Genomic DNA, 119024 nt, shown 5'->3' on the forward strand with positions numbered 1-119024 from the left:
TTAAATTCTGGAATTACATAGCATCAAAACAGGAAAAAAGTAAAATAAATCATTAAATCCAGTTCACAAAAGCAATCAGGAATGTAGCACAAATTCAGATGAGAGCAAGGAATATGGCTGATAGTCTTCTGGAGATTCTCTCTTGTAAATGGGTAGCTGAAAATACAACATTTCACCAGTATAACCATCTCCATATTTCACGATGCTGGAATAAAATTATGCAAAGAGATTCCCTCTGCCGGCATAAGGTTGTGATACTATATATACCCTGCACTTGTTCCTGGTTTATTTAAAAATGCAAACCAAAAACTTCAGTGATGAGAGATATTGCAGCTCCCCTGCTTTAGTGTGCAGTCATTGGATATCCCTGACCTGATATTCTGACCTTGAGCACAGATCATTCACAGAAGTTCAGAGAGAGTTTCAAAAGCTTAGCTCCTCTGAAAATTACATTGCTTTGCTCGGATGTTTTATATAATTTACTCTCTTACAACTGTGAGGAAAATGGCTTCTTTTATTCCACAGAATAAAACCATGGAAATGATAAGATACTAACCAGTTGTCTTAAGATAGGAAATTAAGTTGATAAATTAAGAGCAGAGTTTCTTAGAGAACTAGAGAAACCTGCTGCTGAATTTCACTTGCACACCTTCTCCATACTCTCTTACCAAGAACACAGACCTTTAGGAGGATTCCACTTACAGTGACTGCAGTTATTGCTCTCTAAAACATAACCATTCCTATCTAAAAACTGATTTTGCAAAATTTTAAAGTTTCTTTTCATTTTGGGCTTTAGTTCTTCCTAACACCAGGTGAGAGGAGAAAGATGATCACGAACATCAACTATCACGTGTAAATTTAGTCTCTAAAACAATTAATGTATAACTCCATCATCCTGTCAAGAATGCCACCCCTTACTTGTTCATACCAATTTAAGACATGCTCCCACCTTCTTCATTGAGAAACTTTGCTGAACAGCCAAGGTAGAAGCAGGTGTATATCAATGAGACAGTTCCAATAAATATTTGGAAGGCTGAATGAAATTTTTACATAGATCTGATAACAGAGGATTCTTTCCCAACAAATAGGAGAACATACTCCTATTTGTTGGGAAAGAATCCTCTGTTTATTCTGCTATCTTGTGAAATTCTAGTCTGGAGATGGCTTCAGAATGATACACTTTAAAGTGGCAATGCCATTATGAACGTGACTGAGAGGTCCACACTTCAACAAGCACCTTGTCAGCAAAGGTATTGGGGGTAGCTGCTATGCTGGACTATTCCTGTGGAAATTGCTTACATTCAAAGTTTCACTTTTACATAATTGCTAAATATGCATTAGTTAGAGAAACAGTAGAAGTCTCTCCTCTTTGTTGCTGGCTTAATACCAAGACAGGAAATACAGAAAACAAGTCCTACCACTTGAAGGCAGTTTGGCAACCCATCTCAGTTTATCTGCTAGCACACAGCTTTGTAATAAAATAACCACTGTCACTTTCTGGCGGTCTTACCGTATATGCTGAGTATTGAATCAACTAACAAAGTGAAGGAAAACAAGAGCAAGACCTCCAACTCTGTCACCTCTAGAGCCAGAACTATGTCAAATAAAAGGCAAAAGTAGAGACATCTAAACCAGCACTGGTGCTGTTTTATCCAACCTCTTTGTCCAGTGATTGCTTCAGTTTTCACAACTGTCAGTTTTGCACTTTCTATAAGTACTGAAATGCTCAGACACTTCAGGAATTGCTGACATTTTGAAGGGTTCGCCTACGTGGATGTCAGATATTCTCTGTCATAAGAACCTAGGGTGAGTTTAATCTACAAAGAGATCAGTTGGCCAACATCATTAACACACTTCTACAAACAGTGGATAAAACAGTTTTAAATTACCAGAAGTTGCATCATTACGGATTATTATTTTAGCATTGTTAGCCTTCTATAATATGATGTTGCTCCCACTGGAATACTGATTAAAATAGGAACCAGATGTGCTTTTCATGACCAGATTGAAAAAGATAAACAACCAGAAAATCAATTCAAATAAAAAGGATGCCCTGGGGGTGTTTCTCGAAACTGAAGAGGGAGAGTGTATGTGTCTTTTAGAAGGGTGGGGTAGGAACTGAAAAACACTCAAACCCAGAAATCTCCTCTTTCACAAAAAAAAATCCCTAAGAAACATGAAGCAATCTAGTTCTTTAGACACCTATTTTCATTATACTCCAATGCACCATTATCTTAAAACTGGGTGTACCGGCCAACACTAAAACAAAGAAAAATCTCTATTTTCAATTTTGCTCATAAATCCACAAGAAATAAAGCTCACAGGAAAAAGACTAATTTACATTTAGACTTCGGCATTTTACAGGAATACCACTTTGGTTTACTGGACTGTAAGAAAGATAAATTTTTTGGAACCTATATATCAATCTTCAACTCCAGGGAGGCACTAAATGGAAATCTTTGTGCCAATCCTGATGTGAGCTCTTTTTCTGCTAAATGCAGGCCAGTATCTGCAATCTTGAAGATTAAGTATGACTTAATGGCACTGTTTTGCAGAGTAGACCATCTGTTTCTTTACACGGAATAGAAAAGAACAAAATTTCTAGTCACAAAGGAACAGGGATCACAAACCACAAAGGAAAATAAAGGACCACTCCTCAACACCACAGATTATACTGCAGATAGTGTGGCCCAATGAAGCCGTATTTTTTCCCCTTGAACGTTTACATCTAGGTCAGGAACCAAAGACCAGTGAAGAGGGTGGCAGTTTCCTTCTGCAAGCATGGAGAAGAAGGGATTTCTTCATTGGGTAGATAAAATAATAATTTCAAAAATAGGTTTTTAAAAATTCTCTCTCACACATCTACCCTATTTTCAAAAGACCTAGAAGAGAGACTGGGTTAGCCCTGTTCAGCACTAACTCTAGTGAGCACTGTCCCAGTAGTGCCAGGTCATTTTGCTGCAGCTGAGTGTCACAATGGGAAAAGCACAAGCCACACAATCAAGCCTGCAAAACTTGAAATAGCACACCATATAAAGGTAGAAGGGATAATTTAGAAATAAATTATCTCTTTCAGCTATCAGCATCTTATATTTTGGGTAAACAAAGCTTCATCACCATGCAGTACAGCAATCATTCCACCCCAGAAGTCCTTCACTGCAGGTTACCACAGGCAAAATACTAACTTTGAAATGAAAGATTTCATGCACTACAGCCTAATACATGTTTGATTTGCCAAATTATGTTATTTCTCTTAGATATATTTTGAAAAAGCAACAGACAGAAGAGAGCATTTGTATGAGAAATTCCTTGATCTCTTTCTCTATCTTCTTAAAGTGACTTCCAAGGCTCCCCTTTCTTCTGACATACTGCATACATTAGGACCTCTTTACTTTCCTCTGTTCTGTCTTGTACCTCTCTCCCTCTTCCTGAGAGCTCACCAATTATTGTCCATTATTTCTTCTCTTAATTAAAAAAATTTAAAAATTTTTAATGCTCCTAATTTTGCTCTTGCCATGGCTGGTTCTCCGTTCTCTTCCACATGCCAGCACTGGCTCATACATTAACAGCCCTTTGGGATACTTCAGGAAACCCATCACTGCCTTCATGCAGAAGTTTACACAGTTTGTGTACTCAGACAATAACCTTCCTGAGAAGCAGCACTGGTGAATGCTGAAAGACTGGTATTGGAACAAAGTTCCCTTTTCTGAAATATCTCCTGCTACATTTGAGATGTTGGTGCCAACTGTGTAAATCAGCAATTACAACTATCAATTACTCCAATATCAGAAGAAAATTAAGATCATAAAGACAGAAACAAAATTTTGGAAACACCAGAATTAACATTTTTCATGAAGCCTTACTTCAACTCGTGTGTGTACACAGCTGATCCTTCTTTGCACTAGCACATTTTTTTCCACATCTGTATAATGTGAGACTCATATACCTTTTTTTTTCTTTTGAAGTAACGGCTATCAAAATCATGTTGGTATTGGGGATTATTGTTAAAACCTCACAATCCTCACAGAAGAGACAGAATTGTAACAAGCCCCCAACTTTCAGGACAGTTTGAGAGAGCTGTCTTTTCCTCCACAGGTTTCTCATCAATAAAAGACATAAAAAGTGTTAGTCACCATTAGGAATAATGAGGAAGGGCACAGCATACTTAATTGAGGAAAAAAAAAATGAATCTGTAATTTAAGATTATAGAACACATGTTCAATTTGATAAACCATTCATCAGAGACTTTTTAGAGACCAAGAATTCATACCAGGCACTGCCAACTTATTGTTCATGTCTAACAATACTATGAAACAAACAAAAAAAACAAAGGCGTGATCTTCAGAGAGGAATTTTATTGAAATGTGGTGTTTGACTAGCAAAAAACTTCATGTCAAAAGTTTTTTTTAAACAGCTTTTCAGTAACTTCCCTTTAATATTTTCATCTTCTTATTTTGGGGCTTTCAGTCAACTAGATTAAAAAACCCACAAAAACTTGTTCAGTTGATTGCAGTGTCAAGGGACTACCACACTTTGTACCTCAGCATGGTGGAGTTTAGCACAGTGACTTCAGCACTGGAGCCAATACACACAGTCAGTGTGAGAAAAGTTTTCACAAAGTCATGTCAATAAAAGTTTTCTACTCCAGAAAAGGCCTCTGTTGCAATCACCTACCGTCAAGCACGGCAGAGATAACAAAGATGCAAGAGGTACACAAACTACACAGATGCTGCACTCAACTCAAATCATAAAAGGCTGATAAAGGGAATTTACCACTACACTAGACAAATTCCTACCAGAGAATCACATTTTCGCTCCTCTTTTATAGGTGAGGAAGGAATACACAAATTCTTTACCCTGCTCTTTCTATCACCTCCCAAATGCTCCGCATTCCAGCTTCACAGACTGGAATATTTAGGTTTGTGGAGAATACTTTAGTTGCAATGGAAAGTCTTGGTTAAAGGCATGAAAAAGGGCATTACTGCTAAAAGGGTAGAAATTATTTTAGTAATGTGATAGTTATGACAAGCAAAGTAAGGCAGGAGTAGGGAGGCAGATCAGAACAACATCAAGTCTGATAACAATCTGCTTCAACGCCTGACCCTCATCAGTCGCTGACAAAATTCAATCCTTTCTGATGCCACAAGCCAGGTAAATAATCATCTAACAGAGCAACAGCTGCACTGGCAGGCATTTCACTCTTGCAAGCACAGCTATTCCCAGAAAGAAAGGATCACTCCTGCAATCTACAGAACTATACGTACAGAGGAGCAGGATGGTTCATATTGCAAATAAATAAACAGCACTATCTGGTAACCCTCAGTCTAGGCATCTTTAAATTACAGCCAGTTTGAAATCAATAGTGTCCCTTCTTGCCTAACTCTCTTGAGGGAGATCTGAAAGAAAATGCAGTTTTGACATAGCCTCAATTTGCCCTTTGAATGCAAAGGTATTTTGACACTTTCTTTTCTTCCTTTTATAATTAGAAAAACTGGCTCAGCAATCCATGCCCACACCAGATGCTTCAGGAATGATGCTGACATGCTTGTTCTAACCCTGCACTTGATATGCTGAACTGCACTCAGATCCTAGCACTTCACATCCTTCTTTCACACCCTTACCAGATTATGAAATGACTATTCTGGCCTGAATTTACATAGGAATTAGTAGGATATCATGGAGTTCATTATCAGTAAGTGAGGGAATGGAAAAAGTGAGGGAATGTGGTGGAGTTCACTCTGTAAGCCAATTACTAACACAGATTCTCTAGGAACGACACCCTTTTATTAGATTCTCTCAGTTTAGCAAATGCTTATCTACCACTCAAATGGCAAACAGCTGGAAAACTTTACATTTCTGGGACAAAGTGGTGTCCCTGTCTCTGACAGATGGGTAATAAATAGAGTAATCGTTACAAGGAATTGCTCTTACTCTGAGTCAACTGGTGAGTTTTGAACTCTACAAGGACCACATCTTTACAGGGGAATAGGGCAGTTTCCCTGTAGGTTATTTTGCTTTTAGAACACATGTAACAATAGCCCATATAATTAGCTGGAAGTTAGGAAAGGTCTTACTCCAGCTGTTTCCCAAAATAAAATAATAAATACACAGTAGTAATCCAGTAGTATTTCTGCCATACACAGCCCTACCTTTTGTTATTTTGTATTTGTTGTATTGATTGTACTAACCTGCCACTGAAAAAATGTCAAGTTAAATCTCAACACTCGTAAATAATAGAGAACCATAAAGAAGGAATTTACATTAAACTTCGGGTGAAAACCTGGACTCACTGAATTATATAGAAATGCTAAGGCTTACTTTAATAAACACTGGTTTGGTTGAGTGTGTGAGTACGTACCACGATACAGACTAAGTTTTTGTTATTGTTTTTGTTGTTATTGAACAACATTATTGTTCTCTTCATGATTTCCTCCCTGACGAATGGATGAGATGGATAGCTGGACTTTGTGCCTTTTCAGTATTTTACTTTACAGCATCAGGAATGTTTCAGCATATGGTGTGCATATATGTGAGCCCAGGTTTTTAGAACTCAATCACAGGAGCATTTTGACACCTGCAGTATCTACAGAGGCAGTAGATATTGGATGTATCACACCTATTTAATTGGAGACAGCTGTAGGAGGTGACTGTAAGCAAACAGATTCCACAAATCCAGGTCTTAAAACTGGTTCTTATCCAATCATCTGTGTATATAAAAAGATGTTACAAGTTATTTATTTTGAAAAAATAATATACTTCAAGTCAGACAGAAGAAATCACTGCATGGTTAAGTATTTTGGTAAAAAAAACCAACTTTGACTACAAATGTATGGATCACTTGAGAAAGAGAAGAGAGACCTCTGAACATCATACCTGGTAATATGGATCTCCTCAGTATTTTCTCATACCAGTTCTCTATTTTTTATATCTCCACCAAAAATGTACTGTTACAATTCTGCATCAAGATCTGAGGTATGATAAACATAGCCTGAGTGTCCTGATCACAAGTCATCACTTGTCATCACAAGTAGAATCTCCTGAGGTTGAGGGTTATTAAGCTATGAATAACAAGAAGCTCTAACATAACCATTCCATTCAGAAAGGAAGGACTCATCTGGCTGTCGTTGCATTCTGTTTTTATTCTATCCCCTCCAAAAGTCAGTATCACGATACTCCATTGTCCAAGTGGAAAAAGCCTGGATGGATTTATCTTTAAGTTCACTACTGACTGAGCTAAGGTATTCCCAGCCTTTGTTTTCACTAAAATAAACTATAGAAAACGCATTTGCTGTAACTAATTAAAAGAAAAGGAATTAGTTATGCAGTAGTCAAACTATTTGATAGTTTGAATGGGTTTTTTTTCCAAGTATCTGCTGCATCCTATTCATTTCTTCCTGTAACTTTAAATCAGCTCAATATGATCTGGATGAATAGGAGGAAACAAAAAAAGGAATGATGTTGAAGAGATCTGTTTTGAAAATTGCTAGGAAAAAATTGCTGTTGTCTTTTCAATATGATTTTAATAACCCATACCAGTTACCAAAACCAAAAATACATTCTTATAGTCAGGGAGACAAAGGATTCATAGTAACAGTATTTAATCTCAGCCTTACAACCTCAAAAGATAAATCCAAACTGAAGTGCAATATTCCCTGTCTCTCTTGTTTTTACTGCCTCATTATATGAGTATATTTTCCACACATGTTGCTGTGTTTCTCAGATACCGCAAGGATGACCAAAGATTTGCTCAAGCTGTAACACTTTTCTTGTATCTTCTGCACATAGTAACAGTCAGCCTTGATCTGATGCTGATTTCTGAGATCTGGAAACTGTGGACAAGGATTTAACCACAAGAATATTTAGCACCTTCACATCTGCGGTATTTTTTCCCTGGGACCTTCCAATCCCAGTTTAGCTATTGCTGCAGGGCATTAAAACCCAAGATCTCGGGTTTAAAGTCAGATACAGAGATTTTTATCTTCCTACTGTCTTAAACTGGAAATTCTGGAAGATGTTCTAAAGCAAATTTGAAATGGATCAGGAAATAAGGAGGAAGAAAATGATAAGTTTCTTAGCAGTGATGTGTTGCCCTAAGGCAAACTGGACAAAATGGAGTTTTTTTAAAAGTCACATTCATGACCCAATGCCACAGTTGGGCAGTAAATTTGCAACAGGCCAGCCTGGAGATGAAGAAAGCATGGGTGCTTGTGGTCATGTTTTCCTATGTAAGGAAAAAGGGAATAATCTTTATTGAGTTCTATTTTAACTGGAGACCAATGCACAATCTTTGGAAACAGAAGCAAAGTGCTTGTAATTAATTTTGAGTTTCCTTTTCAGTATGTGCACTGTAACAATGCTGTGGAAAACTAATCAACAGGAAGAAGGAAGCACCAATGCATGCATTAAGTATGAAAGGATGGCTTACAGCATGTGCATATTGTACACTCCATGTTTCCTGTGGTCCTGAAACCTGAACACATCACCAAAGAAACAGAAAGTCACAAGCATTTCAGGTGGAAAATTCTAATATATTATTAAAGATTTGCTTGGGATTGTAATGCAAAGACTGGGAATGCACTTTGTTAAACAGATAGAGAACCAAATGTCAATTAAGATAAATCTTCTCTAAACCTAAACCAATTTAATTTGAGAGATATATTAGTTGTGCTTGATTTATCAGAAGCATGTTGGGCCATTCAGAGGCTTAGCAACACATGCAGAGAAGCCTGATGTACACATGCCCAGTGAGACAGCATCCCTTCATTAAAAGAAACAGAATTGGACTTGTTGTCTAGCAAGACATAAAAATGTCTAATTAAGAAAACTGCAGCTAAAGCACGGTGGAAAGATATTATTCTATAATTACAAAATACAAGGATATGAATGTTAGCCGCAATATAATTAAAGAGTAACTGCATTTTCACCAGCCAAAATTAGAGCTAGTGCCTTATCTAAGCCACTTTTCATTTACTCTTAACTACAAAAGTTTCCAGAGATCTGTAGTGAGGTGCCACTTAAGAAAACTCACTTACAGCAAGTGATTTATTTTTTCAGAGCCAAGAGAAATACATGCCTCTGCCTGGGCCACGAATAGTTCCAGCTTTCTGGAACCAAAACCTCAGGTATGTATTTTTTTCTCCTGGTACTAACTGTCAGAAACAATAAGTTAGCAAGAAAAAAGAAAAATTAAAACCAGTACGGATCTGAAAGTGCAGGTTGTTATCGAACATAAAAGACCCAGAATATTTACAAAAACATTTCTACTTGCATCCTATTTTGCTGAGTAAAAGACAGATTACCTTTTATCCTTGATTGCTTTCTTTATAATACACAAGAGATAAGCCTTTTGAATACCACAAATTTTTTTCATTGCTATCATTCTGAATTCAGACTGTGGAATGGGTCAGAGAACATGCCGATATAAATCCAGCAAACGTACTGCAAAAGCCACAACTGGGATAAGTCACTTCAGTCCCCACTCCTTGTCAGAATGGTGGCATAGGTTGGCAAGCCAGAAGTCAAACTGGAGACAGCTGTGATCACAGTTTACAGGAGTTAACTAATGACAGCCACTTCTTTGTGTATCAGCTGCAGGTATGCAGCCTTTGAAAGCCCTCAGCAGCACATCTTTCATATCAGAAAGGTGCATATACTGAGCCTCTTGCCAAAGTAGGAAAATGAGCTACAGAACACAGAAAACAGCCCTTGTATGCTGAAATAGAGATAGCATCAATAAAAATCTATCAACTTTGGACTACGTGTGAAAATGGTTAAAAAAGAATGCAAAGCAAGTGACAAATTGGACTGATCCATGTGAGTGCTGACAAGGAGGCTGTCGATGTTAAGGAAGGAAATTACTCATTCTCTCTGTGTATAGGAAAGGCTGAGTACTACAAGTTTGCCTGGTGCACCTTTTTGTTAATTTTGGATCGGTCCAGTGAAACACCCTGTTTACTTATGTCCCCCTCACCACAAGGTGGCACATATGTACTCCCTGGGATTTTGAACTGCCTCTACATTTCACTTGATTTTTAATTAAGAGGGAGGAAGGGACGGGGGATGGGATAAGAGCATGGAATGATAAACTGCATTATATTATTAGGCAGAAACTATTAAACATAAGTAAACTATTCTTAACAACTGGATTAATTCCAAACTTTCCTTGTTGATATTACTTACTAAAGGGACTGAGGTGTGTTCACATCAGCAGTGGGGCAGTTAAAAAGGATAAAGAGCTACTGAAAGCTTTGCTTCAATGTGTTTTACAAATACACTCACGAGAATCTCAACAGAATTTCAGGGTGAAATGGAACAGGGGCAGTCTGGTGTCAGACAGGGAAACAGGTACACAAAACCAGAAAACCGGGTGAATAACAGAAAATCCACTCATTATTTTGATTCTCTGGATTTTCAGCCCATTGCTTGGTGTGCAGTATTCGGGATTTTCTTACACTGCTGCCAGTTTTCATCCTCCCTTTGTGAATTTCCAGAACTAACTACATGTGCTAAGAAAGGCTGTTCCCTAGTAGCAGTTTTTTCCTTCAAGTTGATAAAGGTTGTGTTTGAATGTCAGACTTTGAAACATCCAAATATACTTTCTCATTTTCACCTAGTGGCTGATGAAATAAAACCTCAATGCAGTGGTCCCTCTTTTCAAATCCATGGTATAAAAATATTCCTCATGATCTCTAAGGGCTCCATGCTATGTAACAGACCCACGTTTCATATATCCTTCAGAAAGGCACTAAGCAGACTACGAATCCACCAAACTACAGAAGAGATTTGAAAGCACACTGAGATAAGCATGTGAGTACAAAAGAGAGGAGGAGGAATTTTTAAAGGACATAAGAATACTGATCTAAATCAGAGCACAGAAACACTAACTAGCATGTGAAGCAATTCTATCCACACAGCACAAAATATACATTTTTAGAAAGAAGATTCTTGGAGATTTAAACCATAAACTATGTATATAGCTCCCTCTGATGACCATTGGACACGATACAATGCAAGTCTCCTTTTACTTTTGTTCGTGCATTCAACTGACAGCTGACTGGTTAAATTCTAATTGCTTCCAAGTGAGGTCAGCAAAGGTATTTATCGAAAAGGACTGAACAGGCTCAACACACACATGCACGCGCACGCATAAGCACATACACACCATCTCTCCAGCCTGTTGATTTATGGAAACAATTATAATTCTGGTGGAGTCTTTCTGAGCTGAGAAAGTTTGTAGCTACAGTAGAGTGTCTCATGTTGCAAAAAGGAGACAACAGAAATGGAGTACTTGGGTATCCAGCTCTTATCAACAGGAACAAGTAAGTTATCTGTCCTTTACAAGATTATTCAACAGTTTCTAACAGCTAATAACTTGTTTTTATTTCTATATGCTAGATGCTAAGAAAAGAATTAAGAAAACTATTTCTACTAATAAACTGAAAAGGGTAGGAATAAAATCACAGGGCTAAAGCCATGAGATCTGTTTTGAAACCTGAACTAGAGAAAAGTTGTATGATAGACTATGCTAACAGTAAATATATAGTTATGAAGTAGTGAGGAGAATTTTATCATTCATGAGAGTTGAAATGAATCCATAGGAGATTTTTGGAAGGACTTAAAACTGAAGAGAGAACTGTGTTTATAATGAGTGTAAATGTCTGGTTATGTAAAAAGTTGTATGAGAGATATCTATTGTGTATGCATTAGCATGTTTTTAAAAATGAGCTCAGCATGCCATGTATTTCTGTGTAGTACTTTTCATTAGCATAATGTATCCTTGCACGTTTGTAACAATTGAGCATAAAGACTTACACATGCACCTTTTCTCACAGATCTTTTACTTTCAGTGCAAGCAGCAAATTCAAGTAGTAAAGAAGGTCACAACAACAAAGGTTTTTATAACTTGTGTCTTTAAAGGATATTCTGACTGAAGAGATATTTAAGAAGCTCTTCTATTTCGCCATTAACTATTAAGGAATAACGATCAGAATTCTAGAAGAGGGAGCAATCTCACTTAAATGAATCTGTAACTCGTAAAGACAGAAGGCAGGTCGGTGACCTAAGAGCAACAGTCTACTTGAGATTTAATTTTCATTATGTTGTTCATGAACACCCAGAACACTGCACTATAATGCACAAATGGATACTGACATGGATCCTGCCAATTTTGCTCTACAGATCATACTTTTACATTATCTTTCTAATGGGCACTATATCTTTAGCTTGCAATGACATGACTCCAGAGCAAATGGCTACAAATGTGAACTGTTCCAGCCCTGAGCGACATACCAGAAGCTATGATTATATGGAAGGGGGGGATGTAAGAGTGAGAAGACTTTTCTGTCGAACTCAGTGGTATATGAGGATTGATAAAAGAGGCAAAGTGAAAGGGACAAGAGAAGCAAACAACAACTACAGTAAGTACTATTTTTGCTTTTCCTAAGTTTTTAGAAATTTATACATCATTGTTTCCTATTCCTTGATTTACCATAATTCCAAAAGAGTTTTGTATCTTGTACTGACCATTGTGTAAAACGAGTTTTCCAATTAATCGCACAGCAGGACATTTGCTATTGATTTTGAAATGCGTCATTTTAAATACTGCATTGTAGATCTGTTAATGTATTAGTTACAGCTGGGAACTATTAGCAAACAGAGAGCCTATTTTAACAAGTGAACTAAGGTTGTATGTACAAAAATGTATAGCCACCAACTCTCCTCATAAAATACTCCTGAAACATTAAACCACATTTATATAGAGCACAAACTACCTAAAAGTTTGGTGTGTTTGAGTTAACAATTAAAACACAGAAATACTAGAAAGTTATGGAAAGAATTATGTAAACTCTCTTGCAAAATCTTTTAGATAGTTTGCCAAGCCAGGAACAAAATCTATTATAGTTTCTGCAGTTCATTATTACAATGATCATAATGCTGAAAAAATATTCTTCCCCTTTCTTCCAAAACCATGACTCATCTAGAGAGAATGGACATACAATATTTTATCAAGCTGTAGCGAACACAAATTCTGATCTGGAAAATTAATTGTTGTACTAATATGTATTTTCCACACAAATACCTATATAATCCTTGATTAATATTTGAAGACATCCATTTTTACAGTCACTATTTTTGCCACTTTGTCTTTTGTGTTGTTACAATTGTATTGTTTATTTAGAGAAACGTCGCATCTGCTTGAAAAGGCATTACTTTATTAAGATGTAACAGGAAAATGCATAGGATTATACTGCACATTTCAAAACAAAATTATTAACAAAAAGGGGCCGGGGACATGCTGGTCTAGTGTTTAGAGACAAATAAAAGGACAAATATATTCCCAAGAATGCTATTTAAAAATGATTTAATTTCTTGTATATAATAGTGTGCTTTTTATAATAGCAGCAAAAGAAATGCATAAATCAAACTTCAAGAACTGCTAGTGTGTTTGAGCCTTCAGCTGAAGCTGAGTGCTTGTTTCCTAAGAGAGCAGCACTTTCGCGTGCTACGCGCCTGGCTAGTGGGCTTCATAATTTATTCCTTTGCTTCATGACTACATTAAGAGCTTGGCAACTTGTGTGGCTAAAACTGCATTGACTAATGTTACTGTTTCTTTTAAAATTTGTTTCCATATGTCTCCTTTCTTCCTACACTATTACATAGTGAATAACCATACTCCTCTGAAAGACAACACATGGCCAGCAGCCAACTAAATTATTTGGTCCATATTCAAGAAGACTCCCTTCGAGTTTCAGGAGGGCATTGCTACAATAGAGATCCATAGGAGTAGTTTTGAAGTGAAGTTGTTCCCATAAAAAAAATCACTGGAAAAAATGTTACTGACTGTTGAAACTGATTCTTCTGAATTAATGCAGATAAGTGAATATTCACAGTACCAAATTTTTTTTGTCTTATTATTTATAAACACATTATGACAGCATCTAGAGCTAAGTAATTTATTATACAGAGTTGCTTTTTAGTTCCACGATGCTTAAGTAAAACTTTGTTAGCAATTTAGCATTATTTCAAATTCAAGCAGAGGTTCTCAGTTCTCTGAAGGATCCCATTCTGCTTAAGCACATTAATAACACCTATAAACATTCTGTAGAGCCCGTTATAGAACACCACATCCTCTTGTGCCAATGATGTAGTCTCTTGCAGTTTCCTGAACACTTAATGATAATTTAGTGATGCTAACTAACTATTACAAATTACAGAAAGTCAAACTTGAGTCACTAAACCCTTACGTTTACATTGCAGTGGAAAAAAAAGCCCAATCATTTTTCTGGTAATTGCTATGAGTATGATGAGAAAACCATTACAATTTCATTTGGTTTATCTGGTAACTGATGTGCACTGTGATGAGCTGCCTTTAAATTAGCAGAAATATGTAGGAACTTCATATATCTTAACTTTAATTTATCTATTGTATCTTAAGGAATAACATCCAAATGCTTTTGTTGAACAAGTATATAGGCAAATATAGACAAAGAGGACTAGAAAAATGTGGACACTGAGAATCTGGATTTTCTGAGAAACTAAAGAAATTAGTACAGTACAATATTATGGGAACAGTTTTTGCCATACCTTTTGCTCAACAAAGATGTAAACAGCCTTTCTGATAATGTGCCTATGGCTCTCTCCTAAAATCAATAACCATAAAGAAAATTTTATTATATGAGGGGGCAAAAAGCAAAACAAACAAAAGACCCAGCAAAAATAATGCCCACCTGGACTAGTACACCTTACCTAAGGAAAAAAAAAATTAACATTAGAAGTTTAAAGAGGCTATTTTTATCCAGGTTCTCTGAAAAGCATAATTTTAAAACCATACGGATGAAAAGGATGCATTTCTGTATGTTGAAACATTCCTGTTCCATGATTTCTGAAAGTTAGTAAAAGGTAAATCAAACCTGTTTCTTAGGATGGAATGCCAGAACTGCTGCAGTCAAACTGATCAGTGGACATTAAAAGTATTGCTCCAAGAGGTTTCTTCTCATTTTATCCCAATTTTCCACTTACATAATAAATAAAAGGAACTCTTTTCCTTTTGAATTTGCTAATTTGTGCTACTAAAATACAATATGAACAAAACAATATTTTTACCTATCATAACATAGCTTCATGAAGGAAGCTGTCCTGACAGCTCTGTAGATCAAGTGAGCTACTTCTTTTCAGCCCATGAGGTGTGAAGCATGAATATTGTGAAGAACAATCTTCACACTGAGAAATGTCTGTAGAAGGATAACTTCATCACAGCTTTGGCAAATGCCAAAATTCATAGAGGTTGTCTTACCAACTGGTACTATAAGAACACAAAGATGGTGAGGAATTAAAGTCTTTGTATTTCAAACTTCTCTAATTACAGAATAAATATATATACTCCTACTATGAAAGTAACAGCATAAATAGTGAAAGTGTTAAATTTTCTAAGGCTTTCAATTAACAGCCACTGTATTAAATGTGTGTGGATTCAAATTTCACATCAGAACTAAATACTGAACCAAATCTTCACTCACCAATTATAAGTAATCTGTATGTATCAGATTTTTATTTCTAAAAAACATTAGAATTTAATTGCTTAGTTATGGAAATATGTGTGTGCTGTTTCAGTGCAAGCTAACTGCCAAATCCTGTTTACAACAGTGCTGACCTTGTTAGGTACCCAAAGAATATGGTTCTGCGCACATTTCAGAAAGCAGTAGAGCCTTCTGGTGGACATAAAGGTGATAACTCAAGAGTGAACTAATCAAATCAGAGGACAGTGATCTCCACTAAGTAGAGGAAATCAATTTGCACCTGACAGCTTTGCTTTCAATCTGAAAATTAAATGGCAGAGGGAGAACTGAGAGTCACCCACTGAAAAACTAAATCAAGAACTAGGCAGCAGCCAAGAGGTTAGGTCACCCAGAAAAATCTGTCATTATTCATAAAAAAATTTCTCATTTACAAAAACTTACTATAACTTGCCAAAGCCTGAACCTTTTTAACAAAAAATAAATTCTGCATCTTGTTCAAGCAAAAGAATCTAAGTGGGCACACAAAATGCACTTTCTGAATTCATGATTGTAAAATGTGAGATTGACTGAACAAATCTTGGAGATAACAAACTAATTTGCTAACTCTTAATCTTTGATAGAAAAATAAATCACTCTTTATCACTGTTTATTCCTGCCTTCATTTCAATTTGCATTTCAGAATTTTGCCAGATTTAGTTAATTTTGTTCAGAAAAAAGGCAGCAAAAATCAGGGTTTGTTTTGACTCTATCCAAGAGGATTTTTAACTATGACTGGATGATGCTTTAGGACTTTCCATGCTCTGTTGCCTTTGGAATCTCATTTTAAAGACTTCAAAGGGTCTCTTAGTTACTAGGAAAGCCTTCCCGGAACCTGATTCCTAACACGTCTGATCCTATCATATTCCATGTGTGCTCTAAACCCAGAAAGTGCCTATTTCCTCTTTTTTGTCAGTGGGTAAAGCCAACCAACGAAAAAGTAGAGAAAGTAGTCTAGTGGGCTCTTGACATGAAATGGCTGAAATCTTGATTACAATTTTATCTTGGAAAACTACTTCTATTTTGACCACAATCCAAAAAGCCAAAGTTTCCAGCAATATTAAATGAACTTCAACTCAGTTTTGCTCAAATGTAAATCCTAGCTGATGACAAAATACACTTCATGCACATCTTAGTGGTTAAATATTCTAACTTGCTTAGAAATCAGAATTACTTCCACTAGCTTATTTTATATAAGCTTCTTAGCATAAAACAAATGTAAGTATGCTATATTACTGTATACATTTTATTTCTGTTGCTTAAATACATATTACATAGATGAGCCAAGAAGATTCAGCTCCTGAAAATCAGGTATTTCAAGACAGGTCTTGATGGACTAGATGCAGTTAAGGGTTATGCATGCTCCAGACAAACAGAAAGTCTGTCTCTGCAACTGCATTCGTGGTTTTTCAAGATATTGTGGTTCAACCAACACTTTGGTGCCAGAAGAACACAAACCTTCACTAACATGGAAGTGGTTTTGCTTCACATTAGAACTCTGCTAGTCTTTCCAATTATAACAGAAAGATTTAATTCAAATGGAAATATAGACGTATCCTCTCAAAACCTAACCTACAGCACCAAGGATGACTTTCTCTCCCACGGTAACTAAACAAACCTAATATACCAGACTCCCCTGCTGCCTCTCCAGTTCTTTGTCTGGCAGAGGGGGTACCCTCAAGTGGCAGCCAGCAGAGAGATCTATGCCTATCCCTCAGCCTATGCTTCATCACAAATCCCAGGTTTTCACCCTCAGCTGCTGATGAAGATGGGTTTTAGCAAAGATGCAGGTAACAGAAGCAGCTGAGTTATACTGGTCTTAGAGCTTCTGTTGAGTTTTTTGGTGAGTGTAGCATTTGGGGAGGTGAGAAGTAATCAGGGTGTGAAGCTTGAACAATTGCAACAAGATTCTTCAGTCTCACCTATCAACATCCAGATCACTGCTCAACTGGCATAGTGTAAGAAGGGTGCCACAGAACAAAATTAAAACTGTTTACAACTTCTGAATTTACCTCCTGAATCTTCATCACCTTGTCTGTTCTTAGGCACTTGCCAGCTGAAAAAAAATGTGTAAAGCCAGACGGCAGCAGTTTACACTCACTTTCCTCTCACTCTCATGAACAAAAATGATTGCATAAGCTCTGTGGGGGAAAACTCAAACCTCTGGCCTCAGGCCCAGGCAGCAGCTCCGCAAGTTAACATACACCAACAGGGCTATGCCTGCCTGGGGGAGCTTCAAAACTGAGCTACCATCAGTCTGAGCGGTGACAAAATCTGAATCTATACACACTGCCCTTACTGATTCCTTTGACCTTGGTACACCCTCATACTCCAGCTGTGACTTGGCAGTTTTTCTGTATCTCTCAATACTAAAATTTATCAGAAATGAGCAATAGTGCACTTTTACAGAACGATCAATCAAATTTAGTGGCCAACTGCAGAAGCAGTCACAGGACACATAAATTGCAGCTCCTTTTCCCCCACAGTTTTCCCCTCCCCACATTGTTTACAATTTCTGAATCTTCAAAAAATTCAGTGTTGTATCATTAAATATGTTACTGCTCCATCCTAAAGAAAATGTGCTGAAGTGGCCCTGACCTGAAGCTCCAGAGACTTGAGCCTAATCCAAACTTCTAAGCAATTTGCTTACAGACTTTGGGAAAATTCTTCAAACTCTCTGTGCCTCTTTGAAAAAGAATTATTCACCTTCTCTGTAAAGAGCTTTAAAAGTATTAGTGAAAAAACCTTCCAAACCACAAGAGAATTGTGTGTTAATCTTATAAACATTAAATAATTTGATAATAGAACATTAATTGACTAACTGAAAATTAACTAAAAGTCCTGAAATCAGTAGATAGACAAACACAGAGCTCAGATGAATCTTAAAGAAGCAATTTCCATACCAGCAAACAGAAGAACTAAAAGTCCTGAAATCATTAGATAGACAGAGAAACACAGAGCTCAGATGAATCTTAAAGAAGCAATTTCCATACCAGCAAACAGAATTTGGTATAAAATTTCCTTATACAGTCAGTCTTGCAAAACAAAGCCCAAACCCAGATATTCCCCTTCACAGCATCCAACTTTCTGTATAATTTGAGTATCCGAACGTGATTGTTTCAGATTTCTAGGATCCTGGAATACACAACAGAGTTGGTTTTCCTCCCCATCTTCCTTAAAGCTTAGGAAGACCAAGACATCCTAAACCATATAATTACACTGTTCCACACTACAAGATCTATCAACTACCAGTATATTTTGGAACACGTTTCTCCTCAAAACAGAGTAAGTTTAGGCAAATGTAGGCTGTTACTCTTCATGGGTGGCACACTGCTTTTGTTGCATAATTGACTGCCTATGACTATATTTGGCAACTGTATTTCAATTGTCTCGTTTGACCTTTGACATTATTTTTAAATCTGGATATGAAAGAAAGATCAAGTTAGCCTTCCAGTGCATGCAATTTAGAAACATTATTAATAAAAAGTTAATAGTGAAAATTTTTATGGCAGTAACATAATAGAGGTTAACAATCATAGCACTGAATTGTCACACTTTAAAACTTTCATAACACATGACATCATTTATTCAAATGGAAAAAATTCTTTGTAACAATTGGCGTTGAAAAGTTAGAAGTGGATATTCAAGATGTGGCCCACAACTTCATGAAAAGACACCAAAGAAGCAATAAAAATACCAATGCAATCAATAGGCTCTTTTGACTATTATTTAGCTTTTAAAACAAAGAACAAAACCAGGATGAAGTTATTAAAGGGTCTAGATACTCTATTCAAAACACTGAAATCTTCCTTCTGCATCCAGTTTTTTTTTCGAAATTAAGCCCAGGCAGAATATGGATAGATCAACTCAAAACTACAGATGAAAACAGCAAACATGACCATTCCATGGCATTGATAAACACAGTGACTTCAACAGGGACCAACACACACCACTCATGTTCATCTCTTCCACAATGATACATTTTGAATACCCCCACAACCTGGGGGATTTTTCTTTTTAAGGTGTTTCTTAGCATTAGTACGTCCATTTTTGGTAAGGTGGCTTGCTTCCTTTTAAATGTGTCAGCAGACACTGGGAGGTGCTATAGACTATAAAAAGAAGGTGATCAGACTTGTCCTTGGCTATTTTGATACCTTGGATTTTTAACAATTGTCTAACTAGAATGTATTGTATTTCAAAGCAGAAAAAATAGCCCCAACTGTTAAAAAGAAGCATATTTTCCTTAATAACCTTGCTAATTGTATATGTTTTATTATGACCTTGAAATGTCACATGGGATTTTATATTTCAATCAAAAGAAAACGTTTACAGGGAAAAAAAAAAAAAAGAGATAACTTTATGTCTGTTAAAACACAGAAATTATTTTAGATGAACATACATGTTATCTAGAGCTGAAAAAATATTAGAGGGAAAAAGTAACCACAGTCAGCATCAAATTTGGAAAAGGTTGTATGTGAATCTGTGCTGCTCAGGTGAACTGGTGCCGTTGTTCAGTGGCTGTTTGTGTGCACAGCTGGAAGGCAGTAGCAAACATGGAGTTTTACATGCCAGGTGTGTGGAAATGCTCACTGCAAGAGCTTGCTGGCGTCTTGTATAACACATTCACAACATGATATGGTGATGATAGACCTGCTCTCTGAGTGGTCTACATGAACTGTAAGGGTGGCAATGGTCAGTCTCTCAGCTAGTCACTAAGCAGATGGATTTGGGAGAGAATGCTGATCTAGTCAAGGGAAGAAGGCAGCAAACAGTGGAGTGATTCCATCCAGTGTTGTGTAGGTCCTTGTGAAAACAAGAGCTGTATCCCCTGACAGAAACTCTGAAGTAAACCAGAAAGGATAACTAAATCCTGGAGAGTGCAGTCAGTACTAACACAATAGGAAACTGCAACTTTCACCAGCTTTCAAAAGCAACTTAAACTCCACCAAGCTAATTTATTTCCTTTGGAATAGCCCAGGCAGCTTGGGGACTGCACATAATGTGCAAGATGATACACAGAAATCCAAGCAGTTTTTGAGTGCTTATTGGTGACACTTTACAAGAATTTGGGGAACTAGCTATGTAAATCCAGCACAGAGTGATTCAAATAATGGAACTTGCTTGCTAGAGCTGCCTTACAACAAGGGAGATTTATGCTGTGGGAAAGGCCAGCACAAGATCTCCCTCAGCAGCTGCCCTTCATGCTTGCTTGTAGGAAAACTGCACCTGAGAAGTCCTGAAGTCATCACAGCCATGTTGCTTCCCAATGCTACAGCAAAAAATTGTAATAATACCTTTACATAAAGACAGGAACAAATACCTGTGCTCAGTGAGATTCATCCCAACTGAATTCCACACATGGCAGGGGTGCCTGCATTAGTTCAGCACCATCTTAGCAATACCATACTAGAACATAGCACAAAAAGAATTCACTGCCATGTACATCTCTGACCACATCTGAACTGCAACTGTGACAGAATTCACACAGCACTCTGCCTACAAACATTACTACTAATCAAAAGCAAAATTGTATACAAGTACTTTCAAACTAACTGGTGACAAAAAGCCATTCTTCCCATTTAAACAAGCTCCAATCTTCTAACCAAACTTCTGACGTTTTTTACTGAGCATGGACATTCCACTTAGTATTTCCAACAAAGACTGAAAACCAAAACCAAATAAAAGGTACATAATTCCCAGGGCAACCAAGTTCTTTAGAGTACTCTAAATGACTGCAAACCAGTCATTAAAAAAAGAGAAAAATTTATTAATGCCAAAATGATGATCCCAAAAAGACAATTAATTCACTCAGGAAACAAAATACCACATCAGGTAAGGGACAACATAAGAACTGTGGCAAAAACCGCAGCAGGAAATGGGTGGAAAGCCTCTTCCCTGTAAGGAACCCTCTCCTAACTGCTGGCCAGCTACAAGGGCCTGGCTCTGCCCTCCTTCCTCTCATTAGTATGAGAGGAATCAGGTACACAGGTGCTTTGAATCTCTTGCTCTGTTTTGCATCCTGCCACCCCATCCGTACTGGCACTGCTTCACAGAGCTGAGCATTCCCTCTGAGCATCCACTTCAGCAACAAGAAAAGCTTTCTTATTGAGGCTGTGAAAGACAGTCTGGCATGTTCTTCTACCTCACTAACAGTGCAACAGCCACATATTTGGGTGAATTTGTGTTGGACTTTGTAGTAGATATTTATTAGTTCATCTATTTTGAGAGTAGACTTAGGAGAGTCTGCTCAAATTATAAAGTAAATGGCAAGAGTCCTAGGCCACTTATACTCGTCTCTTTAAATGCCTTTTAAATTGAGCAATGAAAATAACACAGCTATTAATAAAATCAAGCTTTTAGATTATTATACACCAATTTCAATCAGTATGTTTATATTAGCAAACTGGCACTCAGCCTCCTTTACCAAATATCAAACTAAAATTACTTAGCATGCCTTCATTTCTGATTGCACCCTTATGTGACTTGGGAAATTCAGTCTATATTACTGAAGAGAACTATCATGCAACAAAACTAAAGAAAAAAAATTACCACATCTTTCTAGGAAACTATTACCACATATTTCGCAGAAATCATGCTCTGTTGACTTTTTAGCTAAGCAATACAGTGTTTTGAATTTGAATTCCTCTAATTTAGTCATTCTTCTAGGACACATTCTGATGAAAACTTCTGAAATGGCACTTTAATCCAGAGGGAATACTGGAAGCAAAACCAGTCTATACCAAAACCATAAAACTACCATTAGACCAAAAGGAGAATTTTCAAATTATTCATAACATGCAAGACAAACCCCGCTAATTTAGTTTGGTGATGAACAGCCTAACTCTGATCCAGGGAGATTATTTAAGAGAAACAAATTAGTAACAATGACTATATCATAAAAGCAGAAATTGATCTAGTGATAAGAGATATATTTATCAAAATTTTACTGAGAAATTATTGGAGAATTATTCAGAACCACCCAACATTTGAAATGGAATACACTTCTATGTTTGTCAAAACAAGACTTTTTCTTCTTAGATAACAAAACATTCAATAAACACAAGTAAGTACTTGTACACTGTCCTTTTCACATAGGATCTGTAGACAACATAGAAACGGCTCCCTAAAAGGGCTGACCCAAGGGACTACTCAACTACTCAAGGGACACTTCAAGCTACCTTAAAAAAGGGCAAAACTTAAGCCTAAACCTCACAGCATATATATGGTGCTTACATTTCTACATCACTTAAGGTGATATCTACAAAAATGTGCAAGTTGCCACTGTTATGCAACTGTGTGAGACAAAAATAACAGAACCCATGTTTTCTGACTTTGTCCTAATCACATTTAAGGGATAATCTTGTATATATACGATAAAGACACTTTTCTCCTCCTAGGGCTCAATTAAAATCATGAATGCCATTACAAAAATCTTTTTTCCCTTTCTTCCTCTTCACATTACTGTTCACTGTTTTCTGTCTGTGACATAATTTTGTTTAGGGTATCCTTATTCATGTATGAGACAACAGAATAAATATTAGTTTTGTACAAACTATTTCCCCAATAGATTCCAAAGGCGGTCACCTCTTTTAAGGTGATTTAGAAAAATGAAGAATATTTATGTCTGTATACAGCACTGTAAATATTGAGGATTTTGGATCACAATTTATTATATTGTCTTGTTCATACTTCAACAATGCAGTTCTGGGTGTTTTCAGCTGAACTGAGCTTAGCAAGGAGAATTGTTTGTTACAGTGCTTGTTTCCCGAGTTCACTCTCCAACACCAGACCCATCACAGCAGGATGGTTCCTTTCTTTGTTTTCCTCTTAAGAGCTATCTGGCAGCTGCACCCCAAACTAGCCTCTGTCAGTGGATTCCTAAAGAATTCTGCATACATCACCTCTTGTAATCACATGTGCTGCAATCTATATCACAGGTGGTATTGCACAAAAAGGGCAATTTTGAGCCCTGTCAGACCGTGCCATATTTGTTTCATTAATTTCAATTTCTATGTGAAAAAAAACAATTCCCTCTCTGTGTGCATGGTATTTGATTGAAATAAATTCTCAACAACACAGAGATGTAATCAACATGAGAAAGCAATTGCCAAGAAGTACAGCATTAGCTCTTTCCAAAAAAAAGTCAAAATATGTCTTTTCTATTCATAGTGACTTAGGGATGAACTATGGAAAACTATCACTGATGGTCTAAATAGCTGCTGTTGAAAGTAAAGAATATTGCACAGCTGGGGAGGAGTTAAGTTACTGACTAGTGGAAAAGCTATCTAACCCTGTGATTCATTAGGAAAAGTTTGCTCAAGAGTTGAAAGACCCATATTAGGAAAGAGACAAATACATGCCATTTGTAAAAGTCTGGCTCTACTGAAATCAGTAAAAGTTTTGTAACTGATGCCTATCCATGACTGAGGAGTTTATTTTAAAATATGGCAAATAATAACTATTGCTTCTCCAAATCCATGTGCTTTTACTTTAAGATATCATTTCATAACATTGGTAATAAATACTGGGCATAAAGGAAAATGAAATTCCTGTTCCACTATTAATCTCTTCCTGACTTTGAAGTCAGAATGACTTCTCTGTCTTACCAATATCTATGTAGGAGTGATGCTGCTATCGCTATTTATTCTACTTAAGATATGGTCTGAAAAGTGCAGGACATCAGAATATACCAATTTAGGATACTCAAAAAATAGTTAGCTGTCCCTTTTCAAATAGATGTGCAAATTTATATTTACATATGAAAGATATAGCTGGAAGTTTATTCTAATTTTTCTGACCTGTATTAAAATCCCAGATTCACATTTCTATACTGACTAAAAACTGATACCATCATTTATAGTGAATATATAGTCAATAGTAGAAGTACAATCTCATTTTGTGAGATTTTTTTCCACCATAGAACATTTGCATTTACATATGAATCAAGAATATTGATATTGATATTGATATTGATATTGATGGGGGAATTAAGGTGGCACAAAAAGACAAAGTTAAGAACTGCAGAATTACTTTGTTTCATTTTGTGTGGTAAAAAACAACCATCATCTCAGCAAACTTGGGTAGTGTTTTCCCAGCTCTTTGCTGCAATACTTCTGAAGTCACAGATATTTTTATGCAAAGAAAGAAAAGGTTTCTTCACCACTTTAAATCCTTGGAATAGCCATAATTGTTTCAGTCAGAGCAAAAAGCATAGCAAATCCTTTACTAAGAACAGGTTTTCTTTATATATTTTAGAACATACCACCACGGGCACAGCCAAGCCCTGTGCTCTTTTAACTGTACATTCTTCAAGGCAGTTCAAAAATTTCCTGCTAAGTTCAATGTTACGGAGTCACTATTCTTTTATGTTGCAAACATTAGCAGAGAATAGTACCATAAGGAGTAGAAATGATCATAAATGCAGTGCAGGCTCAAAAAAGGCTGTCAAACTGAGTCTGCCAATCACAGAATTATGCAAGCTTAATGCAAATCCACCACAAAATAAAAATGTAAGAGCTGAAAACCCTTTATTTGCACATGCAGCATGTGCTACCCAGTCCAGATTCTTATATTAAAACCCCACTAACAATTACCTGAGTCATCTAATTTTATAAACCTATGGAAGAAATCGCATTTTACTCTTCTTCCTTAAAACGAACATTTTATTCTTCCCTTCTTGAACAAGGTCCTTGTTCAAGCCCATTACTGAAATGTATGTTTTCAAATATCTACAACTCACAGACCAGCTGTTTCCCAGATTTTAAAGGGGTCCATATATTCTGCTACAGGTTGCTTACGTAGTACTTCTGTGGAGCTCATCAAACTTCCATGACACCACTACATATAAGAACAAACTGTAGCAGAAAAAATTGAAAAGTGGAACATTCTCAAAGGCTCCTGACTGAAGCTGTTCTCTAATGCTTGAATGGTATGAAATCTGTCATTTGTTTCAAGGTCAAGAGAAAAGTATGTCTTTACACTTACGCCAATGCACAGCACTGCTGTCCATCAAATAGGTCGGTTGATTATCATCAGAGATGGAAATCTGGAATTTCACCAATATAACAATATGGATGCCAGAATGGATCTGAATTTAAGTTATTAAATCCTTTACCAGACTGGTCACAGATATCTTTATTACAAACAGTCACTGTATAGTGATACAGCAGAACCCGTGTGCTTTGAGAGCTAAGAAAATGAAGTACTGCAGTTTGCAGGCACAGGAGAGCTCACATCCTTCCTTAGGCTGCTCAGGGCCACAAGAGATTTTCCTTAGTTAAAAAGAAAGGTAAAGGTAAAGGTAAAGGTAAAGGTAAAAGCAAAGGCAAAAGCAAAGGCAAAGGCAAAAGCAAAGGCAAAGAAAGTGAAGCGGTTTCTACCATATTTTACATGCTCTGGTCAATACAAGAAAGAATACTTCATGTGGAGTTCTTGGTGATAATGCAAAGGAACACTGGTAAGACAACAGGGCAGCTTTCTAACTTCATAGTTGCCACTTTTTATGTTCCCTCTATATATCTTTAGCTAATATAAACTGATAATTTAATTAAAATAAATATAACTGTGCTGATTCACACATGGGGATATAAAAATTAGAACAAAAGCAATGGGAAACTGGATTATGTATAACCAACAATATACTAAAAATTTGTTAAAGTTAATTAAAATATTTAAAGAAATATAATATGGCTAATCCTATAATCTATGAATTGTTCAGCATTTATTACTTATTCCATTACTTTTTTTACATTAGCTATGACTGATAACTTCTTCAATATAAATCACACTATTCTATCACAACACACTGGAATGTGAGTACTAGAGATCTGATTTCTCCTTGCAGGGTACAAGTAACTGTCACTGAAAAGTGAGGCAACTATTCCTATTTAATGCAAATAAAGCAAAGCACAGAAAGGCTGTGGACTCTAGAAAATAGAAAATGTTTACATTATTCTAGTTGAAATAGTTTTCTCACCGACTTCCTGATATTATGCACCTGGACAAAAGTTAGAGTGTGCATGGATACTTTTATCACTAGGTTCAAGATGGTTACTCTACATCTTAGCATTTGCAGTCAAAACTGAGAAGTCCAGATTTTCCAACTAGTCAATTGAGCTGAATTTAAAAAGACAGATTAAAAAGTCACATAAATAAATACAGAATAAAAGAGAAGTTTGGCTGCAGCTCCTACAGTCTACTTGCTCTGGTAATAGCAAGTGGTCCTGTAGCAGAGGAACAATTTTCTCTGCTGGTGCTGATGCTGCTGTTTTTCTGTTTTGGTATAGAATTGTAAAGCAAGATAAAAATGAAGGGTAACAACTGGATGACAATTACACATTTACAAATATCTGGCCATGTAAACAGAGAGGTTTCAAAGTGCTGCCTGTGTGTAATAGCCAATATTCTATTGATTTCCCTGAAGTCAGGCTTCCAGTCAGGCTTAAATTTTAGACAGGTAAAAACAGGGTGTTTACCTGAAGGAAGGAAATTAATTACTTTAGGCAAAATTAAGACAAGGAATGACCTAAGCTATTTGAAAAAACAGCAATGGTAGGATAATTGACACACGTTTTGATCCATATACTGAGCAAGACAGGAGAAACATCTGCTACAAAATCCTAATTTATTTATCAGAATTGAATTAGATTATTAGATTGGTTTTGATTTTAAGGGGGTTTTAATTTTCTCCTTCTATTAGTTTATAATTTAGTCTCTGGTCTTATACAGATTTTGAAAGTTCAGCCAAATCTAAATTATTTGTCAGCAGCAAACCAGAACAACTTGAGCGGCCATACACATAAATATATGTCCAGTAGTGTTTTGAAGGCAGGAGTGAGCCAGCTGGCTTCTATCAATTCCCACTCTGCTAGGCAGCAAGGGGTTAGTACAATTTTCTTAGCAGCTTCTTGCATTTTGTACCTTGGAAGGAATTACGTAGTGCCTGCTTGTGTTCTTCTAGACACTGTAATTGATATATTTAGATATCCAACTTCAGCTGTTCCTGCACAAAATAGCAGATCTGATGTGGAAATGGAACTAAAATCTATGCAGTTGGGCACTGCTTGCCCTACATTTTACATAACTACTGAGAGTGGGAAAAGGTGTTTCTCTTCAAGAGGGATTGCAGTGTTTATGACTGAAATGAGCTCTTAACTACGTGAAACAAAATTTAACTGTCTAAAATTTCAAACCATTTAAAACTCTGCTTGTACACCATAGGCCCCTCAGGATATCTTCAAGCTCTAGAATACTGCAGCCACCTTCTTTATTCTGCAACCACTTTCTGAATTTTACTTATTTTAAATAATTTTGGTTATTAGCTATTTCTTGGACCACTTTCACTGTTAAAAAGTGTTGTACTATATATTTTAACTGATAACACATTGCAGAATGTCATTATAATGAATCTACAGGAATTTAATATTTGCTTTTAATGATTTGTCTCAACGATACATAATTTTAAGTTATCCTCAAAGAGCACAGGAAGGCTGTTCTTAGATTCAGTTTGTCCCCAGAATATGGCTCTGCTCTTCCTCTTGTCAAGCCTGTTTCAGGAACCAGAAAAACTGCCACAGGAACAGCTGGAGACAATACACAGAATAAAGCAGCAAGTCATTGAGCTCAGGGAAAATTGCATATAAAAAGATCAGATTCTATGTTGGATTTCTTTTTGCCCTGTTTAGCTGAATAAATCCAGCACCCCTTGCCACGTTATATTTAGGCTGATTTTGCAACTGCCTGAAGCCATTTAATACAGGTGATATACAAGAAATGCACCTGGATTTAATGTTCCTCAGAAGACAATTCAGAGAATGAAATACTTGTACATGGAAAAAGCACGTTAACATGCACTCCTTTTTTTCTTAGACAAACAGAAGAAAAAGTCTTCTATAGAAACAACATGAATAATTTCATGTCTACTGTGATCACTAACTCAGGAAAGGAGCAAACACAGCTCATTACCAGATGAAAACACAAACTAGCATAATAACGAAAATTCTGTAAAAAGACTAAGTAATCTATTTAAAGACTTTTGCATTGCGGAAGAATTTGAAAAACAGGAGGCTGTGGTCTTATGTGGAATTTTCCAAGTTCAGATAATCAAAATAGCTGTAGACACTGAAACTGAATCTGGGAAGTTTTCCACCTTTAGTTGGATATATCTTATTTTGCTTTGAAAAGGTTAATAAGCAACATTTTACATTTACTTTTGGTATTTTGAGTCTACATTCTGAAAGTCTGCAGAGCTTGAAAGCATCATTTCTTTTACTAAAATTGGCACAAAATATTTAAATACTAGAAATAGCCTTCATCTGAGCTGTAGGGAAAGCATTTGTTGTACAAGTTCAACTCTAAAGTATTAAATCATTAATTTTATTACTGCTTGGAAACAATTACATTTTGTAAACAGTCATTCCACTCTTTTTTTTCCATATTTCATATCAGTAAATTATTAATGCTGTAATAAAAGATCATTTTTTCAGACTGAGGATTAAGACTTGAATTTTACATGACAGTATTAATTCTAAAAAATAATATTATTCTTCATTATAACCATATGTTTAGCTTCAGGGCAATTTTTATTGGAGGGAAGTGTAGTTTCCTGCAAAAATGAGAAATGACTACATGCTGTCTAAGAGGCTGATCAAGAAAATATTTATATAAAGCAGTGGAGATCAGCAAAGAAAAGACTTCCAATAAGTTTAATGAGACATTCCCAAGAGAAGAACTGCCTGGGGCAGCATGTTATTCAGTTGTTACTATGTACTGCTATTCACAAGTCACACCTTGAAACTGAAAAGCTCCATAACTTTGCAATCTAGTTTAGTGAAAAATGTCACACCTTTTGGTTCTGAAGATCAAATCAATAGAAATATTGGAAATAGAGTAGTCTGAATAGCTAATGTTCAACAGAGACATGCACGGAAGGCATCAGTTTAGAGTCAGAACATTCTACACCAACTCTTACTATGCCACCATTTTCAATGAAGAATGAAGCATTTGATTTATAAAACTATCTCCTAACTCAGCAAAATTAACAGAGAGTTAATACAAAACTGAGGCAAACCAGGTTGTACAATAAGGAAAAATACTTGAAAATTTTAAGGCATTTCTCTTTAGCAATTATTATTGCAATAGGGTCAATGAAATTCTCACTCCAGTAATTAGGGGAGGTAGAATTTACAGAGTGCTATAAACTGATGAGGACTGCATTACATTTATACACTTTGAAAAATTACTAAAGATAGATACTATGGCTTTTAATATTTCCCATTGCAGATGAAATGTGTTAAGTTTAAAGTAAAGAGGAAGGTGTATTTCCAAACATAGTTCAAACCACACTCTTCACTTTACACTACAGTATCAGCCATCCATGGTTGGAAGGGCAGATTATACATCTGATGATGCATAAGAAACTGTGTAAATACTTTGAACAATGCAGACTTAAGAGTGGAACTTGGCTTACCCCTTCCTTTTCTGCAATAAAGGTAAACACCCACAAGTCCAAGTACACATGCAAAGAACAGATCTTGTAAGTAAAATAACAGCATTTCTAAACAATCATTTTAGTTCCCTGTTGCATCTTCCCTCTTATGTTTGGTTCTTATTTTGCCTTTTTTATACTGTTTTCACAGAGTTATCAAGTTAGCAGTTTCTTTCATAAACCTTGGCTCATATTCCATAACTAACTTATCTGTCAGCTGTTGACTATCACCAGGACAATGTTTTATCATAAAGTTGTTGCATCTAGCAATCCATGTATCAATTAGTTTGTATGACTGGAAAACAGTGGAGATATCTGTGGATAAGGTAATGTCAAATAAAGAAAATTTAAAATAATAATCTAATGGAGTACAAAAAATACTTTAATGGACTTCTGTTTAGCACTTAGTTGATTTCAATACAGTAGGTCTCCTCTTTGTGCCCAATGAAATGCAAAAGGGTAATTAAACATCAGCTACTTATACTAAACCAAACGTTCTGTACACAAACCAAATCTTGCAAGCAAATCCTGCTGCTTGAGGATGCTGAACACTGAGCTGCAGCAAGTCCCCAAGGAATACCTCTCTATCCTTAATCATGTTCCTCGGACAACTACAATTTTTCCTGCTTGGAAATTACACCCAGGACAAACCCAGGAGTTTTGAGTATTTCTCCATGATATCCAGATGTCTGGCATCTCACTGAAGCAGTAGCTTCAACTGTTCTCCTGAAAACCCTTGACAGATCCATTATTTCTGTTCAGATCATTTTTACAGCCATATCCATATTTCAAGTGCTTCAGAGACTCTACACATGCACAGCAAATGCATGGATACGGCAAAAAGCCCCTGAAGATCTTTTTTAGATCTATGCTGTAAATAACAACATATATGTGTTTATGATGTAATTCTGAGTACCACAAGGGGAAGACAGAAGAAAGTGATAGTGAATGTATGTAGCAGCTTGTTTTCTGTTAATTAATTGTTCATTAAAATCACATCCACAGACAGAAAATTCCTGGTGTGGAGAAATCTCCTGCTTTGTAACATATTGTAACATATTTTAACATATACCTGTACATTTATTTCTACTTAAAAAGCTTATGAACAGGAGTTCTGTGAGGTACCATCTAAGAAACTCCTTTATTCTCTTGCTAAGAAAGTACTCCATATAAATGCAAATTCTCCTTTCTATCAATTTTAATTTAATAATAGGGAAGGGTAAAAATTAAGTCATATTACAAAATACCTTAAATCAAGACCTTTATTTGCAGTAATTTTTTTACTGTTAGTTTTTATATTTGAGAGAGAAAGAGCACACAAATATTTTTACCTAAAAATGAACTTCATGATGCATCTATTTTAAAATATTAAGACTCAAAATAATTAAAAATATTGTAAAGTATATAATATATAAAATATATTTTTAAAAAAAGCAGATAAATATTTCCTGAAACAAATTACTTTCAAAATTATCCAATAAAAATAATCATTTCACTGACAAGATTCTTCTGGAAAAACATTTAATTGTAATACACCAGCTATATACTGTGCTGGCTTACCAAATGCACATATGTACCAATAACAGCATGAAAGTTTTCCAAGACTGACCATCACAAACCATATTTTCTGGCTTTAAGAGGCACAAACATTAACTTATTAAGTGCCAGAACAAAAGAATAAATTAAATTATTATCATTAAACAGTGTCTTCTAAGCAAAGACGAGATAAGTTTTCTTGGCCTTGAATCATTTGCAAAGGTCATTTGAATTCATAAATATGTACTCCAAATTCAATTAATGAGAAACACAAGTTAGTGAAATTTAGAAGTCACATTTTGTTTTGACTCATTTTCCATCCAAGTCTTTTCTGCCCCTCTGTCCCTATTTAAGATTTCACATACTTTATTTTTAAAGACAATTCTGCTGAGGAAAGAGTGTTTCACAAGCACATTCCTCACAAGTGCTAAACTGTCAGTGCCAGCCTCCCTACCCCTAAAAATCATCAACAGACTGCTTTTTTTCAACTTCACTGCAGAGAGCCACAAGAAATAAAGTGCTGTATGTATCATATGTGCTCCCACAACACACATACCCGGCAGAACAGAAAAGTACTGGGATGAAATTGCTGTCACCTTTCTGGAAAATATAATGGATGCCAAAACATCTCTTTGAATGAATGTCTACAGACACTGTGACTCTGGCAAACTGAGGAGCAGTGAGCAGAAACCTTACATGATAGACATTGAGGGGATACCTGCAACATATGAAATGTCTGGAAACAGCTGACAGGGGACTGACCTCAATGTGTGCTTCCCAGAATCTTCCTGAACAATCCTGGCATACTGGGGCAGTTCCCTAGAACATGAAAAGAGATCTCCCTCTGTGGTTCTGCGGTCCCTCCTCTTCCAAAAGCCCCCTGAGAGGTTATACCTGCCCGTGGGATCTTCAGGCATCAGCAGCACTTACTGGATTCCTTACAGCTCTCAGGAGCCAGAGCTGCAATTGCTCTTTCAGCCTCTTAGCTGACAAATGAGTAAAGAGAAATGCCCTGATCTTGCTAAATCACAAGGCTCTTGCTACTTTGTTATAGATAAGATACTTTTATCAAGGGTATTATGGGCAAACACAAAGAAACTGCCTCTTCAACTGTGTCTGCATACTGATGGAAATTACTTCAATCTAGTCTAAAAACAGATTGTGTAGCAATAAAAGCAAAGATTTGTTTTAACAAATACAATGTCTGTGTGTTGTAAAAGCAAAAAGGAGTCTAACAAATAAAAGGAAGATGAAAATGCTGATTTGAAAATATTAATTGAATCAGAAAACACACTTAATATCAGGAAATAAAAACAAAATTATCAAATACTACTTGCCAGGAAAGAATGTGACAATGTGACAATGCTCAATTTTATAGCAATCATATAACTGAATGCCATTTTTCACCATAAATTTCTGAGGTATTGCCCTGCCATTCAGGCTACAGTTATGGAAAAAGTCTACACATAAAAGTGTCTGCTTCTAAGTATTGAGGAACTGTCATTCTAGACCAAAATGTCAGGAAACTCAGCTCATTAATGACAAAAACCTGATACACATTTCACCCACTGACACTGTTGTGTCAGCCTAAAGGCTTGTTTTGTTTATTTTCTTTTTTTTTTTCTACTGGGTATCAACTGTGTGTTATTTCATTTGTACCAAGTGGTTCCAAAAACAGCTGCCACCATCCATAGGCATCTTTTCCAAACTACAGCCCATCTCTGCTGAGAGTCTTTTACATGCACCAGAGTAATTTCAGCTCTGTAGGAAACTTCATTCACTGCAGGAATTTTAAGCTACATTTGATACACTGACCATACAACCATATAAAATTGTTTGGAATTTCACGCTGATTTTATAGGAAGTACAGTTGTTTTCAATTTTGGATGCCCATCTCTAGGTTGTTTTTTTTTTTACTTTTCCTGGCTTTAATCTGATTTCTTTCCCAGTTACTATGTAGTGTACTAAGTCTTCTCTTAAACCTCTTCCAAACTTCTCTGGGGATGCTTTAGATAAAGCAACTGAAGAACACAGTTTACATTTTAATTTTGAAATCAGGGATATTTAAGACCTTGTTGAAGCTTGGCCTTCTGAATTTCTCCTCATCAACATCTTATTAATTTAAGCAAGCCTTTAGAGGAATTTTGGTTGCTAGAGTATGAAAAGAGTATTTCAATGAAACAATCTATGTATAAGAATTTTCTCTTTCCCATCCTAGCTTGATGACTTATTTCTTTTCATGAATAGATATTGAAAGGATTAAACACCTTTACTTCAAAAGGAAGCACATAAGAATAGAACTTTTCGTTTAAGACAAGGAAAGACACTGATGTCTCAACTGTGAATAAAGTAGAAGAACAAGTACCCCAAACCAAAAAAAAAGGAATTCCAACAAGTTAGTCACAATCTACTTCAGGCAAAAAGAAAAACCTAAAAAATTAATGTAAAAATTGTAACAATAATAATATTGCTTTGGACAAAACCTTTTGGCATTTCCTTTTTTAAAGCAGTAAGATTTCTTACTACTGTAACTTCAGCCAACATCAGCTTACTCAAGGAAATCTCAATTCCTATTAGCATGATTTGTTTTAAAAAGTAATTTTAAATCTTTCCTTTTTAAAAATTCTGTATAAATAGAAAACTCAAACATAGACTTTTTTAAAAGCTCCCCTTAAGTTAATGGCCAGCAGAGGCAAAAGAACAAATGGATATAAGCTGTCACTGAAGAAATGCAGATTGCAAATTACTACAAAGTCTCTAGCCATTAAAATAAATCAAACTCTGGAACAGCCTTCGGCAGAAACACTGGGGGCAAAGAAATAACAACTCCAATTTAGTATTGGCAAAGTTTATGAAAAGAGAATTATCTGATGCAATTCCCAGTCTAGCAGAGCACTGGACTTGATGACCCAGAGATCCCTTCCACTGTTGTGTTCTTTGTTAGGCTAAATGCAGATGTTCATCTGTTTTTTAGCCTCACTGTGGTTTTTCTAAAGTGAAATTTAAATGATAGTTAATATAATTTTTGTAAGTTTCGGTTACAAATTACCCTTTGTTACAACTATTGCTAGGCCTACAGAAGAGTGGAACTTGTCAAAGAATTCTAAAAGCTTTACTTAAAAAAAAAGCTGGCTTAGCATTATAGGGGAGTACAGAAGTATAAACACTCTGAGCTGAATGCCCAGCAGTGCAGACGTCACTGGAAGAGGGAATTGATCTGCAAAAGAAAAAAGGACGAAAAATATACCCATACTGACACACCAGTAATATCAAGGAGAAAAGTAAAACAACACGAAGGAAAGCAAAGGACAAGAGGAGATAAAAATGTATAGGGAAGGAGAAATATCATAGTTACTTAACACCTTTCTTAAAAACCTAACTAACGAAAAACCATTACTGTGTGGCTGTGAAAAGTCAATGCCAACTTGAAAGGAAAAAAAAGGAAATGTTTCGTTAAAGAGGAAATTCAGGTGATAATCTAACACATGCCTCTCTCCCAGCTCCCTCACTTGTCTCCCCCATGCTTAGCTAGCTCTTGCAATTTGCCTCAAGTTGGCTGCCTTTGAAAGACCCCATTTTGGAGAAGGAGTCACAGTGCAGTTGCTATGGCAGAGTTCTGCCAGTGACTCAATATTGAAAGAAATAGCTCAAACTCAGATACATAACTTGAAACTATTGCTTAAGAAAACATTAATAATATTTAAGCTTGAAAACAACCTGGTGTTCTTTAATAACTTGCATAATCCCCCTGCCTTCACTTTTTTTTTTTATATTAACAAAAGAATATTTTTTATGTTGCAGGTAACTTAAACGTATCATAGTGACTACAGAAGAGTATTGCTGATATGTATCAGTGAGATGAAAATAAATCAGGTTATAGAAAACAACACTAAATGTTTTCTGGTTTTGAATAAATAAGCTCTCAGGGCAGCCTTTAATGATTTTCAAATACACGTATCTTTACAGCTCCGGTCAGCCATAAAAGCACACAAAGGTCAAGCAAATACTTTATCTTATTTAAGACACTGTGGTCTGTTTTCTATCACTCGCAAGTTCTAAGGTTTACACTCTTTCAAGGGGATGATACTGCTACACAAGACTTCAAAATAAAGGCTTTACACAAATTCTGTGAACCTTGATGGCTAACTACATATTCCAAATGAAACCCTGATCCTGATAAATTCTAAGCTACACTGATTTTCTGAAAATAGAGCAATTACTTATACATCACAACTTCAGTATATACTTAAAAATGACCACCATACAATTTTAAAGTGGCTCTATGCAGACAAGATCACAGAGGTAATTCTTACAGTTTATCCCTTTCTTCACATGAATACACATAATTTTTCTGTTTTCCAAGAATAAATTCAATAAACATGGAAATACTACAGGATGTTAGTTCAAGGAAACCTTCTGAATTAACTGGAGAACAACCGACCATTTTACAGCCCTTGCTGTGTGCCTTTGCAGGTATTCTAGAAATCCGAACGGTGGCAGTTGGAATAGTGGCCATCAAAGGAGTGGAAAGTGAATACTTTCTGGCAATGAACAAGTCAGGGCGACTCTATGGAAAGGTATGGATGCAAACTTCTCTTATGTGTACATCCCTACAATCTCAGAGGTATTTTGAGATGTAGCATTTGAATGGTTTTCTATAAAGCAGATTCCTAACTAAGTAAAATGTATTCTGCACTTATCCCATGCATCCCATATTAGGCTTTTATGTCTATTTAATAAATTCAATGATTAGGTCTTACATACATCTTCAAAATTTGGAATACTAAGGGGGAATATAGAAAGCTAGAATATTCAATACTCAGATTTCAGAGGCCAAATTTATTTATTAAAATATTCCTTATATGCAGGCTCTATAATGCCTACTCTTCACCCATCCTCCCTAATCTAAGTATTTAAAAAGACACTTGTACTTGCCTTACCATATTTTATTATCTACTCTCAACAGAAAGTCTGCAACGAGGACTGCAACTTCATTGAACTGATTGAAGAAAACCATTATAACACGTATGCTTCTGCAAAATGGACACACAAAGGAAAAGAGATGTTTGTTACACTAAACCACAAAGGGGTTCCAATGAAAGGTAAAAAAACAAAGAAAGAACACAGAGCATCCCACTTTCTTCCTCTGGCAATATCCTAATCACAAATGATCTATAAAGAACTAGTTCCAGCAGGAAGATTAATTTTAAGAAGACTGTTTGACAAGATACCAAGAGAGGCTGGAATACTACTGAGAAACTGAACAAGCTGGACTTGCGCATTTATGTTTATTTTTAAAAGACTACACGAAAAAGATTTGAAAATATACACAAAATCAGATTTACTAACTAAAAGTTGTAAAAAATTCTAAAGAGCTGTACAATCATTATCTTAGTCATTGTAACTGGGTAGTTTCTTAAATTAATTTACCCTGAAGAATAAGTCATTACTTGATTATCTGATAATATTTTATTTAAAAAAACTATCTGCTTCTTAAATATGGCTGCTATAATAATAATAAGCAGATGATAATGTTGTGTAAAATATGTCAGACTTTAAGGCTGCTGGAATGAGTTGTCAGATTATCAAGTCAATAGAAAATGTGGAGGCTGAGCAGTATTTTAAATACTTCCCCAAGAAACTCATATCCTATACATAAACTATATGATCAAAAAAAATATAATCTTGTAAATGTTTATTGTTGTATTCAGATAAGAGAGTTAGTTTGGACAAATTAAGTTTACTCTAACACAAAATGTTCCTATCTATTAATGAAACAAATACCTAATGCTGCTCTAAAAGATGTTTCAAATAGTGTATGTAAAATAAAAATAGGAATAAATAATGTACTTCATCTCACTTTTCACAAATTAACATTTTATATAACAATGAAGCAAAAATTCAGACATATTAAGGTTTTTTATGTAACATATCCTATCTTTTGTATAATTCCTGTTAGGGCATACAGCTTTCAATATTGTTTTTCCATTCTTATACATGCTTTTTCTGTTGTTACAGCATTAAACTTTATTTTAAGTTGTATTTGAACTTTATTGTTTTAAGTTATTTAAATGTTATTTATAAAAAAAAGATACTTATTAAGCTGCATCTGTTTCATATGCCTTTAATTCTAAAGGAATAACAAAATGGTCTGGCTGAGATGCATGAATTTTTTTCTGTGACCAGACACAAAGCCTAGTACACAACCCTCCTGCCAACATACATTGGATGGCAGACAAAAATGACAGCCTGCAGCAAATCACACAACGGACATCTCAAAAGAAACAATGCAAAAATTTTAAAAATCTATGCCACATACTCTTGATAATTGAATTACTGGCATGCTCAGAGTTATGCCAGGTAAAAGAAGGTTACAGTTCCAGCAGGCACTGTAAATAATCCTAAGATGGTAGAACCTCCAGCCACAGATACAGAAATACGTGCAAGCCTGCGTGACTGACTAGTTTGAAACTACAGCTAAAATCACTGTGACCTGATGAAGAAAAGACATCTTAATTTTCTAGCTATGAAAGTGCTCAACTAAGCCCTACTTGACTTATGCCTTATATCATTTAATTCAGTTTCCCTAAATTTTTCTTGGGTTTGTGATAATTGCACTTAGATAAAGATCACCAAAAACTAGCTAAAGCAGCTGACCTGACTGGGACGGGGTCAAGTTAGTCAAAAATGGTCGTAAATGTTTCCATGTTATGCATTGAATTACAAGTATCTAGCGTCAACCATTTCTCCCTACATGAAACACTTTCATTTTAAAAGCATTCACAGAAAATGGCAACAATTTCCTTTGACAAATATTTAGTTTTTTTAAAAAAAATGTTGTTTAACAAATAGTGCCATTTGAAAATCAATTGTGATATTTGCAAGTCAAAAATGAAAGAAAATATAAACAGATCCATGCAAAAAAAAGTGTCAGTACAGCTCTATCAGTAAACCTTCACTGTGCTTTTGCTACTTTATTTATTACTTGTTCACTGAACACAACAGACTGTACTATAAAGGAAGCTTTTGTGCTGGTACCGCCCTGCACTACTTTCTGTGAATATTTAAACAGTGAAACAAAGCTCACACTTATGATCAACATTAACACACTAGCAGAAGTTTCTATATCTAAACTAGGTTAGCAGAAGCTTTGAAATAAAAATTAAAATAACAGAACCCCATTAGGATGGTTTGTGCTTAAAAGCTTTACTGAAGTTTTAATTTAAATGTATGTATGCACATTAATATATAAATATATATGTAAAAAACCATAAAACCAGGTGCAGACAGGCTCTTTTAAACAATCTTGTGATTATGTAATTCAAGAACATAGAAATACAGTCAAACAAATCCTGAATCCAAATTGTAATTAGCCCTCACTGCTAAATGTTTTACATAATGAATCACGATGTTACCACCATTTTCAGGTAAGCCAAGGCTGCTTCATGTTTTACAGCTGTACACAACTGAAATGTGTTCTGTGAGGAAATAGTTCCAAAAAGACACCTGACTGCAAATGCTGCAATTCATCAGTACCCCACTCACATATCCTTACAACTGAGCAATTGTCAATGTATCTTTATCTTAGAAAATCTATTCTCAAATACTGACTCAAAAAAAAATCCGTTTAGTGCTAAAACCAGAGAATAATAATCAGAAAATTTACAGTGATGATCTCCATAGTAGCAAACTATGAAAAGACAAGGATAATAAGAATCTATTAGATTTTAACAGCAATTCAGAAAGATGTCTGAAATCTTCACAAAAGCCTCTTAGATCAATTACATCATAATCCAATGCAATTTTAACAGACAATATACCATGTTGGAGGGAAATATGTTTATACATAAAGAAACTGATACACATGTCTGGGAATGGCTCACTACTAGCCTGTATAATACTAGAAGTTCAAGAAAACCCAAACAAAAAGGGTTATAAAAGCCAAGCTCAAGTGCAATTTCTTTGCCTTTCCTCCACAGGCATTGGCTTTGCTGGAGCTTTTTCTTTTTTCCCACTGACACTACACAGTGTGTCCAGGCTGGGGCTCAGAAGGGAAACACAGCTCCTGTGCTCAAAGCAGCACCCACAGCAGCCACTCCCATCTCACAGAAACTGCTCCATTGCTCAGCAGCTGCAATTAGAAAGGGTTTGCTTATTTACTCCTGTATTACTGCTGATAAATGCTCTGGGACACAAATGAGCAAATCTCATCTGAGGAATCTCAGAGAAGGCTGCAGAATGTCCATTCTTGGCGGGTTTTAAAATACAAAGCCCAGTACAAGCAGTGTGGGCCCTAATTTGAGCAGGAGATAGGACAAGAGACCTGCAGTACTACTCTTCCTATTTTAATGAGTCTAGGATTCCATAGGGAAGTTATTTTTCTTGAAACAATCCCTTCAAAAAACTACACAAAACACATCTCCTTGTTAGGGAGATACTTACATATTTGTCTCATAACTTGTGACTCTTTAAAGGTATGCAAAATGGTGTAAATACATTTCATACACAATAAAAATGACAATTGGACAATATCCATGACCTTTAAAATATATTATATGGTACAATACAGTCTCACTTTTAGTTCTGTTGCAGGTACCTTAAAACATGGCTCTGCATAGCATCTGTAATAATCACATTACTAAATGGTTGATCAATTGACTATTAAAATACACTTGTCTGTGTTTTAAATTACTTTTTGAAGAAAATATGTATATTCTCTTTTAATAAGCTGAAGCAAGATGTAAGTTGACGTTAAATCAATAAAGTAATAAAAACATCAGTATTTCATTGCACTCAGTGACCAGTATCTGAGCAGTCGAAATATTTCATAAACCTATGAAATCTATCTCCTCGCTACTAATTTTTCAAATACCATAATGATTTTATAACATTTAACATGTAGAAAAAGGAAGTGACAGGTTAAATGATTTTCCACAAATTAGGAAAAGTCATCATCAGAGGTGAGACCCACACTTAGAAATATTTTTTTAAACATTTAATAACAACAACAACAACAACAACAACAACAAAAAAGTAAGTACAACTGTTTATTTCACTGGATGAGTTTTAAATGGTTACAGTTATTTAAATCACACATTTACTTAATACAGCAGGGAAGGGGAATTTACTAGCAGAAAAAGATGCTAAATTCTCTGTGCTGATAATTTTGAAGATTAGGACTGTACTCAAAGCAGAAACTAGATGGGAAAAATATTCAAACAGTTGCACAAGGTTTTTAACATGACACTTATACTAACTTTATAAATATTGCCCCAGGAAATTTTCTCAAAAAGCTTTTTAACACTGAAATTCATAAACCAGCAAAATTTAATTTTAAATATTTGGGGGTTGGGGGCTTAATATAGTATTAAAACTACCAAGTGTTAAGTCTCTGTAAATAACTTCACAATACCTGTCTGAGGAAAGCTAGCTTGTAAATCTTAAGCATTCCAGACACTGAAATTCCATAACTGCTTACATTCCAGGCCTAAAAAGGGAGAGTTTCTTCCATGCTGCCTGGAAGGCCAATCCTAGCTCACCAAGATTGGTTGTTTCATTAGGGAAACACTTTTACTTAGAGACCTGGCACTTGAAAAGATTGACCCAATACAGAAGGAAAAACAAAATTACTCACTTCAGATGAAATTACTTCCTCATGAAAAGGATTATTTTACTTCAGTGCTAACCAGAAAAGAAGAGGAATTAGATAGAAGATGCATAAATTTGTCACATAAGGGTTAGTGTCACAGAAGTTAGCCTGGCTCAGGTCTCTTTGCATCCCTCCCTTCAGGAAGTTATACACATTGCTAAGGTTCCCCCTAAGCCTTCCATCCCCAGGCTAAGGAGTCCCAGCTCCCCACCCCTCCTCATGGGAGAGAGGCACCAGCCCCAATCACCTTCGTGCCACTTCCCTGGGCTCTCTTGTCCATGCCTCTGTACTCACAGCCCAGAACTGAACACAGTACCCCAGGTCTGGTGTCACCAGCACTGAGTAGACAGAAGATTCACCTACCTTTTCTACCAGCTAATCTAGTAATATCTTTCCTACCCCTAGAAATGTTCTTTATAATGTTATATCACATAATTTTAATCAGAATTCAGGACCAATTCCCTTTAGAATTACAACTGGCTGTCCAAACATAAACACAATTCACTATTACCTTGGACAGCACCAATTTTGATGGACAAGAATTCAGTCCTCAGTTAGTGACTGCTGAGTTTTCAAGGTTCATCTATTGGCCTTTGAAACCTTGCTCTGCTACAGATTTCTTATATAACTTTCAGCAAGACACTTTCAGTGTCCTATTTGATAAAAAAGACAAACAAGTTTGAGTCTGGTATGCACTGCTAAAACATCAAACATACACAAATTATCTGACTTAGGAAATTAATCACACCAGGGCAGCAGAGGAGCTGCAGCTGTCTGCACCCACGTTCACAGTGACCTCTGCTGCTCCCAGGACACCCCTCAACCACAGGCACATCAGGGTCTCTGCTCACCCCAGCAAACAGGGTAAGCCTGTTTACACCTTCTTGAGTTACTGTGACGTTACTGCACAGTACAAAAAAGCGGGATGAGACTGTTAGAGGAAAGGGAACATTTGAAAGCCATGGACACTCATTTGTTGTGTAAGATACATTAATAGCTCAGCTAACTTGCCTATGCACCTTATTCCTATTGATTTCACCAGGCACAAAAGTGGATCTGACTAACTTCTCACTGGCCATGAAAGAGAACAAGTGATTATTAAACAAAACTGTGAGCACCCTGAAAGCCTAATGTAGATCACTACTGGAAGGGCTAAAATAGTAAGGCTTCTCCCTTTTATTTTATTGTCATAATTAAAAAAGGGTCATTGCATCTTGGCAAAAAACCATCAAGACAACAGCTGCAGTGACTTCAAAATTATTGTCATTATAACAAGCACCCTGAGGTCAGACGTGTTCATCAACAGCTGAGGTGATTTATTCACCCTGCTTCACAAATAATCGCTTTCTACTTGCTTTCATATTCTTGTTTCGATATACTAGTAAAGTATCAAGCTCTAAAAGGAACTATGTTTATACTGGAATGGAACCACTAGATTTTATAAAAATCAGGCAAATGTTTCTGCTGGGTTTAGATTTTTGGGTTTAAAAAAGTACCCAAATGTTCCTGTGTCCAAAAACACAGATACAATTCTGTTTCTAAACACTGTACAGCAAACTGAGCAACACACAAAGAAAAGATTCTGTAAACAAGAATTTCCTTTCAAGACTGTAACTTGATGAGAGTAACACAGACTTTGAATTTTAAAGAAACCACATTAATTGTACTTATAAAGAAACCCTAAAGTAAAAAAGGAAAATTATTCAGGAAAGCTAACGGGCAATAAACAATGACAGTAAGATATTTCACTTTATTAAGTGAACTGTGCATAGGCAACCTATACAAAGATTCTATAAAGCCATATCCATTTGTAGGCACTAAATCCCTCAGCTAGGTCTCAAGAAGAACTCTCCACTTTGCCTAGATAGCCTCACACAGCTCTTTCACATCCACATTACAAGAGAAAGCTTTATGGAAATAATGGCCCATGACAGGACTCTTCCCATCCTCTGATGTGTCTGCAGTACCTCATTAATTCAGGATTTCTGAGTACAGCACGTTCCAAACCTCCTCTCCTTAACATGAACAGACACAAGAGACAGCCCACCATCTTTTCCTGAGCATTTAACCTAGTTGTAGAGAAAAGGTATCAGAGTGGTGTCACTGAAAACTGGGAATGCAAACTTAGAAGTTTTTACTCCATTATTTTTCTCTGAATTCTTTTGCAACAAAACTAAGGTTTTCCTACCTTGATGAATGGGGAATGATCCAAATTCAGAAAAAGCACATGAGCCCATGAAAACAAAACAAATGATGGGGGAAAAAAGGCAGGGATAAGAAAAGTTATGGTTATGGTTGGTGCAGACTGAAAAAAGGATTAAGAGAACATTGGTTGCATAAAATTGTGGCTGTAGATGCTTGAAGGAAAACAGTAATTTCAGGAAGGGGGAAGAGAGAAGAATCTGGCTACCCTGAAGGAAAAAAATGCTGGATAACTTTCAGAAAGGGAGCAAGTTAGAAGCAACATCAAAACAAGAAGGTTAAAAAAAAAGTTAAAATAGTGGCCATGAGAAAGAAGAGAAGGCTAGACTGAAATAAGAATAATCTAGGTCTGATCCATCGGGACAGTGAAAACAAGGGGGTAAAAGAGGCTACAATACAAGACATACTGAAAATGGGATCCAGATACCAGAGAAAGGAGTAGAAAAAGAGTGGCTGTCATTAGTATAAGAAAACTGACAAATCAAACCAAGATGGATTATCAGCAGCTCCTTTAAATGTTTTGTTCACAGCTTAATCAAATTGACTTATCAATATATTGGCAGGATATATGTTTAGAGTTGATCAAAATTCACATTTAATTTTGAATTGCTTTAACATTTTGGGTTTGTGCAAAATAAACTGAAAGTATAAGTAACAATTTTTGTTGACAATTAAGATTTTGCAGTGCACTATAAGTTTAATTCCAAAGTCTATGGTCACATGGATTATGTGTTTAAAATATTTACAAGACTAAGTGGCTGCTGCAGAACTGGCAGATGCACCAGCTTGTATTTTAGCAGTAGCATCTTTACTAGTAAGAATTACTGTGGCAGCCTTAAGGCTTTTGAGATTCCATTTATTCCACAAACATTTCCTTGGTTTTAGACCTAAAATTTAAAAAAAAAAAAAAAAGTTTAGAAAAACGTTTATGTGAATTTTGAAAACCACCCTATGAATATCCCCAAATGAAATTAAAATTGCTTTATTTCCTGTCTCAAATGTGCAAGTTTTTATGCCACTGTCAACTTTAGGCATGAGATCCAAGCCTGTTAACTGAAATAATTACATTCATATACTTAAAGTCAACCAGAACAGTTTTTGCTATCTCCCTTCTGCTTCTGCTTGGGTTTGCACATGGGTGAATATCCTTACTTTGTGGTTGTTCCAGTTCTGGTAATTTAATACATTTGCATATGTTTTCTTGAGGCTGCGAATTACTCTCGCAGCAATACTTAATTTACTTTATTCAGTGGTTTTCAGCCTTCATTCCACTCGAATTTCACACAGCTCCCACACCGTAAGTTTCTTGCAGACACAGACTCTGTGCCATAGCAGTGGTCTCCTAGAGTTCTGAGATTTTTTTCTGCTCTGACTAGATTTCACTTAAATCCATCCATTATCTGTTTATAGTGGTTCCACATTACAGAGAATGCTGTGGGCTTATCCAGCTCTTCCAAGTTAAAGGCCCTTTAGGAGTTTGGAGCATGTATAACTTTGATGTATATAAACCTTCTCTAAATTAAATTTTTCAGGGTGATCTTTTTTCTACATACAATTTTCTCTGTCTGTAACTAAAAAGAAAATTCTGCCCAACACACAGTGACTGACACAGAGAAAGATTTTGAGAAAATATTTCTGTATTTTACATTTACTTCAAAAACATATTTCTTTTGCATTTGTCAATCAGTTTCAACATATAAGATAATGAAATCCACATTGTCATGAAATCTAAATAAATGAGCACTAAAGATAGAAATCTGCTCTAAATCTAAGTTTTGGAATGGATATCAAATGACATAAGCAATCTAAAAATCATAAAGTTTTACTGTCAAAACATGCAGGTATTTAATGGTAATATAACACTACTTCCTTTAATGGCAATGTAATACTGCTTCCAATAGAAATTTCTAGTACAGGTATAGTCTGAATTCTGTAAGAATGTTTGTAAAAAGTGGCTCTTTTTTATAGAGAGATACCTTCAAGGCCACCTACAAACAGTTGCTGTTGCAAAATCCATTTTGAGCTGTTTGATCCACTTTTGTTTTTCTTAAGGAGAAATAATGCCATGGACAATTAGTTCAAATTCCTTTCCAGGGTACTGTTTTAAAATATTTATTCATATTTATACACCTACAACCAGTATTAAGAAATCATCATAATTATTATTATTGAACAGAAAAAGCTAGCTTTGACATCACTATTTCTAATACTGCATTTTCTATGTATATATACATAGAAAATGTATGTAGAAAATTACACACATAAGGCAACAGATAATAAAGGCAATAAGTTCTCACTGAAATGCACAGCTGGTACTCTGGACAAAATATACCTCAGGGAAAGGAAAAAAAAACTACCAGTAACTGATACCCACTGAAAAACTAAGTCTACCAATCCCTCCTTAAAGTCATCATCAACATATTTAATAGATTCAGGAAATACTGCCCAAAAAGCAACACAATGACTTGGATATCAGGATACACTTGACAAAATAACACCATATCTAAAATGTCTACAAAAAGATTTCATATTGTAACTTTTTTAATTAATGTAAAAATATTGAACTGTCACAATTGCAACAAACTTCTGTTAGAGAAAAAAAAAAAAAGCTTTTAAAAATCACATCATTTAATAATTTCATTTCACCAGTTCTGGTTGTTCCCTCTCTCAGGTGCTTACATGCAAGTGCTTCCAGCTGTCTTCTGGAGCCAAAATCTGCCAATCTGGATGCACAGTGCTTATGTACATTCGTACATTGGCTTGGGTGTCAAATTAATGCTTTCATGTGCCAAAATGCAGCAGCCACCCATGTATCACTGAAAATACTACTCTTACCTGAGAAAAAGCATCTTTAGCATGTATGGGAACATGAAGAAAATGTGCCACAAAATCTGGCATTCTGTCAAACAAGTGCTCTTGGTTAGGCTTCAAAGGGGAAAAAAAATCAGGGCAAAGATACCTACATGAATTCAGACACGGCTGTGTGCAAAACAGTGACACACAACATTGTCAAACTCACAGTTACTTGAGGTGAGGCACTGCCAACACAAAGGAACAGCAACAAAACACATATCCCCAAATTAATGCCCTCTCTTACTCCAACACATCATTCTTCTAAACATTTTAAAGACTTCTAAGTGTTTAATCGGTTTTGAGTAAATTGAAGTAGTTCCTGATTCAGAACAGCACTGAAAAACATGCATTATCTGAAGCATATGTTAAGTTTATCAGCCAAAAATTAAGACAGAATCTAAGTGATGTACTGAACCAAAGCCAGTGTACATAATCACAGCTCCTGCCACAGGAATATTTTCCTCCTCTTCTTAATAAAGAACATAGTGATCATCTGAGGTAACAGAACCCACACACTTTTGATTTATGCTCTTAACCTAAATATTCCAAAGTGATACCTTTTATAAATTTTAGCACCATTACACAAAGTAAGCAAAGTAAAATAAACAGTCAATTTCATCTAAAAGTTTATTTTAAGCTTCATGATATAAACCTGCTAACTAAACTAATTCTTCATATGCTCAACTACAGCTCCTTAAATTTACATGAAAAGCTAATCTTGGACCTACAGCTGATGCAGTTGAGCTGCATGAGTAAAAACACTTGCCTTTTTGTACTTGTGGGATATGCAGATTTTTTGTTTGATAATAACAGCTATAAGAACACTTAAAATCAATTTATATGTTAAACTTCTGGAGAAACCATGACCACAAAGAATCCTGAAGCACTGCAATAGATTATTTTCAGAGAAACAGACTTCTCCAGACTTAGAGAACAATTTTCTATCAAAACAACAAAAAAATATTCAGTACAATGAACGCAGGGATTTAAAAACTCTTAAAACCAAAAAGCAAACCATAACTAGACAAAGGTAAAAAGTACAAGGATTTTAATTTGAAACACAATCCACAAGCATATAGGAACTTCTTTCAGCTTGCAGAAGTACTGAAGGGAAAAACTTGCAGGGGGAATATATAACTTTTACTGAGAGAAACAAAAGCAGCTTCTTTGGGTATCTCAACATTAGGCTTTCAAACCACAGGGACTGATTTGCATTTGCCAAATACCTGCAACTCTCTCAACCTGTTACTGATTTTTTTTTTCAATTTTCAGTAAACCTGACATCAAAAGTCTAAACATCTAAAGCTTAAACCACAAAAATGTTTTTGTTTGATACAAAATTAGTAAGGCATCCAGTCACACCTGTTGTGTTAAATCTATAACATAATTTAAAAATATGTAAGAACAGAAATATTGTAAATAATCACAATTAAAAAGTAGATGAAGACACTGAACTAACATGTTCTAGGAGGCAAGCATTGACCCTAAGCTGTGCCAAAACTGTGTGAAGAAGTGCTAATAGGATTTCCATATTCCTTGCATCTTGCTTGTCTGGGTATATTTGCACATCTTTAAGCACACATAAACAAAAAATGTTATCAGTCCACCAAAGGAGGCATTTCAGAAAGCATCATCAGCTTTTGTCAGCATATTGAGAGGAATAGCTGTAGATTATAAACTCATATAAGACTTTTACCCAGTGCAAGCAGTAAGATCTACAGCCATTCTTTGAATGCCAAGACATTAGGCTTTATGGTGGGGAAAAAAAAAGACATTTAATATTTTTTAGGACTAGTGATTACTTCTGTACATTGTCAACTTCAACCATCATGCTTCTGGGTGTGCTTTTAACACTTTTCCTCAAAAATCTTGCTTTTACCCACACATTTTGAGGCAAGTGCTATCAACAGCTCAGTGTTCAGACACAGAGTTTACCAAGGCAGCTCAACCACCTGAATTTTATATCTGTCCTTCACTCTGCACAGCTTGTTTTTATCAGCTTGACAGTATTTGGACTTGGACAAATGACAAGAATTAGGTTTCTTTCTTTTACAAATGTGAAGCAGTCAAAATTCACTCTGAATAGTTACAATATTCTTAAGTCTTATCAGCTAGTACCTATTTCAACACCGATTGTGAAATTCAATCAGTGTAATGCTATTTGATGAGAGGTTAATTTGAAAAAAATAATAAAATATTTTTTATTAATAATAACTTACTATGCAAAAAAGGTGAAAAGTCAAAATTTTAGAGAGATTGTTTTATGTTGGTGATAACAATGATCTGGTGAATACTGGGAATCTGTTTATTTCTGTACCAATATAGTGCTACTGATCCTACAGCATAAAGGAAGTAATTTTCAATAGCTAATTATGGAATTTTAAAAATATTTTTATAGTGAGAATTAAATTTGTTTGTAAAATTAATTACTTCTGGTTTAATTTATACTCTAAATAGGTATACTTATCTAGTCTGTATTTTATTACATCAAGCATTTGCATCTTAAAGATAAATTTTAATGAAAGCTTATACATTTCCAGTTCAAGTTGAAATTATAAAACAATGTAGAACCTTGGCCCTTCACAGAGCCTTGAATTCTGACTCTACCCCAAACTGACCTTCCCAAGGAGAAAGTTACCCTGCCCTAGCAGTCACCATCCTGCTCAGGAACAGGGATCACTGCCTGAAGCAGATCACAAAGACAGCAGAGACATAGCTCAAAATCACCCCTGGTTTTTACAACTGTTATTTAAAATCCTTTAGGAAAGGAATTCACAGGAAATGACAGTGACTTCTCATTTGCCTTTCCTAAAGTATTTAAAGCCATAGCTAATTCCCACTGAAGTTGAATAAAAAAAACCAGAAATTACTCTTTTTATGGTCAAGTCAGTCACTATATTTACACAGTATTTGGAATTCCATCACCCAGTATATCTGAATTCATGTAATCTTACAAAAATTGAATGACTTAGTTTGCTGTCAGAGGTATTTTTTTTTTTTACTTCCAAGTCAAACCATATCCATAAGACAGAATGCTGTGTACTTTTTTACATGCAAGCTAAAGAAACTCACCTCTACATTTCTACCACTTGACTCCTCAGCAATTTATTGGGGAACCCAAAAAGTTTATAAATACTAATTTCATAATTAATTCTACTTCACACAAGGAAATAAACAGTATTTTCAGCTATGACAATTCACACTACGAACTGTGAATATATTTCAGATAAGGAACAAAGGTGTAAAACAGATACTTTGGGTAAGTAAAAGATACTCTTAGAAATATGAAGAAACCAAAGTAGTTTTTCAAACTGGGTTTTTTTACCCCCTAAAAACATACAGAGATAGGTGTAATTCCATTTCTGTATCCAAGCAAAAGGAATTAAAAATATTTAATACTCCTTTGCTTTCCACATCTCACGTGTCTCAATCAGAGCTCCCTCTGTAGTAATTTGCTCAGTAACAATGTCTTTAAAATTTGGCCAGGTTTAGCAAGAAGGTAGGGGCTGGATTGATGATTTTATTGATTAAAAGCTCCAAGCAGGCAAAGACCTTACATCTATCTGGATCTACACCCAAATGTGTCTACATACAGAACTTAACACACTGTACAGGACCCCTGCATCACTGGAGGGATTGGAGGCTTGGAAGTGACCATTTTAGGCTCATCTTTCCTTTATTAACACCAAGATCTTTGGAGAACAGGCCCGCATAGACTTTTACCTGCACTTTGTTTAGGCCTAAACAGAATGCTCCTAAAACCCAGGCAGACTTGGGGCTTTTAGTTTATTAGGTTTTTTCAAATTATGAACTTGACACTCCACACTCACAGACAGAGAGAAAGCTGTAAACAGTTGTCTGGGCCAATGCCTGTTGGGTGCTCTGTTCAAGGGCAGTGAGATGTTCCTCTAGATACACAGGGTCAACTGGCATGAGAAGACTTTTTGAGCACGTTTCTGTGCTTCAGTGACATGTGTTTATTCTCTTCTCCAAGTCTGAGTGTGCTCTGATGTTCCTACAGACATTTACACGTAACACTAAAGGAATAATCTTTTTGTAACTTACCCACCAAAAAGTAAAGCTCATCAACAGATACAACTCAGCCACTCCTTCTGCAACCAGCACATTGTAAAAACACCTTGTTCTGAAAATCATAGAAATGTAAATATGAAATTCAGTAATCTGTGAACTTTATTTTGCATAAAGAATTGCAATACAAATATAAATGCATTTTACATCTAAGAATCTCTAATTCTGGCAACATTGCAATGCAGACTGTGCTTTCCTCCTCTCTCATGTACTGCATTCAGAGAGGATTACATCATCTCAAAGAGCCAGAAAAACAGAAATAGACCAGGGAGGCCCATTACAGCAGACACAGAGTAATTAAAAAGACTATAACTTTTTAGTTAGAGAAGGAGATAACTCAAGAAAAAAGGGTCATTATGTTTCTAAAGAGACAAATAAAATCATGTGCAATTTAAGTTCTCGGAAAGGCCAGTAATGCCTTCCATCTGTTGAGAGCAGCCTTGGAAGCACAGGAGGAAACTGTTCCTTGATCTAGCAAAGAATTTAAACTAGCAGCTTAAATATTTGAGCAAATTGTTGGAACCAAAGGTAGCTGTTTGAACTTCAAATTGATCGCTTCACTGGAATAACTCAGTAAGCATTTAAACAAGTAATCAGTGTCTTTTTAAGCACTCTGGTATTGCTGAAGGACACTGACATGCTCTATTTTAATAGCAGGCCAGCAAGACAAATTAATTCTTTAAAAAAGTAAATCAGTGAAATGTTATTGACTGCACTGAAACTATTAACACACACATGCTCATTCTGTGATGCTGTGATTTCAGGGTAAAATGGTCAAGTAAAACCAATTTAAAAATGTAAACAATTCAATACTTTGTCTTGATATTATCCTAAATTTAAGTGTTTCCATTTTTATGTCAGGTTCCTCCTCCTAGATATCTACTTTTTAAAAAAATTATATTTTATAACTAAATGTTCCACATCTTTTCAAGAATTTTTTGTTTCTTTGTTCCAGTGGGGGACAAAGTTCTGGTTCAAAGCCCAAAAGAGCACATTTTCTGGTTTAAAAGATTTGAGTGAATTAATACTTGCAAATAACGTAGGCAGGTCAAAAGAAATGTCCTGCTTCTTCCAAAAAGAATGTAATTCTGACAAATCACTGGTAGCCACATTATCTCGAATTCTTCAACAAACCAGAAAGGCATATATAGTCAAAGATTTCCCTAGCAGTCCTACCAGTGTAAGAAAAGAGAGAAAGGTAAAACCAGAACCAACTATTCTCCCTTTCATCCTCATCAGAACCTTCTGCCTCAGGGTTCAGGACTTTCTCTTATGTTAATAATGGCATGGCCTGATCAAATCTTTTAAACAAAGGTTTATTCAGGATCATCACTCAAGCAAGGTTCCAACCACAGAAAATTGCTGTACAGCATGCAGGCACTTTCCTCCATGGTATAGGTGTAAGAAAATAGAAAGTTAACAGCAGAGAGGCTCTCTTAAAGCTGCGCCATTTCTACAAAGCTCTTTTGCAGTGCCCAAGGGTCTTGGAAATACAACCTACACTCAAACTCAATTCTCAATATTTACATTCATAGGGTTTTGTCTTCTAACACACAAAATACTATTTCATCTCATTAGATGTTGAGAACATTATAAATACCTGAAAGATTTGTAAAGGCACTGAATCTCAAAGACAGAACTTCCATTTCTGTCTCACTACCTCCATAATATTATAGTATTATTATTCATGCACTTCTAAAGTGCACACTGAAGAAAAAGTGACAAATCTGCCATATTCTCACGTACTCAGTAATTTGTTTACAAGTTGGAAGCTTTGTGAAGGTTGCAGATTAGCCAAAAATTCACCCTAAAGGCTGAATATTGGGTAAATGCTACAATGGAGAGCATCCTCAACCAGGCCAAGGAATCCCACAGAAGAGATCCCATATTCCCTTCAGAGAGATATGCAAAACAAGCAGAGAGGAATGCGGCAGCACAATTCCTCCAGCCAATAAATATGCTCTAAGGATCCTAGTGGGAGCGGGGAAAAATACAGAGTAAAAGAAAAAAAAAACCAAAAAACTTCTGATCTCTCTTTCCTGGAGCTCTCATGGGAGTCAAAGCCGCAGCCTCACACCCCAGCGGCTTCCAGGCCGTGCCGCCTCACGGAGAGGGCAGCGCTGGGCAGGGCACGCAGGGCAGGAAACACCTGGCGTGGGCCCAGCTGGGAACGGCGGGATTCTCCCCCCTGCCCAGGCAGCTGGAAGCGATTTCTGGCCAGAATTTGTGACTGAACCACAGAACAGCCCACGCGGGGTGCGAGGCGCCCGGACCAACACAAACCCCTCAGGCACAGCGGAGCCGCGCTCAGCCCCGGGCTGTTTCCGCTCCCCGCCTCCCCGCCGCGGCCGAGCCCGGCACTTTGGTTCCGGGGCCTGCGAGGGCCGTGCGGGAGCCGCGCCGGGCGGCGGGTGAGGAGCGGGCGGTGCGGGGGGGCTGGAGCCGAGCGAGGAGCGGCTGAGCAGCTCCCGCCCCACCGCGGCGGTGGCGGCAGGAGAGAGGAGGCAGCGCGGCTCGGGAGCGCCGAGCGGCCGCGCTGTGCGCGGGGCGGGCTCGGGCGGCCCGCGGTCGGAAGCGGCTTTGCGCCCACGGGGGCCTCGGTGCCGCTGCGGCGGCGGGACGGTGCCGTTCAGACACGCCCAAGCGGCAGAACCGCGCTGTCGTTCGGTGGCGGAGGCGGCGGCCGAAGTTCGTGCCCGCCGAGCGCCCTGCGCTGTCTGCCCGCAGAAGTTGCGGAGCCGGCCTGCGCTCGCCCCGCTCGGGGGATAGCAGCGAGCGGCGGCAGGGACGGGGCTGTGGCACCCCGTGAGCCGTACACGGCCCCCCGAGATGCACCGGCCGACGTGCTGAGCCGTGCTGGAATTGCGGCTGGAGTGTGGAGGGTACCCTCCACCGACAGCGATCTACCAGGGGTTTAGAGATGAGGTGCGGATGGAGTTGTTGTTTAGACTTAAAAATATGTGTCTGAAATGAGATTTGGGTCTTAAAATTGTAGTCTGTCATTTTCTGAGGTGTTCTGTTCTGTACTGTATGTATAGTGCTGCAGCCTGGGCACAGCCATTATTTCCAGGCCACAGCGTATCCCTTGGTAGCATCGATAACAAAAGTGCTCCAGGGTGTCACCGTTGAGCGGCACAGAGTGTAAGACATTACACCGAAAAGAATCGGTTTGCAGGCTGGGAATGCATGTCCAATTCCAGGGCCTCTCGCCCTCTGCTTCTTGAGGAAACTTGATAAGAGCACAGGTTACTCTGAGATGTAAAGTATACTGGCTTTATCTCAGAGAAACTTGAAAGCAAATTGCACTAGAAAATTCGTATGCATATTAGATTTTGTGTTTATTTGAGTGGACGTCCCTGACCTTCCAAAAGTTAGACCTTGGCAGAGAGGAAACTATCATAGCATGCATGAGTATTTAATTTTAGCAGAAAATAACAATTTTTTCTGGGATTGATTTTAATTCGGTGTTGGAAACTTAGCTTAGTTTTTTGGTTTTGTTACTTTCCAATTACATTACCCTTGATTTTATTTAAACGCTTCATTTTGGATTACATTTCAGGACTTACTGTTTGTTTGTTTTTGTTAAACATGACTTTGCTACATGATTTCATAAGTGTGATCCTTGACATGAAAAAGTAAATCTAAATTAGCTGAAAGTAAATCCTGAGAATAACTTCTTTCATTGCATGTGATGCAGCACGAAGTGCCAAAGGCAGTTTGTAACTACTGCAGGCTGTGCAGGCTGGGGGCTGCTTTGGGGATCGGTGAGAGGGGTTGTGACAGCACAGCAGCACTAATTCTGTCTGCCCTGCGGTGGGCACACCATCATGTTTCTCATGCCTTGCTCACAGTACATGGTGAAAATTCTGTTCCAGCTGCAGAGGGTGAGACAACAGCTGTCCTGAAGAAAGCCTGACAAAAATCCATCAATGGTACTAAATAAACACAAACTTGTGGAAGTCTAGACTGGTCAGCACTTACTATCTGGAACATGGGGCACCAAAGCTGTTACTTTTCACATCAAGCTCTTCTGCTGGAAAATTTCTTCTATTTCACAGAGTTCTATCCAAGAGGGATTTCATTCAGTTTATTTGGTTGGCCCACATACAATAAATTTTAGGATAGAGATCTAAATTAGCACAATTAACTTTTGTCTTATAAATTTATATCCTTTAGGCATATAATTCCTTGTCAGTAGTCATGTTGGAGACTAATGGGATTGCTCATCCAGGTAAACACTGCTTACCAGTGTTTTTATAAACTTTTAGGCACAGATCTTAACAACAGAGAAATAATAGACTTCTGCAGGACTTAAGTGAGTGGGATAATGAATGTGCATCTGTGCATTAAGCATGCAGATCTCAAGTTCTTTCCAGCTGTTTATCTCATGCTCTCCTGAAATCTCTTGAATCAGATGATTTTATTATTCTTTCTGTTGTAGGAAATACCTTCTTTAATGAGATGGTTTTGTTAAATGGGATAATACAGAATATTTTCCAGTAGATTAGTTCATAGTAATTGGATTTTCATTTAACAACATCTTGTCTGTTTCAGCTAACTATGTCTTTAAATTCATCTACATTTTTAAATGAAGAAAACACTCAAGAAGCAAAAAGAAACACTGAGTGTTTGGAAAGCCTACTGCAGACTCCATCATTGATCCAAGATAATCCACTCCAACAATTACAGTTAGCATCCCAGGAAGTACTGGAAAAGGCAAAAAAGAGTGGGAGATCAAAATGCCCCCGATGCAATAGTTCAAGGATGTTTTATTGTTATACATGCTTTGTTCCTGTTGAAACTGTCCCTACCAAAGAAATTCCAACTGTGAAGGTTAGTATTTCTTAATGATTTTTTAAAAATATTTTTGCGTTGTAGTTTCTGTTGACAGAGAATAGTCTGTCTGCAACCATTTCTTTTCTGACTTATTCTTTACAGACATTCATTTTGAACACAGCTATAAGTATGAATAAACTACAGTTAGATAAAATTACTGTTCTTACTTGAGGAATTACATGTACAAACACTGAAAACGTTCCAATCCTCACATAAACATTTATATGTCTTCTAGATGAGAATATAGGCTGAAGTCACTCAGCTTCTCATGCAACTGTGTTTCCACTTAGTTGTTGAAAGTTTCTTTATGGTGCTCTTACACATTCTTCAGTTTCTAATAACTCTGGCCAGAAAACATTATATTGTGAAAAAAAATTTGTCCAAAACCAAGGGTGAATTTTACATAAAATGTGACCTAAAAGACATTCCTATATGTCCTCGTTCTATAATTCAGATAATTGCTCTTAAAATATAAATAGTGTAATGCCTTTCAGCTGAGTTATTGGGGAAACTATCAGAGAGGACTGAGACATTTTGCAAAATCAGTTAGGATCTAAGATGCATTTTGAAGACATTGGAGTTTGAAAGCATTATAAAAATACTTTAGAAATACTTTTGAAATTTGACCTAGTAAACTTAGGTTTACTAATTTTAGGTTTACTAATTGACTTATTTCATTGAAATAGTCATTTTCACAGTTGGGTGAATACCTAATAGAGATAAGTATTCATATTTAGAATCATTATATTGCTCAAATTAAGACCACATCCAGCTTACCTTATTGATTCTTTTTCTGGAGATTTTACCACACTACTGTGGCAGCATTCCAAAGTGCATCATTGTTTACTTCGCTATTTGCAAAATTGAATTTAATAGGTGCTTCTAACTTGTCTCCAGTTTAGTTCCAAACCTATCAAAAATGATCAGATACATTTTAATTACACACCCATAGGAACTTCTTCCAAATTCTGAATGTTTTGTATAGGTGTTTGTAAATATGATGATAAATACTGCTTTTTTCTTCTTTTACTCTAGTTGCCTTTGAAGATTGACATTATTAAACACCCAAACGAAACCGACGGCAAAAGCACGGCTGTGCATGCCAAACTCCTGGCACCTGATGATGTTACAATTTACAAATACCCTTGCATTCCAGAGTATGAAGAGAAGAGGCACGAAGTAAGAGATCCTCTAGAGATAGCCAGGCTTTATGCTGGGGAGCTTCCTCCTGCAGTGGTAGTGGCCTGCAGGGAGGAAAGCACTGTTCCATTAGTGCAGCCCATCCTGTGCTCTCTCAAAGCTTAGCTCTGCAAACACACAGTTCTGGACTGTAACCTTTTCTCCAAAGCTGAGAAAGACTGCAGCACTATTTAACCACCTTGAATTTTCTATGTTTATCTCCTCACATAATGGAGAATTGGATTTACTGTGTATCTGAAGAAATATTTTGCCTATAAATGAAAGAATTCAACTTGGAGCAAGTTAAACAGCAGTTGAATGTTGTGCTCATATTTAGCAGCTGCAATTTTTAAATCTCCTTAAAATTTTTAGTATTCGCTATGACACTAAAATTCAAGTCTTGACTCAAGTCATAGCATAGAGCACAAAAAAAGTGAGTTATGAACTTGGATATGTTCATTTAAATGGTAAGCTATCCTTTTTGCCCCTCCTGCCCCATATAATGCAGTGACAAGTGACATTTGAACTTCCTCAGGGCTGACACCATTGTCTTGGCTGAAAAATCTTTTTATCCAGAAGTAGTAGAGTTGGTAGTAGAGGCATGGAAATAACATTAATTAAAAATCTCTGTTAAGGATCTCAATTCATTAACGTGCTTTTAACATGGATTTAACACTGTATTAGACAATAGAATATTTTTAAAAGACACTCTTTCATGCTGTCCTGACTTAAATGTTTGTAGACATGGTAGAAAATGTATGTTCTTTAATATAACAGTTCCTGTTCTATTAGGTTTTATTGACAATCAGATCTCTTTTGTTTTCTTCATTCAGGTAGCACTTATATTTCCTGGCCCCAACTCAGTTTCAGTAAAAGATATTGCTTTCCATCTCCAAAAGCACACCAAGAAAGGTGTCTGTTCTAGTGACGATGACTGTTCCAGAGAGCCCCTTCTTAAACAAGCAAAAATACAACATGAAGAAGAAAAAAATCCAAATGAATGCATCTCAAGCAGCAGGAGTGAAGGCACTAGACTGAAGAAAATAATATTTATTGACAGTACCTGGAATCAAACTAACAAGATAATAACTGATGAACGACTTCAAGGTAAAAAAATACAAGTTGATACTGAGGCATTATTGGTGCAGAAATGATTTTATTAAAGGACATATATTTATAACAGAGCACAATGTAAGCTTGTATGTACCCCTATCTCTGAGTGTATAGGAAGGATTCAGCAGCTTGTTCCAGGGCTGTAAAATACTTCCTGACCCAAAGACTCCGTTACTTTTCAAGTCATATAATTTATTTTGCAAAAAGATAATACTAGTACTAAGAAAGCATTTACATTTATTTGTCTCACTTCTCTATTGGAGCAAATTTCCTCAGTCTCAGAGAATGGGAGCTGTCATGTTAGACACTAGAACAGTAGTTTGAATGGCCTCTGAAGGAAGCCAGGAAGATCTTTTTGCAGGTGGCTGCCTGCTTTCCAGAGACCCAGGGACCATTTGTGTCCATGTTTGTGGCAGACAGGCCCCAAGAAGGTAAAGGAGGGATTTGGGAAGTTCAGCACAGGTTTGTCATGGCTTGGTTCTCTTTCTCCTGAAGCTGTTAATGGACATTTCCATGATGTCACTACTCCAGACAAAAAGGGAATGGCTGCTTGCCCTCCACACCCTTCCAACTCTGAGAGCAGAAACCGGTAATTCTGCAAAAAGTTTTTGTCTTAGGCTCTTTACAAGAAGTTTACATTTAAGCATTCTAATTAAAACCACAAAAGACAAAACAATTTAGCAATAGCATTCCATTTCCTTTGAGATTAATAGGAGTCTGAAAATACTTTAATTAGTGCAAAAAGTGCACTTAGCTGGGAGGCAGTTTGTCAAGTTTATATGCTGTATATACATATATACGCTACTACTGCTTCACACTGGATGCTACAAGGAATTTCAGACTTTCTTGCATAGAAGATGGATGTTACCTTGCTGTCTAGTCAGTTCATGAAAGAATCCCACATGTTAGTATGATGTATTGGCTAATTAAAATCCTGTTATAAGTATTTAGTTTAACACAAAACATACTCTGTCAGCTACATTGAAGTATTACTGTAAAGATTAGAGGAATTGCATGTTGCATGTAATGTAAGGCATTTGAAACTTACTTTAAGAGGACAAATTCAAGGAAAATGACAGGCAGCCAGGGGAATTGAAAATTTCCATGGAAGCCTATGCATATATTAGTCAAAAAGTCTTAATTAGTGTTACTTTGGAGCTCTTGAATGGTTTCCAGTTTCCCCATGACAATGCTGATTTGGTGGACTACTCTCTGCTTTCTAGAACATCTCTGTTCCAGCTGTTTTGCAGCTCCCTGGGTTCCTGGGCACCTTTCAGGATTGCTGTGAGGTTTAATGGTGTCATGCAAGTCAGTTTCTAGTATGGGAGAACTTTACCCATCCACACATTGGGTGTAACAGTGTGCACAGCCTGTGCATGTATTGCTTTCCTTAGTGCTTGTCATAAAGAACATAAATTGCATTAATACCCCTTTTAGAGATTGCAGTTTTCACTTCGAGGATGAATGGGGCAGAGTTTCCTTAGGCATAAACTGATGACATTTTTATCTTGTACATACATGAAAAATAGAGAACTGTTTTCATTTTTCAGTTCAATTGCAAATGAAGTCATCATCCAACAAAATATCCATCATATGTTCAAGTTCAAAAAAGGAGTGTTCATAAGTCCAAATAAAAAGTAATTGCCATACTTATTAAGTTACAAGAAATATTGAATGAAAACATTAATGAAGCCAAGAAAATGTAATGAAATGCCTTGTGTTTTGTAAGCCTGTATTTATATAGACAGTAAATCTAGTAAATTGTGCTGCAAGAGAAAGCAAATGAGTACATCGATCTTAAAATAAGCTGAGAGAACTTGGACAAAATATACTTCTGTATCTTGGAAAAGTGCTTTATATATCTTTAGAAAACATAACCACATCAGCTAAAGATAAGAAATACATGAGAGTTGGTAATGTCTAGGATTGATTACTTTGTTAAAAGGGACCCCTAGATCAGAAAACAGTTGAATCTAATGTTAATGATGACTTTCTCACATGAGTGATGGAGCTTATTGGCAATATCACCATGGTTGGTAAAGAAACTGATTGCTTTGGGTTTTTTTTCCCTGTAAGTTTGAACTGCTTTGTATCAGCCAAATATTTTATTAGCTTATTCATTAGTATTGTGGGGTTTCATGTGAACAGTGCATATTTGTAAACAAACATTGCCTTTGGCTGTATACAGATCCAGTACAGATGAAAAATGCTCAGTAAACTTTTATCCTTAACCCCCTCTTTTTTTTAGTTTTTTTTTTTTATTAAAGGTCCTAAAGTCTTTTGTTTGAAAGTAACTGATACTGCACTTGTGGAAACCTCAGTAGTGTCCGTGGTCTTGCCTTCAGTGAACTTTTTTTGTATTCAAACCACAATTACGTGGGAGTTTACGTTGGAGGAATCATTCCTGAGATTTACTTCACTGCTTTTAGGGTGAAAGCACTGTGGATTTGGTGGAAATTTTCATTTTGGTTAAGGCTGAGAATTCAAGTGTTGAAAATTCTTGAGGGCAACAAGCTTAATGCAGTTTCCTGCTGCTAATTTTAAGTTCACATATGTAGGATTATTAGAGGTAATAATTAGACTGTATGCTGTTTTGAGGTTTTGGTTCTGAAATGCCAATAATAACATTTAAATTCAGGGACAGACTCTCCTGTTCAGGTTTTTTTTTTTAAATGCTGTAATTGAGATTTCTTCTACAATGCAGGATACCATACATTACTACCTGCAAAGCAAACAACTAAATCCCTCTTGCAATTACACTGAAAAGAATTCAAGACAGTTTGTAGGCTAAAAGTGTAGAATTACAAGTGCTGGGCTCTAGCCTGAATTTGGACCTTACCGAAACTTCCCTGTCCATAACTTCCAAGCAATTCTTAGACCATACTAGTTTTTGTACTGTTACCTGTACTAAACTGTCCCATGAGACAGAGTATCAGAGTGTGATAGAAAAAGATAACTTTGCAATCTGCTTCTGATATTGTTGACAGGTGTGTACCCTGTTCTTCATGATCCAGCTGCCCGTCCTGTTTACAAAGTGATAACACATTAAGTTGGTTTCAGTTTTGAATAGTTTGTGCATCATAAAAACTAAGATACCTGTTTAAAATTCATCTGAATAACAGAATAGTTACAGAGACTATAAGTAGACTAAAGATTTTTTTTGTGCCATACAGACACCAAATTCCCTCTTTCATCTTAAGTGGGAATGCATTTAGTATCTACTAAAGTTAATTACAAGATGCTGTCATACTTACTCCTGAGTAATTTCAGTGACATTTCAGTTACTTAACAAGCAGAAATTTAAAGCTCCTGGCTCTTGCAAATAGTCCTCGCTTCAGCAACACTCACAGTCTAAGGGATTCTGTTTTACACTTAAAAAGCATCAACTCTGCATAAGATGAAATAATAATTTTCTGAACATTGACAAGTCTTGGTAGGTGTGGGTTTCACTCTTGCCATGTGAAGCGACTCTGCTGTTTACTGAGGGCTGTGTGGCTGTTTGAATGAAAGGATAACGTGTAATTAACTGCAGATTTGGAGATTGTAACCTAGGATTTACAACACTTCATCAAATTCCAAAGTGGTCCAAAAAGGAGGATAAAGTTATTGCCTCAATTTTAGAGATGAAAAGTGTAGGTACAGGAAGAGAAATTTTTTTCGTGTAGGCACTGAGCAAGCTAGCAGCAAAGTCAGAAAACAAAACTAAAGTCTTGTTTGACATTCCTACCACCAATCCACATTGTCTAATCTAGGTAATCTTTTTTCCTTGACAGGGTTACTGCAAATTGAGTTGAAGACAAGGAAAACTTGCTTTTGGCGTCATCAGAAGGGAAAACCAGATACCTACCTTTCCACAATAGAAGCAATTTATTATTTCCTTGTGGACTATCATCAGGAGATTTTGAAAGAGAGCTACAAAGGACAATATGATAATCTGCTTTTTTTCTTTTCATTTATGTATACATTGATTAAAGATGCCAAGTGTTGTGCAGGAAAAGAGTAAGCTGTCTGTCAGTGCATGACACTACTTTTTTTTCTAATAATGAATGGCACAAACATAACTAGGATTTTTTTTTTTAAATAGACTGTACTCTAGATAATGTCCAGAAGTGAGCTGCAGACCTCCTGCTGCACGCTTGAGGTTGTAGAACTACTGACATGAGCAGTCTGATTAGAGTTACTTACTTGAAAACAGTTACATTTTGCTGTACTTCAACCTAAAGGCCTGATGTGCTCACTGTGATGAGCACATTTCCTGAAATGGGAGTGGAGGACTTACCTCTCTTGCCATAAGGAATGATCTCTTTTAACTGTAAGCAGGAATTAGCATGCTGGCTTTTCATTGTTACTAATACTTATGGCAGATGTTTTCTTTGTGGTTTACACAGCAATACTGATTTTGCCTTCGTGGCATCAAAGGCTTACTGAATGAGCAGATAGTGTTCAGTTGCTGGAGAGAGTGGCAGCAATAGAGAATGAAAGAGCACATTAATTGAATATGAATTATATACTTTCAAGATTAATTCTGGGAAATTCTTCTAGTAATAAAAAAGTAGTCTCTTTAAACACTGTTATACAATGAATGATTTCTGTAGTACCATTCACGTACTCTTATATTAGGATTATTTTCAACTTCTTGGGTAATTTTAGACTTCTTCAAACAAATTTACTTAAGTGTTTATTACTGTTATATATTATCATTATTTGGGGGAGCACTAACCTAACAAATGTCACTGTGGTATATTGTAGGCACCACAAATATTGGTTCTGACCACAATATTTCTGAGGCTTCCTTAAACTAAGCAGGCTGTGAATCTGCTGTTTTTCCTTTTGCAGTAATGGGCCAGATTAGAACAGTCTAAGTAAGACTTTGTGCTGATGGGAGTCTTGTCATAGGTGTAGTGCTGCTGTCAGAGTCATCACGTGTGAATGCAGTTTTGCCAAGCTACACCAGTACAGCCAATGCTGGCAGAAATAACAGACCTGAGCTTTAGAGCAGAGTGATATGAATATATTTTAGATCATACATTGATAATTATATTCCTAAAGTAGAAAAAATGTTTTATTAGAGGTACAATATAAGATGGATAAATATTTCTGAATATTCTTAGAAATGTGTTACTTAAGAAAAAATACGTCTTGTCAAAGTGACAGACTGAAAAATTACAATCAATTATTTTTTAAACAAAACATCCAAGCTTTTGTTGTCACTTGTAGCATACTCTCTAGGAGGACACTCACACACCCTGGTGAACATAGAAATAGTGTCTTGGAAAATACTTAAGAAAATGTTTTTATACATACACAGCAGTCCATACAGGCTCAAATAGCTGGTTTGGACTGCGTTTTTAATGCTTCAAGATAGTGAAATCTTAATATTGCTTCAAACACAAGATACAAATACACTCTCTACATCATACCTCATATTGGTGTGCTTATCTGCACAAGTGCATATAAAAATGCATTTCAGTGGACAACAAAAACATATCCCCATTTGCAGAACAAAATGCTGGTTATGTTATGAAATTATGAAATGTTCATGAACTATAACAGCACCACAGGAAACACAGGCTTGAAGTCAGAAGCGAAAGATAATTTTTATATCTACCTATATACTGAGTTCACGTGCCAAGCAATGAGAAAAATCAGCAGTCGTGTCTCAGTGCTATTGAAACAACACTGCAGATTCATTTGGTTCTTATTGCTATTGAAAAGTTATTTTGGCTTTTTTAAATGATTAATGTTATTCCCTTTGGTATGAATTTTGATAGTCTTTTGACATTTCAATCTGTTCTTGTGTTTCTTAAACAAAGATTGTTGTATTTTTTTTTTAAAATCACACAAGTATAATAGCTTGAGAAGGAAACTTTCACCCACTTTAAACAAACAAACATAAAATTAACTCACTGACCTAATGTTTTACAAGAACCAGAGAGAAAAATCTGGGGGGAGATGGGGAGTTATTTCCAAGACACGTTTCCCTGAAAACATGTTTTTTATTTAAGAAGCAGAGGTCAGATAAAAGCTTGTATAAGCTGTTCTTCGTTACTTTCGGAAAATAGTTTCATAAGGTGAAAAATTGTTTCCAAATTTAAGTTTTGTGTATCTCACTTTATTTGAACAATGGGAATTAAGAACCTTTTCCAAAAGCAAATTAGTTTTAACTCTCAGATGAAATTAATGTACAGAAAGGATTTTAAATCTGGCATACTGTGTCCAGGAACCGGGTTCAGATTCTTTTTCTTCCAGTGCAACCTCAGTGAAATGCAAGAATCATTTGTTATACCAAGGGACAGAGGCACACCTAATATCTGTAATTCGTTACAGTCTGTTGCTATTCCTCTGATAACCTTTTATGGGGGAAGGAAGGAGTTTTTTGTCACTTCTGCTGCAAATCTGTCCTGTAGTTGCCCTTTCTCCCATATGTATAAAAATATTTACATCCTCTATTTAATTTTGATGTTGGTATAAGAAGCCAAACCAAGTCATCCATCTCACACCGAAAGCATATTAGTACAACTGATACATTTCCCCAGCTTTGAGACTAAAGAAAAATTTTGTTCCACTAAATGAAAGCAATCAAGTGGTTAATCCTTTCAAGTGCAATTAGCAGCACTGACCTCCCTGTTCTTTAAATTGAAGGTCATAGGGAGGTAAAGGCCAGTTCTGGGCCTTTTCTTTCATATCAGAATACCCCTTCACTATCTCTTCTGTTTCCAAAAACATCAGAGACCAAGAGGGAAAAACAGGCTTCTGCTTCCATTAGCAGTAACTTAAACAGCCATAAGTTAAAGGGGGAGGAAAAGGAAGAGCATCTCTATCTCCTCTCACAACAGGAGACATCTGGCCTCCTGTGGGGAGGCCCCAGATAACAAAGAACCTGTCAGTGCAAACCTCCACGATGTGTTCAGAGAACCATTTTACCTGCAGTCTGGCTCATTCATTTCCTGCCACTGAAGCCATCTGCTTTTGCTTATTGTGGGTATTTTTGTTCTTTGTTTGGCCAGGAGCATGAAGTGGCTTCACTTTAGCATGCCTGTAAGCTTGGTCAGAGGGAGTATTTAATCCTTTTCTCAAAATGAATAAGAGAGGGAGCTGCTGCAAAAAACAATTCCTTTCCTGGAAGGTAGCAGAAATGTCATCCAAGCCGAGGTTGAATAAAGGGTCACGACAGTGCATGGGGTAAAGATACATTGAGAATGAAAGGAGATGCCAACTTGGAATCTACAGCACAACCTCCCAAAGCACTTGTAATCTTACCTGATTTAAATCCTTTGCTACTGCTTCTTGCAATTTTTTAGTCCATCTGGTTTTCCACATAGTGTTCTTCAGGCCCAGCTGCAGAGTAATACAAGGATCTGTTCTTACCTTGCCCTCGCACTGTGTTTCAGTACTTTGCCTGAATGCTCTAAAAATCACTCGACATAAATAATGGTTGTAGCATACTTGTACAAAATGTAATGTGATATGAAAATCCATCCTACCTACCCCTAGCTTCAAAAGAAGGGAGGGAAGGAAACCTGCTATTAATTTTCCATCATTTACTATAATGCAGTTAATACACTCCCAGGTGCCATTAACTTGTGTTTCAGAGTATTCTGGGACACAAAAGTTAATGGTGATTGCAGCACAATTAGAACAGGAAAGCTTTCTCACTAAGACCAAAATATGTGGCAGTTAAACTCCTGATCTCTGATACCAGAATATGAGGTCATCTACTAAGGTACTGAAGGACTCAGCATAGTTCCTGAACTGTTATTCTTTGTCTTGAGGGACACCATTTTAGTAAAATTCTAATGCTGTCATTAAGAATGTTAATTGTGACTGATCAAACTTAGTAATACCAACATTTAAAGGAAGTGTTTATATGAAAAATCTTACCACATTCTTCCTGTTTGTTTGCTGGGAAAGATAACACGTAGCTGCCATTTTACACATTCAGAAGAGAAATGAGATGCTGTCAAATTTAAAAAGTAGTATATCACATAAAACTACTCATAGTGGTGTGATTTCTTCACCCTATCTGCCAGAAATAAATTCAAATAATTCTGAAGTTCCAGAGTAAGAGGTGGGAACTAGTTCTCTAATGCAAAACAGACAGCAGACTGTAGTTTCACCTCATGGAAAGTGGAAATTTTTGTCTAACTTTAGCAATACTGGTGCGGTTGCCACATGATTTTACTGCTGACTTCTCAGACCACTGGTGTTGCAATAGGATGTTTAGAAACATACCACAGAAGAGTGAACAGAAGAGAATGTGCTCCACCAACATACCCCAGACTTGAGTCCTGCTTCTTCTCTGATCCTGTGCACTCTGCTTCCCTTACCTGTAAAAGTAATTTCTGCCCCTGAATAAAGTGTCTTGTCTATGAAACTGGACCCATAAGCCAGTTTAACTGGCATGAAATCTAAAAGCTTTAGTACAATTTCTGAACTTATTTGCTTTGGAGATGGATACTAATGAACTGAAGAGAATCAAACTCCTTTAGATTTAAAAAAGCATCCTTTTGTCTTTTCTACAGAAGAACAGTACTTTGAGTTCTAGCAAAAGAAGCTTGCTCAAGCTGAAACTCAGCCTTCATTTAATTTACTAATGCTAAATAAAAATTTTTTATTTCAATAATATCATAATTTTTATTTCTTTCAAAAATTATTTTTACAGTTTCAGTTTCATGACTAAATTGTTTGCCAAATGCAGCATGAATTTCAGCTGACCTGAAATTGCATTTTCTAGTGATTAGTCGATGCAGCTGAAAGTTGCAGTATAGTTTTTCTGTTCGCAGGTTTCCTTTGGGCAGAATCAATGCTACAGTCTTTTTCTTTTTTCATGTTTGCAGCAGACAAGGAGGCAAATTGATACAGCTTCCATTGTCAGAAGCATCACATAACACACCTCAGTCTGCTTGAGGCAGTTGGATCACGTTACTTCCTCTTTTAACCTCACACGTGTCTGAGTGTTGTGACAATACTGGCTTTGCTCTGCATACCTGTGTTGGTTAAGGATACAAAAGTGCTTGCATTCTATTCTACTGTGACTGTGTTAGCAAAAAAAAATAACATAGAGAGCTTTACATCACCAAAAGCTTCCTCTTTTCTTTGAATATGGCTTACTTTTTCCAGAAAACTGGTTTAAAACCAATGCCCAAAGCAGCTGCCAGGTTATTGGCCAACAAGATTATATGTCAAACTCCTGAATGCAGAATGCTCTCTAAGTAGGCATGGCCAAGCTGATTTTGTTCATTTTAAAAGAATTCATTGAAAAAATAATGAAGTAAGAAACAAAAAAAAAAAAGCTTGAATTTTTTGAACCCCATGAAAACTAACACAGTAGATTTAAATAATTAAGGTAACATGCAATACTTCAGCTGTTCCAACATATGGATGGTCTGATGGCAAGGGCCAGGATTTGGTTTTCTAGGTCTCTGCAAAGTTCTGCCCTCTCTATATAGACAGTAGTCATTTTCAGCTAAACATGTGCCTATGTGTATTCATCTTTCTGAGTCATATTGACTCAGAAAATACATTTCTAGTTTATATTTTTATATGTTGGCACTTTTCTTGTAAGAAATTAATGTGTCATAACTAAGTCTATACTAAATTCTGTCACTGTCCTTCAGTACCTTGTTTTGTTTTCCAAAGTTCCAGTATTGGCATGCTACTGATAACAGAATTGGGATCTTCCTGTGCTGCTGAGTTTACTGTGTCATTTGCACCAGTGACCAGAGCCAAGTCTGTATCTCAGACAAAAAGGAAATCTATTACAAAATGTGTTATTATAAAAGGAAAAGCCACTGCTTCAAGTTATCAGGACAACACCAAAGCACATTAATCAAGCATACAATAAATGATGACAGTTTGTTGTTTCATCTGAATGAAAAAATTAAATCCATCTGTTGGTGTTCAAACCTAGAATCCAATCTTGGCAGTTCAATGTGCTAATGAAAACTATTGAAAAAATTTCATGCATTCTCTATGCAAGATATCATAAAAATAAATACTCCTAAGACTTAAGAGGCAGTGTTACCCAAGGCTGTGGTGAGGTCACTAAAAAGAGCACATGTGTGGGATCTGAGGATGACGTGCATCATGCTATACCACACAGAGTATTTCAACACTGCTCACTTACAGGCCAAACCACCAGTATCTGTTCTGATCAGCTCCTCAGTTCCATGGCTCTGCAGGCAAGCACTCCATTTACACCCAATCCATTGCAGCACCCGGAATTAACATTTTAGTTATTCAAAAGATTCCACCACTTGAGATAGTAGAACACAGCTCTAAAAATTGCTTATAATTCCGAAAACCTGTAGCCATGCTGGTCATGAAAGGTATATTTCTAGAGTAACACTATGGATAAAAATACAGGCTTTATTTAGAGCTTTAGTGCCAGCAGTATCAAATAGATATCCCTTGTTCTCTTCATGCTCATTGAATCCTTCAAGGAACTCTTAATAGGCTTGTGAAATATCTGCAGAAGCAGCACTACTCCCTCTGCTCAACATACTTACCCATGTACCTACCAATTTATTTTTTTTCAAAGTTGTTCACAGTTTGCCCAGTAACGTCAAGCTTAATGGTCTGTACATCTGTTTGGTCTCCTAGAGTCTGTATTAAAATCAGCACCATGTTAGAGCTTCTATTTCTCTTGACCTTTCTAACTATAGGGCTGGCTGTGCTTCCCAGGAGCGTGGCAACCTGAGAAGAATGAGAGAAGAAAGTTTGGCTGTACCATTTTTCTATCTTCTGTAAGAATCCTCCAAGTGACTAAGGGGCATGAGCCAAAGGAATTTAGTGTACTGTTACATGGAGAGCAGCATCCAGGTCTAGGGCACCCATAGGTCTACTTTGAGCATAGAAGAGAAAAAAAGCAGTCTAACACAAAAATGTCTAATTTCCCTGCTGTTTCAAGTTCCTAAAGTGCATGCAAATGTAATGTCAACAAACTTACAGCATTGAATGCATCAATACAAGCAGATTATCCTCATTGACAGCAATGAAGACACACCTATTTCAGATGTTTATGAAACACAGATACATAATCTTGTCTTTCCAATCTGAGTTCATAGGATAAACAGTGAGTCAAACATTTTAAGATTGTTAGCTGAAAACATTTAAAATTGAGTCTTCTAGAAGCAGTAAATTCAAGATGCCATGGTACTAAACTTAGCTTGTAAATCTTCCTTTGTGAGCTATCTCCTGCATAGTTGCCTAGAACAAAGTCATCTAGATTGACTCCCATCCGTTAAAGCTGGGTCCAGCCATGCATAGCAGCTCTAAACCACATAAAGCAGTGAAGAATTCTTCTGTGAAGGAAATACAGTGAGTGCAAGGTGATACAAAGATCTGAAAAGGTGCTGTTGAAGACCACATCCCCACCTGTCAGTGGCCTACATAGTCTCTAGTTTAATAGTTGACAGCCTCAGAAGGAAGTGAAAGGCAGAGGTACTGTAGAGCCATCTTTGCCTTTCTTCCTAATGCTGCAGCTCGTATGCATCTCCAGAGACATTGTCACAGCTCTTACAGCCTTCCTTACTTATGCAGTGTTGAATATATTAGGAAATACTTGCCATCCTTACAAACTTAGGACTTATACAAAAAAAAAATCCAAAAGAGATCATTAAGTGAGTAAAAATTAAAACCACAAATCATTGACACCCGAAACATTGAAAATTTAATGTGCATATTTTTAACAATGCAGCATTCTGCTTGGAATTCACTATTTTATTACAAGTAAAACCCCTGACCCTTTTTAAAATAATTTCTTTAATCTTCAGGAGAAGAGTATATCAACATTTCTAAACATTTCTGTTTTTATCAAAATTTCTAAGACTTTGAGTGTTTTCTGCTGGATTTTTTTAATGTGACTATACCAAATGAACTGCACTTAACATTACTTTCTACAGCAGCATGCTTTGCTGGGGGAGGCACTTTGGCAATTCTCTTCCTTTTTTTCCATATCCCTCTCCTCTCAGAGGCCCCTCATCATGATGACCCATTCATTTGGCTACAGGCTGCATGCAGCTGCCTCTGAAAGAAGCCAACTGTATTCTTGGGTCAGCTGGAGAAGTCAGCTTCATTCCAGCTGTAGGGATGTGCAGCACCTCCAACGCCTGTGACTTAGGGCACAGAAGACCCAGGCTTCCCCTCAGGCTTCAGCAGAGGTGCAGAACATTTCAGCTGGCTGTATAGCAACTGCTCAATTGCTTCAGGCAATTCAGTGTACAAAAACTACTACATTTAAGGATTTTCTGCTACATATTTGGAACCACTGTCTTTTGTTCATTTGCCTTCATAGGCATTTGCAATTTTTTGTAATGAAAGAGGAATGATTGGCTGGCATGTTTCAACTTGGTGGCTTATATTGTTCTGTTGATGGGATGCATGAATACTGAGTGTTTCCTGATTTCCATTAATATTTTCCATGGATATTTATGCCACAGAAATTAAACTGTCCTGAAATGCCATGACACAAGCTTTTTTGTTATTGTTGCAATTGAAAATGGATGTTGGCCAAAGCTTGTCATTCTTAGAGAAATCTCAGACTGAGCAGCTGATTACTCTGCCTAAATCTTGTCAGTACTGGGTTACCCATTTTTAGGAAAAGCAAGTTTGGGAGGGTTTTTTAATGACAATTAATGAGGGAGGCCCAGTAAAGTAACGCCAGTGACTTCATCTCTCATTTCTTTGCTATAAACCACTACTGTTCAAAGGATTAAAAATCAAAACCATTTAGGTTTTTGTCCAGTTCTTTGTATTTCCACTATCCCCACTCCTGCACTGAAGGCCTTCATTATTTTTTAAGATGAGGAAAACTCCCAGTAGAGTTCACAGACATCGAGTAAGTCATTATTCATTAAGGTCTAATCATAAAGAACAGGACTGACTTACATTGGAGGTGGAATACACATCAACTGCAAAACCTCAAAATTTCATGATATGACAAATTGTGTAAACTTGCTGAAATTAGTCTTAGGGCCTTGATTCACCCTTTTGCTTACGCTGTATCATTACAGAAGAATGAGCACTGTAGAACTACCACAATGTATGCTATGAAGCTGACTAATAATTGTAAAGGTCTGTATTTATAGGCAAAACAAAGAAAGGAATGACTGCTAACATCAGATGAAATCCAGATAGCATATAAGGAGAGAAGAGGTATTTAACAATTTTAATATTTGGATTACAAGTGTGAATTGGATAGATTCAAAGGAAGTGGGAATGAGACTTTGACATGATTAATGTGAAGTGAACAGTGAAATATTCAGCGTTACTCAAGACGTGAGGTGGCTTGGAAGGCCTGTTGTTGAGTAATTTGAACAGCAAATATCTGAACTCTCACCCAGGGTAATGACAGAATCATACTCCTTTATCTCTTCAATAACTTGGTCTAAGCCAGCTTCAGTTCAAGTTCCAGCAGTTTCCATAGGTTTCCTTCTGCTGTAGATGCTGTGCCATATCCACCCAAAAGTGACATTTGGCAAAGATCAAGCCCAAATGTGAACATATTAAATGAGTATATTGGTCAAAAGAACAGTTCCAAGTCCATTAAAAGAATCCCAAAATAAATAGTTCATTTGTTCATTTGCTGTAAGTTTCCATGTAGTTTGTTTGGGAAGTCAGACTGCATTATTTTTCAGCTCATTAAAGTTTACTTTAACAAGCTGTGAAGCTGATACAGAAATATTTCAACAGTTTAATATTGCATTGCTTTTTTTTTTTTTTTTAAGCTTCAGAATCCCACTTGGCATAAAAATTACATTTCAAACAGATTTTCAGATATGCTTTGGAGAAAACTTTGTTTTTCAGACATTTTCAAATTATTTCTCTTCTCCTCCTTAAACTACCTTAACATTTTTCCCTACTGAAACAAAGATGTTCCTTGTTTAAACAACATTTCCCATTTTGCATGTTATGAAACAGCACATTTCGCGCTTCCTCAAAGCCAGTTGCTGGGTGAGATCTTTCAGTGATGGCCATTCAGTGTTTTATAAAATATTAACTTACATGGCTGGTTTCACAAGTAAATCACATGGCTGTTATTGTTTTTTTTCTAGTCGTTTGTAAAGTTCAGTTCCCAGATTTAGTGTACTAGGAACTGTTTACATACAGCAGGGCTAGACCTCGTGCAAAACTGTGCAAGTTCTCTTATGGCATAAGATCACCACTTCAATCAGAAGGAATCAACTCTCTCAAGGCCACTGGTTTGTACTCCATGCCAACATGTGAGTGCCAGTCATGACTCAGAGCGTGACCAGCCAGAACTGAACTGATGGCACATTCACACTGTTCAGCGAAGTGCTATGTGGAAGTGTACTAAAGCAGTACTAAAAAGCAGGGTAAAAATGAGGAAGAGCTCTCCTAGCACATATATACTGCTTGCAATCCTTCTGTTGGCTGGCTATCTCTACAGTGTACACATCACGCAGCCCAGACATATTTTGATTTCTTTGCTGTCATGGGCACTTTAGGAGTTTTTTTGCCAAATTGTAATGCTAGAAAACCCACCAGATATATATATATATCCAGTTGTCATAACTTCATTTTTTATACTACCAATATGAGCAAAATTCTGTCACAGAGCCAGTCCAGTCATCCAATCTCCTGCAACATCTTATTTGTAAAAGTTTCCTAAGTAGATGCCTTTGTCTTTTTTCACACAGAAAAGAGGACAAACTAGTGGAATTTCCTTACCACACACACAATGCACAACAGGATAGCTCCATCCAGAGGAGCCAATCAAGACATCCACAATTGTCAAGACTGGTGTCAAGAAAACCTTCTGCACACAAGGCTCAGCCAGAGTGACTGTTTGATATTTGAGTAACAGGCATAGCTGCTCCACCTACAGCTGTCAGCCCCTGCAATCTGGTATGCACCACATAAGGGAAATAAAAATTGAACTAACATTTCAAGAAATGATATCATTCCTAAAATATTTACTAAGTGAAATAAAAGCAAATAAAAGTTCATTTAATCACCCAGTTAGCAGAAGATTGTTACCTATGACCTCTATTGGGTTTGGTCACATAAGCAAATATGCCTTTAGAATTTTTGCTCAAAGATTTTACAGGCATAATAGGAGCTGAAACAATTTGTTACTTTGCAGAACAAGACCCTCACTTATTTTTTCCAAAACCAGTCCAAAGTTACAGCAATGGCTAGGATTACATATACATCTGACTAGATAAACATCCACAGCTTATTTTACAGCATTGCTGCTGGCTAGAAATTTTTGGATCTCTGCAGTGTGGTTAGTGGGATCCTACGAGGTCTTGCAGACTTGTTAAGGAATTTCTATAGGGATAGATAAACATTCTGCAGAGTGCTTTGTTGATTCCTCATAGTTCATGCCAATTTTTTCTGTTGACATGCAAGACTCCCTTGTGGAGAGTACTCAGCAAGTGCTGGATGTGCATGCAAAAAATGTACATTTGCAATGAAACGGTTCAAGAATTGCTCTCTGGAGACTTCCACCATAATTGAGGAGAATCCCGTAACACAAAGAGTGCCTACTAATTCAGGGGTGCAGCTTGGATCCAATGAAAAAATTGATCATGCTTGCCATGGATGCTGTCAGCAAGCCAGCTAGTGGTGCCCAAGGAAGAAATGGTTCTGAGTTCAGCACCCCTGGAAGTGAGCATGGCTGCTCTAATGCTGTATTGCCTTTAGCACTAAAATAGTTTTAATGCTCAAGCACTAGAAATTAAAAAAAGGTACAGCACAGAATAAAAATACCAAAGATACTGGTCTTCTTGGTGATTAGTTAAGCTGAAGGAAAGACCCACCAATTTCAGAGAATAGACAAAAAGTTAGGAATTTTTTTTGAAGGAATTCTCAGAAACAGAAGTGCTCCAGCTCCTCTTCCTGTCACAGTCTGTGACTCCTTCCAGCAGCATTGTTAATTATGAGAAAACAAAAGCAGTTTGATATGATTGCTTTGTAATATCAAATAGGACATCAGTTAGACAGAATGTGAAGTTTTAATAGCTGTATAACCTCACAGTAGGAAATAACTGCTACTTAAGGACCTAAAAGATCTCTTACTACAATTCCTCTAGCCACCAATTGTTCACATGAGTCTCTTAGGAATAAAGCTCTATGGAATCTAAGTCACATTCTCAGTTAAACAAACACTGTTTAGCAAATCCAGGAAAAAAAAAAAAAAAAACCTTGAGACCAACATCAGCATCTCTCCTAATCAACACAAAACCAGTCACTAACCTCTTTTTCCTTGTGTTCCAGTCCTACCAAATTTGTTAAGCTAAATTGTGTAAGACTGCTTCCCTTGTAAAGGGCCTAAGATAATTATGCCCTGGCTCCTCATAGGAGCCAACTGGATTTTGAGGAAAACAGAAAAGGGCCTCTAGTGAACTGCATTCTAAATTTCATATGACAGACTACAGCAGAGTACCCAGCAATTTTAGAAAAGTCACTAAAGAAGCACTGAAACTACACTCCAATACAGTGCCCAGATATGCCACAATCTGGAGAACACTGGCAGAGAGTGAACATCAAGGTGTGGCTATTCAATTCCATGCTTGGCAATTCATGTAAGAGTTGCTGCTGCCAAGCCAACCAGACTGTGAAATGCAGCTACAGGCTGAGGAAGGTCAGAGATTTCAATTCATTTTGCAATGGTAAGACCTGCAAAATTAAATTATTTAGATCCAAAATGAAATATTACATTGTGTTTCATACTCAAAACATAAACAGACCATTGAGCAAGAAAGGACTGTTTACTTATGTTGTTTTCCTCTTCATACAACGAATTAGAAATATAATAGTTATAGGAAATTTTAACCTAATTTAAGTCTTTTCCAAAAATACATTGCTAGAACATTTTGGGATGACAGCTTGTAAGAAACAGAGCCAGAACAGCTCCTTTGAAGCCACTGTTTCTCATGGATGGGAGAGAGTTGTATGGATGTACCCGCCAGAGTTTCCAAACACATTTTGCCTACAGAGAATCAAGGCAGGCAAAACAGAAGACTGCCACAATCTAAGTGACAAACTGGCAGAGTAGTACCTTCCCCTCCTTCTCTCTTACCAATTTTCAGGCTCAACTTTTGAGAATTTTTATTGGCCTCCACAGTATTGGATACAAAATCCTCCTTAACAAATCAGCATTAAAACTAACTTGAAATTTTCAAACATTTCTTTTCCCCTAAATTTATTTTAATTTAGATCAACTGAGGCAGCTGGTAAATTCGTTACAAGAAAATTTTTTCATGTAAGAAAACAAATGGGAAGTTCCATGAGAAGTGCTTTTTTAAACACCAATTTTTAGTTTGTGAACAATGAACAATATTTGATTTGAATAAAACAAACTTTTTATCAGCAATTAAGATCTTTCACCCCTTAGATACAAGTGCCACCTTCAGGAATTTATGCCTTCATACTATATATTTTCCTATCCTCTCAAAGAACAGTAAATTAATCAATAACAAGGATGTTGTGGATTAAGCACATCTACCTTACAAGAAGTGCAAATGCCCATTGTGCCACCCAGAGCCACGTCCAGAACTTCTGCTGAAGATTTCAGTGTTTCTACTGCTGCTTGCTGCTGAAGTTTTGACACCTCAATTGTACCAGGGGTGTTCCCAGATCCAGAAGTGCTCTGAGTGGACAGCCCTGCCATCCCTCCTGCACAGCACACAACTGAGCTGAAATATATTAGGTAAAAAAAACAAAACACAAAAATCAAAGGAAAAAAACCAACCATGTAGTATTGATATACTTCAAACTATTTTATAATTGTCAGGAGGACTGAGAACAGATAGTTTGTCTTTAAAGATGAAAGATTTCATCTTTGTTTGTTATTGAGAGTGAATATCCGTTTTTGCTTATTAGACTTCTGCACACTCCTCTCAACATTTTCTGGTTTCTTTATTTTTTATGATACTAATTCAGCAAGCAACTATGAAACTAATTAGCATCCCAGCAATTCAGCTCCAGGATCCATTGACATATATTTGAGTACATGTTTTCAATTATCATCAACACTGATGTATTGTTTTCTAATATTAGTTTAAAATGCCTCAATTACTGCCTTAGTCTTTATGGTTTTCAGGCTTATTTCTTAATACTCTGCCCTTATAGAAAAATCCTTAGCACATTAGTTCAAGTTGAAAGATGAAAAAAATACCTTTGCTAGATTAGCCCTGCTCTGCACTGTGTGCATTTAAAAATATTATATCCTTCTTGAGCAGAATTTTTATATTTTATCAAGGTAAATATGAAGTTCTGATTCTCTCACATTTTGATTTTAGATAATTTGATATAAATATCCTACATGACCTCATTTAGTAAACATGCACTCATCCTCTTGCTATTTGAAGAGCACATGGTGAAAATTTTAAATAATAAACTGTCTTTTAACCTACATCACTGAAGGAGTTGAAAGTGTGATCCAAAACAATATAGTCAGAAAAATCCATGATGCTCAAATCATAACCATTCAACAACATTCTTGGAACATTTGCAAAGGCCAAAGACCATGTGTTGGCTGGTACCTGCAAGAAATATTTATGGGCTTTTCAGGAGTCTAAGCCTCAGGGCTTCAAGCTGAGAAAAGGGAAACTGTCACATTAAGGACAGGAACAATGCTGAGATGGAGCAGGTTTATAGGTATTGTACCCTGAGGAAATCTGGGGTTAAACAGAGTAGCTGTATGATTGTATCGCTGTGGCTTTCACCATGGCCTGTGGAAAGGATTCAACACAAGAAGCAACAGAAATTTCCCAGAACACCTCTCAAGTAATCATTTGTAAGACAACTGAAAAAAGTTAGCTTCGGTGATTTTACACCTTATGTAACCTTCTGACAAGTCCCAGGACATCCATTAGATTTTTTTCCAGTGATGGTAACATTTGAAAAACTTTAAAGTCTTAATGAAACTCAACACCTCATTTCTTCCAGAGTAAGTGCAATTTTCTAGGATGTTGGAAGCCTTAAGGGCAGGTAAAAAACAGTTCAGGTCTGATTACTATCAGATTGTTGTCTTTCCAAAATACATCCTTTCTCTGTATTTAGTAAAGATGAATGCCAGTTATGTTCTACCTCTAATAAGAAATATCTCAGTTTTAATAAGTTTTGAACAACACATGCATCTGGATATGGATTAAAAAATAGCAAATAAATGCATCAGAGGATTTTAAAATAGCAAACAAAGGTAAATATAGTCTCCTGATAAACTCTAAAGTAGCTAGAGATTGGTACCTGAGCAAATTAATTAAGTTCTTTGACAAGTACTGCTGCTTTTGTAGCTGACTGAATATTGCAGAATTGGAAATGCAAAGCTGTTTTCTCTTGAATGAAACACAGCACAGTCAAAGGAATATGCTCAAATAAGGACAGTAGAAAACAAAAAGGCTATAAAATTGTTTCCCTGGCCCTAGGGATACCAGATTCCATGGTCTAATGAAGAAGGATGACAAATATTTGCCCATATAAGTGAATGGCTTTCCTAGAAGGCTGTTTTTCAAGAGGGCCTGATTCTGCACACAAGCCTTGTTCCTCGCTGCTTGTAGCACTAATATTTCACTCAGGATCCAGCTCGTTACTTGCTCATATTACTCATTTTGCTAGCCAAGACCACCCTACTAGCTTTGGGTTATTTAGCTATTGAACAAATTCTACCTTTGTTTTACATTGAGTGCTACAGAAATTCATGCTAGATTATGATATCTAATTTATCTGCTTTTCCCAGTCTTGTGTTTTGAAAACTAGCCCATAATCTCTTTAATGCGTCAATAGTCTTTCATATTTCAATAAACAGAGCCCATCCTGCTGCTGCAAGCTCTATCTATTCCATAGGTTTCCCAGCTCTTTCTTTTCTGTGGTTGCAGACTTCATCACTACATGCAGTTTTGGGGAGTATCTAAAAGAAATGCCAAAATGAAGTTTCTTGTCTTTAATCACTGAAAATATTAAATTGTGATTCAGGGTCTCTTTTTTCACCGCAAATTATGACTCAGAAACCAGCTAGTTAGCTTATAAAAATCTGTTACATCTGCTCAAATAACAGACAGGTAAGTGTGGAGTGCTAATCAGCATGACAAACCCATCCCTGGATGTAGGATTTAACCTAGTAGCTTCATCAGCTGATGAAACACTCTCCCTTATTTGGGAGATGGATTCTTTATTGGATTAATCAGGCAGAAAGGAGCTGGTCCTATGCAGAGGGAAAAGCAAAGAATACAGATACCTGAGGTTGCATCAAAATTTATCATCACTTCTCACTATTCCATTAATTCTGTTAAACTTTTTCTTCTTTTGTCATCACTCACAAAATTACATATATTTAATGTAGAGACAATGGGTATAAACATGAAGTTGATGCTATTGTTGGCATTAATATGATGATTATACAATCCTTTGGTTGCCAGTAGATCTTTGAATATGCATCACAAATTTAAAGTAAATATGAAAAAAAAAATCAGTTACTGCCGGGGGTGAAAGTTTTGAGGCAGGAACTAAAATTGTAATCTCATTTGTAATTCATTTTGGAAAAGTCATTAACCTTGTTTTCATCTCCTATAGGTCCCTTTTCATGAAATTGAACCCAAATCTGCCATAGTGAAGCATATGAGAGAAGAAGGCAGCAGACCATACACTTGGGAATAATAAATACAGTTTCTGCTGTAGAGGCAAAGGAAGGCCAGGTGTGACTCCCTGGGTAGTGTGATAACCACTATTCCAAGCAAGAATAAATCTGCTCACTACTTGATTTTAAAAAGGATTGGGAGAAAGTAGCATCAGTTCTAAAATACCTGCCAAACCTATAAAGAAAAAACCTATGCACTTAGAGTAAAAAAGCACTTTTCTTTATTAATCATAAAATAAAAACAGTCATAGAACCCAAACCCTTCTTCCACAGAAGTTGTCACAGACACCCATGATAGCAGAAGGCATTTCCTGCTCATGCTTTTGCATGCATAACTTGTGTGCATTGTTTTTGCCAGAAAACTAATTTTGGAATAAAAGACTCTTGGCCAATGTGACAACAAAGCGTGTACCCCAGGATTCAGCAGATGCACATGGGACTGCCAAACTAAATTTATGAAATAAAAAATATTCCACTTGGGCAAATATGGAGAAATTGTTCACCAAAAAAACTCCAAAATCAAATATGTCATAAATTCCCCAGTGGCTTTTCACAACCTTTACTGCATTAGTAGAAATAAAGACCACAGTGTAGCATCTGAACGTTGTTAAAAGATGCAGACCACACAAAGAGTTCAACAACACTTCCTTGGGAGAAAATATTATTGCTTCCAGTACTAGTCTCTTTGACCATATGTGTTAGTGGTTTGAGGAAATGTTTTTCCCTCTTTAGGAAAAGACCAGATCATTTCATTAATCCAAGATAATATGATATTCTACTTGGAGCCATATTTTGTCATCACTCGCACAAGGTTTTGTTAAATATACCCAAGTAAGCTCTGAGCAAATCATTGTACAGAATTAATTTCTCTGATCAAGACAAAGCCTAAAATAGCAAGATATTCCAATCTCACTCTTAGAAATCACAGTTTAATTTTCAGCTGTACTGTCATTTAAGAAAGTTTTTAACAAAAACTTTAAAATGTATATACAAAATTGCCCGCTGTTAATCAAAGAGAAGAGATCTTCAAACAAGGTTGATACTTTGGACAAAACATTGTAAGTCCATGACCCTGAGAGAAGACAGTAAGGGAGCACTTTCAGCTGCTGTAAAAAGTTTGGCTAAAGAATGAGTGAAACAGACTTCCTTCTCTGCTTTCCTCCTTTAAAATCAACTTTTCATACTTCCAGAATTTGCCTTCCTTGAACTAATAGATATTTCTACTGTTACTCATTCAACTTGAACAGCAGTCTTGAAGGTAGTGAACCCTCAAAAAGCTGGGCTATACATATCCTTTTCTGTTATCATTTGCATGATTCTTTCATTCCATCATTATTTTTAATGTATAGTGCATAACAATCTTGTTTATGAGAGGAATACTCTTGAACATAATCAAAACCTTGCTATATGATTCATTTATCCATTCCATACATATATTTCAGCACAGATAATGACATCTGGAGTTATGCAGTATATACAGGCCCTGATCCAAAAGCTTTTGAGAACAGCCTATGTTCATTTCAATTGGCCCTGGCTTGGGTTCCTAACCTATACTATACTGGCTCTTTATTTCATACATAATTAATATCAGAGTAAATTTATTGGTAACAAAAGGCATATGGTGATTCACCAAGGACCTTGAAAAGTGAATTTTTAGCCTTTAATTTAGTTGGAAATCAACAGGACACATTAGCAAATCTGACTTACCACTATCTGTGGCTTTTCAATGTTAGTCCACAGTACCTTTCAGAAGCTCACTTTATTTTTACATAATTATCCCTAGCATGGCTCATCAGCAAAAATGCCAACTAGTAACAAGAAATATAGACAAATTTTCTTGCACCTCTTACATAAATTCCAATTGTGTTCATAATTTTTCTACATTATAAGGATATGACTCTTCCTGATCTTGTGCTAATCTTTTATATGAATAGAAAAGAGTGTTGTCCCTGGCAAAGGTTATTGAAATAATGCTTTACACTTTCCTGTTACAGAAAAGATAATCATTATGATGGATTCCTATGTTATCTTACCTTTCTTTATATTATGGGCTGGGTGTTTCAGCAAAGCTCTGTCATGATGACTTATTTGTCCTTCTGAAATCAGTGGGATTACTCACATGAGTAAATAGAATGGGATTTGGCCTTTACCTTTTACTGATTACTATAACCCTTGATCTGCAAAATAGCACCAACCACTAAATGCAATCAGTTGTAGAAAACAATTTTTTGTTCCTACTAAACCAGTTTTGGCCTGATAGATTTCAGATGTAATACGCTTACCACTGAAGGGGGAAGGACAAAAATCAAATAAAAATTCAATAAAAACTCAAAGCAAACACAAAAGAAAGCACAGAAAACAAACATTTTAAAAAGATAACATAGCTAAATCCTAGACTGTGTTCCTTAAAAGTTTAACATGAATATGCTTCTCTTTACAAACACTTCCTTAGTTGAAAAGTAATTCCAGTCTGCCAATATCTAGATGTTTTGCATGTCTGTACTTTGATTTAATGGTACCTGCAGGCAAATATGGATTCCTGTCGATCTTCAATTCACCACGACTACAGAAATTAATTTTTCTTCTCAACTACATCCAAAATAAACTTGACTGAAAAAGAAACAGTTTATCTCAAGAAACATCTTGCATGTTTCTTGCATGTTTCTTTCATTTTCAATGAAAATTGCAGTCAGCACACAAGTAATATCAGTTTTTACAGACCTTAAGGCTGTCTCCTAATTTAACTGTAAATTTAGTTCCTTTTCTCCTCCAAGAGAAGGGGCTGAAGGCTATAGGAAGGCATGAGGGCTGCTGTTATTACAATGGAGACTACACAGGGTATATCTTAACGATGTCATATAAGTATCAAAACATATTCTTAGGTTTTAGCAGAAAACCACTGTATCTTTAGCAATGCTCGGAGACTACACAGGGTATAGCTTAACGATGTCATATCAGTGTCAAAACATATTCTTAGGTTGTTTTAGCAGAAAACCACTGTATCTTTAGCAATGCTCCACCTCTACTGACCTTGGGGCAAAGATGTAGTAACTGCCACCAGACCATTTGGCCTTTGAAGTACTTGCACTTGAAGTCCTTTTGTGCATCACCCACAGATCACCTATTCCTATTTATCAGCCCCTGTGTTCAATGCGTGCTCATTTGAGTCCATAAACTCCAGTACCTGACGTTCTATTGCTAAGGCAGAGCTCAGTAGCTCAGGAGATGGGCTGATTCTCAAAACACATCCTTTTAAAACACGAGTTCAAAGGACAGAAGTAATTTTAGAGTATTGACATTTTTATAAGTATTTTTGCCCCATATTTTACTGCTTGAAACCAGTAAGAAATTCCCTTCCCAACATTTTCATGTAGACATTGAATGATAACATTTCCTCAGAATGACTAAACTCCCTAACAAAATTACTGCTTTCAGACAACATATTTTATATGTTTTTTATCAAAAATGTTTTAGTGTTGAAACTTACCTTTATTACCCAAATTCTTCTAATGACATGATCAATAGCCCTATAATGTAAATCGTCCTTTTGTTCAAAGTGAAAATATTCTTTCTTGGGAGAAACAGCTTTAATAATTTCAAGATGTTGTTGGAAAAAAAGGCTACTGGCTTGAGTAGCCATTCTACTTGGCAAGTCCTTGTAACCAGTGTTCACCACACCCTGATGAGAAAGCAAAATAAATAGTTGTCAAAGCTTTCATGTGTTGGAAACTTTTCACATGTTCTCCACATATCTGATGCTTGCTTTATACATGCTAGTAAATCAAATTTGCATATTACTACAGACATGAGTTACTAAAGCTTTCTTTTACAAGTTAAGGTTTCTGCATAAAACTAACAGCTTACTCTGTTGCATGACCAAAGAAATTCAGCAATTTTGTCAGGAAGCCAGAGATTAAATGAGCTGGGAGGCCAGTCAGGGAACTGGTTACAAAACCATATGGTGCTTATTTTTGAGAATAAGAAATCAAGTACTTCTTCAAATGAAAAAACACCTCATGATTGTCTGATAAGAATCACATTGCACAATGTGTTTCACAGATTAACTGCACTCCAGACAATCCCAAGGAGGAAGATAGTGATACCTTCAAAACTTAAATTCCTTGCAAGTACATCTGAATTAATACCACGTCTCTAACATCCCTTAGTATTATTATGAAAGCAGAACATAAAAAAACCCCAAACAAATCCTAATGCCATGCTCTGAAAACAATTTACATTGAATTCTGACCTGGGACACTGTACCCTAAGTCTTTGCTTCTTTCTTTCATTACACCATTCCAGGATAGCCATCTGGACATTAAACCCGCCGGTTTATCTCACATGAAGTCACACATGTTGGCTTCCATACACATCCTGGAGTAAATCAACACCATCATGAAGTATGGCCAGAAGTCATCAATACAAGGTAAAATTGAAATACTGTAGCTGGCTCTCCAGAACAGGCCATTGCAGGGATCTACTACCTGGGGGACAGTTGCAGCAAGAATTCTGTTTCACAGCCCATGGCCCAGGTTGGTTCCTGATGAGACTTATCCTTCTTGGGTAAATTCACAAATACTGAAATGACAGCATTTTAAACTGCTTCAGCTGATGGGTCTTTACAAACATATAGTTGCACCTTTATGTCACCGTACCATTATACATCGCATGACTTTGCTTTTCCATATCACACTGGAATTTAGTCCTCATCTAAAAATTATATTAATTTTAATGGTAATCCCATAAAATCTACCATTAATATTAGAAACTGTTCTACACCACTACTTTAAAATTGTGAAAATATTGAAAATTCAAATCTGAATTGGTTTTTCTTTTCCCGTATCTTGAACTGAACACAAAATTCTTGTTAATGAAGGAATTAGTTTAAAAGCATTTATGGATGTTGTTGTTTAAAAGGATGTTCCCATGCTTATAAAAGTCACAGTGCATAAAACAGACAGAATTATCTCTGACTAATATTCCAGTTTGTGGTTTTATTACTTATGAAAGGCTTTGCTTTATTACCCCATAACACTTTTGTAAGGACTCCCTGACAGACATGCAGTGACTTCAAGGAAAGACAATCTTTATTACTGCAATGTTGATTACTTTTTCATTTGTTAGAGCAAAACTGATGTTATTTGTGTTTTTGCTGCACATCAGTTATTTCTAAATGCTAGTGCATAATCTACACCTGAAAGATGTCAAATTCTGCAGGATGAGTAATTTCTACTTACTTCTAAACCTCAGCTCCATATAAGTACTGATTATTCTTTCATTGACTCCATCTTACTCCTACTGCTTAGAATTGAAGATTTCTTCCCCAATTTCACATTTAAGAAAGTAAACCAAACAAGTTTAATAACTCTTATTAGAAATGGTAAGTCTTACTAGAGAGGGTAAATAGGGAGGCATGTCATACACATGGGTGCTTTCAGAAGTAAATATAAAGTATTAATTACTTTGAGTCTGAATTGAAAATTACTAGGAAATCATCAGCAAAGCAAATACTCTAAATCACTGATTTAAAACAGGTAAAAAATCATGAAGCCATTACTTACTAAAAGTTTTTAGTAAATACTGAGATACATGCACATTTCACTAAGCCTTTTATGCTAATAGGAGCAAATGTTTGAGCTCTCCAATGCCATAAGTAGAATCTTATCTGGAATAAGACCTGAACTAATACAAGTACCACTTTTAAACACTGTACCAGGCAAATCATCCCTGGTACATGAGGGCCTAATCTGTTTATGTGTGAGCAGTGCCTGTGCCATCCAGCTCCAGCTGGCTCCAAAACCCACATAAACAGCCTCTCACCCTCCAAAAGCTGCCAGCCCAGCACAGGGCACATGTCAGCTCCTGAGGCAGGGCATGGGAAGAGATACAGAGATACAGAGGGACACAGGTGGAGTGCTGAGGAGACAGGCAGCTGTACATGTCAGCTCCTGAGGCAGGGCGTGGGAAGAGATACAGAGGGACACAGGTGGAGTGCTGAGGAGACAGGCAGCTGGAGAGGCACTCCTGGAAGCCTGCACTGCTTACCAGGGGAGTTCTCTAGGTGAGGAACAGGAGCCCAGGGATGACCCGTGCTGGAGTAGGGACAGTCACAAGGGGCGAGGGTCAAACAGCTGCACACAACAAAGGGACTGGGATGGACTGGGTATAATGTGCAGGGAAAACAGAGGAAAGTTGAGTCTAGGAAGGAAGGGGGAAGATAATGCTTTTCTTAAGTTGAACGTAGGAAGTATGTTCTCTTTTTCTGGATATTGAAATCAATAATTTGAATTTTGTGTTAATTAGCAATGAACTAACTAAAATTCCTGGTAGGCCTATGACAGAAAGAAACTTCCAGATTGTATTTGAATGACAATGTTTTTCTTCAGTGCAAAGCAAAGCAGAACTTTAACCAGAATATTTTACAAAGTGTTCACAGTGTTCCAGATTCTAAGCCATATTTTCTTACTCCACCTGGTATCAAATCCCCTGACAGCAATTTCCATTGCTTTGGCAGCTACTGCTGCAGTCAGCCCCGCAACGCCACCACCAATTATCAGCATCTACAGAGATCAAACAGAGACTAAAGTGCATTCTATGTTCACTTATTCCATCACATGCTGTGTCTGCAATATGCCTTAGCTTCAAAAGCACTTGAACCTTAAAGAGCATCAGAGGTTAAAAATTGTTAAGTACTTCATAGAAATTTAAAAAAAAAAAAAACAAACAAAAAAAAAAACTTATCTCAACAATACAACATTGTTTAACAGCTGGTTTGGTCTATTAGAGCAGGTGGTCATTTGTACAAAATGTACCAGATGTAGAAAATCAGAGAAAAAAGTTAGAAAAAATAAGTTCAACAAGACATGACTAGAGGTACTTTTTCTGTTCCACAGGACATAGACCTTAACTCAAACTTTGATAGCAAAGGATGTGACATTATTTGTCCAGTTATGCAAGTGCTTTCCTTTACTGTAGCTCTTCTCAGCTGTGAATTCTGACAGGTATGCTGCAACAGAAATCACAGGGCAGGGCTCAGTCTCAGAATGAAGAAATAGACTGGCTTAAGGTCCTTTAAAAAACAGAACATCCTTCTGAAGCAGGATGTGACAATGCATTTTTTTACACTAAAAATAATTGATCGAGCATTTGCCAAAAATAAATTAAAAATGCAAGGTTGAACATAGATGTATATAATACATTCCCTACAAATTTCAACTGCCCTTGGCTGCACAGGATTAAGGCAGGTGAGAGCAAACAGAAGTCCTTGATGTTGGTGTTCTGCCTAAGCAGAAGCAGGTCTAGTAAAATGTCTTTTTTGGGACCATCTTGGGAAGAATCTAGTTGTGAACCCTTGAGGAAGTCTTAAAAGGTACTGATCAAGTAAATTCTGCACTCAGAAATGCTCAAATGCATTTAAATAAACTTTCAGAGGATGGCTAAAATAGCTAAAACACAGCACACTATAGCAAACCCAAATAAAATCCCAAGGAATCAAATGCTATTAGGTATCTCTTGGAAAGGTCATGTAGGAGAGCTGAACTGCCTTGTTCACTATCTTTACCGTACAAAATTTTATTTTTTAAATGCAACTGTACTTTCACAGGAGAAACTTGTTCTGCTATCCCTATCTGACCAGTAAAATCCCTACCAAAATCATTAGATGCCAGCACTACCAATTTGTACCTATAACAAGTAAATAAATGTCATGGGAGGTAAGACCATCAGATAAACTAACATTGTGGATGACACTCCCTAGGGTTCAGATGCCAGGACACAACTTCGAGAAGCAGAGCCAAATGCATAAACCAAATCAATCAGATAATTAACAGAAGTCTCTTAACAATAGGATAATGGACATCTTCAAGTAATAAATTTTCAAACAATACATTCAAAAGTAATTAAAATTTATACCAGTGACTGGAAACTTAAGAGTTTGTTGGAGGACAAATGCTGGGAAAAATGTATATCAAAAGTAGTGGCTAATAGCATAAGGTGCTTCTTAGGACTGCAATATTTGAATTATTTATTTTTTACCTCTGTGGATCAGCTGACAAGCCTGTACTTCACTGCCAGCCCACTTGCACATAACATGGACAGTGCAGAGGGCTGCTCATAGCTATTTCAGGAATTTACAGCACAGATCCCCTTGGTAAAGTAGGGCACTGATGAGCATATACTTTACATGAACTGGAAAATAGGTTCAGCATTTCAACTCCCTTCAAAAGAAAATATGTTTGAAACAGAGACTCCCTACATTGTTAAATTGTACAAGAATGCTTAAGTAGCATGCATCTCTCCCACTAAGTTACTGCTCAAAAATATTTTCAATTTATTGTTCCTCATTGAAAGAAGTGGAGGTAGCCCCAAAAATATTCCCTAAAATGATGTTTTGTGTGAACTTTGTGTTCACATGGACCCCACTAGAATATACCTTTGTCACAGGCTTTTTTGTTTCCAACATCTAATACTTGTAGGATGTTTTCTTTGCAGTTTTTGTTGGGTTTTTTTACTTATTGGGGAATTAAGAAAATAATTACTGATTCCTTCAAAAGAGTTATGTAGGTATGTAGTAATTTGAACAAGAGCTGCAGCTGTTTTGTGCTTGTTCTGTCAACAAAAGATTTGCAAACCAGATAACTATGGGTTTCTCATTCCTTTATGGTATTTGGCCCAAAAGCCAAGCAACTTCAAGGCTTCACTTAACAAAATGGAACAATTTGGAAATCCAGTTATCTTTATACTATTCTTACTTTCAACCTTTTTTTCCTTTCAAAGCTTAAAAATCAAACTAAACTGGGCAAGGGAATAAAATCCTCTTTATCCCAAAGGAGTAACAGATACAAAACCAATTTAATATCAGTGATCTAAATGCTGAAGCCAGGTGCGCCCAGGGCAACTCTCCTGACTCCTCGGTTATGGGCAGCAGAAAATTTAGTCCACTGTCAGTACTGCAAGAGAAGATAGGCAGTCATTCTGGGAATTCCTATACAAATCTAGAAAATTAATATTTCATACCTAGAGGTACGTAGTAATTTTTCCTTACTGAACTTAATAACAAAATTTTTACTAGCTTTACTGAAGTGAAATTTCATGCAGTGGAAGGAAATTAAAGACTGGCAAAAACAAGAGTTCCTAATATCCAAGCTGAGCCAGAGCAAGACAACCATTGTATACACATGCTTGCTGTACTAGAGAAAAAACTGTTTTTCTTCTGTGGGTGCCATCTGATTCAGTGTCATATCCATATAACTGAGGTAATATTTTTTTTTGGTACACAGGCAAATAAAAGGATAAATGTTAAAACCAAATATTTTAAGAGAAGTTGGTATTAAAAAAAATCAACATTGTTTAAGGCCCTGTGTTAGAACATTGGAGTGAAATCAGAGAGTTTGACACTAGGTTAATTAGATTTAAATAGTTTCAGGGAGAGAGAGAGAATGTGCAACAGGAAAATACTATTCATCTTTGTAGCCAGATTGCTTAAATTTACCAGAGCTGTCATCGAGACCTTTTAGAGACTAGTTGCATGATTTTGTTTATGGTTCTGTAAAGAGAAACAATATTGACTGCTGACATTTATCATGGCTTGTAATTTTTCCTCCCCTTAACTTCACTGTGGTTTACTACATGGAAAGTGATTTGTTTTGCTTCATCTTCTTCATCAAGAAAAAAGAATATCCCTTTTAATAAGGTAAGAAGATGCAACTGAAGCCCCCAGTCTAGATCATGAGGCTCTTTCAATAGCAAACACCCCACAATCTCCCTCCAAGATGGAAAATAATTGGTAGATTGATTCCTATGATTCACTGAAAGTGAGGAGGGCCAAACCAGGGAAGATACACAATAGACACCTCCTTCCACCCACTTGCAAGCAGATGGGTCACAGAAAACTTCTTTGCACCATTGTGCTGATCTGGCCAGGGTCAGAGTCAGTGCTTAGACAAAGGGGTCACTGCCACCATTTGCACAGAGCTGGCTCCATCTGAACCCAAGTGAGGTTTCTTATTGGGATGATGTGAGGAATCCTGACACCAGAAAATCAAAAACATTAGACCAGACGTAACTGATCCTTAAAGCTCATCAAAATTTAAGGAAAGTTTTTCATAGGAATATAGATGTCTAACAGTTTAACATTACAAGTTAAGCTCATTGTTTATGGATTCTCAAGCCACTCGAGGTATCCAAATCCGGGACAGTTTTTGTGTAAAATATACTGTAAAATATAAAAATACTGGGGAAATACACAAGTGCACACAGCAGAGCCCAGGGATGGGCTCAAACATCCTCCTCGCTATGAAAGGGCACTTAAAAATTTTTCCTTTATACAGAGAGCAGAAGAGAAGTGCATAAAATTACTTTGCTACAGCCTGTTATGCATGATGTAGAACACAGAGGACTACATTCAGCCTTATCTCCACAGTGGAATGCTATATCATACAGTGATATGAAAAACTCTTTTCAGATGATTTATGGATACAACAGTGGCAAGGCAGCAAGTGGCAGGCAAAATGCCTTGTTTAATGAAGCAGTTATGTGTTTGATACCTTTACCAAATTGATTCTGCTTCAGATGAACTAGTTCAAATTTAAAACCATTTCAATATGCAGCCTATGTACATAAATAATTGGTTCAGCATTCAAACTAGTTGTTTGTGTTTGGCAGTTTTTTTTAATGAATGCCTTATAGAAATCTAACTGCCTTTGAAATCAGTTCCAAATTTGAATTATTTCAAAATGTGTCTTATATTGAATGACAACTGCCCTTAACTGTTGTTTGGCCACTAATGCAATGTGATACTACATGGGGAGCCAGAACTCAGAACCAGCAGGGAGAATTTTGCACCTTTAGTTGTCAGAGGCAGCAGTTTTGGGAAGGTAACAAATTCTTTTACCAAATTCATATTGTCCCCGGGGCAAGGCCTCAAAATAAACACAGTAGCTTCAAAGACAGTATTACTGTCAGCTCCAGGCTGCAGACAGTCCTGTTTGCATGTTGTGATCAGTTCACACTTCCCACATTGCAAACAATCTTAGATTACAGCCCTACTTATGTGAGAGATTGTTATGGAAAAATAATAAAAAGTGGTATGTTAAAGCTATGCCAAATATAAGACACATTTATCATGCTGTCAATGGAATTTTTTACCATATGTCTCAATGGATTTACTAAAACTAGTTTTGTTTTATACCTATAATAGCTATAGGTCTTAGGCCATATATAACATATTTCACAAAAAGAAAGACTGTTGTTCAAGCAGCAGGAAAAACGCAAAACAATTACATATGCACCCTAAAACAAAAGAAAGCTCAACTTTTTGGGAAAGGAGTCAAAACCACTTCTCTAGATCTGCTTGTCTAAATGTGAAGCTAGAAAATGAGGGAATATCCCTAAAGCTCAAATTCCTACAGTTTCTAAACTGATGATCATATTTAGTTGACACAAATTAGTCTTCAGAATAAATACGGTTACATTATTCACAAATCTTTAATTATATATAGTTTTCAAACATTAATTGTTACCCTGGCTTGTCTGCATTGTTCAGCAGAGAACTTTGCTTTTTGTCAACTTATGTTCCACTTTCAATTTTAGTTGAGGTTTTACCAAGGACTAGACAACAGGAGGACAATGCCACCCACTTTTCACCATGGCATTTCTTTGGTAAATCCCACACTAGAGGTGTTCACTATTAAGTTCTTCTAGTGAACACCTCTAAAACAGAATATATAACTAAATACAAAGGCTTTTTTCCTGTCCAGATCATATCAATTTAGTTTTATTTATTTTCAAAGGCACAAATTTCAACATCCAGAGAAACCGTGTCTGCTGACATCCATTGAAGTCTGAAAATTCCATCCATATATCCAATCCAGTAAAGTTTTATGCACATATATCATTCTTAAAGAGGTGTAATCACTGGTTGACCTCAGTGGGATGGTTAGCGTGAGAGAAGGTGGCAGGATTGGGCCCCCAGTTTTCATAAATAACACAGAACATCTCCAGATGAACATTCCACTGTTAGTTTTTATAGTGCCTTCCACAGCCAGCCCACATGGTCTCTCACACACATTCCTACATGCCAGAACAATAACAAATTAAAGTTTGGTTTATAAAAGGGCCTTGGCTCAGATGCTGCTTATACAAGTTTGCATGCTGTTTACTCTGAAAAAGGTGTGGAACTGACCACAATGAGGTGAAAACCTCAATTCCACTCACACATGAGGTGAGAAAACCAATAACAAAACTGCAGGATTAGGAAAGGACACTTTGTTTCTCCTGGCTTGCATGTGAATAAAGTGCATTTTACTAAGAAAGAACTGAAGCCTCTCTGTGAAGCGGACTAAGGAACATCTCTCTTCCTCCTTAGCACACATTTGCATACAAACATTTTATATATATATATCTATATATGAATATGTGTCTGATTGTACACACATATCCATACTAGCGTGACGATCCACAAAAGATGAGTCCTAGATTACCACTGCCCTACCTTGCAGTCAGTGAAGATTTTCATTGACTTCAGGGAAACTGGATTTTGAAGAACTACACCCTCCCTGTGCTGAGCACTACTTGAAGAATATTATTACACCCAAACCCTGCCTGTGCTTTCAAACAGAGTTTGAGTGATTGAAGGGTTACATTTTGCTTCCCTGATATACTTCAATTTACCTGCATGGCTTGATACTCCAGAATACCCTTAAAATCCAACGTTGTGTGTTAAAATAGTAGGCACAGAGAATAAGGGAAATACCTTGGAAGCTGACTCAATTTCATTTAAGTACTATTTCTGTCCAATTCAATACAAATGTTCTCACAAATATGAAGAGGACCTGACATTTAGCCCCAAATTAGAACAATTTTAAAATGGAAAACAAATATTTCACCACACCCACATAACTTCAAAGGGTTTTCTGTAATGTTTTTTAAATATTATATACAACCAAATCATGATTGCAGATATCTCCATAAAACTTGGTTGTCCCCATAATTAACTGGGGATACCCCAAACTACATTAATTACTAGCAGAGATGCAAAATCTGAAATATATTTGCTTAAACATACAGTCAGTTCAATGCCAGAAAACATTCTACAAGAGATTACACAGACCAAGCAGATACATGTGGCAGGGACATTTCTATTAGAAACACTCTAAACAAAGCCATTTAGTACAGAGTACATTTTGCTTAAAAGATATACACATGGCATTAGAGCAAAGCTGGGAACAACTATAAGAACTTTAATTGACTGAAGAAATAACTGCCAGTATTTATAATTCTACAAAGAAAAGTGTCATAACGAGTTCACTGGGAAAAAAAAGAAATTCAGCTCTATCCTGCACATGTGCACATATTTTCAGGCCATTAAGGCAGCAAAAACTAGAAGAAAATATTCTCTTTTTTTTAAGTACTTTTTTTGTGAAGTACCACAGAAAACTGGAAGGTTTTTTGTTACAATTCTGAAAAGATACATAATCAACGTTGTTAAAGAAAACGTTGAAAAGAAAAAGTGCTCCAGATACACAATTAATAGCTCTCTGGTGTCTTTGGGGAGAGAGGCAGTAATTCCTCACTATCAGCAATTACAATGCACTTGCAGTATCTCAGCTTCTTGGTCAATGAGTAGCAGGTAAAGTAAAGCAAAATCTCCCTCTAATCCCTGCCCATTTTCTGTAGGAAGGAAAGAAATAAACACAGAATACCTCTGATGAGAGTTCTAAGTAACCCAAAGGAGAAGCAAAAATAAATTCTGGAAATGCTTAACCTATATCCTGTTCTACCCCATAGGGTTAATGGAATTATACAAGTCTAAGAAAAAAAAGATTTAACCCACAGTAATTTTTGTATTCTAGATTCTTCTAAGGTCAGACAGAAAGGCACTGTTCTCATTTTATTTATTAATCCCAAAGAACATTCTAATATTTTGCACACTGGTTGCACAATATAGGAAGAATTGGTTTTCAGCACTACCCTTCAATCTGTAGTCACTTCTATACATCATCTATATCAGCTTCCATTCTTTGATGTTACGAGAGCATTACAGACCAGCATCTGGTCTTTGAATTTAGATTCCAGTTTCATATTGGAAATGGTATTTTCATTTATATACCAAATTTAAAAAGGGCTTAATCCTCAGATGTCTTGCACAACCTATCACTACTTCAATACCATGCAAGTCACAAACACTATAGCCCAAAAGTGAAATACTATTCTAGAAATTTGTGCAGAATAGACTACATTGATAAAAAAACCACCTTAAACCTAATATTTCTGTTAATACAATCCTTTCCATAGCATTTTTGGGGGAAAGAAAAGGTCTTTTTTTTATTATCTCTATATATTCAAAAGCAGTAAAAGTTCTGGCAGACCTAGAATCAACAGGATCCAAATCTCCATAAGACTTTTTTGAAAATTGGCAGACTTTAGCTTGAGAGCAAGCCTGTGAAACAGATATTTTCAGACTCATACTACTCCCCTCAAGTAAACTTGTCATTGTAACACCTTTATTCACAGCCTAAACCTGCATACATTTCTACGCTCGCTAATGTAGTGTCCCACCCCCCCAAAAAAAAAGAAAAAAAAAAGATTATTCAGAACCATGAATCAACAACCTAAAACCAAAACAACCCATTCTAAGCCCAAAGACAGGCTGTAATCAAGGCAGAATGGGATCTGAAGCTGAATGTTACTGCTTTCTCTTATATTCTCTTTATTTTCATTACAAAGTTGGAGATTATTCCAAGTTTTTGCCAATGAAACACAGCATTGTCTAAATCTGGAGCTTCATGAACTCCCGTGAGAACCTTTCACTTGCAAACTTACCTATTTTAGGCCTGACCCTCCTTTGAGCACATTTACCAGATGGTCCAAGTCACATTGGGTATTATTAGGTACAATACAATAGAATACAGTCACTACATCAAGTTAAAGAGCAGATAAAAAATAACATTTAAATTTTGAATGCTTGCCTAAGATAACTAACATTAGAATAGGGTAAATTTAAGTACTCCAATTGTAGAGCAAAAAGAATAATTACAGGAAACTTTGCTACAGCATTTGAAGAATTCAGATACATTTGTTCATTCTATAGTTTTAACTAGGATGTGAAATAGGTTAATCATTACATTTCTTTTGGGTGCCATAAGCAGAATCACAGGAATCCTTCTGAATTTTATGGTATTGGAACATTCTAGTTATGTAATGAATTTTGAATAATCATGCTTTATGTCTTACAACAAATTTAAAAGTCATTAAGAAGATGAGCCAGTAAACAGTTTAGTGTACATGTGTAAAGGTAGTTACAATCATGCCCCTTCCTGCAGGTCAGTAAACTCATTAGTTACATGTATTTTCTGAACACAAGTGCTATGTCCATTAAGAAAGGACAGATAACTGTAAATTACTGAAAATCATTTGTACAATTCTTTTGGTTTAAAATCTTCTTTAGCTGCCTCACATGTAGTATGCATCCCATATAATTCAGCATATTGCTGAACTTGGACATTTGGTTTTAGGAGATTTTGCTTTCTACATCTTCATTCATTCTCCTAGTAATAACAGCACTAGTTTTATTGTTTCATTCCACACAGATCATAGACTGTGCATTCAATCAATAATTTATAGTGCTTCCTTTCTGACACAGTATCTGCTGGACACTTAAACATTTAAAATTCCCTTGCAACTAGTATTTGGTGCATCCAAGTCTAACCATCTCCAGAAAATTAAGATTTTCCACAGCTCTTCTCAGTCTCAGTATAGTTGGCAGCAATTTAAACTACATCCTTATGTCTTCTTATATTCTAAAGGAACTCCAACAGCTTTGTTTGGGACAAAAAATATTTATAAAATACACAAATAGCCCACTCCAGGTCGAAGTTCGCTGGATAAAGCAATATCTTTTGCAATAAGACGTTAGACCTTTTTTAAAATAGCAGCTATTCAGTGTTAGCAGCTATTCAGTTAACACAACACTTGTGTTATTTGTCCATAGTATTTCACAGAATATACTAAGAGTTTTCCAGGAATGCAGGGAAAGATAGCCCTTCATTGAGGAGTTCATAGCAAAAACCAGCAAAACACAAAAAGATTTGTGAGGGAAGGTGGGGGGCAAGGCATTTTTAAAGCATATTTCCTTTCTAGCTGAACAGTGGCATCCAACAATTTACCAAGAATCTTCAGGAGTTTGCCATTGCTCTCAGGGGAAAGGCAAGTGTATTTGAGGAATATAATGAGGCACAGAACATTTTTAACTTGTTTCCATACAGGTGGAGTATACAGCAAGTAAAGGCACCATCTTTTCAATCACAACAATCTGTGAAGTCTACTCTAAACATGGAAGCATTACTAGTATGAAATGCTTTTGCAGTCTGCTTTAGAGAAGGGTTAACACCTCGTGCTGTTTATTGATTTTTGGGGTTTTTTAATTTGTTTGCAGAGGTGTCACTATTTCCAAAGCAAGGGATTTAAAGGCCTCATTTAGGAGCAGAAATTAATGTGACAGACTTATGAAAAGTGTTTAGACTTACAGGTACTCACACAATTGGCTTTCTAGTGACTACCTCAAAACCAGCCAGTAGTGTATATCTGTCTGTGGCAGCAAGCCTGGCTGCAGGCTCTTGTTTGTGATTTACTCTGCCTTTCACAAGCCTGCACTGTATGCTTACAGTGCAGAATGCTGCTAATCTAGTTTAACTATGCCCATAATTTCTGAATAAAAAAAAGTGGCACACAAACATGTACACTAAAGTATACACACTTAACACCACAGTTTTGTAGAGGTCTAACTCGTTCAGTTCTAAGAACAGGAATTGCACTTGAACAATATTCCTCATGTGATTCATTACACTTTTGTCTCAAAGGCTTCCCTGCCATAGGAAACCTTTTAGTTTTTTCATTTTATTTAATTATTTAATATTCCCTAAGCACTTCAAATGAAAAGAAGTGATCAAACATGCCTTTATGGAAACACAATTCCCATAGTCTATTGACTTCTCCTTGTTTTCTCTAATTTTTCATTGAAATCTTCAAAGAAGGTCCCTAAGGAAGCAATGGCTTATTAATTATTGTTTGGCTTATTCTTACAAGAACAGTAATTTAGATTATTTTATTATGTTCCAGACAATGATTGCCTAACCAGATAATGTAAGCAAAGTAAAGTAAACTGGAAACTGAGTTTAATTACAAAAACAATTGCTTGGATTGCATTTGTGGTTGAGAAATACCAATTAATTCAGTTCACAGTGCAGGGATGATTATTGCAATATCACAGTGATAAACAAGTAATGCAGAAAAAAGCTTTCACCAAGGAGTAAATTGTGCAATTGAAAGAGTTTGTAAATAGGTGCTGTGGTATCTCTGCAGAGACTCCTAATCTTGGGTTTATTTGCCACAAGACTGTGTCCCAGATAAAAATATTACAGTGGCCAAATGAGTGTTTTCACTTATAGAAGATATATAATTCACCAGGAAATAGTACATTTGGAAAGACAGACATACATACTCTTATCCTGTTCTTATTGGCATCACAGTGATAAAACTGTGTCAGAGCCATTATTTCAGCCCAGCATACCTGAAGATGATCTTCTGGAACCACATACACAAGTCTTAGAGGCATGAATCACTCTTGATACAGCAAGTAGGCACTTTTGAACTCATAGCCTGTGTTCATAGAAGTAGATGCAGATAAATCAGTTTCATACCATTTGGAAAAATGCATTCCAGCAGCTATAAATTGTTTAGCATCATGAAGTAAATTTGGTAGATTGCAGATAGATTTGAAGAGATTGTGGGGGGTTGTTTACTTTAAAACTTTTCTGTACAGTACATTTATTAATGCTCCTAAAAGATACTGAAAGACTCAACGTGAAACCAAGAGGAAGGCAAGATAGCACAGACAAAGACAGGCTGAGAAGGAACATCCTCTAAAATTTCTGTTCTATTTTCAACTCCATTAATGACCACACATTTCAATTCATTCCACTGACAGCTTAATTACGTGACTGAGCTGATGAGATGCATCCCAAGGTCCTGAAAGAATTGGCTGGTGTAGTTGAGAAGAATTTCTCCATCATATTTGAAAAGTCAAGGCCATCAGGCAAAGTCCCAGTAAAAGTGGAAAAGTGGGAATATCTCACCCATTTTAAAAGAGGATAATAAGGATCACCATGGGAGCTACCAGCCAGTCAGCTTCATCTCAGTGCCCAGCCACATCAAGGAACAATCCTCCTGCAAGTTATGTCACCACTTATGTCAGAATCTGCAGTGACAGGGCAAAGGACAACTGATTTAAAGGGAATGGGGATAGACTTAGATTTGCTCTAAGAGAAACACTTCTGTGAGACACTGGAACAGGTTGCCCAGAGAAGCTGTGGACGCCTCGTCCCTGGAAGTGCTCAAGGTCAGGTTGAGTAACTGATCTAGCTCATAGAAGGGGCTTGGACTAGAGGATCTTTAAAGAATAATTCCAATTCAAATCATTTTATGATTCATTAGCTAAAAAGCAAAGCTCTCTGGCTCAGCAATATTTGTGAAAGCATATGTATATATACTCATGCTTATCAGGGAGATTCATGACCTCATTTTGACCTCATTAGTAGTTTGAATACGTTAAACATCCAATCCAACTGGGCTTTGAGTAAATAAAAAATTTCTTATAAATTCTTACAAATAGCATGCTTAGTGCATTCATCTTACATTTGTCCCAAAACACTGACTCTACTGTGACATCAAGTTCCTACAATTCTGCCTGATGCCTACATTTCTCTGGAGTTTTGCAGGATTTATTTACTCTGAAATGTAATCTTTCTGTTGTTTCAGCTAGTTTTCTTAACCACCACCAGTATATTAACTTATTGTGGAAAAAATTGAGCACAAATTTCCTAAACTCTCTACAAGTTTCCCTTTTATGTCAGTTTCATCATTTATTTCATGTGTTCCATTGCACACCAAAACATCTGAATGAGCTTCAGGGCTGATAGCCTACAGAAATCGTAAGAGTAGTCTCAGTCAAAAATAGAATTAGTAGTTTTCTTTTACTTTGGACTAAGCTTCCTAATTCTAAAAGCCCTCAACTTATTCTCTGAAGACAGTTCTACTGTATTTTTGAATAAGCTTACATACTTTTTTTCCAGAAAGAAAATCATGTTACCAGTCAAGTTCCCATGTAAGTGGTATAGTGAATCAAGCAGCAGCTTTCATCTAAAGCCCACCACATTTTTCTCTCAAGACATGCACAAATAGCCTGTGTTCTTTCAGCACACTTGTGAATGAGCTTTGTGATACAGCCACACTACTATATTGTTCTTCAAATAACTTCATTTCTTTCAAATGAAGTCAAAAAGAAAAGGCTTTTAGAGGCTGATTATGATACATCTTCCTTCAGTGTAAATCATTCAAATTTTAGACAACAGATAAGACAATGTAGGCAAATAAACCTTAAGGCAGTATCATGAACAGCTTACCCCAAGACTTGGTTTGGTCCTTATACCTGGAGAATCATTTGTACACCACAATTGTGAGTTGCATGAATGTTACAGACTAGCAAAAAAATCAACTTTTCTACATTGCTGGTACTATTGGCTTTTAACCAGTGCTGTTCTTGCCCTTTTACACATAACCCCAGGTATTCTACTGTGGGATAGGAGTGTCCCATCAAATTGTCTTACCACCATGTTAGTACTGCTGCTGAAGTTCTTGGACTTCTTTTTAAATCTGCATCATAAGTAAGGAGGAAAATTAGCTCCCAATTTTATTAATATTAAATAATTTGCTTACACTGAAGGGGGAAAATAACAACTTGCCCACAATATACATGTTTCTCATGTTCTAGGTGCCCAGCCTGAGCCACAGAGGAGTAGGATTAATTTTAACTAATTCTCATCATTTTTTAGATGCAGATCCTGACTAAGTACTTTCATCAGTAGGAAAAACATTTTCACAATGTGTTTCAGCTCTCACATGTCAGGCTTTCTTCAGGAGAAGAATTCTCTTCTAGGGAGACACAGTCATGGTCAACATTTTTCTGCAAAACAAACCAACTGCACACTGAGCAATTGTAGGAGAAAAAATAGTATTCTATGAGCATTGTTCATGTGAAAAAACAGCAATATGCAAATACAAGACTGTTACAATACAAATGTTCTGACAGTAACTATGTCATACCAAACTTTTGGAAATATTAACATTTAATGCATCCCTTGTGTCTCCCCTCCAAAAAGGATGTATAATCCCTAAGCACATCAACAGTATTGTGAAAGCAACTTCTTTTGGGAATAATCTCTTCAGAAGGACTATCCAAAACACATGGATAGATAGATTCTGAGGGGAAATTCTTAAGCATTCACTTTTACAGAAGAGTACTCAGCCACTTAAAAATGTAATCTACTGAAATCATTCTGCTTCACAGTAAAAAATGGAACTCATGAGCTACGAGTGAAAGAGACAGAGATATGTTTTGGGCTTGGGGGTTTTCGGTTGTTCAGGGTTTTTTCAAAATAATTCTTATATTGGGCAAGATCTGTTCTCAATTTTTCCCAAGACAAATGAATAATACCTTCTTACAACGCCACCACATCCTGTATGTTACTGTAAAACCTAACTTCTGAGTTGCGATTGATGTATTTAATAAAATAGGTATAGAAAGTTAAATTTTGTTTATTCCACAAATAATTTAGCCTTTTTAAATGGTCTAACTCTACAGATTCCATGTACAATGACTACAGATTTCATAGCTAGTGGTAAAGTTACTGTCGCCTTCCTGGTTGGTATTGGAATGAAATTATGCTAAAACAAAAAATAACTTGCTATCTTTTTTGTTACAAATTCAATGGAAAGCCTTAACAGAAAGCAAAATAGGGGGTGGGATTAATTTTCTTCCAACACATTATTTTATTCAAGGTGCAAAATCCATTGGACAGTCCTGAATATTCCACTAACTGGCAGTAATAAAACCCCACTGCTATCAAATGGATTGCTTGCATCTCTCTTGTATATGGCAACACAGAGTAAGAAAAGTGTCAATGAGCCAGATTAGATGTCAGAAAGTGCTCAGCACGTAAAGCAAATGATGATCAATCCTTGCTATTGCAATCAGTTCCTAGTCAGTTCATGTCAATGTGCCATTAAGAAAAGATATTTTTCCATATGTATTTAAAAAAATAAATAAAAAAAGAAGCCACTGGTAAGGCAATAGTGTTCAAGTCATTGGTTTTTTTCTTCACCTAACCTGACAGCTGTTTTGATCACTTGCAAAAGTCTTCTGTTGTGAAAATAAAGAGCTTACTGACATTTGAGGTTTTAGCTTTACTCATCCATCCTCTTCCTGCAGCCTGAGACGTTGACGTGACATTAATCCTGAGCAGCTGCTTTATACCACAAAAGGAATTTGTTATGGAATTATTTTAAAAGTGCAAGTAGCCAATTAATAACCAAATGTATAATTTCAGAAAAAACTTTACCAAACACTTGAATTTTTTCCTTATATAGTCACATTAATTTTGATGAAAATTTTAATCTGCAGAAAGGGCCAAGTGATTTATCTGACTTTATTTCTTACATGTGAAGATACTTTACAAAATAAACAGCTGAAAAAAATTGGGTTTTTTCCTGTCAAAGTCAATGTTTCAGATTTCTATCACTACTAGAGCAACTCAGTATCTCTATTGCTTCCTTAAGTAAATTATCAATACACTAGTGGTGTTCTGCATGGTTCTCAATAACCCTGAGGATAAATGTGACTTACTGACATACATATTCCTTCCAGATGTTATGTTTCCCATAATACTCTTGATAAGAAAAAAGCATAAGCAGATCTTACTCAGCTGGATTTTACCAGTCAATGTCTTTAAATATGAACAAATACAAAAAAAAATTTCATTAACTATGCCTTCTTTACAGTTGATGGTGTTTAACACTAGCAGATAAGATGGTTTTCACCCCCTACATCTCATACAGGCCAAAAATGTCAGCAGTAATATCTGCACTGTATCCATTTATCACAGAACAGGAGAAACCAGGGCAATAAAGTTACACTGTCATAAAAAACTTTAAGAAAAATTGTCCATAACTGAATTAAGTGTCGAAGCAAGAAGATTGGAACATGAGCAGCAGTTTCTTCTCTCGCTCCGACCTTCAGAACCATGTGCAGCTACAATCATCACCTAGCAGTAGAGCTTACAGAATGGTCAGTGTATTCAGTGACCCCATTTAAGCAGTTATGGGGGCTCTCTCTCACTCCATTTGATATTGCAGAGTCTTGTCCACAGCAATTATCTCTAAGTCTCTGCAAAGAGCCCTAGCCCAAGCTAGCTGTGTGATGTGACAGTCTGAATCAAAGATGTAAAACTAATCCCCCAAGTACCCAAAGCTGATGTAACAACATATCTGCTGGCCTCAAATATTCACTCAAGCATAAGTTGCAGGTTTTGGATTCAAAAGCCCTAATGTTTCCTGAATAAAAATGCTTACAGAGCAAGCATTAAAAAAAGTAAGAAACCTAAGTAGTCTCTAAAAAAGCATGAGATATCAAGACAGCTCTTTACTTTAGTAGAATTACAGAATTACTTACTGTATATCTTCTATGGTAGATGTAGTTTAGATAGGGGCAGTAATTTTGTCATGGCTTATCTACACACCCCTTGCAACCACACAGACAATCCCTGGGATTTACCATTAAAGCACAACATATGGTTCTCTTTTCTTTCTAGGCATGAGGCAGAAGGGTATAACACATGAAAACAGTATGTCTCAACAAACTGGGAAAATGAAGGAGATCATCAAGTGTAGTAACTGCATTCAGATACATTTTTTTTTTTCAAAACAGAAAAAGAAACAATTTTTTATTTAACTACCAAAACACTTGTACTCAAATATTTAGATTGCTTAACTCATTCTTCAGACTACCAGTAACGTCTAGGTATCTAAAGAGTACAAGTCACTGTTTTGCTCACTTATAAACTTAAAAACCAGAAACAAACCTGAGCAGAGAAGTCACAGATGACAGAGCAGAAACACAGCAGTTTAAAAGGAAAATTTTTGTGGAAGAAAACATAAGATCTTGCATATTTTCAAATAGGAATGCCTGCCAGGAATCTCCAAGAGCCTCTGGAGGTATTTGAATTGGGCTGTCAGTCACTGGCCAAGGCTGCTTCCATTCCTTCCTAGCCACTGATGCCAACTCCTATGTATACACCTGCAAGCCAAGAGAGGAAACTTACTTCTACTGAACAGCTGAAAACCAGATGTCAGGGTATTAAGCTACTGCATAGACGGTTTCAGACAATAGATATAATTACTGTCAATGGAAAGCATTATCTTAGATTTCAGGAAATTTGAAATAAGCACCAGAAGCGTTCACCAAAGTTCACATCAACACTTGCCTTTGTGACTCAGTTTGTACAGTCCCTCTCATCCCACAAGGGAGGGTTAAGAAGCAACCTATGCAAAATAATTTATTGCTATGATTACTTTTTATCTAAGCCAGTGTCTCGCCAGTGTCTCTTCCTTTCTTTACACATCCTGTTTAAATCCCCTTTGCATTGTTTCTTCTTCCCACCAAAACAGATAAGAAAATACAACCTAACTCGATACTAATTATAACCCTTTCCAGATCTAGGTGGCCATAGCAAAACATAAAATACAACTGTTACAGAACAATCCATTCCTTGAATATTTTGTGGAGGCCTATTTTGCTATTTCTCTTGCTTTAACAATATGCTGCTGGAATTTAAGGCTCTGACAAGTTTATAGGGCAAAGCTAGTAGGAGCAAGATGAAATAATGTAAGCAAACAACTCAGGCCATTTTTCATCATGAAGTCATCTTATATCATTTTAAGAATGCCCATCAATTAATTAGAAAGCTACATTTTCCTGTATAGTCTCATGTAGTATTGTTCTATAAAAAGGATCTGACAGTAAAATAAACAGCAGTTACAAATATTAACTGATTGTAAATCATTTCTATGCTTAATAGTGTCTGATATTCTAATCCCACCACACTGTGTTCTTAATATGAACATCAGTCAGCTAGGAAATTTTACAGGCTATCAAAACATAATGACTAATATGATAGTCCTCTGCTTTCTTGAACCATTAATTCTGAGCTGCTTGCATGCAATTAAGTGAGCCCTAATACAGGTATCTTGTACTACATTCTGAGGCTCACGTGGCCCCTGAACAGTAGAAGTTCCATCAGGTTCAGCATTTGAATGCTCAACTCACAGTGCATAAAATAACTACATCTTTGTGCAACAAGCTTCAGTTATTTTTTTAATCCATAAGACACAGGCACGAGTAAAATAAAGCCATGAAAGAAACTCCAGCTAATAGAAAAAGATGCACCATTTTTGACTGAAAAAAATTCTCCTTAAAGAACAAAAATAACTAAGGTTTTCGGATGGCAGTTGAAAGGACTTAATGCAGTATTCAGTAAATGCCTTGAATGAAAAGGCTGTCCAGGACAGCAGGCAGGGATCAAGAACTCTGCTCATACTCTCTGTTGTTACATGGGCTGCATCCTATACTTCAATAATGGGTGGTAAATAAAATGGGCAGTAAATAAAATGGGCAATAGTAACAGCTGTCAGCCCCCCCATTTGAGAAACACAGCAACATGTTCAAGTCATTCAGTCATAGTCCATTATTTATGCTTAATGCAAACATTTGTAACAGTAACCATACATTTTAGGAAAATAACCATTTGCAAGATTTTGTGGGAGCTATAATTTAAAATGTGACCAAAATTATAACAAACAAAATACCATCAAGAAAAAAAACACCCCATCAAGAGCTAGTAAACAAAGCAAACACACATCTTTCTGAGATGCAGAGACTGGAGGAAGTTGAACAAGGAATTTGGAATGGTTGTCCTCTTCCTTTGCTCTCTCCTAAGTACCTACTCTTGGTCACTGCTAAATATAGGACCTTGGATTAGACATTGGTTTGACTCAGTTTAAGTTCACCCCCCACAAACTAATTAATTTCTTTGTCAAAGCTCCTTTCAAGTGCCAAATATAAAGGTTGATTACAGTAGGTCTTATTTTTTTCCATAAAAGGAAGAGTAATTCTTTAAAAAGTAATGGGCCTGCTGCAAATACTAACTCATTAGTAAACCACAATTAGTATTGACATTTTAAATTCTAAATTTCCCCTTACTTTTGATCATGCTGATGTCATTAGCTCTATCTCCTATTGCTAAAGTAACTGCTTTCCTGTTTCCTAATCAGCTGTGAGACATGCATTTTTTTAAAGGATTGACTCAACAGCCAGGCACACTTTTACACAGACAGTCAAGTTCAAAGAATTTTCTCCATATCAGCCTCACTAGCAAGAGCCTGAAAACTTTTGGTCAGTTGGTTTTTTAACTATTATAAAACAATATGATGTTGATCACTCCTGCAATTTAATATATAGGGTATTTTTTTTTTGTAAAAAATTCAAACTTTAAGCAACGGAATCCTGTTCAATGTTATAAATTGCTCTCTTGTGTGTACATAGACACATATATGGCATATATTATCTCAACACAACCAACATTATAAAACACATTTTCTTGCAAAACTGATTTCACTTTTACCTACTAAATGCTAAAAAGAAAACAACTCCCTTAACTTGGCTACTAGAGAAAAACATTCCGTTTTCCAGCTGACACTGAGGATTAAAGAGTAAACAAAGACTTACTAAATTGAACTATCAACTCAATAGGCATTTAGTACAGGAATGTGTTTCTCTGACTCAGTATTTGGAAGAATGTCCTGCTGTAACTTTTGAAGTTATCATTACATAACCTCCAGCAATCCTCTTCAGGATTTGTATCCAATGCTACAGCTAAACACAGACAATGTGGCCAGGAACACAAGTTCTGTAGCCCTGCATCTATAGCACATGACTTAATTTATCCTAAAAAGGATTACATCAAAATATCAAGAGCAAATTTTGTGAAAGGAAAAAATAGGAAGATCAGAAGTCTTGGAATGCTGTAAATCACAGGATATGGCAGTGAAACATGAAGAAAAATGCTCAGAAATGAGGAAAGCATGCACTGTAGAATCAAGAGTCAGAACAGGTCGAGAGTCAAACTGCTATCTGTATCTTCTAATGCAGCTGCATCCTCATGAATGAAGCCCAGAGCCCTATAATTTTTTTTTAAATTTTAAAATTTAGATTTTTTTGTTAAAGAGTTCAAACATAAAAGGAACACAGACTTGTTCTTACAAGAGGAACAAGATTTTCTAGTCAAATCAAATTGCTTTGGCACGCTAATAAAACGCTGGTGTTTAGAAAGTCCACTAAGGAGGTAACAGTGACATTAATCTGACATAGTAATGATTTTAAACACAGGATCTGTTCTTAAGAAAAATTAGGAAAAAAGTTGTACTACATGTACTTACTTAAACTCCTGTTAATTGGCCTTGGTCCTGTGTGGCTACTCCCACACAAGCACTGAATAGCAGCAATGGCGTCTTTTAATAAGGAATGGAAAGGATTGTGTGAAACATTTTTTACTACAAGACCCTCTTCAGTAAAATTTATTTTAAAAAGCTGTACAGAACACTATTTTGTTTATTTTCATTAAACATTTAAAATTTAAGATTGAAAAAATCTGAGAGAAAAACCCTGTCTTTCCTGAAACAGAACACACACAATTCCAGTGGCAATGGAAATACAAGGCAGGATAAACCTACTTACCAGACCATAATCATTAACTGCTAAAGGTTTAATTAAATACCAATGAGAGACTTGTAACAAAATGAGTCCTGGTTTCACTTTTGCACTTTTTCCACAAAGTAACTGAGAATTAAATTTCTTAATTTTGTTGAAATGGGTATTTATTTTTTTGTTGAAAGGAAGCAAAAGAATAAGGTAAGGATGGAACATGTCCATCCACAATAACTATTAGGTATCATCAGAAAGTCTGTCAGCAAATTCTTCTTGCTTTTAACTTTTCTCCGTTTTTTAATTTTAGTATTAGAAATTTTTTTTCCCTTGTATGTCTTTGGTTTTGCTTTCTAAATGTTTTGTGCAAGTTTAAATTATGCCTGAGCTAAAGCTGTTCAGAAGAAATTTATTAAAACTAAATGTTAATCTCATTGTTAGGGTGTTTGCTGTATGAATACCCTGTAATGCTCTCGAAGTAGGAAAGGAATAGGAAAGGAGAAAATTAGAAGTAGAAATGACTGTAAAACAAGCACTGTGTTACAGGAGCTTATTTGATAACCTTTTCAGCCTATTGCACTCATTTTTGCCCAGGAAGTTTTGTCTCTCAAGACCAAGGAAACACTACTAAGTTATCGAACGATCCACCAAAACCATACTGGCACTACTCCAAATGAAAGTGTTACTTAGAAGCTCTTCTTGGATGGAACGCTATTACAGACAAGACATGCATAAAGAGGGATTTTAAATAAGCGCTTTCTAAATGTCATAATTCCTATGGCATGACAGTAGCTTACAAGTGTTTTGGCATAGCACCTTTGCCAAACTACTCTGTAGGCAATAAGGCAGATTACAGCTGTAGGGCACATCCGAGTGTGCTCATATGTCTCCAGAGGGAGATCATCAAATTAAATTGGCATCTTTACACCACTTTTGCACCGTTAGTAACTGCAGTACTGAAATAATTAACAGGTGTTACCAGTACACACTCTTTGATTTTAGCTGGTTTTATTCTAGAAATTATTTCAGCTTACTTTCTTAAATCTTAATATAGATTTAAAGGAAACGAGTCTCAGGCTATCCAACTTATAAAATGGCCACAACACATGGCAGATGCTATCTTCAGGGATGATGTCTTGATGCTTTGATCCAAAAATTTATACACGCTTCAGAAGGCTGTTCAGGCAACAACGCAAAGAATAAGCTTCCACAAAAGCAGGCGGTAGCAGCAAGGCTGTACGGTGGCAGCAGCAGTGGCCAGGAGCCACAGAGGAGCAGGGTGCGCGCTCCCGCTCCGCGGGGCCGGGGGCTCCGGCAGCCCCCAGAGGGGCAGGGTGCGCGCTCCCGCTCCGCGGGGCCGGGGTCTCCGGCAACCCTCCCGCTCCGCGGCGCCGGGCCCTGCAGCGCTCGGGCGCACCCCAGGCGCGGCGCTGCCGCTCCCGCGCGCCCCCTGCGGGCCGAGCCGGGCACGGCACGGCCCGGGTGGCAGAGGGGACAGGGCCACCCCCGCGTGCGAAGGACAAGTGGGACACGCCTCGAGACCATACTTTAAAATGTTCACGTATTTGCAGTCTTAAATACGGGAGCTGATTACTTCAGTAACTAGTACTACAATGTTATCTCACACCCTCGGAAGATGGAATTTCACTAAGATGTAACATTCACTAATAACAAGTTCGAGATGGATATTTCAGCATGTAGAATCAATCCTGGAGGTAACTCTAACAGTGGAATATATTTTCAAGAGAAAAAGAATCGTTTTATATTGTTCTTACCTAATTCTGAACATATGTTCACTCATGTCCTAATCCTTCACAATTAGTACTTGTGCTTGGTTTTCCTCCTGTATTTTAAATCTGTTCACACAACAATTTCAAACAAGTTATGAAACAGTAAAATTGATTCAGCAAAACTGATTTTTACAGTCTAAACTATGTATTTTGATATAACAATGTTGTCAATACCACACATATATTACAAGCAGAAATGAAAAAGTAACTCTTGCAAGTACATATTTTCTATTTGTAGATTTATAGTGTATTATCTGTAAACCCTATAATCCTTAGTTCAGTTCAAAACTTTTGTAAATTGTCTGCCAGTCAGGGATTGGTTATATTTGGAGGGTTACAAGCTCTGGAGAGTGTGCTAAGTATTCCTGAACCTTACAGCTCTGACAACAGGCTGTCCAAAGGCACTCAGGAATCTATAATCAATATAACAACTTTAAAAGCACAGAGGTTCTTTATGCATGCACGGGTTGGCTGTTGAAAGGCTGCTGGACTGTTAGGTATAACAAAGCTGAATACTGCAGTGTCTAGAAATCGTTGTTGTTTGTGGTGCTCATCACTTCTCAGATGCCATCTGTATTGACAAGAACACTCACAGCCATCTCCAACAAACAAACGACGTTATCAATTTAACATCTTTTTCAAAGGTGTTAAAATAGTTCAAAAGCTCCTCAGCAGCCAACAGCAAGCGCTTGACACTCAGACAGAATCTACTGTGGATGCTGCAGCAGCAGTGTGTAGAAATTGCCCTCCTGCAGCCACGATCAGAGCGGCTGGCACAGGGCAGCACGCAGGGCATGGCGGGGCAGCAGCCACAGCAGGCACACAGGGCGAGTGCTCCGACCCCCGAGTAACACAGCACGCAGCAGCTCTGCTTGTAGGGAAGCTGTATTCACACTAACCCCAGAAACAGGCTTCATCGACCCTCACGTTTTGATTTTCTTTTGCAATAAGTGAGGTGGACTCCTAGAGATACAAGTTTATATAAAAAAGCCACAATTCACTTGTGGAATTGTCCTAGCATTCAAAATTAATACTTCAAGCATACTGTGAACAAAACTTGTATACAAGTAATTACGTACTGTATTCAAAAAGAGGTAGAATGCAAGTTTAAGCAATGACAAAGGTTTGCAGAATAATCTGCAATTATAATACTTCCACATAACTGACTTGGCCACAAAACAGCAATGTTTTCCTTGCCATAAGCCCCCAAGATCATTTTGAGCTTTAGTTAACACCTAGAGAAATAAGGATATAATTAGGATAAAATTGGCCAGTACACATATACATATAATTTACTGCCAAATTACAAGATTTCCAAACATATTAATAAACAGATGTGATTGTGATTTTCATTCTTTGTGATATCCTAAAGATCTATGCCCATTTCAGCTGCACTGGGTAAACTCTAAGAAAGACTACTGGACTCAAAAACTTCAGGTAACTTATTTCTTGAGTATCAATCTTAGTATATCTTAGTTATATATGGTGGCATTCAAATTCTGTGCTTTTACTGTACTCTACTACATGAGGCATTTTTATTAAGAAAAACATACTACTGTACTTATAACTTGAAATCTAAGTGAGCAAATGTCTCTGAAGTGCAAAGATCATAAGGAGCTTCATTGCTAAAAGGGAGAAAATGTTTTTGCGGAAATGTTTTTCATCTTAAACACACGTCAACAAAACAGGCTCTTGTATGCTTTACCACTAATAACAATGTATCTTGATTTTTCCATAAATATTGCTATAAGTAAAATATCACAATGAAAAGAAGAACATTAAAAATCAAAAGTTAATGAACTACAAAGAAAGTTTTTGTTATTGTATGAATGAAGCATTCAGGAAAACCTCTTCCTGTTGGGGGAAAAGATGTGCAGAAGGGCGAGGGGGACAAGCAGAATGGAGGGAGAGGAGAAGAGAGAAAAAGGAGAGACTGACCCTGAAGTCACAGGTGCAACCTGACAGAAAGAGGTTGAAGGAACACAACTTGCCAGCATCATCATCTAACTCAGTGTGTGAGTGCTGCACAGCACACTGGGGTTTCAGCCATACCAATGGCTTGTTCCCTTACCCAGACAGCAGCTCTATCCTGGCCACACACAAAAACTTAACCTTGCAGAGGAAGAATGAAAAGTCAAGGTTTTATCATCTAAGGCAATGTTAAAAAAAAAAAAAAATCAGATGCTTATGATTCCAACTTTGTTTTCATATAAAACATGTTGGCCTTCTGGAAAAGATTAGAAAAAAGCCAAGAAAGCTCTATTGCAGAGAAGAAAACAATAGTTATGTTTGTAATCCATACTGAATATATGTTATGATGGTTTTGTTATGTCAGACATATTTTAAAAATCATGGAATGGTTTGTATTAGGCATGGACACAGAGAGAACATGAATTCTTAAAGAAAGAAAGGAAAACTGGCTAAAATTCTTAATTAAGCTCACATTAGTGTAGACCCCTGAAAACAAGCAGAGAGAATACTTATTTTAAAATAACATGAATTGTATTCATATTCATAGAATTTCACAGCTTACAAGCTAGGAATTCTGAGGTATGGATTACTTGCACAATGTAGATCTTCTAAGTGTTTTCAATATCAGTACTAAACCTCAGAACCCATATTATTTCAGTAGATTTAGCTCTATTCAGAATTTGGATTTGCCTACCTTCACAGCAAAACATTCTAGTTCTGATTCAACAAGTCCTCCTGCATTTATGCATATCTTTTACATTAAGAAGAATATTCAAAGCACATGATATTTTAAGCCTCTATTTCAAGTTGAATATGCTGACTGGCCAATGAGTTGTTGAATCAGTGTCCCCAAGAGAAACACTTACACCAGAGCAGCTGGATGTACCCCATTGCTGGATGAAGCTGTTCAAACACAGCGCTATCTGTATCTGTCCCTTTACAACAAAGCTTTATCTGATCATTGGGATTTCTAAATTAAAAAGACAAAAACAATTTAAAACAAAACCCCCTGTTTCTTAGCTGTTGTTATTGGGTTTTTTTTAAAGGTTGTTTGATCTCCCAGGTCTAATTGCATTTTTATTATACATACCAATTTTTAAAACATAGCTGTTTTAATAGCCCAAGAAATAGCCCGAGTGTATTTTTTAACTCCACTGATTTTGGGGCGTCCTAGCCCAGTTTTAAATTATTACATCAGGGGCCAAATTTGACTCTTGGGAGTACCTCCTAGGCTCCTTGCATTGGTTGGCTCAGAGAAGACAGCTCTAGGCACCACAGAAAGAACTCTAATTAAATGCACAGACAAATACTAATAAACAGAATATTTTAATGAAGATCAGACATAGCAAAGAACAAATCTCATTCTTTAGATCTCACATTCACCTGATGACAGTTTAGCCCCTAGAGAAACACCACTGTTCATCTCTCACAATAACTAAACCTGCTGCTCTCACAATAACTAAAGCCCTGCTGCTTAAGCTGCTCTTGGAAATAAATGGACAGCATTGACACTGAAATTATACTACCAGTCCTTTGAGATATCTACCTATCAAACATTTCCCTAGAATTTTTTCAGAGTGAAATATTCTTATTTTCAAGAAAATAGAAGGAAAGAAATTTTTTTAAATTTCACATTTCTAGTATTCTGCTTGTGATCAAGCTCCAAATTCTGTTGTGTTACAAAGTCAGGCTGCATTTTCAGAGCCTTTATAGTAGAACACTTCTTATTTTTCCAAACGTTTTGGCAAAAATAGATATGAACCGCTAGATAAATGCTGTATACTGCAAACTGAAAAGTAAGGCTCAAAACAAGTAGAGTGCATGAAACAGCTTGTGTTTATTTAAAGAATATTGGAATGTCAGTGATTCTTTTCAGCTGTCCCATTACTTTTTCCCTCCTCAACTTTTGTTTAATTTTTTCCATGATCCTAATTAGTTAACGCTCAAATCTGGAAAAACCAGCAAACGTATAGTCCTGTGCAGCAGATGGCAAGATATTCTAAAGACATGCCACTAACAGTAACTTGGACATCTTTTGATGAAAGACAAAAGCAAACACTTGTAGCAGCCAACTGGAATCAGTTCTTTACAGTGACAGAGATTGTTTCCTACAGCTTGTAGGAGGAACAGAGAACTGAGTGTGAAATCACTGGCCACCCACATATATAGAGGTGACAGAAATTAAGTACCTCAAGCTTGGTCACTGGTTCCAAATTAACAAAACATTTGTCCTTAATTCACATAACCTAAATTTTAAGAGTGTAAGGCAATATAAAGTGTCAAAAGTCAACTGTACTGGTTAACACCAGTTAACCCGTTGCTAAAGTTCGTAGCTCAATTCAACGTACAATAATTTCCTGTTACACAATCTGAAGCACATTTGGTTTGACACATCCCTTAAAGTGTGTGTTTAATTTTGATAGATAGAAATCCTTTCATATTAAAAATCACTGGCAGACTTTGTTTTCACTTTTCACATTTTCCAGAATCAAAAATCCTCTATCATGAACAATGCATTTTGTGTTATAGGTACATCACTGCTTACTTCTTTTCCTTATTATTACTGTCAGTGTTTTAAAGGTGATACTTAGATTAATAAATACAAAATTCACATAACTGTTTAATAAATATGAGTTAAACTTAAAAATACCAATCAGATCTTCCTGCTAAAAGTTCTAACTCTATGTATACCACATTTACCACACTCAAATCTAAATATAAAACACAAGCTTTAGAACTTTCTTTCCAGGCTCTATCCAACACCATTCAGTTTTAGACATCTGCATTGTCTGGCTAAATCAGATTTTAAAGATAAGGCAGTTACAGGCTTTTTCTTCACAACCAATGTAATTCCTCTGGAGAACTACATTCAGAGATGGTGTTTAAGCTGTGTGCACTGAACAGCTTTTTGGAAGAGTCTTAATTTTTTTAACCAGAAAAATAAACTGTGGAGACAAAAGTCTGAAAAACATGAACATACTGCTTTGGCTATCATTTCCCTATTTGCCTGTACTAAGTAAGCCTCTTAATGACTATTTCTCTCACCTTTTTTCATTTACACTGACTAATTACTGTAAAGATAAAGCCCGAAGGCTGTAAAAGTTTCACTGCGTTATTGCTGGACAAGACTGAACAGCTGACTCCTCAAGCAAGGTTAATTTCAGTAGTCACATTAAAATTTCAGTTTTGTCCCACTAAAAAAAGAACCTTAAGTAAATGCTATTTAGGATACAAAAGTCTCAGTTATTCAGTGGTTCTTTTTACACCAGCATTATGTAAAAACAATTTGAGGTCCAAACTCTAGAAGACTGTACAGTATAGCAGAATAAATGTAATGGGCTCTGTTCACAGCTACGTTGGGCTGCCTGCAAGCTAGAACTCCTGGATTTCACCCTTGTTCCTTTGAGGTGTTACACAAATAACCTACCATACCATTTTTCACTCTAAATTATTCACTTACAAAATTGGGGTTTTTTAGATATAGCCCAGAAGACATTGCAGATAAGCTAAGCGCTTTCACCACAGAAAAGCAAAGAATTAACTATGAACTCTTGAAGGTTAGGGAACATGGCATTAACAGAGTATAACTTATCCAATCTCATCCATGTCACTTAAAAGAGCACAAAACTCCCCAGTGACAGGTGATAACAGGCAGGGATGATGACAGTAGTGGGATTTACAAGTAATACCTTGCTAAAGTCCCACTTGAGTTTGCCTTCCCTATGGTTTCTTTTTTAAAAACAAGAATTTGAACCTGAAGTGTTTTTTATGTCAATTCTTCATTTTGTGAACTGTTTTAAATGAAGAAAAACATAAATACACTTCCAGCCATGTATGGTATCAGGAGAATTAAGTACTACACCATGGATATTTCACTAGGCAGATCACAGAATCACAATGTGCTCAGTTGGAAGGGATCATCCATTCCAACTCCTGGCCCTGCACAGCACCATGCCCAAGAGTCACACCATGTGCCCAAGGGTATTGTTCAAACGCTTCTTGAACTCTGTCAGGCTTGGTGCTGTTTATTTTTCTCCTTTTCCATTTCATAAATTGTCAAAATGACCACACGGTATTGGATGTTTCCTTGTAAAGGACTCCTAAACCTTTTGCTAGTATAGAATTGAGTATTAACAGTCATGAAAATATGTAAACTTGCCATAAGTTACATAAAACAGATCACAACCACCGTCAAAAATCAGACTGCTAGACAAGACTGTATTAAATGCACAATGGCATATACTGTACTTTCATCCAGAAATAATACCCAAGTATGTGAAACCTCTGATATTTTTAGATTTCCCTTACTTGGTAAATTGCAATGCCTATAGAGTTCTAATAAGAGACCAAAGAAATGAACTCCAGTTCAGTATAAATATTTGTTCCAGTGTTAAAAGTATCTGCATAAGCTTAACAATTGTATGTTATTTCAGAAAAACTACACTTTTTTTTCCTAGATCAAGAAGTGAGATTTATTCAAGATAGCAATCTCATATTTTCATTGTTATTAAGAGGTTGTAAATATGCCATTACAAAAACCCCTTTGTTCTGGCCAACATTGAGTTAGATCAGTAAATCCTAAAAACAAACCTTACAGGTTTGGGGGCTAATAATTTAATATTCTTCCCACAAAATTTGTTTGTGAAGTCATTAATGAGTTTGTAAGTCAAGCGCTTATTTCACTAGCATCCTTGTCTACCTAGCCAAAAAATACACTTGCAACTTCCTGACCCTTTCCTTAGGAAATCCCAGGATAACTTTTCATTTGCCAGCAACTAATAAGAAGCAGTAAGAGGGTGACAGACAGAAAAATGACATTTCTGAGTGAATCTTATGATAACCTGTTGTACTAGGATCCCAATCTTGAGAACGATTGCAAGAGGGCCTAGTAAATAATTTCCATGGTCAGAGTAGTGATGCAAAGGCTGTAAACCAAACTAGGAACATATTACAGTTAAAATTGAACAGCTGGAGTTATGTTATGCCCTTTTCTGGCCACAGAGTGAAATTTCAAGTTTATTCAGCTATTAAAGGTTTAGAAGGCATCAATGTCCCACAGAGCACTGCATTATAGAACATTGTTAGTGAGTCTGAATATCCAAACAGCCATTCTCTACTCAAGTATTACAGCCTTATTTTTATTTACAACTAAGTACAGGAGGTAAAACACTTCCAGCATGGATAGATGGTATGGGTTTAATGTGCCATGGGTTAACTGAGGATGTATGTTCAAAGCCTATTTGCACATATAATGTATGAATTCATGTCAGCATGAGTTTGTGTAACAAACCAGCATGAGAAGACAATCCTTTCAATCAAAATATGATCTTCTGGTCAAGAGTCTGACCCTACAGGAAAAAAAAAATACCACCATATTTCTTGCATACAAGATATATAAAATATTTACTGTGTAAGACAGGTGATATAATTTTGCATTTATACTATGGAAGGGTGAGGTATAACTGTACTCCAGTATAAAGTATACAAACAGTGATAACTTGAAATTAGTACTGTAGAGTCTGGAAATTACTATGCCATTGTTGTGGGGAAAAAATCCCAACCAAACAGAAAAAACACAACATGTAAGTTTGCCCAGTGAGAAAACTGATGACTACTACTCTAACCTAAGCAACTGGTTCTCTTTAGAGCTAAAAACAGTCCAAATTTGAGTAATAAATGCTACTTGTATTAAATATTGTTATAGTAAAAGGTCACCAAGCATTCCAGAAAGTTTAAAGACATATAACAAATATAAGACTATCACTTAGACTTCTCAGACATTCCAAAAGTTTAAACGTCACTAAAAATTAAATATTTCTTGTTTGCATTGTTTCTCTACAAAATATTAGGAGACAATATGAGTGAGAAAATAAGATAAAAGATTAACAAAAATATTACTTTAATGTTTGAAATTATAATAACAAAATCCTATGTGTTGACAGAACAGTAAGTCATATTTCAAACTGCACTTTTGCTGCTTTTTGGGGACTCTTTAGAACAGTGAAAGCTGACCAGTTTGCTTCCTATTTCTTGTCAGAGCCAGAGAGTTAAAGCTCAAGATGGTTTTGAGTCAGGGAAAGGTTGCTTTAGATCATTAATGGAAAACAAATGGGAGGATTAAGGCAGAGGACAATAGAAAGGAATAAAATGTGTAAGAACTCCGCATTTTTATTATCCTCCAGTGTTAATGTTGAAAACAATCCCTTCTTCGGGTGAACCTAGTTAAGAGTATTACCCAAAAGCTTATTGCGTTTTAAAAACATTATTTTGTAAATATTTCATGACAAACTATTAAATTAAAACAAAACACAATACCCTAGGATGTAAGTTCTTAAGAATTATTGCTTGAGAAGACTGGTTAAATTTCACATTAAGCAAAAATAAAAGGGGCTTTTAATACTTCAAATAATTAACCCCTTCACTCCAACCTGTAAAAAAACAACACAGAAGGAAAACAAAGAAAAATAAGGTGAAAATGCTGTCAGTAAACAAATACTTGCCTAGATTAAAGATGTGGCCAAAACCTGGCACCATTGATGCCAATTTATCAAGACACCTTATTTTCTGACAAATATGACTGCTTATGTTTGTGAGCAAGCCTGCAGTCTCTCACCTGTTTGTGGTAGATCTGCACAAAGAGCAAGTTCTCTACACATTTCTACACATCCATGTAACACCTTCAAGACTTTGAATTATCTAGATCATATTCGTGTTTGATCAATTTTTGTTTTTTGCAACAAGTACTACTACATATATAGACATTTAATGATGTCACCCTTACTTTCCTCCTTTTATTCTGTAATCTATGTAAAAGAAAGCCCTTTCAATTACTAGTGTTTTAAGTTACAGATAGTTATTTAAACTTACAGTAGTACAAAAATCTAGTGCTAAAGTACCAAATGGGTGTTTAAGATCCTCTACAAACATCAACACTGTGCTCATTTATTAACAGCCTTCTTTAAAAGAAGGTATGAAATTTCATGTTCTTTTATTGGTGACATAAGTGCTTAACTTCTTCCACAAGATTCTTCAGTGATTCATACAGACTAAAACACTCTTTGACAAACCACTGCATGCATGAGCACAGAGGAAAAATAGTGGTTGACAGAGAAAGGAAATTAAAACAAGCAAAGCAATGTGAAAGATGTAGATAAATGAAATGAAAGCAGAAATGAGACAGTCTTTTTCACTTCCTTGAAAATTATTTCCTGTTGCCAGTATTTGCAATGATCTTCTTATTGGTATTCACTATAACGAGGAAAGACCTGCTCATTGCTAAATATTACTTTAAGAACTGAAATAAAGTAGAAGCCTATTGACATTTTCACCTAAAGGCACAGTGAGTGTAACAATGCAGCTTTGAGGGGCTCTTTAATGTTAAATAGAGGAGCATGTCACATATCTTGTTTCTTGGAATCATTAAGTTAGTAGCATGCTTCCCTCTAACAATAATATGGCAGCTACTGGAGTCAATTTCAGAACAAAAATACTTAAGGCGGACAGTTTTCCTTTACTTTTAGCTTAAATTCTAATTTACTTGTTTTATAGACTGAAAAGAAACCAGTTTAGGTATTTATAGAACTGTGAAATATGCTCTGCACTATCAATGCACTTGGTCATTTGGCTTAGACATGCACAATATTTCCCTTTAATACTGGTCCAAGTACATGTTGTTCTGGAAACAGTTCAATAGCAGCATTTTCATCGAGGGCCAGAAGGCACTCGTTTTCCATTTCTATTGTCTTCTGCACTTTATCTTAAGTGGGGAAATGTATATTAGTTGCAGCATATTTAACTTAATTTTATTCCGTTTTACAGGTGCTCTAATGCATTTGGATAATCTTTAAAGAAACAGCTGTAGGAAATGTAATTATCTTCAGGATTATTTCTTCAGATAATTTGTAGAACAAAGCCCAGTCAAGATAGAAGTTTCAAGATGGAAGTTTTAATCTTTACTAGTGATCTAAATGGGATCTCAGATGCATAGTCTTCCATTTTATATCCAAAAAAAATGCTATATATCTTGGCTCACTCAGATCTAGATGACATTGCCTTGACAATCTACTATTAATCTATTAAGTATGAAATCAATGATTAACGCAAGTGCTTGGCTACCAAATTGTGCTCAATACAGAAATTAAGCACAATCCTATTGCAGTCCTGTATGGAGACACTGAATTGTAGACTGCCTTCCTTTGAAGAAGTAAATCACCACGAAACCTGACAGACAACATTCAGAAAGAACCAATAAGCACAATTAAAACCCCAGCTCCTCGCTAGCAACAGGTACCCATGAGATCCTGTAAAACAGAGCCAGATACCTCAAAGTCACGGATCCCTGTTTGATACTGAAATTATTTTCTTACCAATGGAAAAGGAGAGAGCTCTTAAGCAGTGAAACCATGCCTGGCTTCACAAAAAATGACTTGTAAACAGTAACACATCACTGTGGTTTACGATGCCTTGCATTTAGTTTCTGAAGACTCTAGCTTGAGGAAGACAAAAAAAAATTAATGTACTAGCAAGCCAGACTCTTCTGCAAATAAACACAATGCTAAAACTTCTTACTGCGACTTGCCACCTGTGAAAGGGCTTTCTCCTTTACAGCCTTTTACACTAACAACAGGGGAAGGAGTCAAAACAGAGCCTTTACACGCACAGGTTCAGTTTAACAACTGTAAGAGGCAAATGTTCATGCACACTCAAAAAGCAAATCCAAGTCTGAAGTTTACTACGAAAAACAATAATATCTTTTTTGCCCTTTTTAACATAAAATTAGACAGGAGAGTCAGGCTAGAAAGCACTGCTTCACTGAAACATCCACATTGACTGAGAAAAGTTAGACAAAGAAGTTTAAGTAAGCAGAAAATCAGTATTCTTACATGTGAAATACCAAATATTTTGACTTTTTCCACAGAGGAAATTATTAGTCTTCTGAATAACACATTCATAGCTCAACACAAGCCATGTATTCCTTTTTGTGAGAGGCAGAACAACACAACGCTGACTAGAGATATCCTAATGAACTGCTTCTGTACTGATCCATATTTAGAAGCAGGAAAGTTTAATTTCTGGAAGGCCTGCACAGGTTGCTTAGCCTATCCACAGTGCTGCATACAGGTACCCTTCATCACTGCATCTGAAGATGCATTTTCCTCTGGTATGATGTTCAAAGCTTCAAAAGCTTTTTTACACCTTCCACCCCTGGAAATACTTTCTAAGCAAGTTGATTTTCAGTAAGCATTTTTTTTAGACCAAGTCCCTTTAAATCATTAATAAATATTTTATATATGCTGGACATCTACAGATAACCTTTAGAAATTTACCTAAACAGTGAGACCTCTGACTATGAAAGCCTTTTATTCATAGTAAAACTAACAGTTTTGCTTGGTTAGTTTTGCAAACTCATTGATAATCTTTTGCAACACAATATTTGGACTGCTTTGCACTTGTGATCCTGGGGCACTAACTATATCCAAAAGACTTTTTTGTCATTCTGCTCCATTCCTAAATGGAATAGACTCAAAACTGACTAAAAGCACTTCCTCATCTACAGAACTTACAGTATATGCTCAAATAAGTTCTATAAATCCTAATTCATTCCAATAGTTTTATGGCTTTTAACTAGCTGTATACCTATTGAATCTATGCAGCAGACCAGTTCTTAAATCTTTGATCTGTTTATAGCCCAAATGACACTACTGTTTATTCCAACCAAACTTCTACCAGAAAGTAACAATAAGCAAAATACAGCTTCAAGAATGCTCATAAAATTATAATGTTTCGGCACAGAAAAGAAAATTAAAAGTATGCAGAAACATCTTTCATTCCTTTTCTGGTAAAAATTATAAAAATGCTACATGCACTTTAAATCATTCTATTTTAATTTATGCAATTCCTCCTATAGCACTGTGCAAACTTACTTTAGTACAGCAAGAGAGGATTCAAATTTACAAGAGAAGGCATCCCTTTCATATAATAAAACAGCTTTCTCCTAAGTTTCCAAGACAGGCTATATTTTCTGTGTTTTATTATTAATTCCCCAAAGATATCTGGGGCCCATCAACCTCCTACAAACCATTGAAATAGGTCCTCCATTCCAAAAGAAACAGGAAAAGCAGTAGGAGACAGTACCAGTGATATTCTGTCCATGATAAAGCTGTTATTTTCATTCCTCCTATAGCATAACCAGACAGTCTAAAGCTGTCAGGGAGTTGGAGTGAAAACATAACAGTTGATGTGAAAATGAAAAATAAGTGTTGATGTCTCATGAGCTAAGAATTTGGATCAAAGAAAACCCAAAAGTATCAGCAAAGCTGTCTGTATATCATCAAGATTCCAATGAGCAAATCCTCAGCTGGAGATCTGCCCCCTACACTTCATCCTGTGTACCAAGTACATTTGGACAAGGATTCTGTCTCTCGCCAAATCACAGCCTTCCCTACAGTCACAGAGGAGAAAAAGGGCAATGAACTCACCTATGCAAACCCAAGCAAACTTTGGTCAAGTTAAATGCTT

At 36.4% G+C, this 119024-nt stretch overlaps 2 protein-coding genes across 3 annotated transcripts; both read left to right on the forward strand.

Moving 5' to 3' along the window:
* Positions 1-11142: 11142 nt before the first annotated feature.
* FGF7 (fibroblast growth factor 7) lies at positions 11143-37521 on the forward strand. Of its 2 annotated transcripts, none has more exons than XM_041418736.1 (4): positions 11143-11318; positions 12222-12416; positions 36046-36149; positions 36539-37521. In XM_041418736.1, the coding sequence occupies exons 1-4, from the start codon at positions 11279-11281 to the stop codon at positions 36731-36733; spliced, it is 534 nt and encodes a 177-aa protein (XP_041274670.1). In that variant the 5' UTR covers positions 11143-11278; the 3' UTR covers positions 36734-37521. The 2 variants fall into 2 exon arrangements, with proteins under 2 accessions (XP_041274670.1, XP_041274671.1); XM_041418737.1 differs by having other exon boundaries at positions 11201-11318; positions 11832-12416.
* A 15199-nt stretch (positions 37522-52720) lies between these two features.
* On the forward strand, positions 52721-66267 carry DTWD1 (DTW domain containing 1). Its single transcript, XM_041418939.1, is given in 7 exon segments — positions 52721-52776; positions 54920-55198; positions 56237-56380; positions 57214-57487; positions 61267-61492; positions 61717-61766; positions 61769-66267. Coding segments are annotated over 6 exon segments (1002 nt in total). The 5' UTR covers positions 52721-52776; positions 54920-54925; the 3' UTR covers positions 61804-66267.
* The last annotated feature ends 52757 nt before the right edge of the window (positions 66268-119024 follow it).

This window comes from Onychostruthus taczanowskii, unplaced genomic scaffold (genome assembly GCF_017590055.1).
Source record: "Onychostruthus taczanowskii isolate IOZ18803 unplaced genomic scaffold, ASM1759005v1 scaffold6, whole genome shotgun sequence".
In the NCBI taxonomy this organism is placed as follows: domain Eukaryota; kingdom Metazoa; phylum Chordata; class Aves; order Passeriformes; family Passeridae; genus Onychostruthus; species Onychostruthus taczanowskii.

Bases quoted from the DNA above. Each gene is read 5' to 3' on its own strand.
- FGF7 (XM_041418737.1), top strand. From the start codon at position 12,131: ATGCACAAATGGATACTGACATGGATCCTGCCAATTTTGCTCTACAGA. The intron at 12,417-36,045 runs GTAAGTACTATT...GTGCCTTTGCAG, and splicing joins AGAAGCAAACAACAACTACA to GTATTCTAGAAATCCGAACG. The intron at 36,150-36,538 runs GTATGGATGCAA...TACTCTCAACAG, and splicing joins CAGGGCGACTCTATGGAAAG to AAAGTCTGCAACGAGGACTG.